General features: G+C 40.4%; 1 protein-coding gene, 1 long non-coding RNA gene and 1 pseudogene across 2 annotated transcripts; 1 reads left to right on the top strand and 2 right to left on the bottom strand.

Annotated features, from left to right (window-relative positions):
* Positions 1-50,817: 50,817 nt before the first annotated feature.
* On the bottom strand, positions 50,818-81,364 carry LOC147997963 (uncharacterized). The gene is made up of 3 exons (XR_015647414.1): positions 81,217-81,364; positions 69,958-70,135; positions 50,818-52,149 (listed from the first exon to the last, which is right to left on the bottom strand). It is a non-coding gene; the product is annotated as an uncharacterized LOC147997963 (long non-coding RNA).
* Positions 65,369-115,388, top strand: LOC147997962 (uncharacterized). Its single transcript, XM_087601390.1, has 6 exons — positions 65,369-65,445; positions 67,311-67,408; positions 74,828-74,996; positions 93,559-93,708; positions 110,636-110,773; positions 114,034-115,388. Exons 3-6 carry the CDS (start codon positions 74,848-74,850, stop codon positions 114,071-114,073), a joined length of 477 nt encoding a protein of 158 aa, XP_087457516.1. The 5' UTR covers positions 65,369-65,445; positions 67,311-67,408; positions 74,828-74,847; the 3' UTR covers positions 114,074-115,388.
* Positions 115,389-141,936: 26,548 nt separating this feature from the next.
* LOC147997961 (large ribosomal subunit protein eL19 pseudogene) lies at positions 141,937-142,513 on the bottom strand (annotated as a pseudogene).
* Between the last annotated feature and the right edge of the window lie 1,666 nt (positions 142,514-144,179).

Genomic DNA, 144,179 nt, shown 5'->3' with positions numbered 1-144,179 from the left:
TGTAAGTCACTCAACAGTAACTTGTGCTACATGTTTGAGAAGCACATTTGTTCAAAGATAGCATGAACCTTTGTTTTGTATGCCTCTTTTACATATCTAATCACTTCAAAATGTACGATTTACTTATACCTCTGGGGGACAGACAAAATTAATAATATCTACCATTAATCTCTCTTTAGGGATTCAGAGTTGTATGATAAATATTTATGGAGTATTTAGATTCGAATATTGCCCGAAAACTCATCAAGTATTTATTGTTATGTAAATGCAAATCTAGATGGTATTTTGGACATTTGAGATTCATGCCCAGACTTCATCAGTTAAATGCACTCCATTCATTCTTGACAAGTTCAGGATATGCTTCCTGAATGCCATGTTTGCTATGAATACCTAGTTATACAGTCATGTGATACACAAGTGAGGTCTAATATAGTTTTCTTAATACTCAATGCTTCTGACAATAATCTGTGAATTGGGGAATCAATCTCTTTGTGATAAATATAGGTTGCAGTCTGCCTCTGGATAATTCTTGAATAGCATCTTGTATATATCCATGTGCTTTTTAGGTGGTTTTTTTTTTTTTTGGTTCTTTTTTTTTTTTTCCGGAGCTGGGGACCGAACCCAGGGCCTTGCGCTTCCTAGGCAAGCGCTCTACCACTGAGCTAAATCCCCAACCCCTTTAGGTGGTTTTTAATATGTAGTAACAGTCCACATACAATAACATCAGATTATTGTAAGTTTCCACGTGAAGTGATTTCTTGTCCCTGCTGGCTTAGAATTGTGTAGGGATACATAGATCAATCTGTGTAGCCCTAAGGAATTCTTCTTGATATATTATCATCTAGGTATGGTGTAACATCTACAACCTATGATACAGCCATTGATACACAGTCCTTGACCTGTGTAAAAGAAAAATATTTACATAAGAGTGATCCTGTAATGTTTTGGCTACTACATGTTAACCATAACTACAATATGTGTATGAATGCTTATTCAGGCCCAACCTATCCATAGGGAGACAAAGCTGGCTAAAAATGTCAACTACTACTAAGATGTCTTCTACGTATACAGTCTCAGGTACAGTCACTTCAATTTATGTGTGGAACTGCAGAATACTCAGCCATTATCCAAATTAAAACAAAACAAAACAAAACAAAACAAAAAAAAACCAAATTGCTAAGACAAGGATTGAGGGAAAGTTTTCATCTATGTAGATCATTAATTTCAGCCTCACATACAAATGTGCGATGTGAATAAGTTCCAACACTGTACTGCAGAAGCAATAATATACTTTTGGGTATGGTCTCTCTGGACTAGTGTATGACATCAATACAGTCTTCTGTGACAGATTTTCTAGCACATCTGAACATCTGAGGACTCCAACAGAGTAACTGTGGCTCAAACAAATACACTTCATGTTATTTGTGACCCTCGCTGGGACCACTTAGTACTAGGTGACAGAGTTCTGACTCATTTTTAACTCTCTTTTTTTGTTTCTCATGCTAATTTTTGATGCTTTCTTTCCCCACTTGAATAGTTTGTCAAAGGTCTCTATACCAGATATCAGCTGAATTATCAGATGTTGGTTGAAATTTTCCTCCCTGCTGATTTCACAGGTACAAGGAAGTGTATCTTATGAGAAGGCCTTGATTTCTAGAATATAGTATTTTGTTGCCCGTTGCTTTCTCTAGCACCCTCAGTACTCTCAAGGGTCCTATCAGTGAAGAAATGCATTGAGAATGAGAAACAATGTTTGTAGAACCCAGGATAGACAAAATGAACCAAAGTCCTTGAATGGGATAAGAAGTTAGTGGACAGGGGATATATTAAACTTAGTCAATGAAATTCTCCCCCTATATACCCAATGGACAAACATTTACCCACATGTATTGGCTTGTTTGCCATGCCTGCTTACCCTGCTTACCCAGTTCCCAGGCTGTGAAGAGGAGATTTTGTTCTCAGCAAGGGATCAGGTGGTGGATCAACATCTTACACTTGGTCACTGTTTCCCAGCTCCTCCAAGGTAAGCAACTTCCTCCAAAAGCAGCTCCACTTTCCAGAGTCTATCAGACTTCAAATATCAAGCTATGAGCCCAGTCAACAAGAAAATCTCCATAGCCAAGAAACAGTAAAATTTTTCTTCATTTAGTGCTGGGGTCCAGGGGCAGCTATTATTGTGTCTTTCTTTTTTGTAGGTTCTTCTTAAGACAGGAAGAGCATTGGAGGAGGGTAAGTCTTGATCTGTTTATAGTTGCAAAATAATAATGATGATGATGATGATGATGATGATGATGATGATGATGATGATGATGACAATGATGATGATGATGGTGATGATGATGATGGTGATGATCAAATGTAGTTTTGGCTGGTAAGGTTATTCAGCATTTAAGAGCAGTGACTGTTTTTTAAGAGTTCCTGAGTTCAATTCCCATTAAACACAACATGGCATGCAATCATCTATGATGGCATCTGATGCCCTCTTCTGGTGATTCAGACCACTACAGTATACACACAAAAATCAAATAATATAAATCCCTAAAATAAAAATAAATAAATAAATAAATAAATAAAAGTTCACTTATCTAAATCTAAGTTACTGTGCTACTGTAGTTGTGCAGCGTTCTGTGTTCCTCTGAAGACGGAAAATACATTTTCAGGCTATTCAAATCCAGGATTGGAGCTCACACATTACTTGCCGAAACCCAAGATTGTTATTCAAACTATAGCTTCTGTTGTTCTGAGAAATGAAATAGCTTCCCATCACACTCCTATCCTGACTTCAATTTCAGCCACTGAGAGGCACAAATGAAAATTAGTTTGTGCATGAGGATGTTGGTGTTGCAGTTTCTTTTAAGTGAGAAAACTGGGGTTAACACAAAGAGGTCAAGATAGTCAACAAAGAAGTGGGCATAATGGCTATCATTTATTCAAATCCTGTTGGTGCAATGAGTCAGCATTCCTGGGAGTGTACCCAACTCACAAGTCTCCTTCTGGAGTTCAATAGTCAGGTTTCTCCAACTTCTTAATCTGCTCTACTTGCTCATTGATGATAGAAGGTTGGGAAGTTGCCTTCCCAGCAGACCCTGTAGAAAAACACAAGGGAACCACAAGAGCAGTGGCCCAGGCCCAGGACAAAACATGCTGAGTCCCCAAAAAGAAGCATGAGGAAAGGGCAAATCTACAGATACTTGAAGCACTGAAAGAGGAGGACAGCTTTCTTCAAGATCTATTAGCTATTCTCCTGCTCCCAGCCATGATTGCTAGATATATACAGGTAAGTCCTGGAGTCCATAGTGCTTTGGACCAACAAGCCCTAATCATGTATGTTCAAAACAAATGAGTGTGGGATCTTAATACACGTCGAGGGGAGTATCCCACTCTCTGATCTTGTCATAACATTTCAATGACATGTACTAGAGTCCTATGAAGATTAAGTCCAATACTCTTACCTGAGATTCAAAGTTTTTATCCCTGTGGCTCCTATTGGCTTTCTTTCTCATTGAGAGTGAAATTAAGGAACTCATAACAGACCCGCTGCATGCTTGTCAATTCCTGGCTGTCTGCCAAACATTCACCAGATATTCTTGACTCTTGGTCCCTTCTTTAAGATTCCAGAGGTTTCAGATCACAATTCCTAATCCTTGAAGGCCTGACCCAAGCCCAACTTCTCCAGGAAGCTCCCTAGCACCAGTCCAAAGCTTACTCTCACTGGTTTTCACCTGATCATTTTTTTCCTTTTTATAACAAGGAATAAGTCCTAATTTTGTCTTCTTCTCTCTCTTGTCTCTCAATGCTCTCTGTTTTCTTTGTAAATAGTTTGATCATCCTGAAAAACATGTCTCCGTGTAAACAAATAAGCACTAACTAAATCCACAATGACAGCTTCTGCTTCCCTAAAACTAGTGACATCTCAGAGAATACCATGGTAATTCTACCATACAAATGTATCCAGAGGAGGGTCCACATTAAAAGTAAGGAACTACCCATTAACTAGATCTTCTCCAAATCAAAATGCCAAGCTAACCTTTTCAGGGCTTTGTCTAAGAGACAAGGGAAGACTTTTAATCAGTCTCCCTTCTAAAGACAGAGATATAATTGATTTATTGAATTCTTTCTCACCTTCATGTATGGATATTGAATACTCAATTTTCAAACAAAACCCCGAAATGGTTCTTCTCCACCTTAGGCAGCACACTCAAAATGACAAGGAAGAAAGGAAGTTGAGAACTTAGTTCAGAATGGTTGTTAATAAAGCAGTGATTGCACACAGTTAATCCCTCTAAGGAGACATCTTCTGTAGATAAATGACCAATTTCCTCATTTATTGGTTCTTGTAGGTAATGGTGGAGTGTTGGGATATGCCTTCATAGTAGACCAGGTACATAGATAAACAAAGTAAGCAAAGACATGGAGAAGTTCCAGAGTTAGAGTACAGTTTGGGAGGGGTAGTGAAAAGTAAGGAAAAATTACATAAATTCGGATAAAAACTTTGCACAGAGCCTCAAAAATAAAATGTTTTAGCAATGCTGTTTGTGATGTGACCCACTCTTCAAAGGTCTGGCTACAGATGCATTAGGTAATGCCAGTGCAATTTGGGTGAGCAAAATCAAACACTCATAGAACGCATGATGGTTCAACTTTGGAATGAACAATTAAGAAGTAAAGCTGAACTATGGAGAGGTATCATGTGGAAGAAACAGATAGACAGAGACAAAGACAGGCAGGGAGGCAGACAGACAGACAGACACACAAACACACACACAAACACACACACACACAAACACACACACACACACACACATACACAAAACATCAGTCATGGGGGAAAAGATGTTGTAGATCACTGATAAGGAGCTTCAACCAGGGAAAAAAGTCAAATTCTTCTGTTGGGTGCCACATGTGACAACTTCTATATGCCTGAAAGGGTGTCACTACTACATTTATGTAAATCATCCATTAGGAACATCCAGACAGGAAAAGGTAAAGTAGGGGAAGGGACTAGGTATTCTTAAACTATACATGTTTATTAAAGCCCCATGTTATCTTTTTCCTCATGCTAGCAGTCCCTGCAAAGAGAAGCCAGTCCATGGGCAGCCTGGCATGCATTTCTTGGATCTCTGTTAATTTTCCTTCCATACATGCTCCTTGGGACCTAGGCTTTTTGGGAAGTTGTTGAACATTCTGCATATTCTCAGTTGTTTAAGTTATAGTCTAGGAGAGTTGGACGTCAACCGTATTTCTAATTGTGCTTCTCCAGAGGACACAAAGTTCAGATCAGACTGGGGTTTATGAGAGAAGCAAGTGCATAAACTGGCATGAAATATGTTAACATTAGTAAAGACTGTTGTAGGAAAGAGGAAAAATAGGACAGAGATGTAGACAAACAGAGAGAGAGAGAGATGAGATAGAGAAACAGAGAAAGACACATACAGAGTGAGAGAATGAAAGTATATACCTTGTGAATATGAAGCCATAAAAGAATTTGTGAATCTAGAAGACAAATTATGAAGGACTGTCTGTAAGTTCTAGTAACTAAAAAAGAAGCCTGGGGTCAGTTGTTCTATTGAGACTCCATACTGATTGGACTATACTAATGTGAGACACTAGACTTCCACGAGCAAATCCTTAGCCTGGATAATGCAGTTATGATGGTCCAGAAAAACAAACACTGATTTGTCCCCTCTGTCTGTCTCTTATTACTCTGATCTCCCATGTCACAAGAGGCTGAATCGTCTTCCACATACTCTGAGATGTAGCTAACAAGGCACAGCACCTACCTACAACAGTGCTTCATCTGAGCATACCTGTGGATTGTGGATGGTACTCAGGAAGTGAACTGAGAGGTTACACTTTGCCTAGCTGGGTGTCAAAGTTCAGACATGAGACTCCCACTCTGTGATTGTCAACACTTCCAGGTTTCTAATGGGAGGGCAATGTCACAATGGCCTGCTACTGTCTTCTTACTTCTTTCACATTCTTCATGTGACCAAGTTGACACCCTCCTTCAGTTTATTCTCAGATCCACAGGATGCAACTTGGCATCAGAGACCTCATGTCTGGCCAAAAACAAAAAAAAGAAAAATGTCAAAGTTCACAATGATAATGCAGACATGCCACAGTATTTCCTCCAAGTTTTACTTTCAAATTTATTCTCTTATTTCTGATTATACTATTCTTTCTAGAAGGTCATGTTTTGGAAGAGCATTCTGTTTCTGCCCAATCCACAGTTTATAGTTTTCTTACGAAGACTTTTTCAGTGACAAGGATTCTGTAAACTTTTATGAAACTAACCATTTAAGCACACAAACACACACACACACACACACAAATAGACACATGTACACACATACAGATACACACAAACACACAGAGTGCAGGGATAATAAAGATATGCATGTTGAAGTAATTTAGGACCGTCAATTTAGAATATAAGATGTCGAGGGTTGCACTAAAATCTAAGACCATAGGATGAAGGATGGGGAACTATTGTGAGTGGTGCTTTCCTCCCAATTTGAAAACATGAACAATGAAGTATGAGACAGTAGATCTGCATGGTCAAAGCCAAAGACCAGAAACATACGCAGTTAATTGAATGTGAATAGCTCATCCCTCTGATCTCTAATGGAAGAGTTCATTTGTTTCACACACCTTTCCTGCACCATATCTGTCTTTGCACTCCAATGCTAGCACACTGAATGTAATTCAGCAACATACCTGACAGGTGATCTTTTGACCTAGCTTCATTAGAGATAAAGCAAGAATGTCAGAATACCCAGAGCTCTGGTGAGCTGAGGGTACTGATTTCCTCTTACTCCCTTAGCAATGCTTCAGAAATCCAAGGAGGCCATCTCCTCAGGCCTATTCACAGCTGCACATGGTGTATTTTGGCTTCACAACACCATAGCCTATAGTTACAGAAGTCAGGATGAAAACTACAAACTCCATCAGCATACAGTTGCTGGGAAGATGGCCAGAATCACTGATAGGTCTCTCTAGAACATGACTGTAGATAGACATGCCTTGCAGGGATAGAACATGGTTGTTTATTTTCCCCAAATACTGTACAGTACATGAAGGGATGTCAGAAAGGAGCCAGTCCCTAGTCAAGTTCACTAACTGACAGTTCTTCACTGTCATAGAAAACTGCCTGCCAAAGGACACTGTCATTAGGACAAAACAGCAACCAACAGATTTGAAAAAGGTCTATACAAATCCTACAGCTGATAGAGAGCTATAATCCAATAGATACAAAGAACTCAAGAAATTAAACTTCAAAGAGACAAATAACCTTATTAAAATTGTGTTCCAGAAATGAACAAAGAATACTCAACTGAGGAAAAGCAAATATCTGTGAAGCATCTAAAGAAATGTTAATCATACTTAGTCATCAAGGAAATGTAAATGAAAACAACTCTGAGATTCCAACTCACAAATATAAGAATAGCTGAAATAAAAAACTCAGGAGACAGCAGATATTGATTAGGATGTCAAGAAAGAGGAAAGCTTCTTCTTTGTTGGTGGGATTACAGACTGTTTCAATCACTCAGGAAATCAGTCTGGAGATTCCTCAGAAAATTGGGAATTGCGCTACCTGAGGACCCAGATTTACCTACCTTGGGTAAACACCCAAATATGCTCCAACATGCAATAAAGACACATGCTCAACTATGTTCATAGGGTAGGACCGCCTTATGGGAGACCCCACTCAAGTCGCATGAAGGTACTCCCCCAAGAAACGGGAGAGACCGGGTCTTGATGTAAATCACACGAGGCAGTTTACTATCAGAGCTGTGTGACGGCTCGTATCTCACACAGGAGATAGAGGTTTCGACCCCAAGACTCGAAATTTAAGGTTCTTTATAGGGGAAGGAAAGGGGATTCAGCGTGGTTATACTTGATTGGTTGATTTATATATCGGCAAGGGAAATGGGTACAAGTGTCACCAGCAAGCAGTACGTGCGGGCTGGAGTATTCACAATCTAGGAGAGTGTCTTATCTTTATTTGCAGAGCAGGGAGTTTGGTATCTATTAATTATAGCGGAACAGTGAATTGCCCATCTGGATGGCCCATGACTCAGTGGAGATGGTGGCTGCTAGTTCCTGGAACAATCTCTTGACCTTGTGTTTAGGCTTGGCCGGGCATGTCTCAGGCCCGTTCTGTCCTGACCCCTTATCTGCTGTTCATATGTAGTTTTAATGAAGTTTTTATTTTAACTCCTTCAATAACAGACTTATTAATGACACCAGAAGGTTGAAGGAAACCTAATGGCATTCATCAGAGGAATGAATAAAGAAAATGTGGTACATCTGCTCAATGTTGTACTAATCAGCTATCAAAAACAATGATTTCAAGAGATTCATAGACAAATGGATTGAACTAGAAAATATAATACTGTCTGAGGTAACTCAATCGCAGAAAAACATAAATGGTATGCAATCACCGAATGTGGATATTGTCAAAAGATCAAAATACCCACATGCAGACCACAGAAAACTGGAAGAATAGAAGGACACCCAAGATGTGCATGCTTTTCTCCTTTTTAAAAGGGGGAACTAAAATATCTATGAATTTAGAGTAGAAACTGAAGGAATCCCATTCAGAGCATTCCATACAGATGGAAATATATATATATATATATATATATATATATATATATATATATATACACATATATATACATACACACACACACACACACACACACACACACACACACACACACATATATATATATATATATATATATATATATATATATATATATATATATATTATAACCAAAACTAGAAAAGATTGATGAAGCTAAGAAGTACATGCTGCCAATATCCGGATACAGATACTTCCTGAGAGACCCAGGTAGAGCATGTCAAATACAGAAGTGACTGCAGTGGCAAACCAGTGAACTGAAAATGGATCTCTTGTTGTTAGATTTTGAGAAAGGATTGCAAGATCTGAAGGGGCTTGCATCCCTATAAGAATAGAAATGGGAATGAACCTGAACTTTCTGTTATTAAGTCAATATTAAAGGACTAGAAAGACCTATGGCTCCAACTGCATATGTAGAAGAGGATGGCCTCGATGAGCACACATGGAAGGAGAAGTTCAGTGTCCAACCTAGGTTTGACTCCATGTTCAAGGGAATATCAAGGTGCAGTTAGAGAGGTTATAGAAGAAGGGGAAGGCCACCAGTTAGGGCTCTTATGAACAGAAAACTGGGAAAGGAAAGAACATTTGAAATGTAAATATAGAAATATCCATTTGTAAAAGAAATAAAATTTGCTTAAAAATAAAAAAAATTTAAAGAAATTAAAGAAAAGAAAACTGTCAGCTAATCTCACCTATTGACTCAGAAATATAAAGGGTCACTCTAAGGGAATGGTAGCCAGAGTAATACTAGTGAAGAGAGTATAATCATGAAGTTTCAACTTGGTAGCACTTCTCTCTCCCAGATATCAGTGTCAGACACAAACTGCACCATAGGAATCCAAAGCATGGAGTTTGCGCTGAACTTAGGACACAATACTTGTCTTTCCCTTCTTCCTTAGTACATTTTTCTTCTGGGCAAAAAGAGTATAAGACATGACCTCTCAGATAAAAAACTTTGCCCTTCCAAACACCTGGCTTTTGGAATGAAGAAACTGATTATATAAACTCTCTAACTTCCTGGAACCATAACAAGCAGGGAAGTCCAGATGCTTCTGAGAGGCCCGCAGCTCCTGATTCCAGTTTGTGGAAGGCTTAGATAAAGGCTATCTCTTCAGCATACCCCCTCAACTCCTATCCAGGACTCACTGAGCTTTTCCATGAATGACATATTTCTTCCTTTTTTTATGCCAAGACAGAAGGCCAGCTTCCTTCTCCCCATCTGTGATGTCTTTATCCTCTTGTTATCACTCCCAAATGGCTGTTTACTCTGAATTAGGGACAGTTAATAAACCCTAGAGGTACTGAAGGAATATCTAAGAGTTAGTTGCTGTGACGACAACACTTGTAACATAACAGAAGCTAGGCATCTCCAGGCTAAATTAGATTTTTCAGGGAGGACCTAATGATGATGTCACTGAGAACTTCCATGGCCTACCTGCTAAACTGCTTTCCTTACATTGACCAGATTTGAGGGTACCCTTCCAAGTTGTCTCCTGTAACACAGTGGAAACATTTATGTAGTACATGTCTCTAAAGCTAGAGACTTCCCTTTGCTTCGTTAGTGGTTACATGCTCTGAATGGAGAAAATTAGTCAGGGGCTTGGCATGTGTAGAAAAGTATGTAGTGAGAAAATTCTTCTGGAGAATAATTCTATTCCCAGATCTAATCCTGTGACATACAATTAAATGTGCTAGGTTTTCTCTGTTTCCCAAATACCATTATATTCCAAACAGACCTTTAATTGAATCATTATTGTATTTCATTTTCTTATTTTACATTTATTGATAGGGTACTTTAAATATATTCCTGAAGGTGTACTCAAAAATTCTGATTTCCAATTCCATTTTTTGCAATAATTGTGTCAACAAAGTGGGCCCAGCTATAGAGTGAATGCAACAGTAAGAATATTGTCTACCTTCTTCAAATGATAAATAGACATCAGTAAAGCAAAGACAACATAGACTATAGAATGTGGTTCTGTAGTCCTATTATATATCAGTTCTATAATAGTTACCTTCCTGTGTACCCAGGGGCAGACTTGAGAGTTTTGGATGTTTTACCATGATTCTTTCTTCAGGCAAAACATAAGATTCAGGAGGATGGGCAGGGAGAGGAATGGCTTGAGGACAAGTGAAACCTCAATTTTAATAGGTTCATAAGAATAGGAGGGAATTTATTTGGCATTGTCTATATCGATTCAACTTTCTTGACCTAGTTTCACAGAATCCATTTTAGAATTGCACCTAACCCCATACCTGTAGGACTGGAATAAATCATCACATATCTCCTGACTCATGCAGCTTCACTACCACTTGGCCTAAAGAATGGGATATTGTTAGTTGATTTACAGGTTCAATGCCATTCTCTGATAGGACAAAGAAAAGATTTTATGGAAAACTGGAGGACTAGGATTTGAAGAATGAAATGGTTGAACAGTTCTTCCAACTGCTAATCTCTGCGCATTGGAAGCAATGTGGGGTGTATTCAAAATATACTATTATATGGATAAATACCTTCCTCAAGGAATGCAGCAGGCCCAATTAAAAAAAAAAATAACAGTCTTTCGATACTTCCCTGGACTCTACTGGGTGTTTCCATATTTTTTTTTATTTTTTTTTTTATTTTTTAATGTCTTGCTCATCTTGTCCACCTGCCCAGAATTCTGAGTTATATATGCACCACAAAGATTGCACACTATTTATAAAACTTTGACTATTGACCCGCGGATCCCGGCCCGCAGCAGCTCTCTGCTCCCAGACCCGGTGAGAGAGAGACCCAACCGCCTGGTCAGGTGGGCACTCCTGAGGCGGCAGAGCGGAAGAGACCACCAACACTGCTCACCCCTGCCCACATCCCTGGCCCAAGAGGAAACTGTATAAGGCCTCTGGGCTCCCGTGGGGGAGGGCCCAGGAGCGGCAGGACACCTGCCTGAGACACCGCTGGAACCTGAAAGAAAGAGACCGGATAAACAGTTCTCTGCATCCAAATCCCGTGGGAGGGAGAGCTAAACCTTCAGAGAGGCAGACAAGCCTGGGAAACCAGAAGAGACTGCTCCCTGCACACACATCTCGGACACCAGAGGAAAAAGCCAAAGACCATCTGGAACCCTGGTGCACTGAAGCCCCGGGATGGGGCGGCACAGGTCTTCCTGGTTGCTGCCGCTGCAGAGAGCCCCTGGGCAGCACCCCACGAGCGAACTTGAGCCTCGGGACCACAGGTAAGACCAAATTTTCTGCTGCAAGAAAGCTGCCTGGTGAACTCAAGACACAGGCCCACAGGAACAGCTGAAGACCTGTAGAGAGGAAAAAATACACGCCGGAAAGTAGAACACTCTGTCCCCATAACTGACTGAAAGAGAGGAAAACAGGTCTACAACACTCCTGACACACAGGCTTATAGGACAGTCTAGCCACTGTCAGAAATAGCAGAACAAAGTAACACTAGAGATAATCTGATGGCGAGAGGCAAGCGCAGGAACCCAAGCAACAGAAACCAAGACTACATGCCATCATCGGAGCCCAATTCTCCCACCAAAACAAACATGGAATATCCAAACACACCTGAAAAGCAAGATCTAGTTTCAAAATCATATTTGATCATGATGCTGGAGGACTTCAAGAAAGACATGAACACACTTAGGGAAACACAGGAAAACATTAATAAACAAGTAGAAGCCTACAGAGAGGAATCGCAAAAATCCCTGAAAGAATTCCAGGAAAACACAATCAAACAGTTGAAGGAATTAAAAATGGAAATAGAAGCAATCAAGAAAGAACACATGGAAACAACCCTGTATATAGAAAACCAAAAGAAGAGACAAGGAGCTGTAGATACAAGCTTCACCAACAGAATACAAGAGATGGAAGAGAGAATCTCAGGAGCAGAAGATTCCATAGAAATCATTGACTCAACTGTCAAAGATAATGTAAAGCGGAAAAAGCTATTGGTCCAAAACATACAGGAAATCCAGGACTCAATGAGAACATCAAACCTAAGGATAATAGGTATAGAAGAGAGTGAAGACTCCCAGATCAAAGGACCAGTAAATATCTTCAACAAAATCATAGAAGAAAACTTCCCTAACCTAAAAAAAAGAGATATCCATAGACATACAAGAAGCCTACAGAACTCCAAATAGATTGGACCAGAAAAGAAACACCTCCCGTCACATAATTGTCAAAACACCAAACGCACAAAATAAAGAAAGAATATTAAAAGCAGTAAGGGAAAAAGGTCAAGTAACATATAAAGGCAGACCTATCAGAATCACACCAGACTTCTCGCCAGAAACTATGAAGGCCAGAAGATCCTGGACTGATGTCATACAGACCCTAAGAGAACACAAATGCCAGCCTAGGTTACTGTATCCAGCAAAACTCTCAATTAACATTGATGGAGAAACCAAGATATTCCATGACAAAACCAAATTTACACAATATCTTTCTACAAATCCAGCACTACAAAGGATAATAAATGGTAAAGCCCAAAATAAGGAGGCAAGCTATACCCTAGAAGAAGCAAGAAACTATTCGTCTTGGCAACAAAATAAAGACAATGAAAGCACACAAACATAACCTCACATCCAAATATGAATATAAATGGAAACAATAATCACTATTCCTTAATATCTCTCAATATCAATGGCCTCAACTCCCCAATAAAAAGAAATAGATTAACAAACTGGATACGCAACGAGGACCCTGCATTCTGCTGCCTACAGGAAACACACCTCAGAGACAAAGACAGACACTAACTCAGAGTGAAAGGCTGGAAAACAACTTTCCATGCAAATGGTCAGAAGAAGCAAGCTGGAGTAGCCATTCTAATATCAAATAAAATCAATTTCCAACTAAAAGTCATCAAAAAAGATAAGGAAGGACACTTCATATTCATCAAAGGAAAAATCCACCAAGATGAACTCTCAATCCTAAATATCTATGCCCCAAATACAAGGGCACCTACATACGTAAAAGAAACCTTACTAAAGCTCAAAACACACATTGCACCTCACACAATAATAGTGGGAGATTTCAACACCCCACTCTCATCAATGGACAGATCATGGAAACAGAAATTAAACAGTGATGTCGACAGACTAAGAGAAGTCATGAGCCAAATGGACTTAACGGATATTTATAGAACATTCTATCCTAAAGCAAAAGGATATACCTTCTTCTCAGCTCCTCATGGTACTTTCTCCAAAATTGACCATATAATTGGTCAAAAAACGGGCCTCAACAGGTACAGAAAGATAGAAATAATCCCATGCGTGCTATCGGACCACCACGGCCTAAAACTGGTCTTCAATAACAATAAGGGAAGAATGCCCACATATACGTGGAAATTGAACAATGCTCTACTCAATGATAACCTGGTCAAGGAAGAAATAAAGAAAGAAATTAAAAACTTTTTAGAATTTAGTGAAAATGAAGATACAACATACTCAAACTTATGGGACACAATGAAAGCTGTGCTAAGAGGAAAACTCATAGCGCTGAGTGCCTGCAGAAAGAAACAGGAAAGAGCATATGTCAGCAGCTTGACAGCACACCTAAAAGCTCTAGAACAAAAAGAAGCAAATACACCCAGGAGGAGTAGAAGGCAGGAAATAATCAAACTCAGAGCTGAAATCAACCAAGTAGAAACAAAAAGGACCATAGAAAGAATCAACAGAACCAAAAGTAGGTTCTTTGAGAAAATCAACAAGATAGATAAACCCTTAGACAGACTAACGAGAGGACACAGAGAATGCGTCCAAATTAACAAAATCAGAAATGAAAAGGAGACATAACTACAGATTCAGAGGAAATTCAAAAAATCATCAGATCTTACTATAAAAACCTATATTCAACAAAATTTGAAAATCTTCAGGAAATGGACAATTTCCTAGACAGATACCAGGTATCGAAGTTAAATCAGGAACAGATAAACCAGTTAAACAACCCATAACTCCTAAGGAAATAGAAGCAGTCATTAAAGGTCTCCCAAACTAAAAGAGCCCAGGTCCAGACGGGTTTAGTGCAGAATTCTATCAAACCTTCATAGAAGACCTCATACCAATATTATCCAAACTATTCCACAAAATTGAAACAGATGGAGCCCTACCGAATTCCTTCTACGAAGCCACAATTACTCTTATACCTAAACCACACAAAGACACAACAAAGAAACAGAACTTCAGACCAATTTCCCTTATGAATATCGACGCAAAAATACTCAATAAAATTCTGGCAAACCGAATTCAAGAGCACATCAAAACAATCATCCACCATGATCAAGTAGACTTCATCCCAGGCATGCAGGGATGGTTTAATATACGGAAAACCATCAACGTGATCCATTATATAAACAAACTGAAAGAACAGAACCACATGATCATTTCATTAGATGCTGAGAAAGCATTTGACAAAATTCAACACCCCTTCATGATAAAAGTCCTGGAAAGTATAGGAATTCAAGGCACATACCTAAACATAGTAAAAGCCATATACAGCAAACCAGTTGCTAACATTAAACTAAATGGAGAGAAACTTGAAGCAATCCCACTAAAATCAGGGACTAGACAAGGCTGCCCACTCTCTCCCTACTTATTCAATATAGTTCTTGAAGTTCTAGCCAGAGCAATCAGACAACAAAAGGAGATCAAAGATCGGAAACGAAGAGGTCAAAATATCACTATTTGCAGATGACATGATAGTATATTTAAGTGATCCCAAAAGTTCCACCAGAGAACTACTAAAGCTGATAAACAACTTCAGCAAAGTGGCTGGGTATAAAATTAACTCAAATAAATCAGTTGCCTTCCTCTATACAAAAGAGAAACAAGCCGAGAAAGAAATTAGGGAAACGACACCCTTCATAATAGACCCAAATAATATAAAGTTCCTCGGTGTGACTTTAACCAAGCAAGTAAAAGATCTGTACAATAAGAACTTCAAGACACTGAGGAAAGAAATTGAAGAAGACCTCAGAAGATGGAAAGATCTCCCATGCTCATGGATTGGCAGGATTAATATAGTAAAAATGGCCATTTTACCAAAAGCAATCTACAGATTCAATGAAATCCCCATCAAAATACCAATCCAATTCTTCAAAGAGTTAGACAGAACAATTTGCAAATTCATCTGGAATAACAAAAAACCCAGGATAGCTAAAGCTATCCTCAACAATAAAAGGACTTCAGGGGGAATCACTATCCCTGAACTCAAGCAGTATTACAGAGCAATAGTGATAAAAACTGCATGGTATTGGTACAGAGACAGACAGATAGACCAATGGAATAGAATTGAAGACCCAGAAATGAACCCACACACCTATGGTCACTTGATTTTTGACAAAGGAGCCAAAACCATCCAATGGAAAAAAGATAGCATTTTCAGCAAATGGTGCTGGTTCAACTGGAGGGCAACATGTAGAAGAATGCAGATCGATCCATGCTTATCACCCTGTACAAAGCTTAAGTCCAAGTGGATCAAGGACCTCCACATCAAACCAGACACACTCAAACTAATAGAAGAAAAACTAGGGAAACATCTGGAACACATGGGCAGTGGAAAAAAATTTCCTGAACAAAACACCAATGGCTTATGCTCTAAGATCAAGAATCGACAAATGGGATCTCATAAAACTGCAAAGCTTCTGTAAGGCAAAGGACACTGTGGTTAGGACAAAACGGCAACCAACAGATTGGGAAAAGATCTTTACCAATCCTACAACAGATAGAGGCCTTATATCCAAAATATACAAAGAACTCAAGAAGTTAGACCGCAGGGAAACAAATAACCCTATTAAAAATGGGCTTCAGAGCTAAACAAAGAATTCACAGCTGAGGAATGCCGAATGGCTGAGAAACACCTAAAGAAATGTTCAACATCTTTAGTCATAAGGGAAATGCAAATCAAAACAACCCTCAGATTTCACCTCACACCAGTGCGATTGGCTAAGATCAAAAACTCAGGTGACAGCAGATGCTGGAGTGGATGTGGAGAAAGAGGAACACTCCTCCATTGTTGGTGGGATTGCAGACTGGTAAAACCATTATGGAAATCAGTGTGGAGGTTCCTCAGAAAATTGGACATTGAACTGCCTGAGGATCCAGCTATACCTCTCTTGGGCATATACCCAAAAGATGCCTCAACATATAAAAGAGACACGTGCTCCACTATGTTCATTGCAGCCTTATTTATAATAGCCAGAAAATGGAAAGAACCCAGATGCCCTTCAACAGAGGAATGGATACAGAAAATGTGGTACATCTACACAATGGAATATTACTCAACTATCAAAAACAACGAGTTTATGAAATTCGTAGGCAAATGGTTGGAACTGGAAAATATCATCCTGAGTGAGCTAACCCAATCACAGAAAGACATACATGGTATGCACTCATTGATAAGTGGCTATTAGCCCAAATGCTTGAATTACCCTAGATCCCTAGAACAAACGAAACTCAAGACGGATGATCAAAATGTGAATGCTTCACTCCTTCTTTAAATGAGGAAAAAGAATACCCTTGGCAGGGAAGGGAGAGGCAAAGATTAAAACAGAGACTGAAGGAACACCCATTCAGAGCCTGCCCCACATGTGGCCCATACATATACAGCCACCCAATTAGACAAGATGGATGAAGCAAAGAAGTGCACACTGACAGGAGCCGGATGTAGATCGCTCCTGAGAGACACAGCCAGAATACAGCAAATACAGGGGCGAATGCCAGCAGCAAACCACTGAACTGAGAATAGGTCCCCTATTGAAGGAATCAGAGAAAGAACTGGAAGAGCTTGAAGGGGCTCGAGACCCCAAAAGTACAACAATGCCAAGCAACCAGAGCTTCCAGGGACTAAGCCACTACCTAAAGACTATACATGGACTGACCCTGGACTCTGACCCCATAGGTAGCAATGAATATCCTAGTAAGAGCACTAGTGGAAGGGGAAGCCTTGGGTCCTGCTAAGACTGAACCCCCAGTGAAGTAGTCTATGGGGTGAGGGCAGCAATGGGGGGAGGGTTGGGAGGGGAACACCCATAAGGAAGGGGAGGGGGGAGGGGGATGTTTGCCCGGAAACCGGGAAAGGGAATAACACTCGAAATGTATATAAGAAATACTCAAGTTAATTAAAAAAAAAAAAAACTTTGACTATTAATTCAGAGGTTTTGGCTATAAAAGATGGGCTATTCCATGACAGCATTAATAGTGAGAGGGAAAATTAGGGGAGAAGTTTCTAGCAGAGCTTTTAATTTCTCTTTTGCCAGTTTTTGTCTGTTGGATAAGTTTCTACTCCCCCAGAAAAGGTATCAATAAAAACAAGCACTTACTTTTATCCTATCCTAGCAGTCTATATGTCAGTAAAATCATGTGCCCATAATTCATCATAGTGTTGGCCAGTCATATGTAATTTTCTGTCAAATGAACTCTGTCTTGTATTTATATAAGTATAAACCTGGCATCTGGCTTAGACATCTCCTTCCATGCTGTCCAGTGTAGGTAGGTATAACATACATTGGTGCTGGCAATTCATAGAGTTCTGTGGACCCAAGTCAAGTAGCCTGGCAAAGCTGAGTTATCAGAAAACTGCAAATTGTTTCTGAAAGAATGATCTTTCCTTCCGTTGTTCAGTATCAACCAGTGGCTTCCAGGTATCCATCTGATGCTTTTGCATACTCACATCATATTGATACCATGATATCTCAGGTAGCAGTGGGTTAGGTATGTCACCAGAAGGTCAGTAGGATCACTGGACTAAGGGACACCTGTTAGGCATCTAGGTCAGTGATCTTGTTACCTTTAGTCTCAAGGCAGACATCTCTTTGATATACATAGCAGTTAAGCCAAGTAAATCATAAGGGAATCCAAATATCCTCTTGGAGAGCAACGACTTCCTCTATGCTCTTAATGTCCATTCCTAAGCAACGAGGACAATTTTTTTCTCCGTATTATACCATAGACATGTGGAGTATCCAAAGCATAATGTCTGTCCATGTACAAGATGACAGGCTTCCCTTTTCCCCATTTGACCTCCTGAGTCAGACTGAAGAACCGATTGTGTTCCCTGGCCCTACGTACTTGGGTCTAAGTCTTGCGTGAAAATAATTTCAATTACAGTAACTGTTGAAACTCCTTGGTATCTCACTCTATGTTTAATGAAAATACTCCCAACTGTGTTGACTATTGCATTAGTGTCTTTCATAGGATGGTGTTTGGTAGTAATACATTAGGTCTTTCCACATAAATTGGGCCATTGTTGTTACCTCAGGACAGTCAGTGAAGAGCATCTGAGGGCCTTCAGCACACCACAGGGTAACATGATTTATGTCAAGTGGGTTTTTGCGACTACAGTCCAGGATGGTGCAGGAATAGTATCTGTTAGTGTGCAACAGGGACATATAGAAGCCAGGGTCTCATGAATACTCTTGGGAGGGAATAGGGAAGCAAATTTTAGGACAGGGGCAGAAGGAACACCCATTCAGCGCCTGCCCCATGTGTGGCCCATACATATACAGCCACCCAATTAGATTAGATGGATAAAGCAGAAAAGACGTGCAGGTCAACAGGAACTGGGTGTAGAGCTCTACTGAGAGACATGGCCAGAATACAGCAAATACATAGGCGAACGACAGCAGCAAACCACTGAACTGAGAATAGGACCTCCATTGAGGGAATCTTAGAAATGACTGAAAGAGCTGGGAGGGGCTCAACACCATAAATGAAAAACAATGCCAACCAACCATAACTTACAGGGACTAAGCCACTACCCAAAGACTATACATGGACTGACCCTCGGCTCCAACCTCATAGGTAGCAATGAATAGCCTAGTAAGAGCATCAGTGGAAGTAGAGGCCCTTGGTCCTGCCAAGACTGAATCCACAGTGAAGGTGACTGTTGGACGGAGGGTGGTAATGTGGGTAGGATGGAGAGGGGGACACAAATATAGAAAGGGAGGGAGAAGGGTTAAGTGGATGTTAGCCCGGAAACCGGGAAGGGGAATAACAATCGAAATGTAAATAAGAAATACTCAAGTTAATAAAGATGGAAAAAAATATAAACCAGGTTGTGGTGTTCCTTGTAGAAAGGCTTCAACTCTCTGGGATGATAGGAGTATAAAATGCTGACCCAGAATTAACTTCTCTGCTTCTTTCAGAGAATAGGGGCAGCTAACAAAGCCTTTAGACAAGTGATTCTTCCTGAGGCTACATGGTCCAGTTATTTATACAGGTGCACTACAAGGTGTTTCACAGCCCTAAATTGTTTTTGTAAATCCCTCACGCAGTATATTTTCATCTGTTTCATGGACAAACACATAAAAACATTCTGAGGAACCTAGAAATGTTGCTCTGTACCCAAAACAAACTATCAAGTCTTAAACTCCATACCGTCTGTCTCCAGACAGATTCCTCCTAGTACCCTTATGTGTTATGGGGTATTGAGGCTTTGTTATTTCTCCAAAACCCTGGTATCCAGGCAGAGCAATACCCACTCACACCAAGAATCTCTCAATCTTGTCTCGTAATCTTTGGAGATTGTACCAGTGGGATAACAGCAACCATTCTTTTATACAGGTTTCTTTTGCCTCCCCCAGATTTTTGCCAAGATTGGTGTCCACTTATATGAAAAGGGGAACTTTCCTCACCATTGATAGGTGATCATAACTCTTGGACCAGTGCCTCAGTTTCCCTTGTTCAATTATTTTGAGTTTCAGGAGAGAGGAGGACGTTATCTATATCTTGTAAGAGTGTCGACCTGGGAAACTTCTGAGGCCAGCCACAGACCGACTGGAGAATTTTGAAATCCTTGGATGAATAGGGTCTAAATTATTTGCCCACTTTTACATCACTCTGTAACTGTCATTCAAAACTGAATTTTATCTCCTCTCCCAAAGGGAACCTGAAGAATACATCTTTCAAGTACAGGGCAGACTACATATTTTCCCTGGAGGGTTCAAATTTCTGAGTGTATATGAGATAGGAAGTATAGGGTAAGTAGCCTCTAACATTCTAACGTAAGTCCCTCAGATCTCGGATGGTTTATTAAATTAATGGTCCCAGTTTCTTCTCAGGTAATGACAACATCCTAAAGTGAGGCTGGCAGGATATCAGGATTCCCACCTTTTTCAGCTGGCTATTATAGTCTGTAACTCTACCTTTGCTTCCAGACTGCGGATTATTTAATCTGCATAAGCACAAAGAACGGGTCAGTTGAACAATTATGGGATTTTGTTTTAGGACCAGGCCTTGCAGGATAGTGTCTGTCAATACACCTAGGATTCTTCCTACAAATCTGAAAGATAGTGCAACAATATTTTATATAGGGAGCAGGACTTTCAGAAAGGAGATATTTTTTTGGTAAACAGAAACAATGTTTTCTTTGTTAGTGTCTGGAAGTGTTACTGTGTCTCATTCATAGACAAGAAGATGGTTCCTTTCAGTTTATGCAAGAGGTCTCATGCCAGAAGGGAACAGGAAGAAGTGGAGACAATCTGACATGATCAATAACAGGTGAGTTATTATCCCTTTGCCAATGTTAATGGAATGTTTGCTGCTTCAGAGATATTAAGAGAATTTTCCTTTTGCTACTTTGAATGTTATTTTCTGATCAGGTAATTGTCATATTAGATTATTGAGGACTGAATATGTCAATCCAGTGACCAGTAAGAACTCAATTGCTTTTCCACAATTTTAAGTTTTAGCATAGGCTCCTGTAGTATAGTAGCCTTGGGCCTATTACACTTCTAACTGTAGTACTCAATTTACCTTTTACTTCCAGTTGCAGGACTTATTTTTTCAATGCACACTTTATTTGCAGGAGGCATGTTTCTGTTTCTCCAGTGGCTGCTTGGTAGTCTCTTGGCACTTTTCTTGTTTGTTTCACAACATTTATCATTCAGATTTATTGTTAGGATTGCCACTGATGGCCATGGTAAGTCTCTTGTCCTCCTGGCATTCAATCATATCTCTATTTTACCACTCATTTTAAGCTACTGAGTGTACTCCACTCTCACAGATTGGCTGACTTACTGGAACGCTCATGGATGTACTCGACTCTGAGTGGCTGACTGCAGGGATGTTTATGAATAACCTGATCAGTGCTCAAGTCCATCTCCCACTAGAGTATTATTGAACTGTTCATCATTTTTCATATCATTGTTTATTAAAGGCTATTCTGTGTAATATAAGAAGGAACTTTCTTTTGTCTTCCCTTTGCTTTACAGATTGCTGGATTCCATGGGGATATTATGGTGCCTGAGCCTTCTGCCATGCTTCTTTTCTCCATTTAGGATCATCCTTATATATGTGTATTCACTTGCCCTTTATGGGTTTATGGTTTTCTTTTTATCAACTCCAACAAAACTTTCTACTATACATCAATATTTTGACTGTTTAATTTTCTGGTAAGTCTAGAAGGCATGCACAACATTTTGAGAATAGTACATTCGCATTGACTTCCTCAAATGCCTCACTGAACTGTTGGATTGCACAGCCTTAGAGGCAGGATTCATATTGGGACAAGGAAATAGTGCCCAAATTCAGGAGTTAGTGCTTTTCTTGGACACCAGATAACCTTGAACGTTTATAACATGGTAGCCAGATAGTTAATTGATTGTACGTATTATAATTAATTAACCAGTGTGGTAATATATAGCACTTTTTTTTCTTTCTAAAGAAAAGAGAGTCAGGCAGAGTGTTATTGTGTAATCCATTACTTAGAATTTGAAGGTAGAAGGATCAGAAATCCAAGTTTACTTTGTACTGCATTTACCTCAGTATTCTCTTTGATTACCTATAACCATAAATCCCTATGAAGTGTTTATTTTTCTCTAAATCATATATGTGAGAGCCTACATTATATATATATATATATATATATATATATATATATATATATATATATATGTACCACGTGTATAGTTGGTATTCATGAAAGGCAAATGAGTGCACCTGATCCCTGAAGCTAAAGTTGTAGACAGTGGTGAACCAAGCATGGGTGATGGGAACTAATCCCCTTCCTACAGAAGAGCAGCAGTACATATCTAGTCACTGCTCTAGCATTTCTATAAACTTATTTCTAAATGAGCTTTTTGGAAATTTCAGAAAGCTTACTGTGATGATGTTGCCATTGCAGGATGGTATAGATGCGTACTTTGTGTGCAGAGCCTCAGTATTTCCTTTTTTTAAGTAGGAAGCCATCATTTCATGCATGGTTACTTTCTCTGATGAGTAGAATGATCCCTGTTGAATGGATGTGTATCTGTGTCTGAACTGTGTGATGATAAATTTAGACTGATTTTTTGAATAGGCTTGAGTGAGGTGTAAAAAGGATTAACACACTAGTAAAAGTGTTCCTTGAAACAGTGATTTATTGCTTTTGTAATTTCATTGCTAAAACACAAGTGTTATTGGGTATAGGTCATTTAAAATCAGTTGACCTATTTATTCAAACTTCATTGATAAAATTATTCCCTAAAATGTATGTCAGATAATTAACAGAATGTTTTCCCCATATTTTTATTTATTGAAAATGTTTTGTAAACACTTGTCCTAAAATAAAAATCTTATTTCCCTTGTTTTTTATCTTTACTTTTATTGAAAAACACTTGGTCTTAAAAATATAGATTGCTCACCATTTATATTCATAGTTATATGGGAATATTTGTAATTGACTTATGCTACCTTCCCTCCCCTCCCCCCAAAAAAAAGAACTTTAAGTACTTTCTGCAATGTTAGTTTGTCAAATATAGTGCATTCTATGGATACTAAGTAAGTCTTTTGTCCTCTATCTTATCATTGTATTTGCCCCAACTAGGTAAACAATTATATAGCACAAAGCCCCAGACATTCCAATAGTAACATTACCTCATTCTTCTAGTAAGGTAACAGTTTTAAAATAGAATCCTTAGTTATATCATTAGCGATCAATTTGTTTTGTTTTGTTTTTTGTTGTTGCTGTTATTTTTCAAGGCAGGGTATTTCAGTGTGGCCCTGGTTGTCCTGGAGCTGGATCTACAGAACAAGCTAATCTTGAATTCACCCACTCTTCCTCTAAAGGCATGTGTAATGACTGCCTGGGCACAGATCAGGTTTTACCAATTTTTTTTGAGTAAAATTGTGTGTGCACAGTCATGAACCCAAGGGACCTGGAGAGGGTTCAGTGGTTAACAGCACAGGCAGAGAATCATGGAATCAAAATATATCGGCTCCAGAGACCAGTATCTCAAAACTTGTTATTATTGTTTCCATAGCTATCTTCGAACAGTATCTGTTATAGATGATATACAAGATTGATTCATATTATATAGTCATGTATCCCTCTGAAGGGAAATGCTTATAGAATAAAGAGAAAGAACCAACCACATCTGAGGGGAGGCCAGCCATAGATTCCCAGGTTGAATGTCTCTACGAAATGAATACAGCTACACATCCAGAGAGCTAGGAATTTTAATTCATTTTCAGAATTACTACAGTGTCAGAGGAATGAATTATTATCTATGCTTTTTCTTCTGTATTATAAAGTCAAGGTAGTCTAAGAGGATAAAGTTAAAAGCTATCTCTATCCATTCTCCTCTATGCAGGCACAACCGTTTCCCCTGCACAACTTGAGTATATTCCTGATGGTTGCACCACTGTCTGGTTCTGCTCTGCAATGCCAGGATTTTTTTTTGTAATTATAACAGGTTTACATAGAACAAGTCAAGGTGAGTTTGTGTTAATGGGAATAACAAAGGACTAGCTTAGGAATTGCTATGAGTAAGTTTAGCATGCTGTTACACACTATGATCCTGGCACTTAGTGAATAAAGGCAGGAGAATTTCAAGTTTGAGGCCACCATGAGCTACATAGAGATGTCTGTCTCAACCTACTCCACTTAATAGAATTGTTATAAGAATTGAGCTATACCATTCTATAAACTCTAAGAGTATATATTGCATGAGTTAGTTGCTTAACAGATTTATCATTATTTTCAGAATAATGGCCAGAGGTGGTTTTGGTGGAAATTATGAGGCAAACACAGTCATTACCATTACATTAGTGAAGTCAATTTTATATAGTCTGGGGGTGCAGTCATGTGGTAGAGTGCATGCCTCATATGCATAGGATCCTGGGCTGGAAACCCGATGGTCTAAGAGTGTCATTTAGGTTAGAGAATGCAACAGGCCTCAGATGATGTAATTACACTCCCTGCCTATTTTTCTCTCCCTGATTTTCTGAGACATGGTTTTTCTGTGCAGCCCAGGCTGTCCTAGAACTCACATTGTAGAACAGCCTGGCCACCAATTCAGAGATATGCCTGCCTCTTCCTCCCTGTTTTGGGATTAAAGGCATGAGCCACCACTGTCTGGCCCTTCCTCTCTTTTATAGGCAAAGAAGAGCTTTGTAGTCCGCCAAGTGTTCCCCTGTCCAACAAATGCTGTGTAGCCTAATACCAGGTTGCCTCTTGTGCTTCCATCACTTACTTTTTCTTGAAAGGGTCTTACTCCGTAGCACAGAATAGCCTCAAACTTGTTGCATTGCTGCCTCAGCCTTCTAAGTGAAGGCCTACAGGAACAAACCACTATTGCTAGCATATTCTCCTCCCCTTGTTTTCTGCTTTACCCAACAACAACCACACACTCATCCACTGTTTACCTTCCAATTTTACTTTCAACTCCTTCCTACTTTACAACTTTACCAACCTCGTTGTCTGGACTTTGTGTATGTGTTTTATTTATTGGTTTCCTTTTTACCAGCAGGCACTCTGAATGGTCAGCCTTGAACTAGAGAACTGTTTCTATATATTCTTATTTTTTTTCCTATCTTTTTCTCAGTTTCAAATTTTTACTGCTCCCTTCCATAAGGTAGGCTTTTCCTATTTCTGGCTGACTGATCAGCTGAACAGCCTGTCAGTTATTCACATGGACCTGGAATGTATGATCTGCATTTACAATTTGAACGTAAATGGGATGAGAGTAAGGCCCTGTTGCCAAGCGATGGGCAAGTTAGGGTATGATTTTGTATTCACACTAGTGAATTTCCAGAATAAACAAGAACTATTCAGAATAATAACAATGCCAGCTAAGGTCATGATGAAAACTCATCCAATAGCATTACACATGTAATAAATGTGCTTGGCACCCTGTTAGCAATCTCCTTATCTGAAATAAATTATTTGGCTTTTAAGTTGTGTTAGGATTTTAGTCAACCACCTGCCAACACATTTAAAACTGACACAGAAAGAATTCTGCAGTTATCGCTCAATGATCATATGTTTTGGTAGCTGTATCACAACTGCTAGAGGGTCAGCAACTTGTACTCATAGAAATGCTCAGAATGCCATTGTAGGTGCACTGGTCCAAGTACTGATTGCTTAGAAACTTGTCAGATGCCTTGAGAAAGAAAATCCTGGTCAATTCAGAAGTCTTGACCTTCTTCTGGCTCTTTACCCATGCTTAGGTGACGCCAAGTTCATTTAGTTAGGAAGTTTGCATTAATAACAAAGATCTACTGTAGACAGATCTAGCATGTACTCACAAAAGATAATGATAAGTTGGTTACGGATGGCCACCACGACCCTGCAATCCCAGCACTGAAGAGGCTGAAGCCATAGGATGGTCGGTCATTCTGGGGTGCATAGATGAAATCCTGTCCCCAAAACAAAAAGTACTACAGAGCAGCAATAAAAAACAATAATGAGCTATAAGCTTTTTCTGATTATGAGGTGGACATAGAACACATGCTCTGGGTGTATGTTTATAGTAATTTGCGACTTAAAAAGCTGTCTCAGTATCCGCGATATTTCTACATTTTCCTATGTTTAAAGTCATAGAACAAAGCATGTGTTTTTCTTCCTTTTATTCATAGACTCTTTTCCTATAGTTTTATTACACTTGAAAAAAGGACAAAATTGTTTGAGTTGGTTCTAGGATATTCAGAAATCTCAAAAACCATTGCCCAGTAGTCACCTCAGCCTATCCCAGTTTCTCAGCCACTAAAGAGGTTGAGCAAGTAGTGTCTGCATAAGAGAAAGTGAATGTGAACCCACGGGTTAGGGTTTTATGGATAAGCTGAAGGATGATTGTACTGTGTGACTAAATGGTATGAACAGTTAACTTATGTGAATTGTGATATTGTTTTCCTTCTTCTTTGAAATCTTCACAGAACCAGAATTTTGCCACAGATATACGTATGGAGTGCAAGCCAGTGTTCAGTGCATTCCTGCTTGGCCTCGCTTCATCCAGTGCCCATGCTGGTACTGTGAGAGAAGAAGAGGCTTTTCTCATCCAGTAAATGCTGCCTGGCAAATACTCTACGACTTTCTTCATCGTGACATTTCCAGCCCTTTACAGCACTCAAAACGATAGGCTGAGGTCTCCCATCTGAGCCCTTACCACTCCAATCTGTTGCCCTGGACTCTGACATCCCTGCTGCTGGTTGTGCTGAGGCTTCAGAACCCAGCCATCTAAGTTTAGCCTTGAATACAGTTTTAATCTCATTTCATTTGACAGTTATTATCAGTAAGACTTTCAGTCATTTGGTAAGAATTGCAATTCTGTTTCAATCCTGTCTGTTGCTGAGTGGTTTTAACCTATGGGTGCCTTGGGTTTTAATTTAGTGGTTTAGAGTGTTTTGTTTTTGTTTTTGTTTTTGTTTTTGAGGGTTTTTTTGTTGTTTTTTCTTACATTAATTGAGATTAATAGCATTAATGACTTGCCCCTTCAGAAGAATAGGTAAAATCAAGAGCCTTTGTGCTATTTGGCAGATGTTCTAGGTCTGCTTGTGGGTATAAAAAAGGACTGACAATCCTGGATGCACATTTGGAAGAATGTGTACCGTCTTCTATTGTTGAGGAAGATGGCTGATATTGAGGAGACAAGGAAATTCCCATAGACTCCTGTGAAATTTGCAGAGGTTGTATGCATTCTTTTGCACAAATGGAATACAAGGAATCCCTTTCCTCAGATGTCTAGGACGGTACAGACACTGGTGTTTTCATATGTTCCCCCACTCCTCGTTCACATATGGTTGGATCCATAAGGTTCTCTACAGATGGAATATATCCTAGAACATCTTTTGTACATGTGTCACATCGACAAGCCATTTCTAAAGATGTGGCTGTGGGTAATTCTCCTTTTGTAGATGTTTCTTGTTCCACAGTCTCTTTATGAGATAGAGTACTACTCAGAGAATCCTGCTCAGTTTTAGGAAATTCTATCATCTCTGATGTATATGTGGAAAATTTTGGAACCTCTCGTTTAAGGACAGAATGACCTAGAGTCACCAGGGGAAGGTAGGGGATGTTTAATCTTCTCTGCACATTGCATAAATATGGAGTCTGTCTGGCTCATTGACTGTGTGTTGTGATAAACCTGGCTCCTTTGGGCCTAATGACAAGTCAGGAGGGTCCTTTTTGGTGGTAGAGGATATTTGAAAAATTCTCTGTTGTATAGGGACATTTGAAGTACTGGGAGAGATGGTGAGGGTGCTAGATCATAGTTTTTATGTGCAAAAGGCGCAAGAGTTACTTGGGTGGACTCAGAATTTTATACCATATCTTGTGTGGGTGTAGGACTCTCAAGAGCCCCTTCTGAAACTGGCAATGGTCCTTGAACTAATGGTGTACATGCAGAAAGTTTTGTCTCTGCTTGGGCTGGTATGTGTATTATGAGGTTCACTTGGGGATTTGCGACTGTATTTTGTCCCCCTTGGACCATAAGTTATTATTTAAGTCCATTTTTAATAGTGGAGGACTTTGAAGGTCCTCTTAGTTTAATAGGGAAATTCTGAAATCCCATTTTTCAGCAGAATCAGGTTTCAAACTCATTTTACATGAAGCTGATTGCTTAAGGAACTGTGGTGGAGATGGGTGATATCTTTGATTCTCTTTGTGAGTGAACATAGTTTTGCCCTGCTTTGGCAGCTGGCTTAGGTATTACAGTCTCATGAGAAGATGGGGCAGGACTTAATCCATTTGTGGAATATGAGAAAAAACTGAGATTACCTTTAAGATAAGAAGTTCTGGGGCTGGAGAGATGGCTCAGTGGTTGAGAGCGCTGACTGCTCTTCTGGAGGTCCTGAGTTCGGGTCCTGGCAACCAATGGTGGCTCACAGCCATCTGTGGTGAGATCTGATGCCCTCTTCTGGTGTGTCTGAGGACAGCTACAGTGTACTCATATACATAAAATAAATAAATCTTAAAAAAATAAAAAAAGAAGTTTTGTAGACCTCTCTGTATGATGGGGTCTGTTGTACCTCCCCTTGATCAGAGGGGTCTTCTCCAACACACCATGGAGGAGAATTGGAAAGACTGGAGACCTGTAGGATAGGGAATGAGCATTTGAAACTCCTTTGGAAACACTGTGGACAAAGAGCTGATCACCCAGAAGAGTGGGCCATAATGAGATCTCAGGGAAGGAGAGACTGCAACTTTTGCCTATCTATGCCCACATACCTAGCCCAAGAGGAAACTGCATAGTGCCTCTGGAAACATGAGTATAGGAGCAGTCAAGCTGCAGGAGCCCAGCCGTCCAAAATGCACCTTGATCTGACCTGATCCAAACAGTATTCTACACCCAAATCTCATGTGGTGTGAGGAAGTCTTATACTGAGCCAGTAACCCCTGAGAACTATGCTCACATTCCTGACTTAAGAAAAAAAAAACCTAGCTCCATCTGGGCCTACTGTGCATAGGGACCTTGGAGCAGTAGGAGCATGCCATTTCTGGTTACAGCCCTCATGGAAAGCTGAAAGTCAGCACAAATAGAGAGTTCAGGACTGAGAAAAGTGGTGAATCCAACTTTCCAGTTCAAAATGAGCTGACTGGTGGACTCAGGACATGCAAAAGCAGAACTTCTCTGGGACCAGGCATTTCCAGTTTCTAGCTGGCTTCTGAACCTCACTGATGCTGGCCCAGTGCTCCGTGCTCCTAGGCACTGTGGGAAAGAGAGCTGATCACCCAGGAGTGTGAGTAATACCGAGCGTACAAGGCACAGAGACTGCCCCTTCTGCCCAACATTGCCCACATCTCCGCCACAAGACAAAACAGCATAGTGCCTCTGGATACAGGAATGTAGGAGGAGTAAAGCTACAGGAGCACCCTGTTCCAGACTGTGCCTGGATCTGAACTGAACTGATCAAACAGCTCCCTGTCCACAAATCCTGTGAGTGGGGGAACTAGACCTTCATAGAAGCAGACACTGCTGGCAACCAGAGGAGACTACTCTCTGCCCAGATTCCTGAATCAAGAGGAAAACATCTTGTGCGAACTTTGCCCCCTCCCCCCACAGAGGAACCTAGGAGAAATATGGGAATTTCCTTCTGGTTTCTGCCCACAGGGACAGGTGAAAGCCAGTGGACAGGAGCAACTACATGCCTGAGAGCAGAATACTCTGTTCCCATAACTGGGTAAAAGAAAACAGGAAAACAGGCCTACAGCAGTCCTGACACACGAGCCTACAGGATGGTCAAGCCACTGTCAGAAAGAGCAAGACAAGCTAACCCCAGAGACAACCTGATCGCTAGAGGCAAGCACAGGAGCACAAGCAACAGAAATCATGACTACTTGTGCTCACCAGAACCCAATTCGCCAAAAAAAAAAAAAAAAAAAAAAAAAATTGGATATCTAAACACACCAGAGAAGCAAGATCTAGATTTAAATTCCAATTTTATCATGACGATGGACAATGTTAAGAAGGTCATAAATAACTCCCTTAAGAAAATACAGGACAACAGAAAGTACAGAAGTAAACAAGTAGAATCCCAGAAAGAGGGAGCACAAAACTGCCTTAAAGAACTACTGGAATAACAGGAAAACATGTGAAGGAAATGAACAAAACCATCCAGGAGTTAAAAAGGGAAATAGAAACAATAAAGAAAGCACAAATGAAGACAACCCTGGAAATGGAAAACCTAGGAAAGAGACCAGGAGTCATAGATGTGAGAATCACCAACAGGATAAAAGAGATAGAAGACATAAGCTAAGGAGCAGAAGATTCCATAGAAATCATTGACACAACTCTCAAAGATAATGTAAAACGGATAAGCACCTAGCCCAAAACATACAGGATATCAAGGACACAATGAGAAGATCAAACCTAAGGATAACAAGTATAGAAGATAGTGAAGACTGCCAACATCAAGGGACAGTAATGTCTTCAAAAAAATTATAGAATAAAACCTCCCTAATATAAAGAAAAAGATACCCATAAACATACATAAAGCTTACAGAAATCCAAATAGATTGGATCAGAAAAGGAAATCCTCCCATCACATAATAGTCAAATCACCAAATGCCAAAAACAAATAAAAATATGAAAAACAATAAGGGAAAAGGTCACGTAACATATAAAGGCAAACCTATCAGAATTACTCAATAATTCTCACCAAAGACTATGAAAGCTAGAAGATCCTGGACAGATGTCATGCAGACACAAAGAGAACAAAAACGCCAGGCCAGGCTACTGTATCCAGTAAAATTCTCAATTAATATACAAACCAAGATATCCCTTGACAATACCAAATACACACAATATCTTTCTACATATTCAGTCCTACAAAGGACACTAACTGGCAAACCCCAAAACAAGGAGGCAAGTGAAATCATAGATAAAGCAAGAAATTAATCTTTTCAGAACAAAGAAAAAAGAGGCACACAAACATAAACTAAACTCCAATTTTGAAAATAACAGAAAGTGACCATCACTATTCCTTAATATCTCTCAACATTAATGTACTCAATTCCCCACTAAAAAGACACAGATTGATGCAGTGGATATGTAATGAGGACGCAGAGTTTTGCACTACAGGAAACACACTTCAGAGACAAAGACAAACACTACCTCAGAGTAAAAGGCTGGAAAACAACTTTCCAAGCAAATGGTCTGAAGAAGCAAGCTTGAGTAGCCATTCTAATATCATTTAAAATCTACTTTCAATGAAATTCATCAAAAAGCAGAAGGAAATACACTTCTAATTTATCAAAGAAAAATTCACCAAGATGAACTCGAAATCATAAATATCTATGCTCCAAAAACAAGGGCACTTACATACATAAAAGAAACCTTACTAAAGCTCAAAGAACATATGGTACTGCAAACAATAATAGTAGATTTCACCACCCTATTCTCATCACTAGACAGATCATGGAAACAGAAATTAAACAGAGAAATAGACAGACTAACAGAAGGTATAAACCAAATGGACTTAACAGATATTCCGAGAACATTCTATTCTAAAACAAAAGGATATACCTTCGTCTCACCACCTCTTGGCACTTTCTCCAACATTGATAATATAATCAGTCAAAAAGCAGGCCTCAAAGGATACAGAAAGTTTGAAATAATCCAATGCATCCTATCAGACCACCACGGGCTAAGGCTGTTCTTCAATAACAATAAGGAAAGAACACCCACATATACATGGAAGTTGAACAATGCTCTACTCAATGATAACTTGGTCAAGGAAGAAATAAAGGAAGAAATTAAAGACTTCTTAGAATTCAATGAAAATGAAGGTACAATATACCAAAACTCTTGTCACAAAATGAAAGCTATGCTAGGAGGAAAACTCATAGCTCTGAGTGCCTGCAGAAAGAAATAGGAGAGAGTATAAATCAGCAGCTAGACAGCACACCGAAAAACTCTAGAACAAAAAGATGCAAATACATGCAGGAGTAGTAGAAGGCAGGAAATAATCATACTCAGGGCTGAAATAAACCGAGAAGAAAAACAGGGACTATATTAGAATCAACACAACTAATACCTGGTTCTCTGAGAAAATCAACAGGATACATTAGCCCATAGCCAGACTAACCAGAAGATACAGAGAGTGTGTCAAAATTTATAAAATCAAATATTAGAAAGGGAGACATAACAGCAGAATCAGAGGAAATTTAAAAAAAGTCATTCTACTACAAAAGCCTATGTTCAACAAAACTTGAAAATCTGGAGAAAAAGGACAATTTTATAGACAATTACAAGGTACCAAAGCTAAATCGGGAAAAGATAAGCCATTTAAACAACTCATAACTCCCAAAGTAATAAAAGCAATCATCAAAACTCTCCCAACCAAAAAGAAACCAGGATTAGATGGGTTTAGTGCAGAAATCCATCCAAAATTCATTAAAAATTTCATACCAATACTACAAAACCTATTCCATAAAATTGAAACAGATGGAGTAATACCAAATTGCTTTCAGGAAGCCACAAATACTCTTATAACTGATATACAGAAAGACCAAACAAAGAAAGAGAACTTCATACCAATTTCTCTTTTCAATATCAACTCAAAAATACTCAATGAAGTTCTTGCAAACCTAATCCTACACACATTAAAAAATCATCCACTATAATTAAGTAGGATTCATCCCAGGCTTGCAGGAATGCTTTAATAAACAGAAAACCAACAACGTAATTCACTATGTAAACAAACTCAAAGATAAAAACCACATGATCCTTTCATTAGATGCTGAGAAAAGTTTGACAAAGTACAACATCCCTTGATAATTAAAGTCCTGGACAGTACAGGAATTTAAGACCCATACCTAAACATATACAGGAAATCCATAGCTAACATTAAACTAAGTGGAGAGAAACTTAAAGGAATCACAGTGAAATCATGGACTAGACAAGGCTGTCCAATCTCTCACAACTTATTCAACATAATTCTAGACATCTTAGCCAGAGCAAGCAGACACTGAAGGAGATCAAAGGGATCTAGATTGGAAAGGAAGAAGTCAAAATAGCACTGTTTGTAGTTGATATGATAGTATACTTAGTGACCTCAAAAGTTCCACAAGAGAATTACTAATTTCAGCAAAGTGGCTGGGTATAAAAATAACTCTGCATAAAGCTAAACAAGCTAAACAAGCGGAGAAAGGATCTAGGGATATGACACCCTTCACAATAGCCCCAAATAATATAAAATATCTCGGGGTGACTTTATCCAAGCAGGTAAAAATATGAGCATATAAGCATAACCTCAAGTCTCTGAAGAAACTGAAGGAGATTTTAGAAGATGGAAAGGTCTCCCATGCTCATGGACTGGCAGGATAAATACAGTAAAAATGGCCATTATACCAAAAGTAACCTACAGATTCATTCCAATTCCCATCAAAATTCCAATCCATTTCTTCATATAGTTAGACAGAACAATTCATAAATTCATGTGGAATAACAAAAAACACAGAATAGCTAAAACTGTCCTCAACGATATAAGGACTTCTTTGGGAATCACTATCCCTGAACTCAAGCAATATTACAGAGCAACGGTGATAAAAACTGTATGATATTGAGAGAGAGCCAGTCTAATAGACCAGTGGAATAGAATGGAATACCCAGAAATGAACGCACACACCCATGGTCACTTAATTTTTGAGAAAGGAGCCAAATCATCCAATGGAAAAAAAGATAGCATTCTCAGCAAGTGGTGCTGGTTCAACAGGTCAGCATGTAGAAGAAGGCAAGTTGCGCCATTCTTACTGCCCTGTAGAAACCTTAAGTCCAACTGGATCAAGTACCTCTACATCAAACCAGATAAACTCAAACTAACAGTAGAAAAAGTGGGGAAGAATGTTGAACACATGGGCCGTGGAGAAAATTTCCTTAACAAAACAAGAATGGCTCATGCTCTAAGATCAAGAATAGACAAATGAGATCTCATAAAACTACAAAGCTTCTGTAAGGCAGAGGACAATGTTGTTAGGACAAAATGGCAACCAACAGATTGGAAAAAAGATTTTTACCTATCCCACAACAGATAGAAGGCTAATATCCAAAATAAACAAAGAAATCATGAAGTTAGATTACAGGGAGACAAATAACCCTACTGAAAAATGGGGTTCAGAGCAAAACAAAGAAAACACACTGAAGAATATCGATGGCAGAGAAACACCTAAAGAAAAGTTCAACATCTTTAGTCAAAAAGGAAATGAAAATCAAAACAACCCTGAGATTCCACCTCATATCAGTGATAATGGGTAAGATGAAAACTCAGGTGATAAAAGATCCTGGCATGGATGTAGAGAAAGAGGCACACTCCTCCATTGTTGAGGGATTGCAGTCTGGTACAACCATTCTATAAATCAGTCTGGAGGTTCCTCAGAAAATTGGACATTGATCTACCTGAGAACCCAGCTATACCAGTCTTGGGCATATACCCAAAAGATACACCAACATATAACAAAGACACATGCTCCACTATGTTCATAGCAACCTTCTTTATAATAGCCAGAAGCAGGAAAGAACCCAGATGCCTTCAAGAGAGGAATGGATACAGAAAATGTGGTACATCTACACAACGGAATATTACTCAGCTATCAAAAACAATGACTTTACTAAATTCATAGGCAAATAGATGGAACTAGAAAATATCATCCTGAGTGAGGTAACCCAATCACATAAAAACACACATGGTGTGTACTCATTGGTAAGTGGCTATTAGCCCAAATCCTCAAATTACCCTAGATGCACAGAACGCATGAATCTCAAGAAAGATGACAAAAATGTGAATCCTTCACTCCTACTTTAAAAGGGGAACAAGAATACCCTTGTCAGGGAATAGGGAGGCAAAGTTTACAGAGGCTGAAGGAACACCCATTCTGAACCTGCCCCTCATGGGGCCCATACATATACAGCCACAAAACTAGATAAGATGGATGAAGCAAAGAAGTGCAGGCTGACAGGAACCAGATGTAGATCTCTCCTGAGAGACACAGCCATAATACAGCAAATATGTAGGCAAATGTCAGCATCAAACCACTGAACTGAGAGTGTGACCCCTGCTGAAGGAGTAAGAGCAAAGCCTGAAAGACCAGAATGGGCTTTAGACCCCATATGAACAAAAATGCCAACCAACCAGAACTTGCAGAGACTAAGCTACTATCCAAAGGCTATACATGAACTGACCCTGGGCTCCAAATACATATGTATCAATGAATGACTATTAGGTGCACCAGTGGAAGAGGAAGTCTCTGGTCCTGCCAAGACTGAACTCCCCAGTGAATGGGATTGGTGGGAGAAGGGCAGTAATGTGGGGGTGGATCAGGAGAGGAACATCCCTATAGAAGGTGAGTGGGAGGTGCTAGGGAGATGTTAGCCTGGAAACCAGGAAAGGGAATCAGATTTGAAATGTAAATAAGAAGTCCCCAATTTAATAAAGATGGAAGAAATAAAGATTCCTCCTGGAAGAGGAGAATGTATGATTTCTTTTCTGGATCTGTGGGAAGACTTTGGACACCTGGGAAAATGTAGAATGACCTATAGATCCTTGGAAACATTTGGATAGTTCCAGAAACTCCTGGAAAAGTGGAAGATCCAAGATCTCTATGGCAAGAGAGGAAGGTTGTTGTGAACCTGGAATGTGTGGGGAAATTACCTGTTCAAGTTTGTCAGTAGAAGTGTCAGCAGAAGGTGTCCCAGGCACAGTGTGATCTTCTTTGAATATTTCACTGTTCTCTCCAGTACAGTGTTTTGTAGATGTTGCAGGCACTCTGGCTAACAACTCCTCATAGTTCACATGTTCTTCAAACCCAGTAGACATAACCCGGCTTTTTAATTTTTTTCACCTTCCCAAGAATGGGCACTAAAGATGAGGCCACTCTTTTTCTAGTAACAGGATGAAAAGTAGATGTTCTGGTATCCCTGGTCAGTGGCTTACTCAGAGATCTGCTATCCTTGGTCAGTGGATTACTCATGCCCTCAGGAACCCTCAGAGGAAGTGGAACTTTCCATTTCTTCTTTTTCAGTTCCCTTCTGGGGTCGAGGTCCTTCTTATTGACTGAAGCCTTTATATGATCTTTGAGTTTCTGTAGTTTTTCTGTAACATGAGCATCAGGTTTTTTGAATCTATGGTCTTCATAGGGATTTGGGCATCTCAACTTGTTTCAAGTCCATCTAAGTAGTCCTGGAGGTGGAAAGTCGCTCGTGTCTTTGCCGTTCAATTGCTTCCCCCATGTTGGTAGGAAGTTATAATCCGGTTGGAGGACACTGAAGGCGGTCTCATGTGGCAGAGGCTGGGAAACCTTAAAGTGCTTCCCCCAGTGGAGTCCAGTGTTATAATCCACTGAATGGACTTCCAGGCTGTGGAGGCTGGGAATCCTTCAACTGATTCCCCTGTTGCACTCCGGTGTAATAATCATCTTGAGGGACACTGAAGGGGTTCCCAGGCCAAGGAGGCTGGGAAATCGGCATTGCATGGTCAGAGGTAAAGTCCGGGATGACGCTTGCTGGCCTCTCTCCACACATCTGGCCATTTAATCGTTAAGGAAATTGAACAAGAAATGGCGAATGGGGTACTTCTACGTGAAGGGGCAGTTATTGTACTTGACCGTGGTGAGTCTTGATAAGCATCAGTTTAGCTGTATCCTTTGAGTATTGCTCTCTCTCTCGAGACTGTGGACAAGTCCGGAAGCCAAAGCAGGGAAATCTCAAGTGACTGTTGATCTCAGGAAACAACATAAGCTCGAGAGGGGCTGTCCTCGCGTTTTCTCGGGGCAGTAGCGAGGTCTGCACGCGGCAGTCGCGAGGTCTGCACGGGCCATTCAGGAGCTGCCTCACTTGTCAGTACCTGTAGTAGGGGTGCGATCATCCAAGCTTTCTGAATGAGGAGAAACCCTGTCGATTCTCTTCCTTTGAGTGCAGAGTGCTACCTGTTTCCTGCACACTGTCAGGGGCCATGACAAGGGATTACTGAAGGAGCAACATGAATGGAAAGGGCAAAGGGTGCTTAGGAGACTGTGCTGTCAAGCGCCTATTACACCAGCGTTGTTGCACTGATTTGTCTTGGAACCTCAAAACCGAATGGGAAAGGCTGATCCGGACCCTTGATCCTCAGTGACTGCAGGAACTAGAAAATCACTGGTGGACTATGTTAGGGAATAAACATGTGATAGGATTTGAATAGAGCATAGAATGTGTGGGATTGATATTAGAATTCCATGTGAATTCCAGGTGTTTCTGTGATGCTTCTGCCTTGATGTCTCACTATTTTTTTGTCCTAAAGTTCTTAATATTCTTTCCGTGATGATATTTTTGAAATATTGAGTATGCTACACAATGGAAAATATTTTCTCTAGTCACATACATTGAAATTCTCAGTGTCTCTTGACATTGTATGCAATTGCCAGAAATTCTGAGATGCTTTCAATACTGGTAAGTTGATTGAACACAAACTGTTTGTGTTACAAGCTTTGCTTGTAAAAAATTCTTTTGTTGACCCGAAATTATATTGTACAAATGCCTCCTGCCTTTTACAGACATTTCTACAACCACCCTTGTAGGAGAAAGGAGTTAAATGTTATGCCTTCTTTGAATGAAGAGGAAGATATAAGAAGGCTACACTCCTCAGAGAAACAAGATATCAGGTACCGTAGGAAGAAATACTCATCTAGGTAACAATAAATGTTCCAAGCTAAAGTGTGCAGTAAAATAAAGTATGGAAAATACCACTCCTTTATTATTAGTATTATTTAACATTGTATTTTTTTAGATTTCAAACATTACCCCTTTCCGGTACCCCTCAATAAACCTCTCCAACACATAGTATTCCTCTTTGTTTCTAAGAGGGTGTGTCCCCAATCCCTCCCCATTCATTCTTTCCTTACCCCTCTAGAATCGCTCTTCTCTGGGACGTCAACCATCTAAAGGACCAAGTGCTTCACCTTCTACTGATGTGGGATGAGGCAGTCCTCTGATATATATGTAGGGTACCAGACAATGTATATTCTATGGTTGGTGGTTTAGTCCGTGGGACCCTGATGGGTCTGGTTAATTGATATCGTTGTTCTACCTCTGATTACAATCTCCTTCAGCTCCCTCAGCCCTTCCCCTACATCTTCCATTGGGATATCTAGGCTCAGTTCAATGGTTGTCTGTGAATACCTGAATCTGTCTATGTCAGGTTCTGCCAGAGCCACTCAGAGGACAGCCATATCAGACTCCTGTTTGCCAGCAGTTCTCAGCAGCAGCAACAGTGTCCATCTTGGTGTCTGCAGATCTCTGGATGGTCTTTCTTTCAGCCTCTGCACCATTTTTGGCCCTAAATTTCCATTAGACAGGGATAATTATGAATATATTTGAGATGGGTGAGTGGTCCCATCCTTACACTGGGGCACATGTCTATCTACTGTATGTGGTGTCTTCAGGTTCAATTTCACTGTTGTTGTTGATATTAGCCAATGTCATCAGTGTTGGGTCTCCTGTCACATCCCTAGTATCTGGGACGTCTTAGAGGTAACCCCCATCCTCCACTACACTCATTCTCCTGGTCCTCTCTGCTTCTCTCCTGTCTCTTCCCACATCTGATCCTACTTTCCTGTTTTGATATTTCACTCCCCTCTCCCACACAGGGTGCTTCCTACCTCTGCCTCCCATGATAATTTCCTTCCCCCTTCTACTTGGGATAGAAGCAATCCCACTTTGTCCTTTCTTGTTAAGCTTCAGAGTGTATATGAGTTTATTCTGGATATTCTGAGCTCTTGGGCTAATTTCCACTTAGCAGTGAGTGCATACTATTTGTGTTTATTTGTGTTTGTGTTACTTCTCTCAGGATGATATTTGCTAGTTTCATCCATTTGCCTATGAATTTCATGAAGTCATTATTTTTAATAGCTGAGTACCACACCATTGTGTAAATGTACCACATTATATGAATCTGTTTCTTTTTTGAGGGACATCTGAGTTCTTTCCAGCTTCTGTCTTTTATAAATAAGACTGCTGTGAACATAGTGGAGCATGTATCCTTGTTGTAGGTTTGAGCAAGTTTTGGGTATATGCCATCGAATGGTACAGCTGGGTCCTCAAGTAGTAAATATGATGTTCAAATTTCTGAGGAACCTCCAGCCTGGCCTCCAGAGTGGTTTTAAGAGCTTGCAATCCAAACAGTGACAGTGCATTCCTTTCTCTCTACACCCTTGCCAGAGTCTATTGTCACCTGACTTTTTTATCTTAGCCATTCTTAATGGTATGATTTAGAATCTCAGGATTGTTTTGATTTGCATTTCCCCAATGACTAAGGATGTTGAACATTTCTTTAGGTGCTTCTCAGCCATTCACTATTCATCAGTTGAAATTTTTTGTTTAGAAGTGTAGCCCATTATTAGATAGGGTTATCAGATGCTCTGGAGTATAGCTTCTTTAGTTTTTTGCATATATTGGATATTATTGCACTATCGGATATAAGATTGGTAAAGATATTTTACCAATCTGTTAGTTGCTGTATGGAATTAATGACTGTCCTTTGCCTTACAGAAACTTTGAAATTTTATGAAGTCCCATTAGTCAATTCTTGATCTTAGAGCAAAAGCCATTGGTGTTCTATTCAGGAAATTTTCCCAAGTACCAATGTGTTCAAGGCTTTTCCCTGCTTTTTCATCAATTAGTTTCAGTGTATCTGGTTTTTATGGAGGTCTTTAGTCCACTTTTACTTCAGCTTTGTACAAGGAGATAAGATTGGTATTTTTCTACTGTCTGTCTTTCAATTCAAACAGCACAGTTTTTATAAAATGCTATCTTTTTTTCCACATGATGGTTTTAGATCCTTTGTCAATTATCAAGTTTCCATAGCTGTGTGGATTCATTTCTGGATTCTCAGTTCTGTTCCATTGATGTACCTGCCTGTCACCATACCAATACAATACAGTTTTTCATCATTCATTGCTCTGTAATAAAACTTGTGCTCAGGAAGGGTGATTTCCCCAAAATGTTTGTGTTTTTGAGAATAGTTTTCTCTATCCTTGGATTTATTTTATTCCAAATAAATTTTCAAACTGCCATTTTTATGTCTCTGAAGAAATGAGATGGAATTTTGATGGGGATTGCATTGAATCTGTAGATTCCTTTTGGCAAGGTGGCCATTTTTACAATATTAATACTGCCAATACAAGAACATGGGAGATCTTTCTAATTTCTGAGATCTAGTTCAATTAATTTCTTCAGAGACTCTAGTTCTTGTTCTATATATCTTTCAATATTAGAGTCAAACTGAGGTATTTTATATGATTTTTCCCTATTGTCAAGGGTGTCATTTCTGTAATTTCTTTCTTAGCCTGATTCTCTTTTGAGCAGTTAAGGCTACTGATTTGTTTAAATCAATTATATACTCTGCCACTTTGCTAAAGTTGTTTGTCTGGCTTAGAAATTCACTGGTGGAATTTGTGGGGTCATTTAAATATACTACCACATCATCTGCATATAGTGACATTTTGAATACTTCCTTTGCAATATGTATCCCTTTACCTACATTTGTTTTCTAATTACTCTGGCTATGATTTTGAATACTATATTGAAAAGGGAGGGAGAGGGTGGGTATCCTTGTCTAGTTCCTGATTTTAGTGGGATTGTGTTTAGTTTTACTCCATTTAGTTTGATGTTAGCTAAATAGTTTGCTGTATATTGCTTTTACTGTGCTTCAGTATGGTCCTTGTATTTCTGATATTTCCAAGACTTTTAACATGAAGGGGTAAGTTCTAAAAAATGTTTTCTGGGCATCTAATGAGATGATTGCTTGGGTTTTTTTTTTCTTTGAATTTGTTATTATAGTGGGATTAGGTTGATTAGTGACCATTTTCTGTACATTGAACTATCCCTGTATCTCCAGGATTAAGCCTACTTGATTATGATGGATCATTGTTTTGATGTGTTCTTGGATTTGGCTAGCAAGAAATTTATTGAGATTTTTGCAGGGATATTCATGAATAAATTGGTCTGAAATTCTCTTTCTTTGTTGGGTCTTTGTTTGGTTTAGATATAAGCATAATTGTGGTGTCAGAGAAAGAATTGTGTAGTATTCCTTCTGTTTCTATTTTGTGGAATAGTTCAAAGAATATTGGTATTAGGTATTCTATCAAGGTCTGAGAGAATTCTGTAGTAAACCTCTCTGGTTCTGGGATTTTTTTTTTTTTTTGGTTGAGAGACATTTAATGACAGCTTCTATTTCTTTGGGGGTTATGGGAGTATTTAGATGGTTTAACTGATCCTGATTCAATTTTGGTACCTTGTATGAGACTAGAAAATTATCCATTTTTCCTCACTTTCCAGTTTTGTTAAGTACAGGACTTTGCATTGGGTTCTGATAATTTTTTGAGTTTCTTCATTTTCCAGGGTTATATCTCTATTTTACTTATGATTTTGTTAATTTTTAATTTGAATTCAAAGGTCTTATCTATCTTCTGGATTTTTCACAGAACCACTTCTTGATTTTGTTGATTCTTCATATAATTCCTTTTGTTTCTACTTGGTTTATTTCAGCCCTGAGTTCGATTATTTCCTGCTGTCTAGTCCTCTTGATGCATTTGTTTTTTATTGGTTCTGAGATTTCAGGTGGTCTGTCAAGATGATAGTGTATCATAGCTCCTGTTTCTTTGTGGAGGCACTCCGAAGTATGAATTCTTAGCACTGCTTTCATTGTTTTCCCTAAGTTATGCCTTCATTTTCATTAAATTCTAAAATGTCTTTAATTTTTTCTTTATTTCTTCCTTGACCAAGTTCTCCTTGAGAAAATCATTTCTCCGCTACCATGTATATGTGGGTCTTTGGTTGTTCTTGTTGTTCTTGAAGACCATTCTTAGTCTGTAGTGATCTCTTTTGATGCATGGAATTAATTCAATCTTCTGCTGAGGCCTGTTTTGTGTTGGATCATATCACCAATTTTGGTGAAGACACCATGAGGGGCTGAGAGAAGGTATAATCTTTGTTTTATGGTGAAATATTCTTTTGATAATATTTGTTAAATACATTTGATTCATACTTCTGTTAGTTTCTTTGTGTCTTTTTTAGTTTTTGTTTCCAAGGTCTGTCCACTAATGAGAGTGTGGTGTTCAAGTCTCCAACTATTATTGTATGAGGTACTATGTGTGGTTTGAGTTGTAGTAAAGTTTCTTTTATGAATGTCTATGCCCTTGAATTTAGGGCATTGTTATTCAGAATTGAGAGTTTTTCCTGGTATATTTTTTTAAATGTGTATGAAGTGTCCTTCATTATCCTTTTTCATAACTTTTGCTTGAAAGTCTCTTTCATTTGATATTAGAATGCATACCCCAGCTTGTTTCTTGGGAACATTTAATGGGAAATTGATTTCCAGCCTTTCAATCTGACTAAGTAACTGTCTTTGTCATTGAATTGTGTTTATTTTATGCAGAAAAATCCTAGATCCTGTTTATATATACAGTCAGTTAGTGTCTGTCTTTTTAAGGGGAATTGAGTCCATTGATGTTTAGTGATATCAGGGACCAATGATTGCTTTTTCCTCTTATTTTTGTTGTTAGAAATCGAATTCTGTTCCTGTGGCTATCTTCTTTCTCTTCTTTTGTGTTTTTTTTTAAAGAAGATTATTTTCTTCTTGTCTGCTGTGTAGTTTCCCTAATTGTGTTAAAATTTTACATCTATTATCTTTTGTTGGAATCCATTAGTGGAAAGATATTGTGTAAATTTCCTTTACTTGTGGTACATCTTGGTATCTCCATCTATGGTAGTTGAGAGTTTTGATAGAAACCTGGGCTGGCATTTATGTTCTTTTAGGATCTGTGTGATATATTCCCAGGATTTTCTGACTTTCATAGTCTCATTTGAGAAGTCTGGTTTAATTCTGATAGGTTTGCCTTTTTATATTACTCAACCTTTTTCCATTTCTGCTTTTAATATTTTTTTTCTTTTGTGCATTTTATATTTTGACTTATGTGATGGGTGAAATTTCTTTTCTGGTCTAATCTTTTTGGAATTCTGTATATTTTTGTTATGTTTAAGGATGTCTCTTTCTTTAGGTTAGGGAAGTTTGCTTCTATAATTTTTTGAGGATATTTACTGGACATTAAAGTTGGGAGTCTTCACTCTCTTCTATAACTATTATCCTTAGGTTTTATCTTCTCATTCTGTCTTGAATTTCCCGGATGTATTGGGTAGGAACTTTTTCTATTTTGTATTTTTTGACACTTGTGTCAATGTATTCTATGGTTTCTTCTGCCCCTGAGATTCTTTATTAACTCTTGAATTCTGTTGGTTGGTGCTTGCATTTATGACTCCTACTCTCTTTCACTTTCCCAGGTTTTCTATATCCATAGTGTCTCTCTTTGGGTTTACTTTGTTGTTTCTGTTTCCATTTTTACTTCCTGATGGTTTTGTTGAATTCCTTTATCTGTTTGGTTGTGTTCTGTAATTCTTTAAGGGATTTTTGTGTTTCCTCTTAAAGGGCTGCTACCACTTTACCTGTGTTGTCCTGTATTCTTTTTTTTTTCTTTTCTCTATCTTTATTAAATTGGTTATTTCTTATTTACATTTCAATTGTTATTACCTTTCTGGCGTTCCAAGCAAACATCCCCCTAACCTCTCCTGTCCCCATCTGAATCCCCTTACTGCCCTCCCCATAACAATCCCGTTCACTGGGGTTCAGCCTTGACAGGACCAAGGGCTTCCCTAACCACTGGTGCTCTTACTAGGCTATTCATTGCTATCTATGCAGTTGGAGTCAAGGGTCAGTCCATGTATATAGTCTTTGGGTAGTGGCTTGGTCGCTGGAAGACCTGCTCGGTTAACGTTGTTTGTATTAGGTCTCTAGGCCTTCAACCTCTTCCAGTCCTTTCTCTGATTCCTACAACGGGTTTCCCATCCTCTGTTTAGTGATTTGCTGCTGGCTTTCGACTGTGTATTTGCTATATTCTGGCTGTGTCTCTTAGGAGAGATCTACAACCGTTTCCTATCAGCCTGAACTTCTTTGCTTCATCCATCTTATTTAGTTTGGTGGCTGTATATGAATGGGCCTCATGTAGGGCAGGCTCTGAATGGGTGTTCCTTCTGCTTCTGTTCTAAACTTTGCTTCCCTATACCCTCCCAAGGGTATTCTGGTTCCCCTTTTAAAGAAGGAGTGAAGCATTTGCATTTTGGTCGTGCTTCTTGAGTTTCACGAGTTCTTTGAATCTAGGGTATTTCGAGCATTTGTACTAATATTCACTTATCAATGAGTGTATACCATGTGTGTTTTTCTGTGATTGGGTTTCCTCACAAAGGATGATATTTTCCAGTTCCATCCTTTTGCCTATGAATTTCATAAACTCATTGTTTTTGACAGCTGATTAATAGACCATTGTGTAGATGTACCACATATTCTGTATCTATTCCTCTGTTGAAGAGCATCTGGTTTCTATCCAGCTTCTGGCTATTATAATTAAGGCTTTTATGAACATAGTGGACCACATGTTTTTGTTGAATGTTGCAGCATCTTTTGGGTATATACCCAAGCGACATATAGCTGAGTTCTCAGGTATTGCAGTGCCCAATATTCTGAGGAACCTCCAGACTAATTTCCAGAATGTACCAGTATGCAATCCCACCAACAATGGAGGAGTGTTCCTCATTTTCCACATCCTCACCAGCATTTGAAGTCACCTGCGTTTGTAATCTTAGCCATTCTGACTGGTGAGGTGGAATTTCAGGGTTGTATTGATATGCAATTCCCTTAAACTAAAGATGTTGAACATTTTTTTTAGGTCCTACTCAGCCATATGGCATGCCTCAGTTATGAATTCTTTGTTTAGCTCTGTACTCCATTTTTAATAGGGTTCTTTGCCTCCCCGCAGTCTAACTTCATGAGTTCTTTGAATGTTATGGATATAAGCACTCTATCACTTGCAGTATTCGTAAAGATTTTTCCCAATCAGTTGGTTGTCGGTCTCTCCTAACAAATGTGTCCTTTGCCTTACACAAGCTTTGTAATTTTATTAGACCCCGATTTGTTGATTCTTGATCTAAGAGCATAAGCCATTGGTGTTTTGTTCAGGAACTTTTCTCCAGTGAGAATGTGTTCAAGATTCTTCTCCACGTTTTATTCATTAGTTTGAGGGTATCTGATTTGATGTGGAGGTCCTTGATCCACTTGCTCTTAAGCTTTGTAAAGGGTGATAAGAATCCATTGATGTGCATTCTTCTCCATGTTGACCTCCAGTTGAACAAGCAATATATGCTGTAAATGCTTTTCTTTTTTCCCCTTTGGATGCTTTTGGCTCCTTTGTAAAATATCAAGTGATCATAGGTGTGTGGGTTAATCTCTGGGTCTTAAGTTCTATATCCCTGATCTCCCTGCCTGTCTCTGTACCTAAACCTTGCAGTTTTTATCATTATTGCTCTGTAATACTTCTTAATTTCAGGCATAGTAATTCCCGAGAAGTCCTTTTATTTTTGAGGATAGTTTTAGTTATCCTAGGTTTTTTCTTATTACAGATGAATTTGCAAATTATTTTGTATAACTCTATGAAGACTTGGGTTGTAATTTTGATGGGGATTGCATTAAATCTGTAGATCACTTTTGGTAAAATGGCCATTTTTACTATGTTAATCCTGTCAACCCATGAGAATATGACATCTTTCCATCTCCTAAAATTTTCTTAATTTTCTTTCTTCAGAGTCTTGAAGTTCTTATCATACAGATCTTTCACTTGCTTAGTTAAAGTCAGACTGAGGTATTTTATATTATATGGGACTATTATGAAGGGTGTCTTTTGGCTAATATCTTTCTCGGCTTGTTTCTCTTTCCTGTAGATGAAGGGTACTGATTTATTTGAATTAATTTTATCACAGCCATTTTGCTAAAGGTGCTTACCAGGTTTAATAGTTCTCCAGTGGAAATTTTGGGATCACTGAAATATACTATCATATCATCTGTACATAGTGATATTTTGACATCCTTTTCCATTTTGTATCCCCTAGATCTCCCTTTTTTGTCTGGCTGCTGTGGCTAGAATTTTGAGAGCTATATTGAACAAGAATGGAGGGAGTGGGCAGCCTTGTCTAGTCCCTGATTTTACTGGTGTTGCTTCAAATTTCTCTCCGTTTCATTTAGTATTTGCTACTGGTTTGCTGTAAATGGCTATTACTATGTTTACGGATATGCCTTGAATTTCCACTCTTTCCAGGACTTTTATCATAAAGGAGTGTTGAATTTTCTCAAACACTTTGTAAGCTTTTAATGAAATGATTATGTGGTTTTGTTCTTTCAGTTTCTTTATATAATGGATCACGTTGATGGTTTTCTGTATATTAAAACATCCCTGCATGCCTCAGATGAAGCCTACTTAATTATGATGGAAGATTATTTTGATGTGCTCTCTGATTTGGTTTGCTTGAATTTTATTGAGTATTTTTGTGTCGATATTCATGAGGGAAATTGCTCTGAACTTCTCTTTAATTGTGGGATTCTGTGTGCTTTATGTATAAGAGTAATTGTGACTTCATAGAAGGAATTCGATGGTGCTGCATCAGTTTCAATTTTGTGGAATAGTTTGGATAGTATTGGTATGAGGTCTTCTATGAAGGTCGGATAGAATTCCACACTAAACTCGTCTGGATCTGGGCTTTTTTTTTGTTGGGAGAACTTTAATGACTGCCTCTATTTCATTATGAGTTATGGTGTTGTTTAAATGGTTTACCTATTCCTGATTTAACTTCGGTAACTGGTATCTGTCTAGGAAATTGTCCACTTTCTGCAGATTTTCAAGTTTTGATGAATATAGGCTTTTGTTGTAGGATCTGATGAATTTTTGAATTTCCTCTGATTCTGTAGTTATGTCTCCCTTTCATTTCTGATTTTGTTAATTTGGACACACTCTCTGTGTCCTCTCGTTAGTCTGCTAAGGGTTTATCTATCTTGTTGGTTTTCTCAAAGAACCTACATTTGGTTCTGTTGACTCTTTCTATGGTCCTATTTGTTTCTAATTGGTTGATTTCAGCTCTGAGTTTAATATTTTCCTGCCTTCTACTCCTCCTGGGTGTATTTGCTTCATTTTCTTCTGGAGCTTTTAGGTGTGCGGTCAAGCTGATGACATATGCTCTCTACTGTTTCTTTCTACAGGCACTCAGAGCTATGAGTTTTGCTCTTACCAAAGATTGCATTGTGTCCCATGAGTCTGGGTATGTTCTACCTTAATTTTCATTAAAATCTAAGTCTTTAATTTCTTTCTTTATTTCTTCCTTAACCTGGTTATTATTGAGTAGAGCGTTGTACAACATCCATATATATGTGTGCTTTCTTCCCTTATAGTATTGAAGACCAGCTTTAGCCCGTGGTGGTCTGATAGGACGCACAGGATTATTTCTATCTTTCAGTATTTGTTGAGGCCTTTTTTATAACCAATTATATGGTCAATTTTGGAGAAACTACCAGGAGGTGCTGAGAAAAATGTATATCCTTTTCCTTTAGGATAGAATCTTTTATAAAAATCTGTTAAGTCAATTGGGTTCATGACCTCTCTTAGTGTGTCTATGTCTCTGCTCAATTTCTGTTTCCATGATCTGTCCATTGATGAGAGTGGGGTTTTGAAATCTCCTACTATTATAGTGTGTGGTGCAATGTGTGTTTTGCGTTTTAGTAAGGTTTCTTATATGTATGTAGTTGCCCTCGTATTTGGAGCTTAGATATTTAGAATTGAGATTTCATCTTGGTGGACTTTTAATTTGATGAATATGAAGTGTCCTGCCTTATCTTTTTAGATGACTTTTGGTTCAAAACTGATTATATTCGATATTAGAATGGCTACCCCAGCTTGGTTCTTCTGACCATTTGCTTGGGAATTTGTTTTCCAGTCTTTCACTCTGAGGTAGTGTCTGTCTTTGCATTCTTAATTGTGTTTCCTGTAGGCAGCAGAATGCAGGGTCCTCATTACATATCCAGTTTCTTAATCTATGTCTTCTAATTGGGGATTTGTGAACATCGATCTTGAGAGATATAAAGGAATAATTATTATTGCTTACTGTTATATTCATATTTGGATGTGAGGTTGTTTTTTTGTGCTTTCCTTCTCTTTGCTTTGTTGCCAAGACTATTAGTTTCTTGCCTTTCCTAGGGCTTAGCTTGCCTCCTTATGTTGGGCTTTACCATTTATTATATTTTGTAGGGCTGGATTTGTAGAAAGATATTGTGTAAATTTGGTTTTGTCATGGAATATCTTTGTTTCCCCATCTACGTTAATTGAGAGTTTTGCAGGATACTGTAACCTGGGCTGGCATTTGTGTTCTCTTAGAGTCTGTATGACATCTGTCTAGGATCTTTTGGTTTTCATAGTCTCTGGTGAGAAGTCTGGTGTTATTCTGAAACATCTGCCTTTACATGTTCATCTCTGTCTTCCACAGGCACTTTAAAGCTAATGTATGTATACGGTGAGATAGACATGCATACAATTAGAACTAAAAATAAAATAGTTTTTAAAAAGAATACACTGCGCTAGGTAGTAGTTATATATGCGTTTAATCACCGTACTTATGAAGCAGATGCAGGTGGATCACTGACAGTTTGAGGCCAGCCTGGTTAACAGAGTAAGTTCCACAACAAACAATGATGGACAGAGAAACTCTGTTTTAAAAAATTAAAACCAGTGCTGGAGTGATGGCTCAGTGGTTAAAAACACTGACTGCTCTTTCACAGGTCCTGAGTTCAAATCACAGCAACCACATAGCGGCTCACAACCATCTATACAGAAATCTGATGTCCTGTAACTCAAGAATAATAAATAAATCTTAAAAAAAATTAAAACTAAAAACAAAGAAGAAAAACGTACACATAGTAATATTTTATTACTTAGATAGTACAGGAAATAGTCTGTTTTCAACATAATTCAAAAGGTATTCACACTTGTTAGTTTCTTCCTTAAAAAGTGGGACTATTAATATACATGATTAACTTGATCATGACCAACTCGCACCTATCGTTGAGAATTTCCCCAAAAGTCTAGCTGAAAAAGGAAAATTCACCATGATTGTTGGCATGGAGTAGGCACATAGGCTGAACTGAAAAAGAGAGGAAGATCAAGCAAGTGGAGTGGCCATATTCATTTCTTTCTCCTCTTTGACTGTGAATTCTACATGCTGCACTCATTTAAGCTCCTGCTACCATGTTTTCACCAGGATGAGCCAAAGGAAGTTCTCTTCTTTTTATTTTCTTCTTGTCAGGAATTTTGTTCCAACCAAAGAAACCACATGAAAAACATATACATATTATGTATACACACATATGTATGTTTGTATATATGTATATAAGTATATATATAACTATATATATATATAGTTATATATATATATATATATATATATATATATATGTGTGTGTGTGTGTGTATGTATCTATATGTATACAGGAGTATATACATCCTTCCATTCATTCATTTCTACATTCACTTTTTTGATTGACAACTGATTACATTCAGTTGCTCAATTCTTCATTCTTCAAGTTTACATTGGTTGGTAGATTTTCTGCTTTCGGAAATAAAACAGAACTATGAAGTGGAAACTTTACAGTCCTTTGAAAATTCTGTTGGGTGGTGTTTTTCTGTTCTCCAGAGATCATCATTTCAATTCGCAGAAATGACATGGTGGCTCACAACCATCTGCATTTTGTCTGATGACTTTTTCTATTTTGTCTGAAGAGAGTGACAGTGTACTTTTAGACATTAAAAATAAATAAATAAATAAATAAATAAATAAATAAATAAATAAATAAATAAGGCAAAGTCCAAATAAAGTTAGCCGGCATTATTTACTGCTCAGTTTTTAAGTATAGAAATAGTTAATAATTTTGCTGCAATGTTACTGAACAACCCATGTAAAAATGGTTGGGTTCAAAGAGATGGCTGAGAAGCCATTGGCACTGCTTCTCTCTCAGAGGACTGTGGTGGGCTCCATTGCCAGCACCCACATGGTGATTCACAACTGTCTTTAACTTTAATACTGGGAGTACCCAATGCTGTGTTCTAGTTTCTTTGTTTACCAGGCAAGAATATGGTGTAGAGACACACAAGCAAGCAAAAACACCTTTATACAAAAATAAATAAATAAATAAAGATCATCAAAATGTTATATTTTTATGTTTTCAGCATTTTATCACTTCACCACAGTTTTAAATGCTGTATTTAATGGCTTGAAAATAAAAATGTGGATCAGAGACTGGCCACTAAGAGAATACAGAGCACTCAGGAATGGTTAAATAAACGGAATACAAACCCAGAGTCCTAAGAGAATTTTGAGAGAGTCTGTACTGTTATTTTCTATCTTCCTTTCACATTTCCTATATCTTTAATAGGGTACGGAGTTGTGAACTATGAATTACATTTTCTAGGTGAGTATCAATTCAAGAGTGTCCCCACCAGTGGGGACCAAGTTATTCAGAGCCCCGAAGGGGTGCTACCCTTGGGCCTAAATGGGAGGGCAAGAGAAGAAGGAGACCAAGCAAAAGTTCTGTTGTCATAGTCTCATTTATTGTGAGAAATGTACAGCATTTAAAACTCTGAGGCAGGAATAGAAGCGGGAACTGAAGCTTAGGGTTGGGGTGTTTGGTAAGTGTCCAAGGATATAAGGTAAATCACTACACTGCAAGATATCCTCCTATTACAAAGAGGCAACAGTCTTCCAGGGACATGTTCTTTGAAAAGGTCGAACCCTTCACAGGAATCAGATCAGACGTGCCTTACATAGTGCCCAGCTTGGCCATGGCAAGCTACTCTTGCAGTTAGGACTGCACCCCAATGGCTAGGAATGAACTTATACTGTAAGAGACCATTCTGGGCTATAAGTGTGTGTTTAGGGGGGAGAAACTGGGCAGAGGAGCATTTGACTGGTCGTACATTTAAACATGGTATAGCCACCTCTGTCTTAGGATTGATCTCTCGGACCCCAGCCTTATCCATCATAGGATCACCTTGTCTCCCCCAAGGCACTATGTCTTAGATTGGTCAAGGGTCAGAGGAAGTTGCCCACTGCTGAGGATGGCTACATTGGATCATCTTCTCATTCCTCTTATTTGAGCCTAGGGTCGAAAGAGCAGGGGCCAGATGGCATTAATTTAAGAGATTGTGGAAGTTGAGCCTCTTCCGATAAATAGTTGGCACATCATCTGGTTCTCCTCAGCTGCTATGGTCATACCACCCATAGTCAAGCTGCTCCTGTAATAACATTTAGGATTCCCAATTGTTAGCAACTACTCCAGAAATTTCACCCACTGTGCTTGTCTAACAATAGACTGGGGGAGTGTAAATCCAGACACTGCAGACTCAAAGGCTGGAGCAGTAATGGCTGCTACACTAGCAGCAAAAATGCCAAGGTCTTTCCCAGGACAGTTCAGGATTGGTCATTCTTCTCTGGATCAACCAGCAGGCAATGGAATCATGTCTGAGGTCTACAGAACCAGGGCAGAGTTTCCCAGTCCACAGCAGCTTCATGCAGATTGGATTCCTGTGAGGCTACAGACTGCAAAATGACAACACCAGTTAAGGCAGCAAGAGTCACCAGGAGAATGAGGGGGGCAGGCGGTAGCAGCTGGAGTCCAGTCTTCTCAAGAAAGCAGCAGTGGATAGAGGGTCAGGGCGCAGGCTGCGATGGGACGGGACACAATGACTGGAGCAATGCCAAAATCTCTGTGATGAAAAAAGATGAGGGGGAATCCTCCATTTTACTCCAAGGGCACAGGAAAGACTCCAGGGACCCAAACCACAAGAGCTGAATCTTCATGCTCCCAGTATCAGCAAGTCTCACCAGCCACCTCTGGCAGCTGGCATACTCCTGTAGCATCCTGTAGAAAAAACACAAAGATTCCCTCTTACCCATAAAAATACCTGGACAGGATCATGCCAATATGTGGATCTTTCTATTTCACCTCGGCAGAAGTATGCCTAGTTTTACGGTGGCATTAACTCAGAGTGTTCCTTGGTTTACAAATTTTAAAATTGGAAATAAAAGGAGTATAATTAAATAATTGTATAGCATGCAGGGATGTAACTCCCCCTTTTTATTTATTAAAATATTGTTAAGATATTATTTATTAAGATAATTCCTTGAGGAATAAATTGAGGACACTGAGCACTTGTATTTATAAATTGACTTTTATACCAAATTATTGTCTCCAGCATTACGGTTTTGGTGATAAAGAATGAGAATTTTTGACTAATTGTTCCTTTGTAAGGGCTATAATCTGCCTGGTATCATTGATCTCCCTTGCTAAGGGGTCCAGGCAATCCAGTTTGAGTTCTTAAATGGCCTACAAAGGAACAGTACTTAGTGCTCTTAACCACCAAGCCATCTCTCCAGCATCTCACCAGATTTATTTACCTAAACATAAGCATTAACTAGAAATGCCAAATCCTGTAAACAAGGTCCAGATTTAGACTTATTTAGAAATCCCTGAGTTTGGCAGGGTGAGGCTAGGCATAGAGAGTAAGCAAATGGAGTCTTCCTCTTCTTGTGAGGGTGTGTTATCAACTCCATTACCATTTTTAAAGAGCTGGGTATGAGTCTATGGTTTAATTTAGGTTTCTGTGCCATAGCTCTAAAAGGACAGTGAGTTGTCATACATTCATACTGAAATCATCGCTCACTGATTTCATGTAAAAAACTTGTCTCCAATAAAGTATTAACTAATTGTAAAATTAAAGGGTTAGAAGTATCTAAAAAAAGAAAACTTTTTAATCAACTGTAAACCATAAGCTACACATTCGCTATCTGTATGTGAATTGAAAACTTATTGTCTTTAACATTTTAAAAACTGGCTACAGCACATAATTTAATAATCTGTGCTGAAGCAGGGGAAACTTAAGAGAATAACAAGTGATCCAATCATACATGTAGCCTTTTCCTTAGATGAATCACCTATAAATACCATAAGATCATTTACTATGAGTTGCATGCACAAATTTACAGGAAATAAAAAAGCATGGAAAGAGCAAAATTATCAACTTTGCCTGAAAAATTTGTATATGTGATAGGCCACATATCAGTATTTTCTAATAACCAATTTAATTTCTGTTTGGAATAAGATGTTTTACCAGGTTTCTTTTTAAAACACTTCCAAGACGCTAGCCGAGATGTTGGGGATTTAGCTCAGTGGTAGAGCGCGTGCCTAGCAAGCTCAAGGCCCTGGGTTCGGTCCTCAGCTCAGAAAAAAAGAAAAGTTAAAAAAAAAGACTCTAGCCTACAATTCTGTATTAACAAAACTGAAGCTTTATCTCCAATGAGGATAACAAATAAAGGCCTAAGTCCTCTGGTAAGGGGAGGTACTTAGCCAATTAACATATCCGTAGAAGCTTTAAATTAGTTTCAAATATTCTTTTCTGGAGTAGTGTTACAGCTACTCCCCAAATATTAAAGCTCATTTTGAGAAGAAAGGTTTGTAGTAAAAATTTCCATTTACATTTAAAGATTTAAAGTTTTAACTTCTTACATTGAAGAAGTGACAAAATTACATAATATATGGTTATTATAAATATTTTTTTGTAAAATTTTTAATGATATCACTTTTTGGGCCCTCTAAAATTATTGGCAAGCTCATGAAATGAAAACTCACAATCGCCAGGATGTAAACAAATTGTATAAATCAATCTTCTAAATCTATCTTGAAATGGCAGTTGGAGTAAACAAACAAGGTGTAATGCTTTCACAAGTTCTAAAACCTCTTCAATCCTTCATAAATCTTGTAACAATCTCAACCTGTTTTTTGTTTTTTTTTTGTTTTAATAAATAAGTTTTAGCAAGTCAATGTAACACTGGCAATGTTTAATCACAATCTTTAAGTTCTCCTCGTAAAACCAGAGACCAGCGACTGCTTTGGAATGTCACTTGAGTTCTGAGTATGTGACTAGGCAGCTGTCCTTGAGGCAGTTGAATTAGCATCAAAATATAGGTAACTTCAGGGCAAACCACAACTTTGGAAAGAAAAACTCAACCTCCAACAACCTAGTCTCTATAGTCTCCAAAATACTGAGTCTATTCTTCATGCTACAAAGTTTGACTGCCAATAACTACATATGAACACATGATGGTGCAGTCTCCAATAACTCATCAAAGAGACATTGCCCTAAATTCTTTTAGAAGCCTGGTTTCTAGGATAAGAATTCCATGAAAATATTGTCTCAATTTAGACGTGTTTCCCTAGGTTGGCTCATGCAATATGTTGTCTAGAATGACTTTATCCAAAATTCAGTTTTAGGCCAACTTTCTGTTACCAATGTTAAACCTTTTTAACCATATCCAATAACTTAAAAGCCAATAATCTATGACCAAGGCATGTAGAGCATATTTATACATTTAGAACCGTCAGAAACAAAATTGAAGTGGCTACACATGTCTTTAATATTTAGACCAAGCACCATTTTTACTTTTCAGGTTGTGATTTTAAGAGGAGAACCTTGTCACCTGTTAAGTCAAATAATAAGTCAGTGATTGTTCTAGGAGAAACAGCCATCAGCTCCCATACCATAGAAGCTGAGGAGCTAGCTATTGGTGCCTTTAAGTTCAGCTCCTGCAGACGCTCAGCCCCGGGCAGCTTCTGCAGCTGACCTAGGACCGTAGCAAAAGCTACAGGGCTCTAAAGGCAAACTGAAAACAGTTTTTTATTAATATGTTCCTTTTTTTTTTTTTTTTTGGTGAAACGAGTTAAAACCAAGTCAAAGTGTGAATGCCTGCCAGATAAAGTTTTTACCATTTTTTTCTTTTGAACATGAAACATAAAACACTTAAACAACGAGATACAAATGTAAGACTCAGAGAGAATCTTCCCTCAGGAGGGAGATCCTCGAGCCCAATGACCAGTCCGAGTCCACAGGCTGCAATCTGCAAGAGGATTTTTATTGATCAGGATACACAGGTATCTGTGGGCGTCCCAGTCAATTCGGACGACTGGCGCGCCTAGCAGAACCAGGGACGGGTTTTTATAGGATATTGGGGAGCAGAAGCAGGCTTACAGAAGCAGATGCATGGTTACAGGGATGTGATTGGTGGAGTAAATGAGGCATACGTGTATGTTACCTACTTTGGCTACAATCATAACAGTGAGTTAGCAAAAAGTACATGGTGGTCAGGGCTTCCGGGGGGTCAGGGACTTTTTCTTTTCCTGCCAGGTGGCCTATGGAGCAGTGCCCATAATTTAGTCTGGTTTCTACATTATGTTTTCTTTTCTGGTCTGTTTCGTCTAAATGATGGGTCAGCTTGTCCCACATATCTAAAAACTTACTTTTTACATTTATAGTTGAGGGCCTTGGGCTTGCACAATTCCCTTTCTGGGAGGGGGTCTTTCACAAAAACCACAGTCATAAACTGACAGACATGGCCAGCTTGGTGCACCAAGGACAGACAATAGATATAGAGGGAGAAAAACTAGATGATGTCCCACCGAAGGGACCCAGATATCCTACCTATGGAACCCAGAACCAGAAATAAGCATTTCTCCAATAAGAGCCAGCAGAGATGAAGGACATTTCCTGCCTTCCTTTTGTTCCTAGGAGAGCTCTGAAAGTTTTTCTCTTTCTCCAAAGCATCCTTGGAGAGTCCGGGAGGACTCTTTTTCCCAAACCCATTCTCTCTCATGTCTAGGGTGTAAACTATCTCTGATCAGAGTCCAAAGACTAAAACATAACTCTAAAAGAACGCATACATAAAAAAACATTACCATTATCTTGTCCCTTTTTTATTACAAGTTTTACTTACGTTAGCCCACATCATCAAGGCCTTTTCTAGATCATCTTACCCCAATAACTGAAAAATGCCACAGACACTGGGTCACCAGCTTTCAACAGTTTATTAATGTCTTGACCCACCTTATTCCAAGTAAGGGGGTGTATATTGGGGACCCTTAAAACTAGCCAAGGACACTTTTCATCAACAAAGCAAGACAATTTGATTAAATCCTGTTTCTTAACTCTTTCCTCTCTCCCTGAGTGAGCGCTTGATCTCTCCTATGAATCAAGCCTCCTTAGCCAATACTTTCCCCATGGCGATGTGATGACACTTATTTGACCAGTCTTATTTCCTTCTCCAGCAATGCACAAGCGATGAAGCCTGAAGAGTCCTCAATCTCTCCGCGGATCTTCTGTGTCCGTTGTCTGATAATTGGCTGTACTTTGGGGTCCCTGTTTAGGTCCCAATTATTCAGGGTCCCAAAGGGGCGCTACACTTCGGCCTAAAAGGGGGGCAGGAGAAGAATGAGGCCAAGCAAAAGTTCCGTTGTCAAGGTCTCATTTATTGAGAGAAATGTACAGCATTTAAAGCACTTTTAAAGGCAGGAATAGAAGTGGGAACTAAAGCTTAGGGAGGGGGAGTTTGGGAAGTGTCCAAGGATATAAGGTGAATCACTACACTGCAAGATATCCTCCTATTACAACGAGGCAACAATCTTCTGGGTACATGTTCTTTGAAAAGGTCAAACCCATTTCAGGAATCTGCTCAGGGACATCCGGTGTTTTGCTCAGGCTGAAACATTCTGTCATTGCTCCCAGGGTCTTCCTGGGAGAGGCTCTGAGAGGAGTATGTGTGGCCAAGAGTCACGTAGCCACTTTGAGCTAAACAGTTCACAAAACGGCCAGGCCCAAATCCAAAATGGCTCACTACACAAGAGTATGCATGTGCCTAATTTCTAGCCAGCAAAATATGAACAGATTACACAGTCAAAATGTGTGCTATTTTCATCTTTATGCTTACCCTACCTAGTACTGAGGATCAAATTCCTATATTCTTAAATATAGTTTCTTTATTCAATATCAGGAATGTATGTGTAAAGTACCAATATCTGGTTTTGAGAATTGTTTTATATTGACTCCCCAAATGCCACACTTCCAGACATGAGAGTCCCTGAGAGCTACAACTGATAATAAAGATTTGCCATAGCCAATAGCTGAGCAGAAAGACAGAAAGACAGGGCAAGGGATTAGGAGAGAGGGGATGAAGAGTGATCCAGTGTTAGAAGGATCAGAGTTAAGAGCTACAGGAGACAAAGCAGCCTACCATGTAGGTGAAAGAGAATAGAACCATACTGGGAAGTGGGGTGTTTCCCAGAAGGTAACAGGGCACCAAAGATAAAACATAGATTTAAAAGATGTTAAACCAGGGATGCTGGGTTGACGGGAGATGGTAGTGAGAGATAGAGTTTTAAATTAGCCCAAAACTCAGCAACAGGACCTGTCTCTGGAAGACAGATTGTTAAAAATACAAGGGAACTACTTTGCTTTTTCATCCGGTGTGAGTAACTGTTCTTTGTTCTGCCCCTGTGATGTTTATTTAAGCCCCTGCTTGTGCTTTCCAGCCATTGCGTCCTACAGAGAGCACTCCAGGAAAACGGCGGCCCAAGCCTAACCAGAGGTGTTTCAAATACAGATGCTTCATTAATTCTGACAAACTTTTAAAAATAATGAGGACCTGAAGACCCGACCCTTCTCCTGATTTAGTAGCGCTGTTCTAGGAACTAGGGGGCCATAAAACCTTTTGGCGTCCCCTTATCTCCTGGAGCCATAAAACAATCCTGTAACTTGTTGTACATTCCCCTTTGACATACCTCCATCCCCTGGGGCTCACAGCCTCTGCCTTTAAATACTCTTTCTCCCAACCTCTCGGGGTCGACAGCCCTGTCTTCTGTGAGGGATACATGTCGGCCCGGAGATCTCCATAATTGATCGCCATAATAAACCTCGCCTTTGCTTTTTACATCCAAAATGGTCTCTCTGTGTCTGGGGTCCACGATTTCCCAAGACTTGAGTAAGGGTCTCTCTGTGTGGGATCTTTCATTTGGGGGCTCATCCGGGATCTTTGCAACCACCCCAGACTCTGAAGACCCCTTGGAGGTGAGTTGGATGTTTGTCTGAGTGTATCTGTGTGAGCAGAACCGCATTTGTCAGTGTGTGTCTGTCTCTGTTTTGGTTCTGCCATGTATGTATATGTGTGTGTCTTAGTACCGGTCAGGGTTAATAGGGAAGATGTGTATTCCTCCCCTGTGCTAGGAGAATGGATGCGTATCCCCACTCAGTGCAGATGCCTTTGTGGTTCCTGAAGATCCTTGGGCTAGGAAGGGGGAACGCCCCGGCCCGCAAGCTGCAGCCCCTGAAAGATGTTCCATGGGCGGAGAGCAGTCGGGAGAGCCCAACTATGGGCAGTCAGGAGGACTTGACTGTGATTTTCTGGAACAAAAGAGATGGAATGCTCCTTTCACCTAGGCGGGATTAATCCCACTCCATCAGAGGTCACGTTTGGCTGCCTATTTAAGTATAGGAGTGGACATATGTGCTTGTATGTTAGGACAAGAGTACACTCTGGAATACTGATGGTGTAATCCAAAGGTCCATCTCATCCCAGAAGCAGCTAAGGTTAAGCTGCACTTTGGTCCAGGTACTTGAGGTACCAGGTATCTGGGAATATTGGTTATAGGATGCTTTGTCTTAGTGTTGTTTGTCTGGTTTGTTTCTGTGGTATTGTTGAGTGTCTTTTTGGCTTTTGTTTCATTTTTGAATTTGGACTGACGACTGTTTTTGAAATATGGACTGATGATTATGTCTGAAATCATGAAGCTGCTTTGTTCGTCAAAGAGTTTTACATGGTCCTCTTGGTGCTTAAGTTAAAAATACTTTACTTGAGAAAAATTGTTTTCTGACGGGGAGTTTTATCTTTCTCTCTTGAGCCTCCTCTCAAAGGAGAGATGCCCCTCCCTTTACTCCCCTTCTCCAGTCTATCCAGTATTAACAGTTGTATATAAAGAACTCCAGGTTAGTGAGTGACCCTGTCTAAAACAGACGTTAACAAGACCCTTGAAGAAAAAAAGTCCTTAAATAAAAGTTTCCCCAGATAAGGCCTCCTGTATGGAACAAGTGTTGTGAGTAGGAAATTTACTTTTATGGACTCCGCTCTAAGGCGGTGTGTTGGTTGAGAGCCAATTTTAAGTTGTGAAGCACAGTGTTTTATCTCTGCTTGTGCTCGAAGCCCAAACAATAGGGGGAAGCGAAACTAGTTGTGGAGCTGCTGCAGTGAGCATGGGGTCTTCTCAATCTCACCCAATTTTTCTGGCTCTTCAAAAGCTGCTTGAAAAAAAAGCAGACTTATGATGAAAAGAAACACTATAGAGAGATTTCTTAGTGAATTGCTACATCTTGGTTCACTATCTCTGGGAATTTCACAGTGGACAGGTGTGAAAAGCTGGGAAAGATTTAAATTTTGCTTGTGAACAAGGAACATTAAAGGGACAGGCTACATTAGAAATGCTACAGGAGGAACAATCTGAACAGGCTGAAAGTGAGGGGAGGATTCTAAAGAAAAGAAAAACAGGAAAGGAATTTCTGCCTTTTGTGGCCTGACCTTCAACATTTCCTCACAGAAAGAGAGTGTTCATTAAGAGCAGTTCTTTAACGAAGCCTGCCTTATCATCTGGCCCTATTCCAAGGGAGGAGTTAATCTCCAACATTATATAACCTTCCATGTTAGTCATCATTGACATGTGGAATGCCTTTGTTCCTATCCCCATAGCAGCCAGTTCCTGCCCCTGTGATTGAAATGCCCCAGTTTGGGGGACAGAAAAGCCTCTAAAATAGTTTCAAAAAAAACCTACAACAAACTGTGAAGAACTTTGTTTTGCCAGTCAAAATTTAAATTTCAGGCTTTGGCTGTGACCAAGGACAGGATTACTGTTTTCTTTTCCATGGGCCTTTAGCCCAGTGAGACAGCTTTTTAAAGGACTACTACTGCAGCACTAGTATTCAGAGACACGGAGATAGCTATAGTTTTATTAAAGGTTGATACTATAGTATTAACAATCTCTTTATTAGATGTAAGTGGAAGGAAGCCCAGTTCAACTTTTACTCCTGCCTCAAAAATGACAAAAAAAAAGTCCTGATAGCCCCAGGTGAACTGGTTACAATTCTTTTGTCAGCCACTTGACATCTAGCACCCAGGTTCTAACCATCTTTCCATCCTTTTGTTATTAGTTCTTACTGGAAGCCTACTGCATTTAGAGGATGGGTCTCTTGAGCAATAAATCCACGGAGCTGACACTGAAAAGAGGTACCCCATAAGTGAAAATCTCAGTCCAGAGAGACAGCCAGTAACAGATAGCCTGACCCTCTGCTCACTTTTCTGTTTCACAGACACAAGGCCTTTTTGTCCCAAAAAAGCCTCCAGGCTTAGCTGTGTGACTAAATGCTATTTGCCCACTTCAGTGGACCTCTATTTCCAAGATTCTCTTGTTTTCTCACCATCCCATTTGAGATGCTTGTTAGTAACCGTTATATGTCTTCTTTACCACCGAGGAAAGACAGAATCCTACTAGAGACCAGAGAAAAATGTTCCAGACATGGATGAAAGGCCCTCACTTCTGCCTGTTGGCTTCAATATGCCTGAAGTTAGGGAGCGCTGGGTCTGCCACCAGTCTCCAAGGGTGGGTCTCTGAGAGGCTGAAAAATGACCCACCAATCTGGCTAAGATAAGGAAAAGATATAAAGAGAAAGTTACAAAAATTTGAAGGGTTAGCTAAGTTGCTGAGACAGTTAGTATAAACTACAGAGAAAGTAAGGTTAAACAGAGAGACTGAAAGAAAAAGAAAGAGGATAAAAAGAACAAGAAGCTAAGAAAGAAAAAAAGAAGAGGAAGCTAGAGAGGTAAAGGGAGATAAAAGACAAGAGAGGAACATATACTGGCCACCGTAGTTAGGGAACCTAGGAAGACAGTACCTGGCAACAGAAGAGAATTCCTGTCTAAAGGTCAGTGTGCCTAATACTAAGAAAAAGGACACTGGGTCAGGGACTGCCTAAAAAAGAACAAGAGGGGCCACTAGAGAGCCTCTTGGTCCTAGAGTGCTGGCTATGCACAGAGATAAAAGGGAATCCCGCCCAGCTGTTTTATTTATACAGGGACCCAGTGCTCAGTGCTCCTATTCCCCCTAGTGGGCCAATATCCAAAGACCTTGGGTACGGGGTCTACTGACAACAAACAATCCTTATGGACTACCTGAAGAGCAGTGGACCTTGGCGTGGGCTTGGTAACCCACTAGTCCATGGTCATCCCTCACTGCCCCTATACCTTGCACATTAAAAATTTGCTCTCCAAAATGGCTTGCGTTTGCTAAAATGGCTGGGTGAGTGCATTTATATACATATCTATAGACTGTATATGTGGACCTTAAGACCTATCTCAGTATACCAGGACCTGATACTGGGAGATGTGTGGGTTAGTGCTCTTCTGCCTAGAGCACACCATTCCTGCCAGCCAGGCACTAACAATTATCACCTAATCCAGGACATAAACTGTGATAGAGTGGCTGATGTTTTGCCTTTGAGTAAAATGTCCCAGAGGATGGGACCACTGGTCAGTTGCCATGGACTAGATTCTCCACTGGTTGGGGACAGTCTGGTCACCTTGCTGCCCAATCCTGACCTGGAGCCACCATAACACGAGTGTCAAGTACTGACAGAAGCCCATGGGTAGAAAAAAGAATTTTGCGACTGGCTGATTGACCCCTGCTGAAAGCCAAGGCTACCTTGTCCACAGACGAGAACAGTCCCCTTCAAGAAGGTCAGAGATAAGTGGGTGCTACTGTGGTGGACAATACAATGTCATCTGGGATGGACAAATCTCTACCCTCCAACACAAGATCCTTTACCAACTCTTGGATGTCCTGATGAATCCAGCAACTGTGAGTACTATTCATTGCCCAGGATATCAGGAGGGAAGAGATTCAGTGACATGGGAAAATAACAAAACAGATAAAGTGACTCAGGAAATGGCTATACAGGAGCCTATCCTGGTTACAGGCCTGCAGGAGACAGCCACTATGAACTGGAATTAGACTAAGGGATGGCCTCACTTAAAATGTACAACAGAAAAAAAGGCCCAAGTTGCTTAAACATAAAAGGAGAATGACACACTTGGGGAGAAAGCTATACTCCACAGAGTGGAAACAAAAGACTCACTTTGCCAAATAAAGAAATAGACTCATTTAGGAGATGAAAAGTTTGTCCAAATAGTTAAGGTATATATAATAGACTTTAAGATTCTAGCCAGAGAGGCAATAAAAAAGTATAAGATATGTCACTAAGTGAATCCTTAGTAAACAAACAGGGCAAAGAGACCTAGAGAGTTTAACAAGAAGTCGAAGTAAACTTCACTGAGAAAATATGGTTACAAGTATCTCCTAGTGTTTTTAGTTACCTTTACAAGAATAGATAAAAGCTTTCCTCACCAAGCAAGAGACGGCCTTGTTAGTCATCAAGAAGACAATGGAAAATATTCCTCTAGTCTGCAATGCCCAAGGTAATCTGGTCAGACAACAGGCCTACTTTCATTGCCAAGGTAAGCCAGGGTGTGGCCAAGTATTTAGAGGTCGATTAAAAATTATGTTGTATTTACAGACCTCAAAGTTCAGGACAGATAGAGTAAATAAATAAATACTGAAAAAGACTCTGGCCAAATTAAATTGACCATGGAGACTGGCACAGACTGGGTGTCACTCCTTCCCTCTTGCTCTCTTCAGAGCAAGAAATACCCATTCCAGATTCAGCCTTACCCCCTTTGAGATCTTATATGGGGCCTCAGCTCCTCTGACTGTATTAGATGATGTTACTGAACCAACATGTCATAGTAGTAATGATTTGTATGCCAGGCTAAAATATCTACAGGTGAAAGGAAAATTATACAGATTTAAGGTTTAAAAATATGAAGTTAAAAGAGTAAGTTTCAAAATTCACAAACTCTGGGCTAAACACTGTGAAAATCAAATCCAGGCAACCCCGTCCTGCCGCTAGGACTAACAGACCATAAAAATAAAGAAAAGGAATTCAGGAAACAGCAGGAGTTTTCAGGACTGACCCAAACCATCTGGCTGAAGGGCACCTCCCCCAGCTTACTCAGAGTCACACCTTAACCAGATGTCCTTCAAACCCTGATACGCCCCTAGCTTCTAAAATCCTGTACACTCCAGTCAATACGTACTCTCCTGCTGTGCTGTAATCTCACTGCCATTTTTAAATGAGCCAATCACTTATAGCCACGCCAGGAATTAGCCAATTGTGTGTAACCACGCCAAACCCCTACCCTTCCCTATATAAACCTCTGACTTTTGAGCTTCGGGGTCGACACCTCTGTCTCCTGCGCAGGATACGTGTTGACCCAGATATCCCGGTAATAGATCTCCGTAATAAACCTCGCCTTTGCTTATTACATCCAAAATGGTCTCTCTGTGTCTGGGGTCCACGATTTCCCGCGACTTTAGAAAGGGTCTCTCTTTGGGATCTTTCATTTGGGGGCTTGTCTGGGATCTTGGCAACCACCCCATACTCAGAAGACCCCTTGGAGGTGAGTTGGATGTTTGTCTGAGTGTTTCTGTATGAGCGGCACCGCATTTGTCAGTTTGTATGTCTCTGCTTTGGTTTTGCCGTGTGTGTATATATGTGTGTCTTAGTACCAGTCAGTGTTAAGAGAGTGCATGTGGAATCCCACTATGTAGAAGAGGAGAGTATATGTGGAATCCCACTCTGTGCAGATGCCTTTGAGATCCGTAAGGATCCTCTGGCTGTGGAAGGGGGGACAACCAGAGCCCACAAGCTGCAGCCCCTGAAAGATGTTCCACAGTCAGAGAATAGCCGGGAGAGCCCAGCTGTGGGTAGTCAGGAGGAACTGGCTGTGGTTTTCTCGAAGAAAGGAGATGGAGTGCTCCTTTTGCCTAGGCGGGAGCTGACAAAAAATCCCACTCCACCGGAGGTCGCGATCGGCTGCCTATTTAAGTTTAGGCGCAGACAAGTTTGCTTTGACTTGTTAATGTCTGTTGTCTGTATTCTGTTTCTGTGTTTGGTGTTCTTTTTCTTTGCCATGGGGCAGACTGTGATAACCCCTTTGTCTTTGATGGTGGACCTTTGAACGGATGTTAGGGCAAGAGGACAATCTGGAATTCTGTTGGGAGGTAGAATCAGATCGTCTTTCTCATCCCAGAAGCAGCTAAGGTTAAGCTGCAGTTTGGGCCAGGTACTGAAGGTACCAGGCATCTGTGAAAATTGCTCATAGGATGCCTCGTCTTGGTCTTGTTTGTCTGGTTTGTTTCTGTGGTATTGTCTTTTTAGATTTTGTTTCGTTTTTGAATTTGGACTGATGACTGTGTTTAAAATCTTGGACTGAAGACTATGTTTGAAATCATGAACCTGCTTTGTTTGTCAAAGAGTTTTACTTGGTCCTCTTGGTGCTTAAGATAAAAGTTAAAAATACTTTGCTTGAGAAAAATTGTTTTCTGCCGGGGAGTTTTTATCTTTCCCTCTTGAGCCTCCTCCTCAAGGAGAGATGCCTCAGTTTTGGGGACAGAGAAGCCCTTAAATAGTTTTTAAAAGAATCTACAACCAACTGTGAAGAACTTTGTTTTGCCAGTCAATATTTAGAATTCAGGCTTTGGCTGTGGCCAAGGTCAGGATTAATGTTTTCTTTATCATGGGCCTTTAGCCCAGTGAGACAGTTTGGTGAAGGACTACTACTGCAGTCCTGGTATTCAAAGACACTGAGAGAGGTATAGTTTTTAATATTAAAAGTTGATAGTATTAACAATCTCTTTATTAGATGCAAGAGACAAGAAGCCCCAGGTGAACTATTACAATTCTTTTATCAGCTGCTTAGTATCTAGCACCCAAGTTCTAACCATCTCTCCATCCTTTTGTTAGTAGTTGTTACTAGAAACCTAGTGTCATTTGGAGGCTGGTTCTCTTGAGAGGCAAAGCCACCAAGCTGACACTGAAGATAGGTACTCCTTAAGGGAAAATCTAAGTACAGAGACAGCCGGTAACAGCTAGGCTGCCCCTCTTCTCGCCTTTCTGTTTCATAGACAAACCTTGTGTTTATATTTACAATGCCCTTTTTGTCCAAAACAAGCCTCCTGGTTTAGCTGTACTACTAAATGCTATTTGTCCTCTTCAGTGGACCTCTATTCTCTAGATTCTCTTCTTGTTTTCTCACCATCCCACTTGAGATGCTTGCTGATACAGGTCTTCTTTACCACTGAGGAAAGGCAGAATACTACTAGAGGCCAGAAAGAATGTTCAAGACATGGATGGAAGGCCCTCACTCCTGACTGTGGACTTCAATACGTCTGAAGGTAGGGAGCGCTGGGTCTGCCCCCAGGCTCCAAGGGTGGGTCTCCTAGGGGTTGGAAAATGCCCCAACAATCTGGCTAAGGTAAGGAAATGATATGAAGTGAAAGTTACAGAAATTTGAAGGCTTAAGTTAAGTCACTGAGAGAGTTATTGTAAGTTGCAGAGAAAATAAGTTGTGTGGTTCAGGATCTGTACACAAAAGTGGATAGCACCTAATAGCTGTAGAAGAAGATGCAGACAGAGAGACTGAAAAAAGAAAGAAAGAGGTAAAAAGAGCAGGAAGCTAGGGAAGAAAAGAGATAAAAAAGGAAGCTAGAGAGCTAAACAGAGATAAAAGACAAGAGAGGAACATATATTTGCCACAGTAGTTAGGGAGCCTAGGAAGATAGTACCTGGCAACAGAAGAGAATTCCTGGCTAAAGATCAGTGTGCCTAATGCAAAGAAAAAGGACACTGGGTCAGGGACTGCCCAAGAAAGAACAAGAGGAGCCAATGGAAAGCCTCTTGTTCCTGGAGTGATGGCTATGCACAGAGATAGAAGGGAAGCACACCCAGCTGTTTTGTGGATACAGGGACCCAATGCACTGTGCTCCTATGCCCCCCCCCAGTGGGCCAATATCCAAAGACCTTGAGTACAGTACAGTACCTTGTGTATCTATATCTATATCTATATCTATATCTATATCTATATCTATATCTATATCTTCAGATTCTTCTTGAACTGGAGTTGCAGACAGTTGTGAGCTGCCATGTGAGTCCTAGGAATTAAACCCGGATACTCTGGAGGAACAGCCACCTGTCCAGCCCCAATAAAATACATTTTAAAGGAAGTATTGAAAAAAAATTAGGAAGTTGGCTACTTTGCTAATAAATAAGACATGTCATCTATATATCTCTTAGAATGTAGTGGAAAAAAATGTGCACACATGCACATACACATGTTTGGAATTTACAACAAAGCCTTGAGCATACTAACCATATCCTTATACTCAGCTACACCTTGGCCTCTTGAGTGATACTCTCTATAGTATGCAGTATAAGGTTTTCATTGAAACATTGATAGAAAATTTGTTTCATACAGTAAAATAGTTCTTCTGTTCTATTTAGTGGAAAAGAAAAGAAAAATCTAGTCATCACCTAATAGTTCATTGACACGCATTTGCATTTGAGTCAGGCAGGCTTCTTATTGCTTGGTACATATTTTTTAATGGTTTTGAAGGAGATCCTAGAGCATATCTTCTTTAAAGGCAAAACTTTTACCTGTTTACACAGGGAAATCAACACTTACCAAATAAAGTGAAATATTATAACCTACTCAGCTTATTTCATCTCTGGTACAGAAAGATTAAAGCAAAGAAAACTGATACTAAGTGTAGAAACTGTTGGGTAGTCCTTCTTGTCCCTGACACTTACACACACACTATTCTGTTTCCTATATCAAGAACTTCACAGCTGGGTGTGGGGGCAAGCCCAGTAATACCAGCACTTGAGAGCCTGAGTCAGGAGGATTTTGAGTTTGAGGACAGCCAAAGCTACACACAAAGAACCTGTCTCAAACACCTCCCCACCCAAGTCTCCTCCTCAAACGAACACTAATGAAAAGATTCTAATTGTTTTTTTCTAATCTCCCACCTAATTTTGCATTGCCTACATTAAGCTTTCATTACCTCCCTCTTTGAATTTTACCAAGTCCTTTGCCAGAAAGAATTTTAAAGAAGCATTTGAGTGAAAAGCCCTCATATGTAAGAATTGGAACATGGCCTGGGGAATATAGACAGAGTGTGAGTGGCTTACTATGCTCCCTTATGAACTGTGCTACCCTGAAAGAGGCACTCATCTAATTTTTTTTCCTTTTTCTTTTTCTCAGAGCTGGGGACCAAACCCAGGGCCTTGTACTAGCAAGCATTCTACCACTGAGCTAAATCACCAACCCCTGGCACTCATCTAAATTACAGGTTTATAAAGGTGAAATACCCTTCCTTTTCTACATGTGTAAGACTCCTGTGTCTGAGCTTGGTTGGTTGAACTCCATGGTGTGACAGAAGCATGTAGAAAGCACGAGTGAAATACTAGAGTATGTCTCTCTCTCCCTTTTAATATTTTTATGAATGTGAATGTTGAGTTTGCATGTATGTGTGCACCATGTGTGAGCCTGATGTACTTAGAGGTCAGAAGACAATATGGAACCTTCTGGTACTAGAGTTTTAGGTAGTTGTGAACAACCATATGAATGCTGGGAAATAAACCTGGGTCCTCTGGAAGAGCATCTAGCCATCTCAAACCTTGACCCAGTCCCAGAAAGGAGCTTTGTCTTGTTTTTAGCACACTTCAGGAGAACTTCAGTAGATCAGAGGTCGCTTCAGTTCTCCTCTGTCATTCTGCAGAGGAATTTGCAAGCACAGTGCCACTCTGCTAGATGATTAATTTGGAATTTAGTCGTTTCATTTGGAATTTCTTGTTTCCTGATGAATTATCAGTGAATATTTTTAATACACCCTTGGTTGAATTTCCTATTAGTTTTTTAATTTGTTTAGTTCTTTACATATTAGGTAAAATTCATCTGGTATTTATTACAATCTGGTAGTTTTTTTTAAAAAATATATTTCCCCGCACATGCAGTGGTGGCCCATGTCTTTAATCCCAGAACTAGGGAAACAGAGGTAGGTGTATCCCTGTGTTTCAGATCAGTCTGGTCTACAGAGAGTTCCAGGTTGGCCAGGGCTACACAAAGAAGCTTCTGCTGCAGCGTTTCCTCCTAACGTGGCCTTTAACAGGCAACGTTTAGTTTATCAATATTTCCTTGTATGAATGACTCTTTACCAAGGCCTTGGTCTGAAGCTTTCTTTTCTTTTCTTTTCTTTTCTTTTTTTTTTTAATCTCGGTCTTAACGTTTTTATTGGTGTCCTATTTTATTGTTTTACAGTTAAGTCCATGATCTATTTTGATTGAATTTCTATGTAAGTTTTGAAGTAGTCAAAGTTTCTATTTGATCTCTGACTGACAGGTTTGAGTAACACTAGGGTTATTGGAAAGAGCTGTCTCTGCTCTATTGAATGTCTACTTTCAAGATCAATTAGGCCTTTTGGGGACTGTGGGGTCCATTCCCAGATTTTTCCTTTGTGTTTCATGTTTGCCATACTGGAACTGCATATTAAATATCAATTTGGTAAACTGATTCCCCAACCTTACTATTCGTTTCCAGGTTGTTTTGCCTCTTTTAATTTCTTTACATTCTTTTACTAATTTTAGAATTATACTGAACCCACATATCACTTATATACTGTCTGGCTCTGCCTCCTAAGTGCTGGGATTAAAGACATGTGACACCACCTCTCAGGTGTTTTTTTTTCAACTTTATTATTTTTTAATTTAATTCACTTTACATCCTGCCCATTGCCCCCTCCTGGTCACCCCTCCAACATTCCTTCTCCACATTCCCCAATCCCTTCTCCTCTGACCAGGTAGGGTTCTTCCTGAATATCCACCTACCCTTACACATAAAGTCTCTAAAAGTCTAGGCATATCCACTGCCACTTAAACCAGACATGGCAGCCGAGTTAGAAAACATCCCACATGCAGGCACAGCTTTTGGGAACACCCACCACAAGTTGTTCAGGACCCATATGAAGTCCAGGCTGCATTTGTGCAGAGAGGCCTAGGTCTAACCTGTGTATGTACTTTCATTGGTGGTTCAGTCTCTGAGATCCTCAAAGATCCAGGTTAGTGCTTCTGTTGGTCTTTTTATGATGTTCCAGTACCCTCCTGGTCCCCAAATCCTTCCTTCTAATTCTTACATAAGAGTCCTCAACTTCTGCCTACTGTTTGGCTGTGGGTACCTACATCTGTCTGAGTCAGCTGCTCGGTGGAGCCTCTCTGGGGACAGCCATGCTAGACTCCTGTCTGCAAGCATAACAGAGCATCATTAATGGTGTTAGGGATTAGTGTTTGTCCTAGGGTGCATCTCTAGTTGGGCCAGTTATTGGTTGGCCATTCTCTAAGTCTTTGATCCATCCCCTGTCCCTGCATATCTTGAAGACAGGATAGATTTTGGGTCAAGTTTCATGGATGGGATGGTGTATGTGTTGTTCCACCAAGGTTTCTGCCTTGGCTACAGGAGGTGGCCTCTTTCGGTACCATATCCCCAGTGCTGTGAGTCACAGCTAAGGATGCTCCCATTGATCTTGGGAACCACCCTTATCCCATATCTGTCTCATCTTGGAGTTGCCCACTCCTACCCGTTAGTTGCAGATTTCCACTAATTCTCATGGCCATTTGGCCATCCCTCCTTTTCCTCCCACACCTAGTCCTGAATTGCCCCCATTCCCCTTCTCATTCCCTCTTCCACCCAGTTCCATCCCTCCATCTGACTCTAATGACCTTTTTATTCATCTTCTATGTGAGTTTCAAGCATTCTCAATTGAGTCTTCCTTCTTGTTTAACTTCTTTGGGTCTGTGGAATGTAGCATGAGTATCCTGTGTTTTATGACTAAAATCACTTATTAGTAAATACATACCAGGCATGTCCTTTTGGGATTGGGTTACAGCACTCAGGATGATATTCTCCATTTGCCTGCAAAATTCATGATGTCATTTTTTTTTTAATACTGGAATAATATTCCATTCTGTAGATGTACCACGTCTTCTGTATCCATTCTTCAGCAAAGGGTCATTTAGGTTGTTTTCAGTGTCTGACTAAAATGAATAAAATTGAGCAAGTGTTTGAGGGATGTTGGAACATCTTTTGGTATATGCTCAGGAGTGGTATAGCTATGTCTTGGGTTAGAACTATTTCCCGGTTTTCTGAGAAACCTCCAAATGGCACTCCCACCAGCAATGAATGAATGTTCCCATTGCCCACATACCCTCCAGCGGGGATTTATTGATGTGAAGGTCACGTCCAGGTCTCACACAGGCTGAGCGTTCCTTTACCACAGAGCTGCTCCCTTAGCCTCTATGTATGGTCTAAAATTATTTCCCTGCATTATCGCAGAAATATTTTTAATGGTACTACAAACTCCTAGGACTTCCTTTTCACTTTAAATGTGAGAGGGGATCAGGGAAGCATGCTCTGATGTACAAAAGTCTCTAAATAGAATTGCTATTTCCCTTTTCCTCTTTTATTCTTAGGACTTGTTAGCCCCATTCTATTTCCAATTATATAAGTGTACAAGTCTCCTGTAACCCTAAGGTTGGGAAGTGACAGAGTCTGGATTCCAACTCAGATCAAAACCAGTTATTTTTTAACTCCTGTCTCTAGGATTGTAGTATTTTTAACTGTGAATGAAAATGAGAATGGCTGCTTTTCACACTCCAAGTTGAAGATGGTCATCACCTAAGGAGTACCATGTGCAACCATATGTGCACTAAAACTCACTGATGACCAGTGACTGAGCACCCAAACTTCTGACAGATGAGAAAGTTGTGTCCTGTAACTCATGTGCATTGAGAATATGGTCAGTCAAAGTGGATTTCATGCACTTAGCCGACGACACACCATAGCTTTTGCACTGGGGAGAACCAGCTGCTGGAAGTCATGAACTCATGACTGTTGGAGTTGTGCCCACTGCTGCTGCCTGTCATTGTGAGAATGTCATGCAGCATATAGGGGGTATAATTTTTTCAGTCAAAATACGGGGTATAATTTTTTCTGAGGTCATACATCTTTTACATTATTATATGTCGCAGATTTTCTGTCTATTCATTTCTCAGAGAACAGTAGAATATCAAAAGTCAGTAGTTTGATCTGGGGGACTGTAGGAATAAATGCAACATTTTTTAGGTGCAAATCTCAGGCATAATTCACTTTACTCCATAATTTGGACTTTGAAAACAATGTCTGCTCCACTTTGCTTTTTATCTAAATTTGGGTTGAAAAGTGTTAATTATCAGAGTAGGTGACTTTTGAGAGAATAGACACCCTCCCCATGCTTCCCCTTTAAGCACCCTTCAAAAAGAGATGGATTGCTGTTTGGTGCTCTGGTTTCCTGCCTTTCACTCCTTTCCCTTCTTATTTCACTTTCATTCCTATCATGGCTGTGGCTCCACAACCCTTATGAAATTTATTTTTATTTTAAATTCAATAGATGTCAGTTCTAAAAATTTGTTCCCTATATTCTGCTTCAAATGTGGCAGATGTATAAGAGAGAGACTCCTCTGGTAAAATAGGAATTACTTGATTTTCTGTGATTATTACCACAACTAAAGTGGACAAGCAGGGTAAGCCAAGAAAGAATAAGGTGTAATTGCTTGACTAAAGTGGTGGTAGCATCCTTCCAGTATGTCCTCTGAATACCAAAGAAGGAGGAGGAATTAAAGGAGGAATTTAAAGGAATTAAAGGAGGAACATTCTTTATTAGGGAAATAGGGAAGATAATAAAATGAGACCAATCATAGCATGGGTGCATCATTGAAATCTGAGGTAAACTATTACCTACTCTGGAATAGTCTGTGAAGATATTTAAAAGTCAGTACATCTACATGTATTTCTCCTATAAGTTTCATAGATTAAATGGGATTAGAAAGAGGAAGCTGCTCACACCCTCTTAACAATTGTAGTATAAAGACAAGTCAAAAATCTAGAAATGCAGGAAGATTAGTATACTGTGCTTTGTTTCAGTATTAATTTACTTTCCTCTGACAATAGTTTATATTTATTTCTTCAGTAACTAATAAAGAGCATCTGCTTTCAATTATAAGACTTGATACTACGTATGCTCACTTGACAAACACCAGTATTTGACTTACTGAATATATGCCTGTTATTCATCGCAAGTCCTCACTTACTAGCAAGCTAGTTTATTTATTATTGTTATTATTATTATTATTATTATTATTATTATTATTATAAAAATGAAATAAAATTTGTAGATTACATGGCTTATCATAAACATTTCATTTTAAAAGTTGCTAATCTACCATCAAATATCTTATCTTTTAATCTCTATGTTCATCTTATTTTTTAAATATTGAAGACTGGATTTTATTCCATTCCTGAATTTCTTTATTTTTGCAAAACTTGGTAGATAAATTGTGAGCATGTTTTAATGACCTGTGAAGCTGATAATCCCTCCTACTTAGCTGACCTGTGAACAAATCCAAATATACCTAGATAACAAATTATGTGTTACACATTTAGAATTCTAATTCAGTGTTCTAATATAAATATTTAGACCAATATGCTTCTGAAGAAAATTCTTATGACTTTCTCAGTACTTTATTGCTGTGAAGAGACAATATCATCACAACAATTTTTATACAGGAAAACATTTAATTGGGGCTGGCTGACAGTTTCAAAAGTTTAATCCATTTTCATGGTGTGAAGCATGACCGTGTACAGGAAGACTGATCCTGAGAAGGAGCTCAGAGTACTACATCTTGACCCACAGAGAACATAAGGAAACTGTATATTTCTCTGGGCCTAGCATGAACATATTAGACCTAAAAGCCTGTCTCTTCCAACAAGGCCAAATCTCTTAATAGTGCCACTCTCTTTGGACCCAGGTTTCAGTCTATTGGGCCAAACCTATTCAAATAAACGCAGTGATTATAAATTAAACCTGGAGATTGTATCCTATCCAAACAACCTCCTTTCTATTCTGATCTCTCTTTTCTTCTTCCTCTTCCTCCATTTTATTCTTCCTCCTCTTCCTCCATATTCTTCTTTTTTGATAGATCCAATTAGGATCACTTGCCTTTACTTCGTACTAACTGTCTAAAAGAAGCTAAGTAAGGGATATGCTTGTGTATATTTATTTAATAAACCAGCTCTGGGGTGGGAGTATAGATTGGGAACACTGGGTTGTAGTGTCTCTTGATTTCCATGACATAAATTTCTCTATCAGACCTAGTTTTTCCCACTGACTCTTGCATGTGTAATTGAAAGAAGATGTACAGTAGACCAGTAATGCACAGTGTTTCTGTCATGCAGATACAATGAATGCAATCTGGGAAGGGTAGAGAATAACAGAGTGTAACACCAGGAAGAAGTGATAAATTCTGAGTGTCTATTATTTTAACATATACCTGGCTGTAATTTTATATGCCTTACCATTTAATAATGATTCTGTCGGCAAACAGTTATGTATCTTATGATATAAGACATACTGAATCCAGTTGTTCTAGACCTGTAATGTATCAATTCTTTCTAACTGTGTAATTCTGGTGTCAGTAAATGTCTGAGCATTTATTTTACTAAAACAATGATCCCAAGGCTCAAGAAAGCATTCAGAATTCAAGACATATGTCTTTTCTAATGTTATTTCAAGTGGTTACGAACTATCTTGTGCGTTGTCTTATGTCTTATAAACCCTAATTATAAGCAACAATTTTTTAAACATAAGACACTTTCATAGCTAAACACTTCTCAAAATGTCTTCAACCTTAAATGGCCTCACTTTATCCTCCTAGCAATCGCAATACTGTTTATTTCCATACTCAACTCATTAATAACTTTAAAATGATCAGTAATTACTTGTTTAATAGGACAAATTGAGGATAATTCGTGAGACAGTATGAGAAACTGACCAAAATTTATAACTTTTTGAGGTTACATCATATACACCATTATTTTTCCTGGTAATTCAGAACTAGCTTATTGGTTATCTACCCATATCTTGAAACAGGAGAACATCATGGGGACTCATGAAGTTACCAGAGGAGGATTTCAGAGAGCAAAGGGCACTCAACACCAAAAAGTTTAAATGTATAACTATGTTTACAAATTATTTTTATTCTGATATAATGTTCTTTATTGTGTTCTCAGAATAAAGCCAAAAGTTTCCAGCATGAAGACAGATTAGCCTTTGTATGGGTGATGCCTCATTTGGGGGAAGCTGTGGGAGGGGGAAGTCATGGATCTCTGTAGCTTGAGGGAAGCTCGGCTCAATAAACATAAATGGCAAGTAAGTGCCTCATCACAGCCTCTGTGGTGTTTTCAACACTTTCTCTGGTGCCCTCTGTGCTCCTGAATGGTAAGCATTGGAGATCCAGTGTCTGAAGGAGGCTCTAAAGTAAAAAACACTCCAGGTGCTCTTGGAGAGAAAGTGGTGCAGTCTCTTCCTGTTGTTTCTGCATTGTTTTTCCCCCATCTTTTACCCTAAGCTGTCATCTAGTGGTAGAAGTTTAAATTTCTTTTTTAGATATCCAAAGAGTACACTGAAATGTTACAGACCCCTAGTAAACATTTGTATAAGTTTGTATACTGATTGTTGTGGCACATCAGAGAATTCATATTTGTTATTAACCATTGATTGACAATGATTCTTTTAAGGATGTTTATTTTAACAGTTGATTTCTTTATGGCATTATGAAGAATCTACCTTTACTAAGGAACTGTAATTCAATCTAGTAATGTTTTCCTTTTGTTATTCTCTCCTCTTTCTACAGAACGAAGTCACTCTGATACCATGGTGTTCTTTTACCTGAGGTCTTCTTTTGTATCATCAGTTCCTGCTATACCCTCATCTGGGATCTCAAGATGGACTGGGGTATCTTTGATAAGAATGCAAGTGAAAACTCTTTCCTCTGTGAAGAAATTTATACCCTCAAAAAGCATGTATGGAATGTTAACACTTACCTTAGATATATCTGTAGTTAGGTCATACAGCAGTACTGATACAGATCTAGTTAACTAATATGATTTCAAAACAGTTATCCCAGATACCAATCTAGTCCACAAAACACCTTATGTTGTTTGTCTGCTGTATAGTAGATGCAGTGGGACATTTGTTAGAAGTGAGTGCCAACCCAATCAGAGTGAAAGAAATATATATACGTTATACATTGTGTATAATATATTTTATATACAATATTTTATTTTATGATTTTACTGGCATTTTAGAGTTATAGGGCAATGAGATGCTGAATTTTAAATTAAAAGAACAAGAATCCTTACACAGATGATTTAGTAAAGGTAAATGTGGTGATTAGATATTGAAAACATTAAGCCATGAACTGGGAATCTAGCTGTCTGTATCCAATCCAAGCTGTACACCACCTAGGCCATTCAGACAACGAAGACCGCAGAAGATTATCAAAGTAAGGGTGTTAGACTACATTAGCTCTTGATATTTTTATTGGCTTAAAGTTCTGCTGTGGATAGCATAGAGATTGAGTTAATAATTTTTAAGGATTTATATATTTATTTCATGTATATGACTACACTGTAGCTGTCGTCAGACACACCAGAAGAGAGCATTAGATCCCATTATAGATGATTGTAAGTCCCCATGCGGTTGTTGGGATTTGAACTCAGGACCTCTTGAAGAGTAGTCAGTGCTTTTAACTGCTGAGCAATCTCTCTAAGCCTGAGTTAATGTTTTGAACTATACCAAAATGTCACCATTATGTCAGATTTGTGTTTTGAAAAGTATGTGACTGGGGTGCTGGGTAGAGAAAGCTACCTGCGAGGACTGGAGCAGCCTGTGTGAGCAGAATGCTGTGTGCATAGGGGCCTCTGTTGAGCCCTTGCAGGGAAGCAGTGATTCTCACATGAGAATTTAGCAAACATCACTGAGCACTGAACATGCTTTTTATAATTCTCAAGTAAAGGGAAACAAGGAGCAGGGTTAGGTGACAGCATGCAGGCACAAGCAGGCACAGGATGCAGATTTCAGTCCCTAGTACCGTTTTAAAGAAAAAATGAAAGCAGGGTTAGGTAAAGCTGCTTCATGTTCACCACATGTGTGCTTTTTATTACTGTTGTGGTGATTGGTAAACACTGGGACACATTTGTTTACTGTGCTGACTGTGCGAGTTCAGTGTCTCTATATCAATGTTAGTTTGTTTTCTCTCATAGACTTCTCATTTATAGACTTCCATACGGTTAGATTGCCAAATAGATTCTGTCAGTCAGTTTCTTTATTATTACATATTTTATTGATCAAGAAAATAATGTTATATTTTCTTGAAATATAATTTCATGTTTATAAGAAAAAAGTAAAGAAGCCATTGTGCAGTCCAGTTTACATTCATTCTGCCTGTTACAATCCTCATACAAATTCTGCATGCCTCCACTCAAATGAGAACCTAGGTTGGGTGTGTGTGTAATGAAACTGGGAAGGGGACCATTAAAGGGTTAAAAAGATCTCTTAAGGAAGAGGGGTGGGAGTGATCACCACTTGTGACATGAAAATAGAATAGGAGCCACTGTGTGGCAAGAAGAAGGGTTAGGGCAAGGGGGCCGGAACAGATCTGAAGAATTCAGAATGAAGACTGTGAAGATGTCTTACGGAAACCTTTTGTTGATATTTGCTGGCATACTTTTTTTTATTTATAAACTAATTGTCAGTTCATTGATAATGTTGAAAACTGACTAATCAATCATTTAAAATTATGGAGGCAAATGGGATGGATAATTACAAATATTGTCTCTAGGGAGTGGAGAAAGAGAGCAGTACAAGGGGACTGACTGTAGGTTCTTGTTAACCTTCTAGTGGTGATGAATACACTTTGTTAAAGTTAAAATAGGGTTTGAGGAATGGCTCAGTACCTAAGGAAACCTGCTGATCTTGGAGAGGAACTTGCTCAGTTCCCAGTACCCCATGACAGCTGATAGCCATCTGCAATTCCAATGCCAGGTACTCATTGTCTTCTTCTAGCTTCTGAAGGTACCAGGATCACACCAGGTACACACACACACACACACACACACACACACACACACACATATATATATATGCCAGCAAACACTAACAGACATAAGAGAAGAATACTTTTAAACAGTAAATTAAAAAAATACTACAGATTAGTACCTGCGAGTTCTAGTTACCAAAATGGCACAGCCTTGAAATACACTTTAAAGTGCTAATTTTTCTTAGTAATAAGGAAATTGTGAGTTCTGGGATCTGTCGGCAGTTTTCTTTGTATTTAAGAATCTTGGATAAAGTGCATTAGCAGAATACTATGATCAGTGATGCTTCTCAAATCCAAGCCTCGATTTATTTTTCAACATCAAAAATAAAAGGCAACACTTATGTGTGGGATGAAGAAATTACAATCTGCACACTGTGTCATACACTGATATCTGGGAGAGAAAAGTGCTTCTAGTTGAGACTTCATCATCTCAATCTTTCAATTAGTATTACTCTGACTACCATGCATTGACAGTGACTCTTTATATTTCTGAGTCAATACATGTGACTAGCGGGCAGTTCTCTTCTCTATAACTTCTTTCATTTTCTCTTATTTTTAACAAGTTTTTTGCTTCTTTAATTGCATATTTCTGTATTTTCATTACAAATGTTATGACCTTTTCCAGTTTCCTGTCCATAAGATCTCTAGGCGGCCCCCATCCAATTACTCTATAAACACCCTTATTGCCCCTTGACATTCCCATGAACTGAGAGTTACTCCTAGGGCTGAAACCAAAGGGCTTCTCCTTCCTTTGTTGCTCAAAAATGCCATGCTTTCCTACATAAACAGTTGGAGCACTAGGTCTTTCCATATACATTCTTTGAATATTGGTTTAACCTGAAACTTCTGGTTTGTTGGCATTTTTGTTCTTATGGTGTTGAACTCCCCTTAAGCTCTTCTAGTCCTTTCTCAAAATCTAACAACAAGAAGTCCGTTCTCAGTTCACTGGTTTGACACTAGCTTTCACTTCTGTATGGGATGTGCTCTAGCTGTGTCTCTCAGGAAACATCTATATCCTGTTCCTGGAAGCATGAACTTCTAAGCTTCAACACTCTTATCTAGTTTTGGTGGCTGGTGTATATATTTGATCATATATATATATATATATATATATATATATATATATATATATACACACACACACACACACACACACACACACACACACACACACATATATATATATATATATATGTGGCTCCTACAAATGAGATTAGGTATAATTTTAACATTGTTTCTTTGGAACAAGCTCAATTATTTGGAATCCACAAATGACAATGCCAAATAGACTCCCTCCTGTTATTATGAAACTAGTAATTTTGAGGTGTCCCTGGACCTGAAGCCATTGCTGTCCCTGCCCATCCAAATGAATCTTATGATTTCTCTGAAGAAAGAACCATGATAAAATATCCTAAACCCTCAAGTCTTGCACTGGGAAAACAGCAAGGTAGTTATTAGAGAACTGACATCTAATGGGACTACAGAACCACATTCTATTGTCCATGTTGTCCTTTGCTTTACAGATGGCTTGTAATTTTTTGATAAAATAAGGATTTGGGAGTTTATCATTTGAAGTAGGTACAAAGTATCTACACTGTTATATTCATTCAATATCTGTGCCACCTTTGTTGACAAAGTCAGTGCAAAAAAAGTTGAAAAGGAAAACAGAATTTTTGAGTACACATTCGGGAATATTATAAAGTCCCCTATCAAGGAATGTACAATAAGAAAATATAATAAAATATTAATTCAATTAAAGGTCTATAGGGAAAATACTGGCCCTTGGGAAACAGAGAAACACTAGGAAATTGAATTGTACGTCCCAGGAAAGGACCTGGGAATAAAATTATTATCCAGAAGAATCTCCTCCACTCCATGTTCCTAGATATTTTGTACCTATACCAAGCCCCAATCTTTCTCCATTAAGAGCATGTAACCAATAATGATGGATAGAGAATGCTCTAGCTTTAGAGAGATGTAGTATTTAAAGGTTTCTCCTGTGTCACAGGAGACTCATTTGTAAAGTGCACCCTTGAATCTGGTCAATGTAAATATAGCATTTCAGCAGGTAGGCCATTGCAATTCTCAGTGATATCATTATGCCCTCCCTGAAAAAATCTCTTGTATCCTGCATAGACCTAGCTTCTTTTATGATGTCACGAGTGTTGTCCTGACTGCAATTGAATCGCAGATATTCCTTCAGTACCTCTAGGGTTTACTAATTGGCTCCTAATTCAGAGTAAAGAGCCATTTCAGGGGGAGAACAAAGAAGAAGAAGATATCAGAGATGGGGAGAAGGAAGATGCCCTTCTCTCTTTGTATAAAAAAAGGAAGAAATGCATGGTCTATGGGAAAGCTTGGTGAGTCATGCGTTGGGGTTGCATGAATTCGCTGAAGAGACAGCCTTGATCTGAGCCTTCCACATATGGGTATCAGGAGTTGGAAGCCTCTCAGAAGCATCTGGACTTCCCTGCTTGTTATAGTTCCTGGATGTCAGAGAGATTATATCAGTATTTTCTTCCAAAGGAAGGGGATAGTTCTTTACCTGAGAGCTCATGACTCTTATTATTTTTGTCACAGAAGAAAAAGTTTCTAAAGAAAAAGGGAAAGATAGGTATTGTGTCCTCAGTTCAGAGTAAACTCTTCCATGATTTGGATTCATTTAGTTCAGTTTGTGTCTGACCCTGTTATCTGGGATAGAGAAATGATCCTAGTAGACACTTCATCGCAGTCTTTTCACTAGTATTACTCTGACTACCATTCCCTGTCAGTGACTTTTTAGATTTCTGAGTCAATAGTTGTGATTAGTTGGTCATGCTCTTGTCTTTAATTACATTATTTTTTTTTATTTTTACCATATTTTATTCCTTACTATTAATTCGATATTTCCATATTTATATTCAAATGTTAATTTCCTTTCCCAATTTCCTGCCCATAAAATCCCTAACCATGTTCCTGCTCTTGTTCTATTATGCCTCTTATGCCCCTTTACATTTCATTGAACTGTGAGTCTAACCCAGGGAGAACAAATGGGTTGTCCTTCCATTGATGCTTAAGAAGGACATACTCTGCCACATACGCAGTTCCAGCCATAGTTCTGTCTGTGTACCTTCTTTGAATATCAGTTTAGTACCAGAGAGTACTGACTCATTTACATTGCTGTTCATATGCGGTTAAAGTCCCTTCACCTCTTGTAATACTTTCTCAAAATCTAACAACAAGAGGTCCATTTTAAGTTCACTGGTTTGTCTCTAGCACTTCTGTATTTGACGTGCGTGTCACTAAGGAAAGATCTATATCTGGTCCCTTGCAGAATGCACTTCTTAGATTCATCAATCTTATCCAGTTTTGGTAGCATGCATATATATACTTTGATGGCTCCTGCAGTGATGAAGTAAGGTGGAATTTTAACATGGATTCTGCACAACTAGGTCAAGAATGTAGAATCTACAAATGAAAATGCCAAATAGACTCCCTCCTGTTTTAATGAACCTACAGAAGGTCAGGGCTACCTGGACTTCAGTCATTCCTCTCCATGTCCATCCTCCTGAATCTTTTGTTTGGCCTGAAGAAAGAATCATGGTAAAGCATTGAAAGCCCTCAAACCTGTCCCTCAGACACTGGAAGGTTGATACTGTAGTACTGATATCAAAAACATCTAGAGAAACACACTCGATACTCCTTGTGGTCCTTTGCTTTTCTGATGTCTGAAAATTTTTGAAAAAAATATGGATTTGAGAGTTTATTATCTGAAGTAGGTACACAATATTTACACTGTTATACTCACTCTGTACCTGGACCCCTTTTTTGCCATGATCATTTCAAAAAATTGAATTGGAAAACCATTTTTGTGTACACATTCAGGAATATATATAATGTCCCCTCTCAAGGAATGTAGAAAAAAATTTAATGCAATATTTCATAAATTGAAGGTTTGTAGGAAAAATACTTTCCTTTGAGAAACAGAGAAAACCTATGAAATCGAAGTGTATGTCACAGGAATTTGCCTGGGAATAAAATTATTATCCAGAAGAATCTCCTCCATTCCATGTTCCTAGACATTTTCTACCCATGCTAATCCCCTGACTAACTTTCTCCATTCAGAGCATGTAACCAAATATGAAGCAAAGAGAAGTATCTACCTTTAGAGAGATGGTGTACGTAAAGGTTTCCACTGTGTCACAGGAGACACTCCTGGAAAAGGCACTTTCGAATCTGTTCAATGTAAGGAAAGCTGTTTAGCAGGTAGGCCATGGCAGCTCTCAGTGACATTATCATTAGGCCCTGCCTGAAAAATATCTTGTATCCTGGAGGGCCCTAGCTTCCTCTGTGATGTCACAAGTGTTGTCCTGACTGCAACTGCCTCTCAGATATTCCTTCAGTACCTCTAAGGTTTACTAATTGGCCTCTAATTCAGAGTGAACAGCCATTTAGGAGTGAGAAGAAAGAGGGTAAAGAGAACAGTGACAGGGAGAAAGAAGTTGGCCTTCTGTATTTGTTTAAAAAAAAGGAAGAGATACATGGTCCCTTGGAAACCTCAGTGAGCCCTGTTTCGGGGTTGAATGGGTTTGCTGTAGCGATATCCTTTATCTGAGCCTTAAACATATGAGAATCACGAACTGTGAGTCTCCCAGAAACATCTGGACATCCCTGCTTATTATGGTTCCTTAAAGTCAGAGTTTATATCATTAATTTCTTTATTGCAAAAGACAGGTGTTGGAAGGGCCCAGTTGTTTCCTGAGAGCTCATGTCTTTTATAATTTTCCCAGAAGAGAAAGGTCCTAAAGAAGAAGGGAAAGACAAGTATTGTGTCCTCAGCTCAGAGTACAATCTTCCTTGCTTTGGATTCCTATAGTGCAGTTTGGGTCTGACACTGATATCTGGGAGAGAGAAATGCTTCTATTTGAGACTTCATCATCTCATTTTTTCTGCTAGTATTACTCAGACTACCATTCCCTGACAGTTACCCTTTAGATTTCTGAGTCAATTGGTGTGATTAGCTGGCAGTTAACCTTTCTTTATTTTCTCTCATTTTTTTTTTTATTTTTAGCAATTTTTATTGGTTTTTCTAATAGGATATTTTTCATTTACATTTCAAATGTTATATCCTTTCCCAGGTTCCTGTCCTTGAGATCCTAGAGTCCCACTAACCAACTTCTATAATCCCCCTTACTGCACCTTGACTTTCCCTTGAACTGTGAGGCAAACCTAGGGAAGAGCAACTTCTCCTTCCATTGGGGCCCAACAAGGCAATCCTCTGCTACCTATGCAGTTGGAACCATAGGTCTATCCATACACAGTCCTTAAATATTGGTTTAGTACCAGAAAGCTCATCTTAGTTGAATTGTTCTTATGGGGTTGAAAGTCCTTTCAGATCTTGTATTCATTTCTCAACATCTACAAAGATGATGTCCATTTTCACTTCTTTGGTTTGCCACTAGCATTCACTTCTGTAATTGACATGCTCTAGCTGTGTCTCTCCTGAAGTATGTATATCTAGTTCCTGTCACCATGCTTTTCTTAGTTTCAACAATCCCATCTAGGTTTGGTGCCAGGTATATATATATATATATATATATATATATATATATATATATATATATATATATATATATATATATATATATATATATATATATATAGTGGCTCCTACTACTATGAATTTTGATGGAATACTTACTTGTATTCTGTGTAACTAGGTCAAGAATATAGGATCCACAAATGACAATGCCAATTAGATTACCTCCTGTTTTAATAACCTATTGAATTTGAGGTTTCACTGGACCACAAGCCATTCATCTTGCTGCCCATTACCCGGAAACTCATGTTTGTCCTGAAGAAAGAATCATGGTAAAACATGCAAAACCCTCAAGTCTTTCTCTGGGAACACAGTATGGTCGATATTAGAGAACTGATCTAATAGAGCTACAAAACCGCATTCATTAGTCCATGTTGTCCTTTGCTTAACTGATTTCTGGTAATTTATGGATAAAATAAGGATTTGGGAGTTCATCATTTGAAGGAGGTACACAATATTTACACTATTATATTCACTCTATAGCTGGGCCCCGTTTGTAGCAAAATTCATTGCAAAAAATGGAAATGGAAAAAATTAAAATTTTGAGTACACATGCAGGAACATATATAATGTCCCCTATCAATGAATGTACAATCAGAAAATGTAGCACAATATTCACTCAATTAAAGGTCTGTAGGGAAAATACTGGCAGGTGGGAAAACAAGAACACCTAGGGAATTGAACTGTATGTCACAGGATTGGAACTGGGAATAAAATTAATCTCCAGAAGAATCTCCTCCTCCTCGTGTTCTTAGGTCTTTTCTACCCATGCCAAGACTGTAACTAACTCTCTTCATTCAGAGTAGGTATCCACTAATGAAGCAAAGAGAAGTCTGTAGCTTTGGAGCGATGTAGCATATAAAGGATTCTACTGTGTCACAGGAGACACTCCCAGACACGGCACCCTTGAATCTGGTCATTGTAAGGAGATCTGTTCAGCAAGTAGGCCATGACAGTCCTCAGTGACACCATCATTAGGCCCTGCCTAAAAAATCTCTTGTATCCTGGAGAGCCGTGGCTTCTTCTGTGACGTCACAAGTGTCGTCTTGACAGCAACTGCCTCTCAGATATTCCTTCCATATATCTACGGTTTACTAACTGGCCTCTAATTCAGAGCAAAGAGCCATTTGGGAGGGATAAAAATAGGATGAAGAGATCAGAGATTTGGAGAAGGAAGCTGGCCCTCTTTCTTGGTATAACATAAAAGAAGAAATATGTGGTTCTTGGGAAAAAACCCTGGGAAGATGGATTTAGTTCTTTTGTTCTCTAGGTGCACCGAGCTCTTGGAGAAGTTGCTGAACATCCTAAAGACTTTTGCACAGATGGTAAAGTTTCTAGATAGTCCTTTTTAGATTTCAATTGTCCTGGGGATTGTTTGATGATGGTCAATGTTTCCCAGGATGAGTGCTAGAGCCAGATTGATATTTAGATGTTTTAGAAGAAATGTGATTTTTCTGATATACTTGGGCTAATGGCATAAGGTCCAAATGATTTTTTTTCGAGGTGGACATTCCTTCAGCCCATTGGAAATTTAAAATAGGTTTGTATTGTTGAAGTATAATTTGCACAATAACAAATCACTTTCAGCATCTTTGGATGACATGGGATTTCGAGCATTCCCTTGAAAGGATTGGTAACTTTCAACATTTCCTTCGTCATTTTTGGAAAATTCCAAGGCCCAATGGACAGATGGAGAAGGTGTGGGTCTCACCTGAGGAGTAGTTGTAGCTTTTGGTGTCTCTTTTGCAGAAGAAGATGGCACAAGATCCCTTTTGGCAGAAGGGGGAAGGTTAAAACTGTCTTCCTTAGAGGAGAAATTTCTCAAGACTCCATCACAAGTATCATATCTTAACCCTTTGTTTCTAGAAACTGGATGCCTGTGGTCCATTTTGGTAGAGGGAGAATGTCGACTATTTCTCCCAGAAGTGGACAAGTGAAATAAATCTACTTGGGTAGATGGGGATAGTTGTAAAGCATGCTGTTCAGATGCAGTAGATCCTAAGACATCCTTCTCAGATGAGGAAGGACTTAATATACCATGTATATGTGTAGAAATCCTGACTGACATCAGAATGGGGGTCAGGTATTAGAGCTACCTCTGAAGATGTGACCTCTCCTAGACCATCATGGACATATGTGTGAGGTCTGAGAGCCTCATTAGCAGATAAGGATGTTTCTAGATATTGTTGTGTAATTGAGGAAGTTCCAAGAGAAATTTCTTCTGCTGGAGAAGAGGAAACAGACTTTCATATAGAAGTGTGAGGTTCCCTAGCCTGCTTGTTTGGCAAAACAGGTTCCAAGGCCCATTCAGGAGACTAGGTAAAATCCAGAGCCTTTGAGGTATTTGGCAGATGTTCTGTGTCTGCTTGTGTGTATAAAGTAGGACTGGAAACACTTTGTGCACATTTGGAAGAATGTGTAGCATCTTCTGTAGTTGGGGAAGATTTCTGATCTTCAGGAGATAAGGAAGTTCCTATAGCGTCCTATGAATTTTCCCGAGGTCATATACATTCTTTGCACAAATGGAATCCAAGGAATCCCTTTCCTCAGATGCCGAGGATTCTACAAACACTGGTGTTTGCATATCATGTTCCGCCACTCCTCGTTCACATATGGTTGGATCCATAACCTTCTCTACAGATGTAATATGTCCTAGAACATCTTTTGTATATGTGTCACATCCACAAGACCTTTCTAAAGATGTGGATGTGGGTAGAACTCCTTTTGTAGATGTTTCTTGTCCCACAGTCTCTTTACGAGATAGAGTACTACTCAGAGAATCATGCTCAGTTTTGGGAAACTCTAGCATCTCTTATGTATATGTGGAAAATTTTGGGGCCTCTCCTTTCAGTACAGAATGACCTAGAGTCCCCTGATGAGGTAGGGGATGTTTTACCTTCTCTGCTCATTGTATAAATATGGAGTCTGCATGGCTTATTGACTGTGTGTTGTGATAAATTTGGCTCTTTTGGGCCTGATGAAAAGTCAGGAGGTTCCTTTACGGTGGTAGAGGATATTTGAATAATTCTCTGTTGTATAGGGACATTGGAAGTACTGCGGGAGATGGTGATGATGCTAGGTCACATTTTTTTTATGTGCAGAAGGCACACGGGTTCCTTGTGTGGACTCAGAATTTTCTACATCTTGCTTGGGTATGGAACACTCAAGTGCCCCTTCTGAAACTGTCAATGGTCGTTGATCTAATGTTGTACATGCAGAAAGATTTTGTCTCTGCTTGGGCTGGTATGTGTGTTATGAGGTTCACTTGAAGATTTGTGACTCCATTTTGTCCCCTTTGGACCATAATTGATGATTTAAGTTCATTTTTTAATAGTGGAGGACTTTGAAATTCCTCTTGGTTTAATAGGGAAGATCCAAAATCCCCTTTGTCAGCAGAATCAGGTTTAAAACTCACTGTACCTGAAGCAGATTCCATTAGTCACTTTGGTGGTGATGGGCAACATCTTTGACTGTCTTTAAGATTTGACATAGCTCTCTGCCCTGCTTTGGCAGCTGTGGATGGTATTAAAGTCTCGTGTGGAGAGGGGGCATGTCTTAATCCATTTATGGAATATGAGTAATCACTGAGATTACCTTTAAGAGAAGAAGTTTTGCAGCCCTCTTTGTCTGATGGGGCCTGTTGTACATACCCTTGACCAGAGGGGTCTTAACCAACACACTTTGGAGGAGTATTGGAAATAATGGAGGCCTGCAGGATAGGGAATAAACATTGGAAACTCCTTTGGAAACTCTGTGGTACAGAGAGCTGATCACCCAGAAGAGTGGGCAAAACTGAGACCTCAGGGAAGGAGGTACTGGCACTTCTGCCCACCTTTGCCCACATCCCTAGCCCAAGAAGAACTGCATAGTGCCTCTGGACACATGAATATAGGAGAAGTCAAACTGCAGGAGCCCTGCAGTCCAAACTGCACCTGGATCTGAATTAGTCCAAAATGCATCCTACACCCAAATCTCCTGTGATGGGCAGCCTTATCTATTTCCTGATTTTAGTGGGATTGCTTCAAGTTTCTTTCCATTTAGTTTAATTTAACTATAGTTTTGCTCTATGTTTCTTATTCTATCTTTTGATATGAGCCTTCAATTCGTGATTTTTACAGGACTCTTATCCAGAAGGGTTGTTGAATTTTGTCAAGTGCTTTATCACCATCTAATGAAATGATCATGTGCTCCTTAACTTTGAGTTTGTTTCGTAGATTCTGTTTGCAAGAATTTTATTGAGTTTTATTTCATCAATTTTCATAAGGGAAATTGATCTGAAGTTCTCTTTCTGTGCTGAGTCTTTATGTGAGTTAGGTATAAGAGTAATTGTGGATTCATTAATGAATGTGGTAGTGCTCCGTCTGTTTCAATTTTGTCAAAGTGTTTGGACCATATTCGTATGAGGTCTTCTATGAAGGTCTGATAGAATTCTGCACTGAACCCATCTCGACTGGGCTGTGTTTGGTTGGGAGACTTTTAATATCTGCTTCTATTTCTTTTGGAGTTATGGGGTTTTTTAGATCTCTCCCTTTCATTTCTGATTTTGTTAATTTGGATACAGTGCCTTTGACCTGTGGTTAGTTTGGCTAAGGGTTTATCTATCTTAGTCTTTTTCTCAAACAACAGCTCATGGTTTTGTTGATTCTTTGTACCATCATTTTCATTTCTACTTCATTTATTTCAGCTCTGTGCTTGATAATTTCCTGCTTTCTATCCCCCTTGGGTTTACTTAGTTCTTTCTGTTCCAGAGTTTTCACATGTGCTATCAAGCTCCTGATATATGCTCTCTCCTGTTTCTTTTAGAAAGCACTCAGAGATATAAGTTTTCCTCCTAGCTCCCCTTTCCTTGTGTCACATACGTTTGGGAATGATGTATCTTCATTTTCATTAAGTTCTAAGAAATCTTTAATTTCTTTATTTCTTCCTTGACCAAGTTGTCATTGAGTAAAGCATTTTTCAACTTCCATGTATGTGTGGGCTTTCTGTTTATTGTTATTATTGAAGACGAGTCTTAGTGTGTTGTGATCTGATAGAATGTATGGGAATATTTCTATCTTCCTGTATCTGTTAAGGTCTGTTGAAGGATCGATTATGTGGTCAATTTTGAAGAAGGTTCCCTGAGGTTATGAAAATAATGTATATCCTTATTTTTTATGATGGAATATTCTATAAATATCTTTTAAATCCTTTTGGTTCATAACTTCTATTACTTTCTCTACATCTCTCTTTACTTTCTGTTTCCAAGATCTCTCCAGTGATGAGGGTGGGGTGTTGAAATCTTCTACTATTATCATGTCACGGGAAATGTGTGCTTTTAGCTTTAGTAAGGTTTCTTTTGTGAAACCTCAGGTTTTCTCGTGAATTATTTTTATTGCACAAATTCAAATGTAAATATAACATTTTTGTTCTTGAGTTGATATTATGGAAATTTAACTGGGAGAGGCAAGGCCTACAAATACAGAAACTACTAATGAAAAGGAAGTTGCTTTAAAAATATTTCAAATTAAAAATGTCATCATTTTCTGTATTGGCTGTGGGAAGGTTGTTTATATGTTTTTTGTTTGTTTGTTTGTTTGTTTTAATTTAATATGGAGAAATATTTACAGCACATCAAAATAAGTATGAAATGCATCACAATAGTATCCTCTGCATTCCAGCAATTTTTCTACAAGATCAGAGTCCACTGAGAGGTCAAGTATGTACAACAGACCTCCTGCTTCATAATTGTCCGAATTTTAAGTCTGTCTCATGTTCTCTACACTTAGATTTTTATAACTTTTGCATGAATGGGTGCAGATCTAATCTAATAGATCTAATAAGCTAGTATACCTGACTATGTCTCCTGCCCCCATGAGAAACTGTATTTTTTTGCTTTTCTGTTATTGTTGTTTGGGGAGCTGTGTTTTTCATTATCACCAATAAAAAATTATTCTAGTGATAAATTATTTAATAGAAATGAAAATTATGGGGCTGGGGATTTAGCTCAGTGGTAGAGCGCTTACCTAGGAAGCGCAAGGCCCTGGGTTCGGTCCCCAGCTCCAAAAAAAAAAAAAAAAAAAGAAATGAAAATTATGTATGATGATGAGAAATTCCCCAAAAGAGAGTGTACACAAAGGTAAATCTGAAATGTGTATGGGTAGACATGCACACATGCTCATGACCCAGGTAGATGACAAGCATTCAACACCAGATCAACTTAAGTGATTTTGGAATTTAGAAGCAAACTCATGGGGAATACATTTTTTTCTTAGCCATGTCTTTAAGTGACAAAATGGTGAAACTGGATGTAAACAAATACTGTTTCCCTGCATTGTTGTTACACTAACATTTTAATTTATGTATAATCTCCACGTGCTCTTTCTCTATTGTGTTTCTCTGTGTCTGTGTTTCTGCATGAATATATAGGCATATATGTGTATGTGGCATACATGTGAGTGTGTGTGCATGTGTGTGTCTATGTGTGTGTGTGTGTGTATGTGTGTGTGTGTGTCTTATATGGTATTTGTAAACATAGGTAACATGTGTATTTAAATTTGAAAATACTGAAACTCACATTTGTTTTGTGGATCAACCATGCGACTGATCTACTTACATATCTCTGAAATCCCATTATATCAAGTGAAAAGAGAAAGAACATAGTAGGCTGGTGGTACCTCCTATTCTACCCTTGTCACGAAAAAGTATTTTTTTGGCAAGAAAACCCAAACTTCAGCAAAGACATATACACCCCACAAAACAGGAAAGGTTATGTCATTTGAAGGGAAAGATATCAGACTGGGAGAAAAATGAGTTTGCCACATCTCCAATACTTGAGAGACATGGGATTGAACTTGAGAAGATATAATGGGAAGGGACAGGAAGAATCCCTAAGGAGCCAAAATAAGCTAAACACTTGAGCTTATCATTAAATGAGAGCTCAAGAATTGGTAAGGATACACACATAATAATAAGAAATTTGCAGACCATACTCAGTCTCCATATAAGGCTACACTGTGAACAAGAAGAAAAGTAGTCAACGCCAAAATGCTAACAGCTACTTTACAAGTTACAGTGTGAAAAACAGAATGTAACTGTAGAAAGAAGAGAAGGATGATATCTGAAAACAGAAAAGGCTGTGCTGGAATTGAACAGCTATCAATGTAAGTAACTAAGCAAGCACACAGCAGCTGCCTGATGCAAAAGTGAGCAAAGAGGAATGAACTCTAAAGATATTATATGTACAGAAATACAGGCAATTTGGTGGAATTCTAAGATGTTGAGAAGAAAGGATAGGAAGAAATTTCTATCAAGCCAGACACCATGTATTGCTCTTAGAATACTCACCTTTAAGAGACTAAGGGAGAGGAATTAGGAATTTCAGGTTATCCTGGACTACATATCATGACAATACATCTTTTCTATTTTTTTCTTTATTTAAATCAATAGTCTGATTGATAATATATCATGAAGAATATTAAGAAAACAGAAATTTAATGCCTATGCAGTGATTCTCCTGGTAAGGAAACATGTTCTATAAAGAGTCAGGAACTATTAAGTTACAAATACCCGCTGTCATATTGAAGGTTGTGTCATGAAGTGGTATGGTGTTATTTGGTTGATCCTTCTTCACTTTCATGGCTCACTTTACACATCTTACAAAGCTTCTCTGACCAGATCATTACTATGCAAACATCGAGATGTGCCTTGCTTTAATTCTATGTATTAAAACCAGTAATTATTTATTTATCAAATGATTATTTCATTTTACTTTATCTTCAAAAATAATGAGTCTTGAGGAAATGATACCTTTATTGTGTGGGTTTGAATATTCTTAAAAGCAATCAGAGAATAATCGGGGCCCAACACACACACACAGGGTGGTTGGACTGACTATACCTGTGTCATTATGAAAGCATAGATATGAGTGGGTTGATCAGTTTTTCTGTATAACATTGATAACTAGTTAGTGATAAGAATCTGTAAAAATTGAGATACACTCAATGATTTCTTTTCCTTCATTTGAATGATAGCTTATACAACATGTGAAACTGAAATTAAACCAAAGGTAAATCTTCTGCCTAAACTTCATTAGTACCAGGACTACATGTTTTCACCTTGTGTTGTAACTATTTGGACACTTGGCTCAATGCTTAGCACACTTTGAAAAATCCCCTGGTGTTAACAGAGAAAGTATTAGATATGAAATTATGTGAGAAAAAATCTTTTCTGAGCTTTGATTTTTGTGACTGCAGACACAGACTTTGACCCTGATGTAACTGAGGCTCTAAAATACTAAAAAGTTATATCACTCATCTGCAAGAATCCTTCTAATTGCATACAGCTCTGTGTTTCTGGAGATGGGTGTCAATTTTTTCATTTGCTCTTTGTGGCAGAAGAAGGGCTTGTCTGTCAAATGCTTTGCAATTGCCAAGTTCTCTGAGGTCCCTGGAGAATGCTTCCTCTTTTTCACCGTAAACCTGTGCTCATTGCCTTTGCTATCTGCACCAGTCCATCTCTACACACCCCCATGTATTTCTATCTGGTGAACTTATGTATCCTGGACATTGGTTACATGGGCTTTGTCATACCCAATGTGTGGAGAGCCTTGTAAGTGAGATAAGGGCACTTTAAGGAGGGATGTACAACACAGATGTTTTCCTTCACACTTTTTGGTATAACTGAGTGATGCCTATTGGCAGCCATGCCTTTGCCCAGTGTATGGCCGAGCTTCACTATGCAACCCAAATGAGTCATGGTGTGTGTGTCCATTTGGTAATTATTTCATGAGGAATGGGTTGCCTTGTAGGTTTGGGACAAAACTACTTGAGGCCAAAACCTAACCACCATCAGGAGTTCATAATCTTTCGGTCTATACAGCAGTGACATCTATGCTGAACACCATCATCTAAAGCCTAAGTAAACAAGGCGTCAATGCAGCACTGAGAAAAACTCTGGGTCCAAAGAAAGTTGTGATAATAAATAGGTAATTGAGGATCCCAAAGTACTCTTTCAAAAAGGTGCAAAATATGTGAAAGAAAGAGAACAAAATCATTGTGCTCTTTCTGGCTGTCTTGAAACAAACTTTAAAAAACATAACTTTGTTTTACAGTGTTCTCTACATTCACCACCATTCTTAATTGCAAAGAGTGGTAAAGTATGTGTGCTATTAAGTAACTTTAGTAGATTAATCCAGTACTTAAAGATTTTGATCTGGGCAGAGTTTAAACCACATACTAATGTTTCAGGGGCCTTGACAGTTCTCTGTATCCATTCTTAGCTATTTGGAGATCTTCCAAGAAACTACTTCCAAGTGATCTCAGCTCATTATGCTACAATTCCATATTCCTCAGTACATGTAAATTCATTTCACTGGACTGGAATTCCTAAGTAGTTCTCAGAGCAGTGAATTGTTAACCTCTGCTTTGTTTACCATTAGATCACTCCACATGTCAGATTTGGGTACCCAGGGCCTACAATTTCAGAACAGGAGTAATCTTTCCTCCCTTTTATGATTTCTAACAGGGTGGTGGAAAAGAATTTCACCCAGGTGATTCTCACAATCAAAATTCTTGTTTTAGATAAACACACATACACAAACACACACACACACACACAAACACACATATGCATGCTTGCACACATTATACAGGAAAATAAGTGGGTTTACAAGTGACAGAAGACTAATAAAAAGGTCAGCTAGTGTCAGATAATTAGATTCTTGTTATTATTCCTCAATAAAATAAAATAAAATAAAATTAGTATCTTGGGTCTTTATGTGTATAGTGAAATAAAAATAGAATTCCATTTAGGTATGCAGATAATATTTAAGACTTTAAAATATAAATTACAGTGACACTAGAACTAGAGTATTGTTTTAGGCATGAGGAACCCAAACATTAAGACAATGATTATATTCTCTTCAGACTCATTGTTTTGAGTCTACTTACAAGTAGTGAGAACCATTAAGGCCAAAGTGCTGGAAAAAAAGTGATAGAGAAGCTGAAAACAAAGCCTAAAGTTTTGAAGAGACATACAGTCTTTCCATAGTCTTTAAGTAATTCTTCTACAACTTCTATTACTTTAAAAGGAAATCCAATAGAAAATTGCATTAAAATATTTTTAACTACAAATGGAAAATAATTTAAAATAATTTCATTGCACCTTAATTGGGTGTTATTAAGATGCCAGGCGTCCACCTAATGCTGATCTGAGACAAACAAAGCAGCAAACACTTTTTGGTATCTGCACCAAGTAAATACAATCTCAACCTAAAAGAGAAAAAACGCTAGGCAAATCCGAATTCAGAGACATTCTAGCAAAGTAATTATTTCTCTTCAAAGGTCTCGTCACAGAACATAAAAATAGTAATGAATTATCACACAATAGAATAACGTACAATACAAAATAATTGAATGACAATAGATTTCTGGATTGGATATGGGCATAGAACATAGAAAGTTTACAGTAGTACAAACATTGCTTTTATGATTTGGTCAACCTGCTGTGGTACTTGTAATATGTTAATTTTTTCAATTATCTGATTTTTGAGAATTAGTTATTAGATGGATTATGGAATATAAAATTCAGGAGTGGAGTATGATATAAAAGAGTACTCTTTCCTATCAATTAAATCTGACTTTTCTGTATATTTTGACTTCTGCTTTATTTTTTGTGTTTATTCATTTTATTAATTTATTTATGTCTCAAATGCTGCCGTCCTTACTGTTTTCCCCCTCAGAGTCCCTTACCTCAACCTGGATCCCTTTCTGATTTCTTCTTTTAAAAAGACAAAACAACAGTAACTAAGGCATTTTTAGTCCCTGAATAGCTATTCATTTGGACATGCATTAGAAAATCTACAACATTGATAGTGCAGACATCAGGAAATAGTTCCAAAAATGATCTTCAAAAATTATATATTCTCCAGTTACCAGCTATCAGCTATCAGCTTGACAAAACTGGAAGAATCCCAGAACATGAATATCCTTGTTCATATATACATAGAGAAAAATGATCAGACAAGAAGAAAAACAGACAGCAACTTTCCTGGATTCAACAGAAGAGGACCTCAGTTCCTGTAATGTATTCTGCATGAGATTACAGAGCTTATGGGTTAATACCTGGGAATAAACACCTACAAAATCCAGCAAAACATTAACCACAAACTGCAATCTTTATAACAGCAAAACAAATATGTTGGTTTAATTTTTCTGCTTTATATGTGTATACTAATGTTTATTAATTTGTATATTAATTAAATGTAAATTATAACACTGCAAATTTTTATTACAATTTTTAAATAAATAAATTTTAAGTGACTCTGGTGATAGCTAACTTTTTCTGGCTTTGATTGTATTATGGATCAATACAATGTTTATTTGACTGTGATTATCACTTTGAATATTCACGTAAATCAAATTATGTCAACCAGGAACACCTTTGTACATTTCGTTGTACATATGTAAGTGTTTTACCTGCTTGTTTACGTGTGAGACACATGCATGCCTAGTGCCCAGGAGGTTGAAGAGCATGTGAGATTCCATGGTGCTGAATTTACAGCCACCTGTAACCTTTCACATGGGAACAGGGGATTGGCCCCGGGTTCTCTGGAAGAACAGATAGTTCTACTAATCACTGAATCATTTCTTCATCTTCAGCAAATGCCATTTTTTTAAAAATATAGATTCTAAGTTCACCTGTCTTCTGCATAGACCACTGTTTTCTCAAATGTGATAATTAAATATTTAAAACACAGAACTGCTTCTTACCTTCATATATATATATATATATATATATATATATATATATATATATATATATATATATTCACATAGACAAAACATACACACACACACAGACACAACTGCTTCTTCCCTTCAAGGACACATAGTTATTTTCATAGTTATTTGTTTATTTATTCACTTTACATGCTGCACACTCCCCCCTCCCGTTCACCCTTCTCACAATCTTTCTCCTAGCCCTTTCTCCTCTGAGGAGTTTCGGACCCCACAGGGTTATCCCCTTATGATGCATATCCAGTCTCTGTGATGCTAGTCACATCCTCTGCTACTGAGACCAGACAAAGAAGCCTAGATGGATAGGTGTGGGGAGGTTGAGGTCATATGCAGAAAGAGGCATAGAGCTGGGGTAAGAGAGATGCCCAAGAATCATTGGGTGTTTCCTTAGCTGAGACTCACAGCCTCAGTGATATCTTCCTGAACAACCCTCCTACTGTAGCCAGAGAACAACCAAAATGGAGTGATAGAGAGACTAAATTTTGACCCAAAATTTATTCTGACCACAGGAAATTCAGGGTCCGTGCATAGAGCAGAGAGTCAACCAATGGTCAACCAATGGTTAGTACAGACTGAAATGTCCCCCATGGATCAGCACCAATCCCTGACTGTATTAATGACACTCTGTTATGCTTGCAGACAGGAGCCTAGCCTGGCTTCCTTCTGAGATACCCCATTAAGCCACTCACGCAGACAGATGCAGAAACCCTTTAGTCAAACCATGGGTGGAGCTTGGAACTCTGATGAAAGAACAGAATGAAAAGGAAATGACCTCTAAGGACATAGGCACTCCACAGGCTTAGTCTTCATGCGGGTCCCGAATAACTAGGATTAGACTTTCCCAAAACATGTTGTCTGTTGATGGGATATCTGTTTCTTTAAAATTCATTTATTTATTTAGTCACTTTACATCCAAAAATCGGTGCTCCATCTTCATGGGATGCCAACACTCATTGTCAGGGGCACCTGTAAAAAGACAAAGCTACACATTGGCTACCTATGTCCTGGTGGCTCAGGTTAAGTCCACGTTCACTCTCTGGTTGGTGGTTCAGCCTTTGGTAGACCCGAAAAGTCGCTGTGAGATGACACTATTGGTCTTCCTGTGGAGTCCCTCATATCATCTGGGCCTCGATTCTTCACCTTTTTTTTTTTAAAAGACTCTCCAAGTCCCAGTTAATATTTGGTGGTGAATCTTTACACTTGTTTCTCTCAGCTGTTGGGTGAAGTCAATCAGAGGGGAATTATGCTAGGAATCTGTATGTAAGCCCGGTAGAGTATCTTACTAGTGTCAGAGATTGGTGCTTGCCATGGCGTAGGTCTCAATCTGCGCTAATCATTGGTTGGAGGTTCCTTCCATGTCTGCTCTATCTATCTTTGTCTCTGAAGTTCTTGTAGGCTGTGTTCATTTATATTGAAGGTTTTGTGGGTGGGTTTTTTCCTTGACACATCACTAGGAGTCATGCCTGGCTATAGAAGTGGCCAATTAAGGATCTGTATCACCACTGATAGAGTCACCCCAATAGACACCCTGGAGCCTCCCTTTTCCCAGGTCTCTGGCACTTCCTAGAAATGCGCACTCCACACTTATGATTTCCATTCTTTTTTCCTGCTTTCCCTATACCTAATTCCTCCAAAGCCCACTCCTTTCCCTACCTCCCCTCCCATTCAGTTTCCACACTCCCTCCATCTTCCTCAATATCTATTCTGCTAAATGCATTTTAAAGTCAATATTTAGGAAAAAACACAAAGTATAGGAAGTATTTCATAAGTAATTGTGATTAATATTTAGCCAAGATATGAACATATTAAATTTTATAGGCATCAAAATTACTACATATATTGTTAGAAGAGACACTGTCTCCATTATATTCAACATGAAGGAAAACAATTTATATATCCCTTTGTCTTCCTTCTGTTGTCTAATTGGTCAGGCTAGCACATTGAGTACTATATTGAATAATTAGGGAGAGAATGAATCGCCTTGTCTAGTCACTGATTTTAGAGGGAGAGCTTCAAGTTTCTCTTCATTTAGTTTGATTTTTGGCTACTGGTTTGCAGTACATTACCTTACTCTTGTTGAGTATGGGCCTTTAATTCCTATCATTGTAAGACTTTGGCTATGAAGGGGTGTTTTATTTTGTCAAATGTTTTCACACCATCTAATGAGATGAGAATGTAATTTTTTTCTTTCAGTTTGATTATTTAGTTGATTATTTTGAAGGAATTCCATATTAAACTATCCTTGCATTCCTGTTACGAAGTCTCCTTGATAGTGATGGATGATCATTTTGATGTGTTCATGGATTTGGTTTCCAATGATTTGATTGACTATTTTTTGTCAATATACATAAGGGAAATTTTTCTGAAGTTCACTTTCTTTATTGGGTCATTGTGTGCTTTAGGTATAAGCATAACTGTGACTTCATTGATAAAATTGGGTAGTGTTCCTCTGTTAGTATTTTGTAGAATATTTTGAACAATACTGGTATTTGGTTCTAGGAAGTGCTGATAGAATTTTCAACTGAAATCATCTAGTCCTGGTACAGTTGATATTTTGTCTGACCCTGTCTTAACTTTGGTAACTGCTCCCTGTATAGAAAATTGATCATTTGATCCAGAGTTTCTACTTTTCTACAATATACATTTCAGTAATACGGTATGATGATGTTTTGAATTTCTGCAGATTCTGTTGTTTTGTTTCCCTCTCATTTCTGATTTTGTTATTTGGATACTTTCTCTGTGACCTTTTGTTATTCTAGCTCAGGTTTATCTATCATTTTGATTTACCGTTGGATCCAGCTCCTGGTTTTATTGATTCTTTGTAGAGTTCTTTTTGTTTCTCTTTAGTTGATTTCAGACCTGAGTTTGATTATTTCCTGCCTTCTACTCCTCTTTGGTATGTCTGCTTCTTTTTGTTTTTGAGCTTTTATATTTGTTGTCAAGCTGCTAATGTATGCTCTCTCCAGTTTCTCGTAGGATACTCTCAGAGCTTTGAGTTTTCCTCTTAGCTATACTATCATTGTGTCCCATAAGTTTGAGTTTGTTGTGCCTTACTTTTCCTTAAATTCTAAAACATTTTTAATTTTTTTTTTTAGTTATTCCACTACCAAGTTATCACTGAGCAAAATATTGTTAAATGTCCATGTGTATTTGGGCTTTCTGATATTTTTGTTGTTGTTGAAGTCCAGCCTTAGGGCATGGTAGTATGAGAAAATGCATGGGATTATTTTACTCTTTTGTATCTGTTGATGCTCTTTTATGACCAAGTGTAATCAGTTTTGGAGAATGTGCCATGAGTTCCTGAGAATAAAATATATTCTTTTGTTCAAGGATGAAATATTCTATAGATATTTCTTAAATCCATTTGGTACAAAATCTGTTAATTTCTCTGGTCTCCGGTTTCCCATTCTATTATCTGGCCATTTCTGAGCGTGGGTTGTTGAAGTCTCCCACTACTAATGCATTACCCTGGGCTTTCGTATGGTTTCCTTCATAAATTCAGTTGCCCTTGTATGTAGCTTATAGATATTCAGGATAGAGGATTGACCCTGGTGGAATTTTTTTCTTTGATGAAAGTGAAGTGTCCTACCTTATCTTTTTTTTTGATAACTTTTGGTTGAATTAATACTGGAATGTACGCTCCAGGATGTTTCTATAGACCATTTTCTTGGAAAATTGTTTTCCAGATTTTTATTCTGAGATACTATCTGTTTTTGTCACTGAGCTGTGTTTCCTTTATGCAAAAAAAAATTCTAGTTCTTCTTTATGTATGCAGTCTGCTAGTCTGTGTCTTTTTTATTGGAATTTGAGCATTGATGCTAAAGATATTAAGGAATAGTTATTGTGGTTTTCTGTTATTATTTTTTGGTAGAGGTGGAATTGAAAAGCTCTCAGGGAGAACTTTCCCTCGGGATGGAGACCCTCCAACTCTAAAGACCAGACCGAGACACCACAGGATGCAATCAGCAAGAGGATTTGGTTTATTGTCGGGATACACAGGCACAGGCACCTGCGGGTGCTTCAGTCACTCGGGGGACTGGCGCGCCCCACGGAACCAAGGATGGGCTTTTTATAGGATTTTGGGGAGCAGAAGCAAGCATACAGAAGCAGATGCATGGTTACAGGGATATAATTGGTGGATTCTAATATGGCAAGGGTTTAGCCCGGGGGCAAGTTTCCTAGCTACCTTCCTGAAACATAACGGCTGACTTGGCCCCACAAGGGTTCAGCCCAGGGGCAAATTTTTTAGCTACCTTCTTGGAACATAACGACTGACTCAGCTCCCCACCAGGGTGTGGGACCTCTCCCGGGGCTTTTTTTCATTGTCAGGTGCTCAACCGAAGACGTCCTGTTGCCAGGCCTTCAACCAAACACATCCTGCTTGGCAGCGCTGTGTACTCAGTGTTTTAACCTTTCTCTGAACCAGTCATCTTAAGTACAGCCTTGCAAAATGGCGTTACTGCTGCTAAGCTGGGGTCTTTCATTCCCCCATTTTTTTTTTTTTTGCTAAATTTGAGTGAAATCTTTCACTCGACTTGGTCAAGAAATTTCTGTCTGGTGGGGTTTATTCCCCCACTGACTCTAGGCCACAAAAGGACTAGGAGGAGCCACGTAGGAGTTTAAGGGGCTTGGAGTGCGCTGAACTCTCCATGTCTGGGGGGTAGTGTTGTGATTAGTCAATTCCTCAGACCGGACTGCCTTGATGTGTGGTACGTGGATCTAAGCCGCGACTCCGTCTACCTTTAGGGCGGTAGGGGTAGTCAGGAGGACGGTGTAGGGTCCTTTCCACCGTGGCTCGAGATTCTTGGTCTGGTGTCTGCGCACCCACACGGTGTCTCCAATCTGGAACGGGTGTGGCACCACCGGATGCTCAAGCTTGTCCTGGTAAGCAGCGGCCAAAGGTCTCCAGACGTCTCTCTGCACAATCTGTAGGGCCTGTAAATGGGCCCTCAGAGAAGGGCTGTCAGCAAAATCAGCAATGTTCAATCGAAGAAATGGACAAATGGGGGTGGTGCTCCATATATTATTTCAAAAGGAGTTAGACCATGGGGGCCCGGGGTATTCCAGGCCCGATATAGAACTAGGGGAAGGAGGGCCACCAATCCTTTGAGCCAGTTGCAAGCACAAGTTTGGATAAAGTCTCCTTAATTGTTCTATTCATGTGTTCTACCTGACCTGAACTCTGGGGTCTATAGGCAAAATGTAATTTCCAATCAATCCCCAGCAATTTGGCCACCAACTGACTTACTTGGGAGACGAAAACGGGCCCGTTGTCCGACCCCAACGCTTGAGGCATGTCATACCTGGGAAAGATTTCCTGGAGGAGCTTCTTGGTGACCATTTTTGTAGTCTCGTGTTTTGTGGGGAAGGCTCGACCCATCCTGAGAAGGTGTCTACAAACACTAGGAGATACTTGTATCCATATATACCTGGTTTAATTTCAGTAAAATCAATTTCCCAATGGATGTCGGGACGGTGTCCCCTAGGACGAACTCCTTGTCCAATCGTGGTCCTTTCCGGGTTAACCTGAGCGCACGCTTTGTAACTCTCAGTCACCTTTTGTATCGCTTTGTCCCGATTCAAAAAAACACAGATTTATCTCTTCCTGATCTAGTAAGGTTTTTATCATCTAAAACCCCAAATGGGTTAATTTGTGTAAAAAGGAGATCAATTCAAAAGTCATTTTTATTGGCATAACTGTCTTTCCTTTGCAGACCCACTGTTTTAGTTGAGGGTGGTAGATGGCCCCCATTTTTTTTAGGAGCTCTATGTCCTCATGGGCGTAAACCCAACTGGTTTGTCCCACTGGTGGGGGCGTGGGTTGGTCTGGGCTATTTAAGGACAAGATTTGTTTGCTCACGGCCGCTTCTCGCGCCGTGGCATCGGCCAGCCGGTTTCTTCGTGCCTCTGGGTTGTGCCCTTTCTGGTGTCCTGGACAATGTATAATACTCAGTCTTTTGGGCAAGAATAGGGCTTCTAAGAGGGCCCGAATTTTAGCCATATCTTTACCCTCAGATGTGAGCAGCCCCCGCCTCCGGTAGATCTCCCCGTGGATGTGTGCCATGGCAAAGGCATAACGGCTGTCTGTATATATATATATATATATATATATATATATATATATATATATATATATATATATATATATGTGTGTGTGTGTGTGTATATATATATATATATATATATATATATATATATATATATTTAGCCTCTTACCTTTTGTCATTTTGAGCGCCTGAGTCAAGGCGATGAGTTCAGCCCGTTGTGCGGAGGTACCAGCAGGCAGGGCTTTCGCCCAAATCACTTTGTCCTCCGTAGTGACTGCAGCTCTAGCCTTTCACTCTCCCTCTGCCAAGAAGCTGCTGTCATCCGTGTACCATGTGTGGTCAGCATTCTGAAGAGTCTGGTCCGATAGGTCCGGCCTGGTTCTATGTACTTCTGCGAGGATTTGTAGGCAGTCATGCTGTTCTGCCTCCTCTGGTAGAGGAAGCAAGGTGGCAGGATGAGGGCGACTACGGGCCCAAACTGAACCCGTTCTGCATCCAGTAACAAGGCTTGGTGTGAGATTTAGAGAGCCAGCGGTCTGGGGGCTGCTTTACCAAGGCCTCCACTGCGTGGGGTGCTAGGATGGTGAGTGGCTGTCCCAAATTCAATTTTCCAGCATCCTTGATCAGGACAGCAATAGCAGCCACCATCCTTAGGCAGGGTGGCCAGTGGGAGGCCACAGGGTCCAATTTCTTAGACAGGTAGTCCACAGGGCGTTTCCAGGGTCCCAACCTTTGTGTTAGGACACCTTTAGCATACCCCTGTTTCTCATCGATGAACAGTTACTGAGCAAATTGTAAGAGTTTGGAACACTCGGATGAATATCTTCTATCCTCTTGTTGACCTTTCTCAAGGCTTGTACTGGCCTATAATCTCCAGTGCCGGGTTTCTTAACAGGCAGAAGAGGCGTATTCCAAGGCGACCGGAAGGGGATTAGGATGCCTTGATCTAGAAGCCTCGTAATGTGAGGCCTTATACCTTGATAAGCTTCATGTGACAGGGGGTATTGTTTTATGGAGACTGGAGTTGTAGTGGCCTTTAACTGTATAATTAAGGGGGGCTGTTGGAGCGCCAACCCCAACCCACCAGTCTCTGCCCAAGCCAGTGGAAAATTCGTGACCCAAGTGTCTATTTCTAGGGATTGTGGCTTGTCCTGTCCCAGTTCCTATAGTCTATATTTATAGAACTTGAAGGGGAGTTCCATGGGGGCCAGTTATTTGGGCCCCTCCTTCCTCAAAATGAATTTGTGCGTTTAGTTTGGTGAGCAGGTCACAGCCCAGCAGAGGATAAGGGCAGTCTGGAACATGTAAGAAGGAATGGGTCACATTACCGGTAGCCAGCTGAACCCAGCAGTCCTTAGTCCATCGGTATTGTTTCTCACCAGTAGCTCTTTGTACCCAGGCTGTCCGGTCGCTGAGTTGTCCTGAAGCTTGGGTGAGGACTGAATGCTGGGCTCCTGTGTCTACCAGGAAAGTAACCGGCTGCCCCCCAACTTTAAGCGTTACCCTGGGCTCAGGGGGGGGCTCCTGGCCCTGACCTCCCTAATCTTTAACTAGAGCCAAGAGGGAGGTTCGTGTTCGAGGCTTTCGGGGTCTGCCAGGCTTCTTGGGGCACTCTCTGGCCCAGTGCCCTTTCTCTTTGTAATAGGCACATTGATCTTTATCCAGCTTCAGCCCCTTTCGAGCTCCCCCCTATCTCCCTTCTTTTTTGGCCCTGAACTACGGCAGCCAAGATTCGACTCAATTCTTTTTTTTTTTTATCTCTCTCTTATTAAAAATCTTTTTAGCTTCTTTAAGTAAATCCTGTAATGTATAGCCCTGTAAATTTTTTAACCTCTGTAACTTAGTCCTGATATCTGGAACAGCCTGCCAGATGAAGGACATAGAGACACTCGTCATTTGTCCTGGGTCATCTGGGTCATAGGGAGAGTATATATGGTAGGCCTCCTTAAGTCTCTCTAGAAAGGCGGAGGGAGTTTCCCCTGCTTCCTGTAATACCTGTTTTACCTGAGCCAAATTAGTAGGAGAACTGCTAGAAGCAACTGGCGATAAAGGCGTAGGTGTCCCTTACCTTCAGCTGTATTAAAATCCCAGTTTGGTCTCTTAAGTGGGAATGTAGCATCAATTTTCTCAGGCAGCTGGGTGGGACGCCCATCATCTCCCAGAACATGCTTTCTGGCCTCTAGGAACACTCTTTGTTTTTTTTTTTTTTTTTTTCTGAGGTTAAGAGGGCCTGTAAGAGCTGTTCTATTAGGTCGGTGAGTGCCACCGGATCTTTGGAGAAAGAAGGGTTGTTTTGTTTCCAATTGTAAATGTCAGCTGCTGAAAATGGCCAGTATTGGGTCTGGCCACCGGTTCCCTGTCTAAGTGGGAAAGCCTGGGCGGTTGAATCTGGCATCACCTCACGCTTATTGCGCAATCTCCCTGCGACAGGGGAGAAACCCTTATCAGACTGTGGCCCGGCAACTGATCTGGCCGGCGGCTCTGCCTCCTCCGTTTCAGCCGGGCCTGTCAGAGAGAAGATTTATGAGAGGGGAGTTTGGGTCTGCCGGGAGGACAGGTTTCTTAGAGAGAGAAAGACGTGGCCGGCGGACCGGGCGGGGCCGAGGGGACAGGCTGGGGGTTGAGGGGAGGCCAATTCGGGTCCACGAAGGGTTCCGCCCAGGGGGGGAGTTTCAAGGCGAGACTCTCTCAAGTGATAATATAAGGAACCTGGTCAGGATGTCCGTGGACGACCCGATCTTTAACCTGTAAAATAATGATCTTATTAAATGTGTCATTCACTGGCCATCCCGCTCTGAAAGTGGGCCACTCGGATGTGCAGAGAGTCTGTCATTTTCCTTTTTTAACCTCGACGGACTGGTTGTGTGCCCGGTCGTGGACGTCTTTCCAATGATCAAGAGTGAGACTTAGGGGTGTTGTTAGGGACTGTCCCATGTTAGTTATAAGGAAGATTATAACACAGAGAAAACAAACAACACCAACAGTCAAACAAACAACAGACAGGCGTGCTGCACGGCTTTGGTACCAAACTGAAAGCAAAAAGTCAGATGGAGGTGGCAAAGGTCCGGGGCCCTCTGAAAACCAAAAATACAGACAGAGGTGCCGTTAGTCCGGATCCTTCTCCTCTAACCAGAGTCCCAGATTGGGCCCCGAAAAGTCGGGCCCTTAACACCCTTGGAACGTCTTCCAGGGCTGTGGGGCGAGAAGTCTGAGCTCGTCAGCTCCTTCTTCGTCCCGCCCAAATTCCAAACAACCTGGCTGAGCGCTCACAGAACAGACCTGGCTGAGTGCTCACAGAACAGACCTGGCTGAGAGCTCACAGAACCTGGCTGAGTGCTCACAGAACAGACCTGGCTGAGCGCTCACAGAACAGACAGAATAAGGCAGAACGAGACAAAATCAGACAGACAGACAGACGCCGGCCGCCTTACCACCCAGTGGGTGGTCGGTGGTCCCTGGGTGGAGGATCTCCTTTCCCGGCCAACGCACCAAATGAAAAGCTCTCAGGGAGAACTTTCCCTCGGGATGGAGACCCTCCAACTCTAAAGACCAGACCGAGACACCACAGGATGCAATCAGCAAGAGGATTTGGTTTGTTGTCGGGATACACATGTAGAACTAGAGTTTCATAAAGGTTACTCATTGTCAGAGTCCGATGTGCAGGGCCGGACGTGCCTGAGGGAGAGCCAGAGATAGGACTTGCCGAACCAGCTATCAGATCCAAGGACACTGACCATCCTTCCTTCCCCAAGGACACCCTCCCCTTCCTTCACCCCCCTGAGTGAGATGAGCCACCCTACCTGCCTGCCGAGCTGCTAGATAACACATACTCCTTGCTGATGTCATTTCGCGCCGAAAGTAACCGTGCACCTTTTGAATTGACCAATCATGTGTAACCGCGTGAATGCCCCTTACCTCCCCTATAAAAACCCCCGAGTTTGGAAGCTCGGGGTCGATTCCTCTGTCTCCTGTGTGAGATACGTGTCGACCCGGGATCTCGCTAAGACCCAGGATCTCGTTAATAAAGCTACCACTTGCTGTTACATCAAGAATGGCTCCTCGTGATTCCTGGGGGCACCCCACCCTGCGATCGGAGCGAGAGACAGGGCTCCCCGTTTTGGGGTACGCTCTTTCATTTGGGGGCTCGTCCGGGATCGGAGCGTGACCCCCGGAACCCCGAATGCCACTTGGAGGTACGTTAGTGTGAGTGCTGGAAAGCGGCCGCTGTGTGTGAGTGTGTATGAATTAAGTCCTGTAGTCTGTTTTTCGGTACCGGTTTAGTGTCTTGGGGCACTATCTGGGCAGAAGAAGGATTCCTGCCCTGTGCACGGGTGGAAGAAGGTTCCCCACCCCATAGAAAGCTAGCTTGAGAATGCACTGTCTGGGCAGAAGGAGGATTCCTGCCCTGTGCACAGGTGGAAGAAGGTTCCCCACCCCGAAATGGCGCCTGTGAGTAGATGAAGGATTCCTACTCCGAATAGTCTTTTTCTTTCTTTTTTTTCCTTTTTAGAAAGCTCACCGGGGGACGCCCCAATCGAGCAGGCTCTGGGACGCGTGAGAGACGTTCCTCGAGCCAGCCTTTGTCGGGTCCTGGCTCTGGGACGCGTGAGAGACGTTCCACGAGACGAATTTTGTTGGGAGGACCCGGCAACGGACAGTCAAAAAGATCTGACTGTGACTTGACTTTGGAGGTCGCGTTCGGCTGTCTATTAAAGTATAGGCACGGACAAGTGTGCTTAGATGTGTTAGTGTCTGTTGTCTGTATTCTGTTTCTGTGTTTGGTATCCCAGAAGCAGCTAAGGTTAAGCTGAAGTTTGGGCCAGGTACTGAAGGTACCAGGCATCTGTGGAAATTGGTTATAGGATGCTTTGTCTTGGTCTTGTTTGTCTGGATTGTTTTCTGTGGTATTGTCCAGTGTCTTTTTGACTTTTGTTTCGTGTTTGAATTTGGACTGACAACCGTGTTTAAAATCTTGGACCGACGACTGTGTTTGAAATCATGAAACTGTTTGCTTTGTTCGTTGAAGAGTTTTACTTGGTCCCCTTAATGCTTAGTGAGTAAGAAACTTAATCTTATGGAGCCCGCTCTAGTGGCGGTGTGTTGGTTGATAGCCAAAGTTAGTTTTTAAAACAGTGTTTTATCTGTGCTTGTGCTCGCAGCCAGCTGAGATAAGCTAGAGAAGTGAGTAAATTTTGCTTGGGAGCAAGGAATCTTTAAGGTGGAGTTTCAGCCGGTATGGCACTTAGTGCGTAGCTGCCTAAAAGATCAGAAATGCTGTCAACAGGCTATAAAAAAAAAAGGGGGGACAGGCTGCGTTAGAAATGCTACAGGAAGAATAATCTAAAAAGGCTGAGAGCTAGGTGGGGCTATAAGGAATTTCTGACTTTTGCTCACAGTAGGAGAGAGCTCATTTAGAGAAGTTCTTTAAGGAAGCCTGCCTTATCTGCTGCCTTTATTCCAAGGGAGGAGTCAGTCTCCAGCACTAAATTACTTGGAGGTGGCCAAGGTCAGGATTAATGTTTTCTTTTCCATGGGCCTTTAAACCCAGTGAGACAGTTTGGTAAAGGACTACTACTGAGGTCCTGATAGCCCCTGGTGAACTGGTTACGATTCTTTTGTCAGCCCCCTGGCATCTAGCACCCAGGTTCTAACCATCTCTCCATCCTTTTGTTATTAGTTGTTACTAGAAGCCTAGTGTCATTTGGAGGCTGGTTCTCTTGAGAGGCAAAGCCATGGAGCTTACACTGACAGTGGCCTTTTTGTTCCAAGAAAGGCCTCCTGGTTTAGCTGTGTGACTAAATGCTGTTTGCCCTCTTCGGTAGACCTCTATTCTCAAGATTCTCTTGTTTTCTCACCATCCCATTTGAGATGCTTGTTAGTAACTGTTACAGGTCTTCTTTACCACCGAGGAGAAGACGGAATCCTACTGGAGACCAGAAAAAAAAAAGGTTCCAACACGGATAGAAGGTCCTCACTTCTGCCTGCTCTCTTCAGATGCCTGTAGGTAGGGAGTGCCAGGTCTGCCGCCAGGCTCCAAGGGTGGGTCTCTGAGGGGCTGGAAAGTGCCCCGACAATCTGGCTAAGATAAGGAAAAGAAATGAAGAGAAAGTTACAGAAATTTGAAGGGTTAAGTCACTGAGAGAGTTATTGTAAGTTGCAGAGAAAATAAGTTGATGCATGGTTCAGGGTCTGTGCAGAAAAGAGGACAGCACCTAATAGATGCAGACAGAGAGATTGAAAAAAAAAGAAAGAAAGAGGTAAAAAGAGCAGGAAGCTAGGGAAGAAAGGAAACAAAAAGAAGAGGAAGCTAGAGAGCTAAAGGGAGATAAAAGATGAGAGAGGAACATATACTGGCCACAGTAGTTAGGGAACCTAGGAAGATAGTACCTGGCAACAGAAGAGAATTCCTGGCTAAAGATCAGTGTGACTAATGCAAAGAACTTCACTGAGATAAAACCAGAAAAATATAATCACAAGTATCTCCTAGTGCTTGTAGATACTTTTTCAGGAATAGATAGAAGCTTTCCTCACCAAATGAGAGACGGCCTCTGCAATCATTAAGAAGATACTGGAAGAAATCTTCCCCGGATTTGGAATGCCCAAGGTAATCTGGCCAGACAAAGGCCCTACTTTCGTTGCCAATGTAAGCCAGGGTGTGGCCAAGTATTTAGAGGTCAATTGGAAATTACATTGTATCTACAGACCTCAAAGTTCAGGACAGGTAGAGTAAATAAATAAAATTTTAAGAGAGACCCTGACCAAATTAAATTAACCATGGAGACTGGCGCAGACTGGGTGACACTCCTTCCCTCTTGCTCTCTTCAGAGCAAGAAATACCCCTTCCAGATTCAGCCTTACCCCCTTTGAGATCTTTTTTTTTTTTTTTGTTCTTTTTTTCAGAGCTGGGGACCGAACCCAGGGCCTTGCGCTTCCTAGATAAGCGCTCTACCACTGAGCTAAATCCCCAGCCCCAATATGGGGCCTCAGCTCCCCTGACTGTATTAGATGAAGTTACTGATCCAACATGTCATAGTGCCATAGTAATAATGATTTGTGTGCCAGGCTAAAAGACCTACAGGTGATACAGAAAGAAATCAGCTCACAGCTGACAGCAGCCTATGCCCCGGAGACCCCTGAGACATCCCATCAGTTCCAGGTCGGAGATTGCAGCTACACTGAGCCCAGACACTCGAGCCTCGCTGGAAAGGACCGTACCTGGTACTGCTGACCACCCTGAGAGCTGTCAATTCTCAGCCCTCACCAGCAGCGTACTAGCTCTTGGGGCTGAGAGCTGGGACCTAGAGGGAAATTCAGTCATGTTTGTCCTGGGTTCTATCAAGATAGGTGTGGGATAGTCTTGATTTCCATTACAAATGATGTAACATTGCATATGTTAGTACTCTTAACACTTCTTGGGACTGTGCCTCAGGGATCACAGTCTGTATAAGCTTAGAAGTTCTAAAAGCTAGTCATGACCTTGGTGTATAGGCTTGGATAGTGTCCAGGTTAGAATCCTCATGTTAAGACAACAATACCAAGCTGTTATGCTAGATGAAGCTGAGTTCTCCATGAAGTTCTAGGATTAGAACTATTAACAAAAAAAAGAAGTGGGGAATGTAGAACTAGAGTTTCATAAAGGTTACTCATTGTCAGAGTCCGATGTGCAGGGCCGGACGTGCCTGAGGGAGAGCCAGAGATAGGACTTGCCGAACCAGCTATCAGCTCCAAGGACACTGACCATCCTTCCTTCCCCAAGGACACCCTCCCCTTCCTTCACCCCCCTGAGTGAGATGAGCCACCCTACCTGCCTGCCGAGCTGCTAGATAACACATACTCCTTGCTGATGTCATTTCGCGCCGAAAGTAACCGTGCACCTTTTGAATTGACCAATCATGTGTAACCGCGTGAATGCCCCTTACCTCCCCTATAAAAACCCCCGAGTTTGGAAGCTCGGGGTCGATTCCTCTGTCTCCTGTGTGAGATACGTGTCGACCCGGGATCTCGCTAAGACCCGGGATCTCGTTAATAAAGCTACCTCTTGCTGTTACATCAAGAATGGCTCCTCGTGATTCCTGGGGGCACCCCACCCTGCGATCGGAGCGAGAGACGCGGCTCCCCGTTTTGGGGTACGCTCTTTCACACAGGCACAAGGACCTGCGGGCGCTTAAGAAACTCGGGGGACTGGCACGCCCCACGGAACCAAGGATGGGCTTTTTATAGGATTTTGGGGAGCAGAAGCAAGCATACAGAAGCAGATGCATGGTTACAGGGATATAATTGGTGGATTCTAATATGGCAAGGGTTCAGCCCGGGGGCAAGTTTCTTAGCTACCTTCTTGGAACATAACGGCTGACTCGGCCCCCCACCAGGGTGTGGGACCTCTCCCGGGGCTTTTTTTCATTGTCAGGTGCTCAACCGAAGTCGTCCTGTTGCCAGGCCTTCAACCAAACACATCCTGCTTGGCAGCGCTGTGTACTCAGTGTTTTAACCTTTCTCTGAACCAGTCATCTTAAGTACAGCCTTGCAAAATGGCGTTACTGCTGCTAAGCTGGTGTCTTTCAGAATTATGTTTGTGTGACACTTTTCTTTTGGGTTTGTTGAAAGAGGATTACTGTTTTGTTTTTTATAGGATATAATTTTCCTCCTTGTGTTGGAGTTTCCCATCTATTATCTTTTGTAGGGCAGGATTTGTGAAAATATACTGTGTAAATTTAGTTTATCATAATATATCTTGGTTTCTCCAGCTGCGTTGATTGAAAGTTTTGCAGGGAATAGTGGCCTGGGCTGGCATTTATTTTCTCTTAGTGTTTTATAAAATCCACTCAGGATCTGACTATCATAGTCTCTGGTGAGAAAGTCTGGTGTAATACTAATAGGTATGCCTATATATGTTTCCTGATTTTTTGCTTACTGACTTTATTTTTCTTTCTTTCTTTTGTGCATTTGGTGTTTTGACTATTATGTGAAGGGAGAAATTTCTTTTTGGTCCAATCTATTTGTAGAAATATATGATTCTTTTATTATTACAGGCATTTCTCACTTTAGGTTATGTACTGCCATATTGGATTTGGGCCTGGCTTCTTTGTAACTTCATGGCCACAGTTAAGAAGTCATGGGAATGTTGGACAGAGGCCTCTCCCATATATTTATGGCACAGGAAGAAAAGACCAAGTAGTAAACACCCAGTGTCTCCACTGCATGACCTCTGCTGAGCCCGGCTGATGCATGTGGAACCGACACACCAGGACCACACCTGGGTGGTGGTCAATTTACTTCTGCCTTTTACTTCCTCAGCCTTTATCCTTGAGATTTAGGCTGGTCTTCTGGGACTTCTCCCTAATTAATTCAGGTCTCCTAGTCGGTCTTTTGATACTGAAGTCACTAGCCAGGTTGTCAGGAGCCAGGGTTTCCCACTGTGCTTCCCAGATACTTTCTACCTGGAGACTTGGGTACTTGGGTATATAAGTGGTGAATGAAGCTACAGGAGTCTCTCACTCTTTTTCTTCACTCTAACTCTTCCTTCTGCTCTTTCTCTCTCTCTCTCTCTTTCTCTCACTCTCTTCCTCTCTTCCTCTCCTGGCTTGACACTGAAAGACCCCAGCTTAGCAGCAGTAACGCCATTTTGCAAGGCTGTACTTAAGATGACTGGTTCAGGGAATAGTTAGAACACTGAGTACACAGCGGCTGCCAAGCAGGATGTGTTTGGTTGAAGGCCTGGCAACAGGACGACTGCGGTTGAGCACCTGACAAGGAGAAAAGCCCCGGGAGAGGTCCCACACCCTGGTGGGGGGACGAGTCAGTCGTTATGTTCCAGGAAGGTAGCTAGAAAACTTGCCCCTGGGCTGAACCCTTGCCACATTAGAATCCACCAATTATATCCCTGTAACCATGCATCTGCTTCTGTATGCTTGCTTCTGCTCCCCAGATTCCTATAAAAAGCCCATCCTTGGTTCCGTGGGGTGTGCCAGTCCCCCGAGTGACTGAAGTGCCCACAGGTGCCTGTGTATCCCGACAATAAACCAAATCCTCTTGCTGATTACATCCTGTGGCCTCGGTCTGGTCATTGAGTTGGAGGGTCTCCATCCCGAGGGAAAGTTCTCCCTGAGAGCTTTTCAGACACGATAACCTGTGTGTGTGGATGTGTGTTTCTTTCATCCTGTAGGCTTTCGCCCGATTCTCGGTACCTTGTCGGTGCTGGCGCCTACAAATGGAGGTCCCACCGAGATCGGAGAAGAAAGGAGGTACCACCTATGGGACGTCCCTGGAGCCTGGCCGGCATAGGAGAAGGGACGGATTTGAGGTAAGATGGGCCAGAAAAGGCCTGGATGATTTGGGCTAGCCTGAGTAAAACTTGTCATAAAAAAGGGACAAGATAATGGTAAAGTGTTTTTGCATATGTGTTCTGTTAGAGTTATATTTTAGTCTTTGGACCCTGACTAGAGATAGTTTACACCCTAGACATGAGAGAGAACGGGTTTGGGAAAAATAGTCCTCCCGGACTCTCCTCAGATGCTTTGGAGAAAGAGAAAAATCTTGTCAGAGCTCTCCTATGAAAAGAGGGAAAGCAGGAGACGTCCTGCCTCTCTGCTGGCTCCTATTGGAGAAATGCTTATTTCTGGTTCTGGGTTCCATAGGTAGGATATATGGGTCCCTTCGGTGGGACACCATTGAGTTTTTTCCCTCTATGTCTATTGTCTGTACTTGGTGCACCAAGCTGTCCATGTCTGTCAGTTTATGTCTGTGGTTTTTGTTTCCTGTTGTTTAAATGTTTTATGTTTCATGTTCAAAAGAAAAAAAATGGTAAAAACTTTATCTGTCAATCGTTCACATCTTGATTTGCTCTTAACTCCTTTCGAGATGGAACAAATGAGTGAAAAGCAGTTTCAGTCGGTCTTTAGAGCCCTGCACCTGTAGCTATGGGCATAGGTCAGATGAAGAAGCTGCCCGGGATGTGCGTCTACATGAGCTGATCATAAATGCTCTAGCAGCTCCTTGGCTTCTTTGGTACAGGAGCTGATGGCTGTTTCTCTTAGAAAAATCTCTGACTTATTATTAGACTTAGCAGGTGACAAGGTGCTTCTCTTAAAATCATAGCTAGAAAAGTAAAAATGGTGCTTGGTCTAAATATTAAAGATAGGTGTAGCCACTTCAATTTTGTTTCTGATTGCTTTTAAATGTATAAATATGCTCTACATGCTTGGTTATGGACTATTGGCTTTCAAGTTATTGGATATGGTTAAAAAGGTATAATATTGGTAACAGAAAGTTGACATAAAGCTGGTAATTTTGATGGAGTCATTCTAGACAACCTATGGCATGAGCCAACCTAGTGAAATAGGTCTAAATTGAGATAATATTATTATGGAACTCTTATTCTAGAAACAAGGCTTCTAAAAGAATTTAGGGCAATGTCTCTTTGTTGAGGTATTGGAGACTGCACCATCGTGCGTTTATATGTAGGAATTGTCAGTCAAACTTAGTAGCATGAAGGATAGACTCGGTGTTTTGGAGACTGGATTTTGGAGACTAGTTTGTTAGAGGTTAAGTTTTGCTTTCCATAGTTGTGGTTTGCCCTGAAGTTATCTGTATTTTAATGCTAATTCCGTTGCCCCAAGGACAGCTGCCTAGTCTCTACTCAGAACTCAGGTGACCTTGTGGTTGTGCTCTGGTGTTACAAGGATTGTGATTAAGGATTGCCAGTGTTGCATTGACTAACTCAAACTTATTTATAAATAAGAAAAAATCAAACAGGTAGAGATTGTTACAAGATTTACAAAGGATTGATGAGGTTTTAGAACTTGTGAGAGCATTACAGCTTGTTTGCTTACTCCAACTGACATTTCAAGATAGATTTAGAGGATTGTTTTTATGCAGTTTGTTTACATCCTGGCGATTGTGACTTTTTATTTTTTGAGCTTGCTTATAATTTTAGAGAGCCCATGAAGTAATATCATTAAAATTTTTTACAAAACAGTGGCGAATAGCCTTATATTATGTAATTTTGTTGCTTCTTCAATATAAGAAGTTAGAAGTTTGAATCTTTAAGTGTATATGGAAATTTTTACTACAAAACTTTGCTCTCAAAATGATCTTTAATATTTGGGGAGTAGCTGTCCAGAAAAGAATATTTGAAACTAATTTTAAGCTTCTAAGGATATGTTAATTGCCAAAGTACCTCACCTTACCGGACGACTTAACTTTGTTATTCTCATTGGAGTTAAAGCTTTTGTCATTAGTACAAAATTGTAGGCTAGAGTCATGGAAGTATTTTAAAAAGAAACCTGGTAAAACATATCTTATTCGAAACAAGAGTTAATTGGTTATTACAAAATACTGATATTTGGCCTATTACATATACAAATTTCGGACAAAATTGATAATTTTACTCCTTGCATGCTTTTGTTTTTACTGTAAATTTGTGCATGCAACCCTTAGAAAATGTGCTTAGTGTATTTATAGGAGGTTCATCTAATGAAAAGGCTACATGTATGATTGGGTCACTTGTATATTCTCTTTAATAGTCTGCTTCAACACAGACTATTAAATTACGTGCTGTAGCCACTCTTTTTAAATGTTAAAATTCAAGCTTTCAATTCATACGCTGATAGCCAATGTGTGGCTTGTAGTTTTACAATTGATTAAAAAGTCTTCGGTTTTTTTTTTTTTTTTTTTTTTTTTTTTTTTTTTTTTTTTAGATACTACTAGCCCTCAAATTTTACAATTACTTAATGCTTTATTAGAGGCAGGTTTTCTACATAAAATCAGTGAGTGATGATTTAAGTGTGAATTGTCTGACAACTCACTGTCCTTTTAGTGCTCTGGCTCAGAGAACTAAACAAAACCATAGACCCACCTCCTTGAAAATGGTAATGGAGTTGATAACACACCCTCATGAAAGGAGAAAGATTTCATTTGCTTACTTTCAACGCCCAGCCTCACCCTGCCAAGTCAGGGATTTCTAAATAAGGCTAAATCTGGACCTTGTTTACACAATTTGACATTTCTAATTAATGCTTATGTTTAGGTAAATAAAGCTGGAGAGGGGCTGGAGAGATGGCTTAGTGGTTAAGAGCACTAAGTACTGTTCTTTTATAGGCCATTTAAAAACTCAAACTGGATTGCCTGGACCCCTTAGCAAGGGAAGACTATAATACCAGGCAGAAATAGGCCTTACATAAGAACAATTAGCCAAAAAATCTCATTCTTTATATATCCAAAACAATAATGCTGGAGACAATAATTTGGTATACAAGTCAATTTATAAATACAAGTGCTCAGTGTCCTCAATTTAATCCTCGAGGACTTATCTTAATAAGTAATATTTTAACAAAATCTTAATAAATAAAAAGGGGGAGTTATATCCCTGTATGTTATGTATGCTATACAATTATTTAATAATACACCTTTCATTTCAATTTTAAAATTTGGATGCCAAAGTTTATGGCACCCTACAACTAGGCATACTTCTGCCAATGTGAAATAGAGAGATCCACATATTTACATGATCCTGTCCAGATATTTTTTTATGGGGAAGAGGGAATGTTTGTGTTTTTTCTACAGGATGCTGCAGGAGTGTGCCAGCTGCCTGAGTGTCTGGTGAGACATGCTGATCCTGGGAGCATGAAGATACAGCTCTCCTGGTTCGGGTCCCTGGAGTCATTCCTGTGTCCTTGGAGGAATATGGAGGATTCCCCCTCATCTTTTGTCATCACAGAAATTCTGGTGTTGCTGCAGTCATTGTGTCCTGTCCCATCGCGGCCTGCGCTCCAACCCTCTGTGCACTGCTGCTTGCTGGAAGCTGCTGTGGACTGGGGAACTCTGCCCTGGTTCTGCAGATCTCAGACATGGTTCCATTGCCTGCTGGTTGCTCCAGAGAAGAATGACCGATCCTGAACTGTCCTGGGAAAGACCTTGGCATTTTCCCTGCTATTGTGGCAGCCATTACTGCTGCAGCCATTGTGTCTGCAGTGTCTGGAGTTACCCTCCCCCAATCTATTGTTAGGCAAGCACAGTGGGTGAACTTTCTGGAGTAGTTGCTAAAAATTGGGAATTCTAAATTTTATTATAGGAGCGGCTTGACTACGGCCCTTGGTGGTAGCAGCTGAGTAGAACCAGATGAGGTGCCCACTACTTATCGGGAGAGGCTCAACTTCCACAATCTCTTAAATTAAGGCCTTCTGGCCTCTGCTCCATCACCTCTGGGTTCAAGTAAGAGGAATGAGAAGATGACCTGATGTAGTTGTTCTCAGCGACGGGCAACTTCCTCTGACCCTTGACCAATCTAAACATGGAGCCTTGAGGGCAACAAGGTCTTCCTATGACAGATAGGCTGGGGTCTGAGAGGTCGATCCTAAGACAGAGTTAGCTACACCCCATTTAAACGTACAGGTGAAAGACCCCAGCTTAGCAGCAGTAACGCCATTTATCAAGGCTGTACTTAAGATGACTGGTTCAGGGAAAGGTTAGAACACTGAGTACACAGCGGCTGCCAAGCAGGATGTGTTTGGTTGAAGGCCTGGCAACAGGACGACTTCGGTTGAGCACCTGACAATGAAAAAAAGCCCCGGGAGAGGTCCCACACCCTGGTGGGGGGCCGAGTCAGTCGTTATGTTCCAAGAAGGTAGCTAAAAAACATGCCCCCGGGCTGAACCCTTGGGGGGCCGAGTCAGCCGTTATGTTTCTGGAAGGTAGCTAGGAAACTTGCCCCCAGGCTAAACCCTTGCCATATTAGAATCCACCAATTATATCCCTGTAACCATGCATCTGTTTCTGTATGCTTGCTTCTGCTCCCCAAAATCCTATAAAAAGCCCATCCTTGGTTCCGTGGGGCGCGCCAGTCCCCCGAGTGACTGAAGCGCCCGCAGGTGCCTGTGCCTGTGTATCCCGACAATAAACCAAATCCTCCTGCTGATTGCATCCTGTGGTGTCTCGGTCTGGTCTTTGGAGTTGGAGGGTCTCCATCCCGAGGGAAAGTTCTCCCTGAGAGCTTTTCATTTGGTGCGTTGGCCGGGAAAGGAGATCCTCCACCCAGGGACCACCGACCACCCACTGGGAGGTAAGCCGGCCGGCGTCTGTCTGTCTGTCTAATTTTGTCTCGTTCTGCCTTATTCTGTGAGCGCTCAGCCAGGTCTGTTCTGTGGGCGCTCAGCCAGGTCTGTTCTGTGAGCGCTCAGCCAGGTTGTTTGGAATTTGGGCGGGACGAAGAAGGAGCTGACGAGCTCAGACTTCTCGCCCCGCAGCCCTGGAAGACGTTCCAAGGGTGTTAAGGGCCCGACTTTTCGGGGCCCAATCTGGGACTCTGGTTAGAGGAGAAGGATCCGGACTAACGGCACCTCTGTCTGTATTTTTGGCTTTCAGAGGGCCCCGGACCTTTGCCACCTCCATCTGACTTTTTGCTTTCAGTATGGTACCAACAGTGCAGCACGCCTGTCTGTTGTTTGTTTGACTGTTGGTGTTGTTTGTTTTCTCTGTGTTCTAATCTTCCTTAGAACTAACATAGGACAGTCCCCAACAATGCCCCTAAGTCTCACTCTTGATCATTGGGAAGACGTCCACGACCAGGCACACAAGTCCGTCGAGGTTAAAAAAGGAAAATGGCAGACTCTCTGCACATCCGAGTGGCCCACTTTCGGAGCAGGATGGCCAGTGAATGGCACATTTAATAAGATCATTATTTTACAGGTTAAAGATCGGGTCATCCACGGACATCCTGACCAGGTTCCTTATATTATCACTTGAGAGAGACTTGCCTTAAAACCCCCCTCCTGGGCGGAACCCTTCGTGGACCCGAATTGGCCTCCCCTCAACCCCCAGCCTGTCCCCTCGGCCCTGCCCTGTCTGCCGGCCACGTCTTTCTCTCTCTAAGAAACCTGTCCTCCCGGCAGACCCAAACTCCCCTCTCATATATCTTCTCTCTGACAGGCCCGGCTGAAATGGAGGAGGCAGAGCCGGCGGCCAGATCAGTTGCCGGGCCACAGTCTGATAAGTGTTTCTCCCCTGTCGCAGGGAGATTGCGCAATAAGCGTGAGGTGATGCCAGATTCAACCTCCCAGGCTTTCCCACTTAGACAGGGAACCGGTGGCCAGACCCAATACTGGCCGTTTTCAGCAGCTGACATTTACAATTGGAAACAAAACAACCCTTCTTTCTCCAAATATCCAGTGACACTCACCGACCTAATAGAACAGCTCTTACAGGCCCTCTTAACCTCAGAAAAAAAAAAAAAAAAAAAAAACAAAGAGTGTTCCTAGAGGCCAGAAAGCATGTTCTGGGAGATGATGGGCGTCCCACCCAGCTGCCTGAGAAAATTGATGCTACATTCCCACTTAAGAGACCAAACTGGGATTTTAATACAGCTGAAGGTAAGGGACACCTACGCCTTTATCGCCAGTTGCTTCTAGCGGGTCTCCTACTAATTTGGCTCAGGTAAAACAGGTATTACAGGAAGCAGGGGAATCTCCCTCCGCCTTTCTAGAGAGACTTAAGGAGGCCTACAGTATATACACTCCCTATGACCCAGATGACCCAGGACAAATGACGAGTGTCTCTATGTCCTTCATCTGGCAGGCTGCTCCAGATATCAGGACTAAGTTACAGAGGTTAGAAAATTTACAGGGCTATACATTGCAGGATTTACTTAAAGAAGCTGAAAAGATTTTTAATAAGAGAGAGAATTGAATCGAATCTTGGCCACCGTAGTTCAGGGCTAAGAAAAGAAGGGAGATAGGGGGGAGCTCGAAAGGGGCTGAAGCTGGATAAAGATCAATGTGCCTATTACAAAGAGAAAGGGCACTGGGCCAGAGAGTGGCCCAAGAAGCCTGGAGGACCCCGAAAGCCTCGACCACGAACCTCCCTCTTGGCTCTAAAAGATAAAGATTAGGGAGGTCAGGGCCAGGAGCCCCACCCCTGAGCCCAGGGTAACGCTTAAAGATGGAGGGTAGCCGGTTACTTTCCTGGTAGACACAGGAGCCCAGCATTCAGTCCTCACCCAAGCTTCAGGACAACTCAGCGACTGGACAGCCTGGGTACAAAGAGCTACTGGTGAGAAACAATACCGATGGACTATGGACCGCCGGGTTCAGCTGTCTACCGGTAAGGTGACCCATTCCTTCTTACATGTTCCGGACTGCCCGTACCCTCTGCTGGGCCGTGACCTGCTCACCAAATTAAAAGCACAAATTCATTTTGAGGAAGGAGGGGCCCAAATAACTGGCCCCCACCGAACTCGCCTTCAAGTTCTAACCCTATGGACCGGGACAGGACACTGGCTTGGGCAGAGACTGGTGGGATGGGGTTGGCACTCCAACAGCCCCCTTTAATTATACAGCTAAAGGCCACTACAACTCCAGTCTCCATAAAACAATACCCCCTGTCACATGAAGCTTATCAAGGTATAAGGCCTCACATTACGAGGCTTCTAGATCAAGGCATCCTATTCCCCTGCCAGTCACCTTGGAATACGCCTCTTCTGCCTGTTAAGAAACCCGGCACTGGAGATTATTGGCCAGTACAAGACTTGAGAAAGGTCAACAAGAGGATAGAAGATATTCATCCGACTGTTCCAAACCCTTACAATTTGCTCAGTAACTGTTCATCGATGAGAAACAGGGGTGTGCTAAAGGGGTCCTAACACAAAGGTTGGGACCCTAGAAACGCCCTGTGGCCTATCTGTCTAAGAAATTGGACCCAGTGGCCTCCGGCTGGCCACCGTGCCTAAGGATGGTGGCTGCTATTGCTGTCCTGATCAAGGACGCTGGAAAATTGAATTTGGGACAGCCACTCATCATCCTAACACCCCACACACTGGAGGCCTTGGTAAAACAGCCCCCAGACCGCTGGCTCTCGAATTCCCACATGACCCAATACCAAGCCTTGTTACTGGATGCAGAACAGGTTCAGTTTGGGCCCGTAGTCGCCCTCAATTCTGCCACCTTGCTTCCTCTACCAGAGGAGGCAGAACAGCATGACTGCCTACAAATCCTCACAGAAGTACACAGAACCAGGTCGGACCTATCGGACCAGCCTCTTTAGAATGCTGACCACACATGGTACACAGATGACAACAGCTTCTTGGCAGAGGGAGAGCGAAAGGCTGGAGCTGCGGTCACTACGGAGGACAAAGTGATTTGTGCGAAAGCCCTGCCTGCTGGTACCTCCACACAACGGGCTGAACTCATCGCCTTGACTCAGGCGCTCAAGATGGCAAAAGGTAAGAGGCTAAATGTATATACAGACAGCCGTTATGCCTTTGCCACGGCACACATCCACGGGGAGATCTACCTGAGGCAGGGGCTGCTCACATCTAAAGATAAAGAAAAATAAGGCTAAAATTCTGGCCCTCTTAGAAGCCCTATTCTTGCCCAAAAGACTGAGTATTATGTATTGTCCAGGACACCAGAAAGGGCACAACCCAGAGGCACGAAGAAACCGGCTGGCCGATGCCACGGCGCGAGAAGCGGCCATGAGCAAACAAATCTTGCCCTTAAATAGCCCAGTCCAACCCACGCCCCCACCAGTGGGACAAACCAGTTGGGTTTATGCCCATGAGGACATAGAGCTCCTAAAAAAATGGTGCCATCTACCACCCTCAACTAAAACAGTGGGTCTACAAAGGACTTTTGAATTGATCTCCTTTTTACATAAATTAACCCATTTGGGGTTTAAGAAGATGAAAACCTTACTAGATCGGGAAGAGATAAATCTGTGTTTTTTGAATCGGGACAAAGCGATACAAAAGGTGACAGAGTTGCAAAGCGTGCGCTCAGGTTAACCCGGGAAGGACCATGATTGGACAAGGAGTTCATCCTAGGGGACACCGTCCCGACATCCATTGGGAAATTGATTTTACTGAAATTAAACCAGGTATATATGGATACAAGTATCTCCTAGTGTTTGTAGACACCTTCTCAGGATGGGTCGAAGCCTTCCCCACGAAGCACGAGACTACAAAAATTGTCACCAAGAAGCTCCTCAAGGAAATCTTTTCCAGGTATGACATGCCTCAAGCGTTGGGGTCGGACAACGGGCCCGCTTTCGTCTCCCAAGTAAGTCAGTTGGTGGCCAAATTGCTGGGGATTGATTAAAAATTACATTGTGCCTATAGACCCCAGAGTTCAGGTCAGATAAAACACATGAATAGAACAATTAAGGAGACTTTATCCAAACTTATGCTTGCAACTGGCTCAAAGGATTGGGTGGCCTTCCTTCCCCTAGTTCTAATGTATGGAGCACCACCCCCATTTGTCCATTTCTTTGATTCAAACATTGCTGATTTTGCTGACAGCCCTTCTCTGAGGGCCCATTTACAGGCCCTACAGATTGTACAGAGAGACATCTGGAGACCTTTGGCCACTGCTTACCAGGACGAGCTTGAGCATCCGGTGGTGCCACACCCGTTCCAGATTGGAGACACCATGTTGGTGCGCAGACACCAGACCAAGAATCTCGAGCCACGGTAGAAAGGACCCTACACCGTCCTCCTGACTACCCCGACCGCCCTAAAGGTAGACGGAGTCTCGGCTTAGATCCACACACCACACATCAAGGCAGTCCGGTCTGAGGAATTGACTAATCACAACACTACACCCCAGACATGGAGAGTTCAGCACACTCCAAACCCCTTAAAGTTAAAACACCTACGTGGCTCCTCCTAGCCCTTTTGTGGCCTAGAGTCAGTGGGGGAATAAGCCCCCACCAGACAGAAATTTCTTGACCAAGTCGAGTGAAAGATTTCACTCAAAGTTAGCAAAAAAATGGGGGAATGAAAGACCCCAGCTTAGCAGCAGTAACGCCATTTTACAAGGCTGTACTTAAGATGACTGGTTCAGGGAAAGGTTAGAACACTGAGTACACAGCGGCTGCCAAGCAGGATGTGTTTGGTTGAAGGCCTGGCAACAGGACGACTTCGGTTGAGCACCTGACAATGAAAAAAAGCCCCGGGAGAGGTCCCACACCCTGGTGGGGGGCCGAGTCAGTCGTTATGTTCCAAGAAGGTAGCTAAAAAACTTTCCCCTGGGCTGAACCCTTGGGGGGCCGAGTCAGCCGTTATGTTTCTGGAAGGTAGCTAGGAAACTTGCCCCTGGGCTAAACCCTTGCCATATTAGAATCCACCAATTATATCCCTGTAACCATGCATCTGTTTCTGTATGCTTGCTTCTGCTCCCCAAAATCCTATAAAAAGCCCATCCTTGGTTCCGTGGGGCGCGCCACTACCCCGAGGGACTGAAGCGCCCTCAGGTGCCTGTGCCTGTGTATCCCGACAATAAACCAAATCCTCCTGCTGATTGCATCCTGTGGTGTCTCGGTCTGGTCTTTGGAGATGGAGGGTCTCCATCCCGAGGGAAAGTTCTCCCTGAGAGCTTTTCAAAGGCCGGTCAAATTCTCCTCTGCCCAATTTCTCCCCCAATAAAAACACATGTATAGCCGAGAACAGTGTGTTACAGCATAAGTTCATTCCTAACCATTGGGGTGCAGTCCTAACTGCAAGAGTGGCTCGACATGGCCGAGCTGGGCACTCTGTGAGGCATGTCTGATCTCTCTCAAACCACTACTTCCACCTAATGGTCTTTTATAACGAATAACGGGGGAGGTGTAGTGCCATATTGGATTTGGGCCTGTCTTCTTTGTAACTGCATGGCCACAGTTAAGAAGTCATGGGATTGTTGGACAGAGGCCTCTCCCATGTATTTACAGCACAGGAAGAAAAGACCAAGTAGTAAACACCCAGTGTCTCCACTGCATGACCTCTGCTGAGCCCAGCTGATGAATGTGGAACCGACACACCTGGACCACACCTGGGTGGTGGTCAATTTACTTCTGACTTTTACTTCCTCAGCCTTTATCCTTGAGATTTAGGCTGGTCTTCTGGGATTTCTCCTTAATTAATTCAGGTCTCCTAGTAGGTCTTTTGTTACCGAAGTCACTAGCCAGGGTTTCCCACTGTGCTTCCCAGATATTTTCTACCTGGAGACTTGGGTACTTGGGTATATAAGTGGTGAATGAAGCTACAGGAGTCTCTCACTCTTTTTCTTCACTCTCACTCTTCCTTCTGCTCTTCCTCTCTCTCTCTCTCTCTCTCTCTCTCTCTTCCTCTCTTCCTCTCTTCCTCTCCTGGCTTGACACGATAACCTGTGTGTGTGTGTATGTGTGTTTCTTTCATCGTGTAGGCTTTCGCCTGATTCTCGGTACCGTGTCAGTGCTGGCGCCGACAAGGCTAGGGAAGTTTTCTCCTATAATTTTGATGATATTTATTGGCCCTTTTATATGGGAATCTTCGCTCTCTTCTATTATCCTTTGGTTTGATCTTCTCATCGTGTCCTGGGTTTCCTGGTTGTTTTCCATTAGGAGCTGTTTGACCTCTACATTTGTTTTTTGATGGTTGTGCAAATGTTTTCTACAGTATCTTTTGCCCCTGAGATTTTTATCTTTTCTCTCTTGTATTCTCTTTCTGATGCTTCTGTGTATGACTTCTGATTTCTTTCCTAGGTTTTCCACCTCCAGGGTTGTCTCTCTTTGTGCTTTCTTTATTGCTTCTATTTCCACTTATTGATCCTAGATTTTTAAAATTCCTTCATCTGTTTTACTGTGTTTTCCGTGATTCTTGAAGGAATTTTGTGTTTCCCCTTTAAGAGCTTCTACTTTTTCAACCGTGTTGTCCTGTATTTCTTGAAGAGTGGATTGACAATCCTGTAAAACTCTTTGTCACTGTTCCTAAAGACTTCTTTTCTCCCACCAAGATGTGGGTACAGAGATAAGTAGGACCAGATCAGTAATGGGTGCAGGCAGAAACAGGATGTGTCCTGTCCCTGACTGCTCTTTTTTGATGTGTCCTGAGGCCTCCAGTCTGGTTTCTTGGAGCAGAAGGGTTGGTCTCGCCTGTGTTCTCAATTGTGTTACTTTCCCTGGCCATTGGCTTTCATCTCTGGACACAGGTAGATACTGGAAGGATCCCCTCCCTTACTCTTCCTAGGTTCCTGTATCCATAGGGCTCCAAGCAGCTTCCTCTCAGCAGAGGAATGTGAGCAGAGGTAATGGTTTCCCCTAGTTCTCAGAATTGTCCATGATTCTGGGAGTCCAGCTTTCTCCCCCACCAAATTAGGTACAGTAAGCTATTGTACTATGTCATCTCTGAGCGAAGCCAGAAACAGGAAGCTTTATCTTCTTGATAGTATCATCATAATAAATGGAGATATCAGGATAGGCATTTCCTGCATATGAAATATATATTGAGGGGGTTGTCATGGGGAGGTGGATACAAATAGATACAAAATACACTGGAATAAGCATGGTGTCTTAAGATTCATCCCGACTGGAATCTGTGGAAAAGAATGACAGAATCTGTATTATATAAAATGGATTATGGAATTGAGTGGAAAAATTCTAATAAATATAATATAATTTTAAATTGAATCTTCTTCATCATTTATTTATATAACACATCTTCACTAGGCATCTAGAATTTCAACGATTATGATATATTAAGGATGAAAATGAAAACAAAAACTCATCTTCCTTAAACTGGCATTCTAGATTATTTGTTGCATCTTAACCAGGACCATGGATAATTCTGAGAACTTAGGGGAAACCATTACCTCTGCTCCCTTAATGTAAAGGGAGAGAAAGAATTTAGAGTGTTGTCAAGCAGGTGCTCACAGGTACTTACTTATATAATGGGTCCATGGTTTTTATTTTCAATGAGCTGTGTGTTTGGTGGGGGTAATCTGAGTATGAATTTTGTGATTTATTTCTGTGTTTTATAACTTATTTTAGTATATCATTTATCTTTTTAAAGATTTATATTTTATTCAGTGAGTTTATTTAATTTATATTTCAATTCAGCATTTCTGCTGAGATTAGTTCTCTACAAAGTAAATGAACTAAAGAGACCGATTTTGATATTTTACTAATATACCAGATTACCGCAGACGATGTGGCTATTTGATAGTAGGAGAGCAGTAAATATGTTTCCTTTGGTATAAAATATGAAGTTAAAACCAAAACACATGTTAAATAATTCAAATAAGGTATTAGATATAATGGTAAATTTTGTAATTGATGGATTCACTCTCATTATAATTAGGCCTGATATGATGTAGATAATTACAAAGAGCTAATATGTGACTATTTCAATACAAACACCTAATATACAGTGACTATTTTCAGTTTCATTGACATTTTGGTTGGGTCACAAGCCTTTAACAGCTGAGGTATTTTTGTAACCTCTTATGTGGAGTTCTCATGCACACTAAATATATTTACTCTATAGTATGCAGGAGAGTTCAGAAATAACATGGCTAAAGTAGTATTAGGTATTATATTTAATAATACCTAATACTACTATTAGTAGTATCTAGGTATTATAAGCATAGAAAAACTACTGTACTAAAATAATTTTAATTAATTTGCTAATTAATTTTTTATGTAAGTAAGAGTAAATACTAGGATGAGATAGGCTTCTTTGTATCTTACTATGAAAATAAGTGATAGATAAAAAGAATAAATGTAGTCAAATTTTTTAAACACTGTTTGACTTTTACTTCGCTAATATTACTTTCTGCTTCTCCATAAATAGCATAGTCAAATCACCAGACAAAAATATACAGTATAAATGTAAATATGTGAATGTTCGGTGTTTGTGTCCTCAATAAAATCATTATCATCCAAACAGCCAAAACAAAAGGGTCTCCATGATATGCATCATAAATATATATTAAAGAGAAATCAGTATGCCAAAACAGTGAGCATGAAATGATGTAGAGTCATAGCCATCAACATAAGAAAGCTGTATAATATTATCAGCAGGGGTTGTGCTTGTTGGCTAAGCAGAGTTTTTTAAAACACATATACAAATGTAATGAGTAGTTCATAAAATAGAAGAATGGGTAGCATTATAGCATTGTGGCTATAATGTACAAAATTAATTTCCATAAAATCACTTTCCTCTAAATAATCCAGTTACTAATTCTGAAGTCATAGAAATGCTCGCAGATAGTATTAGGAAATTTTAAATTTGGGGATTTCTTAGAGGTTCCCTAGCTAAGGGTGGTTGTTTGCCAAGCTGATCTTGAACTGCTGAGATCAATCCCTGTGACCCACATGGCAAAAGCTAATATGTTACTTCTGAAAATTGTCCTCTCAACTAACTTAGAATACTGTAGCATTTGAGCAAGCAACTAATGAGTAAACAAATGTAAGGGGAGAAGAAAAGTAAATGAGTAAATACTATAACTGTGGGGAAAGGAGAAGGGAGATGTGGGAGCAGTCACAGAGAGCATGGCAGATCTCGTTATTTCAGCTGCATCAATACATGAGACCTCATGCAGAAATATGTTCATAACATACATTTTTCTTATGCTTGTAATCCTCTATAAATTGTTTATTTTAATCATTTCAGAAAAACTAAAAATTGAAAAGGTATGGATATCATGCTATTCTAGAAGTTATGATCTCTGCAAATTTCATAAATACCAAAAACTAGAATCTATACTCTTAGACACTGAAAACTAATAACTCTATAGAACAGCTCAAACATGAGAAACAGTGATCAGCAATACCCAGGCTCCATGCAGGTGTAAGAGCCATGGATATACAGAAGACTAAAAGGAGGAAAAATCAAAATAAGAGAAAAGAATGCAGGCATAACAATGAAGGAATTGTAGAATGAAAACAATATAATACTCAACCAAACAAATGTCAGGCATGATAAATAAAAAGAAATCTGAAACCAGGTGATCAAACTGAACCCAGCAAAGAGCAGAAACACAGTTCCTAGAAGCATCCAGAAAAGAAACAGAAATTACCCACGAAAGAGGGATAGCAATTGACATAAATGCCAGAATAGTCTTCAAAAACATCCTCTAAAAAATGAAAGAATGTAGCTATCTAAAGAAAACTCCATGAATTATGTAAACTATCTTTCAAGAATATGTTTAAGGAACATGTATGGTTTCACACTGGAGAAGGATGTCAACACTATTGTAATTCACACTCAGTCATAGCCACAGCTCAGCAACAGCTCCTTATGTCAACTGAAAGAGGAATGATAAATTGTGTGGAAGAACCAGTGTAGGTCTGACCCAAAGGTACTAAGTCTATATCCCCTAATATTCCATGAAGGTAATCTGTAAATCCCAGGAACACTATAATGCTATAAAAAAAAGCTATTTAAAATGAAAATATACAACATATAAGGCCATATATATTGAATGTTTCTATGCTTTTTCTGGTTTAGAAAGTCAGAGATAAAGGTTAGAGTTTAGGAGATTTACATTTGAACACAAAACGATTTCTAAAAATTAATCGGAATTTGGTTATTTGTAAATCACTCAATAGAGAAGTACCTGATATTTGAATGAAAAAATTCAGTTGTGAAGATCAAAGCCATAACCTTCTGTGTGCCAGACAGGCTCTTAGGATTTTGAGAAAAGTTCTCACGTTTTTCATTTTAGTCTTCTCCTAACTGCTGTAAAGCTCTCACATGTGAAGCTCTGGCCTCCTACTTGTCAGCCCCTTCTCAGATTTTATGGTATAATTAAAGGCATGAGTAATTACTAGTAAATGAAAGCAAAGCAAAGCAAAGAAAACAAAACAAAACCACCTTTGAAAGTATATGTTTTTTGTAGTGTGTGTGGCTTCATGTATGAATGTGTATGCATCTCTATGTATATTTGCATATGTGTCTGCACATGTATATGTCACAATTCACAGGTGGATAACTAGAGTCCAACTTTCCAGCATCGAGTCATAGTTCTAATGATGTCATGAAACTTGCACAGCAGTTACTCTTATCATAAATCCATTTTGAACTCCCTCCAACATTTCTTTTAAAAGCAAATTAATTTTTTTAAGGTAAAAGATTACATTTATTTTATCTTTAGGAATGTAAAGGTCTAATTATTCAAACAGTTTTATTATAAAACTAAACTCTGAAGGTGTCTACAGAGTTGGCTTTTTAAAGTGTTTTCTCTTTAAGTCAGTAGTCTAACAAGGATTAGAAAAGACAAAACTGTTCAGTGTCTGACAAAGTAGAAAGGGTAAAACATAAATAAGGCTTTAATTTGGCAAAATATAATACAAAGCCTTCTGTTAACTGCTAACGAATAATTTCCCGATTACTTCACTCCCACACTGGATCACTTCTCCTTTGTGAGCTGAAAAGCAAATTAATTTAACACTAAAGAAATGATGTGAAGTTTAAATGTATCAGTATATTTTTCCAGGATGTCTCCATAGTTTATATTAAATTAAGATAATAATTTGAGACACTAATTTCACTTTTTTTCATGTCCCTATGTGAAAGATCTAGCAATGGTGTCTATACATCAGACCTACCCATGACAAAGGATGATGATGTATCTTTGTTCAGAGAAGGTACTCAAGCTTAGTTTGCCTTTCACAGTAAGGTAAGTTCTGGTCCTGACTTTATATTTATAACAGACTTAATTTCTAATATACATACAGACACAATAATTTTACCTATACGCTATTTTATACCTCATGAAATGTAGAATATTCAGGGTTATGTATCAGAAGGTAAGTTATTTTATTTCCTTGGAGTTAAGAATAATACATTCTTTTTCTGATTCTGCATAATCAGAAATTAAAACATGGCATAAATGTTGAGAAATAAATAAAAATATATATTTGATATAAAAATAGTGGTGATCATTTCAGGACATATCACAGCTAAGTTGCATGGCTAAAAAATAGTTATGTCCCCTTTTCATTATGTATATTTTTAAGTTTGTTGTTTTTTTTAATTACCAAATGGTAACATCACCTGCCCTTCTGTTTCGTTGCTATAAAGGTTATATTTTAAAATGCTGAAATGTTCAAGATGACTTCAGTAAATATGTGACCTATAATAAATTTTGATTTGAAGAATAGAACAGAATGTTTGATAGTGAGAAACTCAAGAAAAGGGGATGGGGATTCTTTTGTATTTGGAAATGCAACATTGTGAATTGCTACAGAAGTGGACTATTGTGAACCCTCTGTCCAGGTACAATGCAGTATGGGGCACTGAGGCAAAAAATAACAGTGCAATTCATGTCTATATCCGTTAGATTGAACAGAAATTCTTTGTACGAATGATCAAAATAATAAAAGGTTCATTGGGTTCCTTAACGCAATGCATGTTTTAGGGGTAGATTTGGAAGTTTCTGATGTTACAGTTGACATAAAAGACTTTCTGAGACCTAGACTGAAACATACCTTATAAATCTAAAATCCTGTAACGAGTCTAATGACAGAATAAAGAAAGTCCTGAAATGTAGTTACAGTGCTGGCCATTTGTATAAAAATAAAATCCACACTCGGAATTGCATTTGAAGAGCCGAGGCGACATGCTAGATGAGGAATATTTTACATTAGCAGAATGTGATTGCTTGTCAACCCAAGTCACAGTGACACTCTTTGGTCATGGCTCACTGCACATCACACGTAAGAGGAGGTGCTATGTCTAAACATCATAGGGAAACTGCCTTCCTCAAATGAAAAAAAATGAGAGAGGTTCCCATTGCACAGGACATACTCTGGCAAGAGACAGAAGAACAAGTGTGTAACCGATCAAAAAAATTTCCTCCACTTAGCAGTTTCCCTAGTCTATGTCACAAATGAGAAAATGTCCTCCAATTATCATTTTGCCAAGTCTATGTCAGAGATGAGAAAATGTCTTCAATTATCAGTGTACACAGTCTATGTCACAGATCAGAAAAGGTCCTCAAATTATCAGTGTACATAGTCTATGTCACAGATGAGATAATATCCACAGTTATCAATGTACCTCGTCTTTGTCACAGATAAGAAAATGTCCTCAATTAATAGTGTACCTAGTCTAATCAAACCCACATATGAAGAGTCATAGAAACACAGTAACTATGTCTGAATGTATAAAGGAACACATGCAAACGAACCTCATCTTAGCCTAGGCCTGCATCTCAGTGAGTCTCCTTTGTTGGGAAATGAAGCCTTTTCAAAACCCATTCCATAAATATTTTCTTTATAAGAAGAGTGTAAGGATGCAAATTATCATTGTTCAGATTGGGGAAAGATTATAGATGATCTCCAACTTTTTGATTTTAAAATGTGTAGAAGTACATTAAGACTATTGTAGGTGTGATCTATTTCTCCATCTTCAATATATACTTGAGATGAGTTATTTCCAAAACTTTAGTATGTTGATTCATTAAAGTGTCTACTTCAATACCCATTCTCAATTCCATTGTTCTTCGAACATAATTTCAAAAACGAGCTGAGAAATGAAAAGTCAATTCTCTCCAATTTTTTTTTGAGTACCCATCACTTTACATTATCCTCTCCCTGTATCCCTTTGGCTCAGTGCTGAAGTTAGACACTCTTTATTACTGTCAAGCTCTGTCATAATCTCTCTTAATAGACTACTAATTTATTTTAATTTAAATAAGGACATGTCAGAGCCGTTTGTTTTAACACACTTGCAGACATATTCATCAGAAAGAAAACACCCCATTACCTTATCCCACTGAAATTCAATAACCCTCGATTGGAGAATGAATGATATGCATAATTCTGTTAGAATTTTATTCCTTATTTTCTTTATTAACTTGAGTATTTCTCTTTTACATTTCGATTTTCATTCCCTTTCCTTGTTTCCCGACCAACATCCCCCTAGCCCCTACCCCTCCCCTTCTATATGTGTGTTTCCCTCACCACCCTCCCCTCAGTAACGCCCCCTCCCAACAATCATGTTCACTGGGGTTCAGTCTTAACAGGATCAAAGGCTTCCTCTTCAACTGGTGATCTTACTAGGATATTCATTATTACCTATGAGGTCAGAGTCCAGGGTCAGTCCATGTATAGTCTTTAGGTAGTGGCTTAGTCCCTGGAAGCTCTAGTTGCTTGGCATTGTTGTTCATAAGGGGTCTCGAGCCCCTTCAGTCTCTTCCAGATCTTTCTCTGATTCCTTCAACACATGTCCTATTCTCAGTTCAGTGGTTTGCTGCTGGCATTCGCCTCTGTATTTGCTGTATTCTGGTTGTGTCTCTCAGGAGAGATCTACATCCATCTCCTATCAGCCTGCACTTCTTTGATTCATGAATCTTGTCTAATTGGGTGGCTTTATATGTATGGGCCACATGTAGGGCAGACTCTGAATGGGTATTACTTCTGTCTCTGTTTTAATCTTTTCTTCTCTATTCCCTGACAAGGGTATTCTTGTTCCCCCTCTTAAAGAAGGAGTGAAGCATTCACATTTTGATCATCCATCTTGAGTTTCATGTGTTCTATGCATCTAAGGTAATTCAAGCCTTTGGGCTAATGGCCAATTATCAATAAGTGCATACCATGCGTGTTTTTCTGAAGTTGTGTTACTTCACTCAGGAAGATATTTTCCAGTAACAAACACTTGTCTATGAATTTCATAAAGGCTTTGTTTTTGTTAGCTGAGTAATATTCTATTGTGTAGATGTACCACATTTTCTGTATCCATTCTTCTTTTGAAGGGCATCTGGGTTCTTTCCAGCAACTGGCTATGAATATAGTGGAGCATGTGTCTTTTTTTTTATGTTGGGGCATCTTGTGGATATATGCCCAAGAAAGGTACAGATGGATCCTCAGGTAGTTCAATGTCCAATTTTCTGAGGAACCTACAGACTGATTTCCAGAATAGTTTTACCAGTCTGCAATCCCACCAACAATGGAGGAGTGTTCCTCTTTTTCCACCTCCTCACCAGCATTTTTTGGCAACTGAGTTTTTGATCTTAGCCATTCTCACTGGTGTGAGGAGACATCTCAGGGTTGTTTTGATTTGCATTTCCCTTATGACTAAACATGTTGAACATTTCTTAAAGTGTTTCTCAGACATTCGGGATTCCTCAGCTGTGAAATCTTTGTTTAGTTCTGAACCCCATTTTTTAATAGGGTTATTTGTTTCCCTCAGTCTAACTTCTTGAGTTCTTTGTATATTTTGGATATAAGGCCTCTATCTATTGTAGGATTGTAAGGATCTTTTCCCAATCTGTTGGTTGCCATTTTCTCCTAAGCACAATGTCCTTTGCCTTACAGAAGCTTTGCAGTTTTATGAAATCCCATTTGTCGACCGTTGATCTTAGAGCATAAGTCATTGCTGTTTTGTTCAGGACATTTTTTCCAGTGCCCATGTTTACGAGATGCTGCCCTAGTTTTTCTTTATTAGTTTGAGTATATCTGGTTTGATGTGGAGGTCCTTGATCCACTTGGACTTAAGCTTTGAAAAGGGTGATAAGCATGGATGGATTTGCATTCTTCTACATGTTGACCTCCAGTTGAACCAGCACCTTTGCTGAAAATGCTATCTTTTTTCCATAGAATGGTTTTGGCTCCTTTGTCAAATATCAGGTGCTCATTGGTGTGTGGCTTCATTTCAGGGTCTTCAATTCTGTTCCATTGGACTGTCTGTCTGTCTCTGTACCAATACCATGCAGCTTTTAATTACTATTGCTCTGTAATAATGCTTGAGGTCAGGGATAGTGATTCCCCCTGAAGTCCTTTTATTGTTGAGAAAACTTTTAGCTATCCTGGGTTTTTGGATATTCCAGGTGAATTTGCAAATTGTTCTGTCTAACTCTTTGAAGAACTTGATTGGTATTTCGATGGGGATTGCATTGAATCTGTTGATCGGTGAGCATGGGAGATCTTTCCATTTTCTGAAGTTTTCTTCAATTTCTTTCTTTAGATTCTTGAAGTTCTTATTGTACAGGTCTTTTACTTGCTTGGTTAAAGTCACACCGAGGTACTTTATATTGTTTGGGTCTATTATTAAGGGTGCTGTTTCCTAATTTCTTTATCGGTTTGTTTCTCTTTTGTGATGAGGAAGGCTACTGATTTATTTGAGTTAATTTTATACCCAGCCGATTTGCTGACATAGTTCTCTGGTGGAACTTTTGGGATCATTTAAATATACTATTGTATCATCTGCAAATATTGAAATTTTGACTTCTTTACCAATCTGTATCCCCTTGGTATCCTTTTGTTGTCTGATTGCTCTCTCTAGAACTTTAAGAACTATATTGAATAAGTAGGGAGAGAGTGGGCAGCCCTGTTTAGTCCCTGATTTAGTGGGATTGCTTCAAGGTTTTCTCCATTTAGTTTAATGTTTCCAACTGGTTTGATGTATATGACTTTTACTATGTTATGTATGGGCCTTGAATTCCTGTTCTTTCCAGGACTTTTATCATGAAGAGGTGCTGAATTTTTTCAAATGCTTCCTCAGCGTCTAATGAAATGATCATGTGGATTTGTTCTTTCAGTTTTTTATATAATGAATCACATTGATGATTTTCCATATATTTAACCATCTCTACATGCCTGGGATGAAGCCTACTTGATCATGGTGGATGATTTTTTTGATGTGCTCTTGGATTCGGTTTGCAAGAATGTTATTGAGTATTTTTGCGTCGATATTCTTAAGGGAAATTGGTCTGAAGTTCGCTTTCTTTGTTGGGTCTTTGTGTGGTTTATTTATAAGAGTAATTGTGGCTTCATAGAAGGAATTTGGTAGTGCTCAATCTGTTTCAATTTTTTGGAATACTTTGGATAGTATTGGTATGAGGTCTTCTATGGAGGTCTGATAGAATTCTGCACTAAAGCTGTCTGGACCTGGACTCTTTTTGGTTGGGCGACCTTTAATGACTGCTTCTATTTCCTTAGGAGTTATGGGGTTGTTTAACTGGTTTATCTGTTCCTGATTTAACTTTGGTGCCTGGTATTTGTCTAGGAAATTGTCCATATCATGTAGATTTTCAAGTTTTGTTGAATATAGGCTTTTATAGTAAGATCTGATGATTTTTTGAATTTCCTCTGAATCTGTAGTTATGTCTCCCTTTTCATTTCTGATTTTGTTAATTTGGACACACTCTCTGGGTCCTCTTGTTAGTCTGGCTAAGGGTTTATCTATCTTGTTGATTTTCTCAAAGAACCAACTTTTGGTTCTGTTGATTCTTTCTATGGTCCTTTTTGTTTCTACTTGGTTGATTTCAGCTCTGAGTTTGATTATTTCCTGCCTTCTACTCCTCCTGGGTGTATTTGCTTCTTTTTGTTCTAGAGCTTTTAGGTGTGCTGTCAAGCTGCTGACATATGCTCTTTCCTGTTTCTTTCTGCAGGCACTCAGCGCTATGAGTTTTCCTCTTAGCACAGCTTTCATTGTGTCCCATAAGTTTGGGTATGTTGTACCTTCATTTTCATTAAATTCTAAAAAGTTTTTAATTTCTTTCTTTATTTCTTCCTTGACTAGGTTATCATTGAGTAGAGTATTGTTCAATTTCCACCTATATGTGGGCATTCTTCCCTTATTGTTATTGAAGACCAATTTTAGGCCGTGGTGGTCTGATAGCACGCATGGGATTATTTCTATCTTTCTGTACCTGTTGAGGCCCGTTTTTTGACCAACTATATGGTCAATTTTGGAGAAAGTACCATGAGGAGCTGAGAAGAAGGTATATCCTTTTGCTTTAGGATAGAATGTTCTATAAATATCTGTTAAGTCCATTTGGCTCATGACTTCTCTTAGTCTGTCGACATCACTGTGTAATTTCTGTTTCCATGATCTGTCCATTGATGAGAGTGGGGTGTTGAAATCTCCCACTATTATTGTGTGAGGTGCAATGTGTGTTTTGAGCTTTAGTAAGGTTTCTTTTATGTATGTAGGTGCCCTTGTATTTGGGGCATAGATATTTAGGATTGAGAGTTCATCATGGTTGATTTTTCCTTTGATGAATATGAAGTGTCCTTCCTTATCTTTTTTGATGACTTTTAATTGAAAATTGATTTTATTTGATATTAGAATGGCTACTCCAGCTTGCTTCTTCTGACCATTTGCTTGGAAAATTGTTTTCCAGCCTTTCACCCTGAGGTAGTGTCTGTCTTTGTGTCTGAGGTGTGTTTCCTGTAGGCAGCAGAATGCAGGGTCCTCGTTGCGTATCCAGTTTGTTAATCTATGTCTTTTTATTGGGGAGTTGAGGCCATTGATGATGAGAGATATTAAGGAATAGTGATTATTGCTTCTTGTTATATTCATATTTGGATGTGAGGTTATGTTTGTTTGCTTTCATTCTCTTTGTTTTGTTGCCAAGACGATTAGTTTCTTGCTTCTTCTAGGGTATAGCTTGCCTCCTTATGTTGGGCTTTACCATTTATTATCCTTTGTACTAATTGCAGTTTCTACTTCTGTATTTTATCTATCCATTCCTTTCTTACTTTGTTTGTTTCTTTCTTTCTTTCTTCCTTTCTTCCTTTATTCCTTCCTTCCTCCCTCCCTCCCTCCCTCTCTTTCTTTCTTTCTTTCTTTCTTTCTTTCTTTCTTTCTGTGTGTGAGAGATATGTATGTGTACTCATGTGTTTGAATGTGTATTGTGCAGATATGTGTGTATGTGTGATATGATGTCATAGATTTTCATTGCTTTCCTATCAGATTGTCCGCAGCAAGGTTTTTCAGTCAAAATCAGACTCATTAATATGACGAGTTCTGTTTGCCACTTCCCTCCCTGGATTCCCTAACTCAGCCTTTCCATCCTTTAATTATAGCCAACCTCAACACCCACCCCTTTGACACCATTCCTCATTTATGTGGGTTCAAGGGGAGGGAAGTTGTACCTAGGTCTCTGTGCTTCAATGGAAAGTGCTTTAGTTGTGGAGTCATCTCCCTTGCTTCTGTAGTGTATGTCGAATGCGTTTTGAAATTGCAAAGGAATGATACCTAAGCCATCTCAGGCCAGGGGGCCATGGCTCTTGGTGCATTTGGAATGTAGGTGTGGGTCATTAGCCTCATCAGTGTCTCTGATGCTGAAATTGTAACCTTTTCTTTTTCCTTCTTCATTTTTTTATATCAGTGTCTATTCATTATCCACAGTGCTGGGTTGCATCAAGACAACCTCCTTTAACCATGTCATGTGCTTTATCCTATCAAACCTTCTGCTCACTCCCATCCCCCACCCCCCTGCCTAGTCTCCTTCCTTCTCCAGGCCTTTGTCTGCCTTCGTGTCATATGGACATATTTGGGTTTTCTTTTTGTTTTTGTTTTTGTTTTTTTGCTTGTTTGTTTTTCTGGATCTGTTAAGAACCCATAAAGATTCTGTAAAGAATTACAGGACTCACAAACGGGATAAAATTTACAGTATTTGCTTCTCGGTGTCCGGTTGATTTTGCTTAATGTGATGGTCTCCCATTTTCCTACCAAAGACTTAATTCCATCCCTTTTGTTGCTGGATAAAATTCCATTGTGTATGTGTACCAGGACTTATTAAATGTCCCATTGATGGATGTTCAGGCTGATTCCACATCTTGACTACTGAGAATCGTGCCACAGTAAGCATGGTGTGCAGGTGTCCTCTGATGTGTTGCCTCGTGGTTCTATGGGCATGGTGTCCAATTGCTCAGGCTGACTGCCATTCACCAAGAGGCTCTGAGCCTCAGCTTAGTCCTCTCTCTTTGGATGGAGGCTTTGCATGGGATGACTGTGTGTGTGTGTGTGTGTGTGTGTGTGTGTGTTTGAGTGTGTGTTCGGTGAATGACTGTGCACCCTTACATTGGGACTCTTCATGGAGTTTATGAAAGCTATAGCTGTATTGGTGAGCATTGTCGATAGATGTTTACAGAACCCCATCCCTCTATCCCTACTTACCCCTCTGCTTCCTTCTGGTCCTTTTCTCTTCCCCTTCTTCCTCCACTTCGCCTTTCAAGACATTGTCTCACTATATAGCCAAGGCTGGCCTCATGCGTGAAATGATTCCCCTGCCTCAGCCATCCAAATACCAAGAAGTCCTTTCCTTGGAGGAAGAGAAAGCATTTCAGAGGTGCAGTTGTGGGCATGGGTTGCCAGGAGAGGAGTAGACACCAGACTGTCTGACTGTACAAGGAAACTAGGACCAAAGCAGAAAGCAATGGGGACAGTGAGGTTGGCCACCGTGCCCCCTCCATCTCCCTCACACCTAGAATCACAGCTCTGGCAAGTAATGTTTTCTAAGGCATCAAGACATTTCAGTGGTCAGATATAACATGGCACAGGGATCATTGGGAACATGTAAAGCAGTAATTTTTACCTACAATTTCTAGTCTAGGAGAAGAAAGGGCCAGCCAGATTCTCTCTCTCTCTCTCTCTCTCTCTCTCTCTCTCTCTCTCTCTCTCTCTCTCTCTGTGTGTGTGTGTGTGTGTGTGTGTGTGTGGTGTGTGTTCATGTATTGGGTCATAGCAGGAAACAGGGTGGATAGCTGGATTTCAAGATTCTCTAAAATTTGAGTATTTTCCTAAGCTTCCATGTAGAGATATGGCTGTGTGGGTCTTTTTGGTATATGATCTTTTAAATACAGAAGGGCTTTCATTGGGAGTGCCCATTCAAAGCAAAATGGACAAAAACCACATGGATTCCCTCATTTTGGGGGCCCTAAAATTCTTTAAAGATTCATTGTGCTCATAGGAAATTGGAGAAGGAGGTCTGGGGGAGGAAGGGGGTTGAGCATAGATCTTGCTGGATGCAGAGGAAGAGGTACTGTTCCTCTGTTAGCCAGCAGACTGGCCAGGACAGCATCAAGTGAACAGGCAAACCATGTTGTCATAAATTGGGGGAACCATGGTGAATTAGGATGAAAATCATCTCTCCTGTCCCAAGCCAGATTCCCCAGGGCTTCTGAGCCATCTCAGAAACTGACTAACAAAGGCATCAATATCAGAGCTGAGAGAACCACATCTGAAACTAGTCACAATCCTCAGTTACCTCTCTGGAAGAAACAAATCAATTACAGTCAGGACCAGCTTAGGCACAGCCTAGTTTCCAGCTGGCTTTTCCAGCGCCACCACCAGCCTTGTTAGTGAAGGTGATCTGGCACTGATGAGTGGGCTGCATTCTTGGGTTATGGTTATTCTAATACAACCACTGTAGGAGACATCTGTTGCTGGACATACCACCATAGTCATGGCTATACCTGGTTGGTTTCTATTAATATCATTCATGAATCACAGGCTTAAGTGGATGGAGGGGTGAAGGGTATGTGGCTGTGGGACCACTTCCCTACAGGGAACTTGGCAGGACTTGGTCTACCCTGGACTTTCTCCAGTATACTCCTGTTATGTCCTTTCCAATAAAGGTGTTAAATCAGAGAGAGAATGGGTCCAGGTGGTATCCTGGAGACCGTGGTTCTGACATCACGGAAACATCGTGTGATTAGGCTGAATTGGCACACACTCGATGTTCTCATGCTCTTCTTCAAGCCAGTGGACTCTGCAGTGACCCCCATGATTATTGATTAGTGAGTGAATGTAAGACTGAAAGGGAGTGGGGGCTCCAGGATTGCCAAGTAGAGTGCAGCCGAATGTCTTCCTGTTGGCACAGCCCACATTGGAATGACTGTGGCTCCAGACAGAGTGCCCAGGGCTGAGTATTTAAATTCTGATCCTTGAATCCCTAAGGTAAAGAGCCATCTCCCAGCCCCTGTTGTATTGTCTGATGAATCTGCAAGTTACATGTTTAATATGTAAGGAATAGGAACCATGAGGAATGGGAAAAAGACACAGTGTTTGCCTCCTCTGCCCACCCTCTCTGTTCCCAGGGAGGCTGTGGCAATGGCAGGGTGCTCTCATCCTCTCAGTGAACTGGACTTCGTGGATGTTCTCAGGACCTTGGAGAGGGCCAGAGAGGCTGCTTTGCTCTGCAGGATGTTTCTGACTCTCGAAGGTTCTGGATGAATTCCAGGTGAATGGTTACCTTTACCTCACAGAGAGGGAAATCAAGAGGCTCCATTTTTGCATCAGTATCTGCAGTCTGTTGGGACCCGTGGGGAGGACTCTGTCCTTTGTCAGCAGTGGTGGGGACACTGGATACTGCAGTCAGAGCCTGAGCAGTTCCTTTCCCTCTCAGGGATCTCCATTCAGTTAAAGCTGGATCCCCTACTACAGCACAGGGGGAAATCAGTGAGTTTATTACACAAAGAAGTTTACTGTCACTGTTTCTGATTCAAACATGGGCATTTAGAGAGAGCTTTATACACAATCCTTTTGCTTTTCAGGCACCATTGTACAAAATATATAATTACAGCAAGGTTGAAGGAGAAAGTGAAGTTTAAAAATTTGGTAAAATATAGTGATTGAATATACTTGTTTTTATTTAAAACTTTTTTTAGATTTATTTTGTTAATTTATATGTAACTACACCTATGTGCATGTGCTATATGCATACGGTACCCATAGAGATCAGAAGAGGGTGTCTGATCCATTAGAACTGGAATTATGGGTGGCTGTGGGCTGCCAAGTGAGTGCTGGAAATGGATCTCGGGTTCTCTGCAAGATCAGCCATTGCTTTTTAGGACAGACCCATCTCTCTAGCCCATCACTTGTTTCTCTTAGGTGATTTTGTTTTTGTAAATAAAGTTCCAAGATGTTTTTATGAGTTACATCTTTTGGGTCTCGGGTTGAGAGTGGATTAGTATCAGCGTGAAACCAGAGGCCATATACTTCCTGACCCTCAGTAAGGACAGTTTCGATTGTGTGTGTGTGTGTGTGTGTGTGTGTGTGTGTGTGTGTGTGTATGTGTGTGTGTGTGTACACACGCATGCGCGCACATGCGTACTGTTTGCAGATTCCCTTGGAGGCCAGAAGAGGACCTCAGGTTCCCGGAGCTGCTTTACAGGTAGCTGTGAGCTGCTTAAGTGGATCCTAAAAACAGAATTTGGGTTCCGTGTGAGTTTGGGACATGCCCTTAATTGATGGGCTGTCTTTTCAGGCCCATGTGTTTCTCAGCCTCCACTGAGATATCTTTAGGAAAACGTGCACTATCTCTGCATGCAGCCTTGGCTGGGTCGGTTGCGTTGATGTTTCTGATGCTGAGCCATCAGGAGACAAAGGCAAGACCCTTGAAGCTAGCTTCTCTCCATTTTAGCATCACCCTTCCTTCTCCAGTTCCTCTATCCTGTGATTTTCGAACCACAGGTACAATGCTGCTTCCTCCAGGACTCTGGAGGTGTGTTCTCGTCGATTGAGTATGGACGTGAGGCTATGAGTAAAGGTCAGCGTGACCCAGTGTCTTTTGCTGTACTATTTATGAAATGTTTTGCTGGTATTAGGGCCGGGGCTGGCTTAGGTTTGTAAATTAGAGACAGCCTCAAAGTCTCTTGAGTTGAGCCTATTTTAAAATCTTAGAGGCTCTCTGAGGAGCACGTCACCAACCACACCACCTTTACCCCTGAAAGGATGGTTGAACACAGGCTGTGGGGCCAAGATACTTCAGCAAGCTGTGAGACTGTTCAGTCAAACTGCTGTCGGGTCCTCAGCTTCCCAGCTTCTGTCACATGCAGCTCTTCAGCTTGACATAACAAACTGGAGGGGAAGAACGTTGGGAGCTCATTACCACGGGTGTCTTGGAAAGATTGGGGGGAATTCTGCATTAATTAAGCCACATTTGAATAATGAGCACATGCTAGTTATTTTCTTGGAGTGCTGCTCTAAGGGAAGCAGAGAGGCTATTTCTATAAGAAGCCTGTTGGCCCGTGGGCCCGCCCCCCATCACTTGGGGGAAGGAGGGGAAGGCGAGGGTGCTATTTTAAACTCTCTGTTTTTGAAGGAAACACCCATAAATGGGACATTGTGGGGGGGTTTGTCAACTGTTTCTGTGAGAAAAGGCCTGGGGTCAGCCACCATCTTCTCCAGTCCTTTCAACGCTGCTCTCTGCCGTGCAAATTAGATGGTCTAAAATCTGCCTATCTCATCTCCCCAAATCATGTGTTCTTCTTCAACTGTTATGGGACTGAGCAGAATGGTGGTGAACTTGGGATCATGTAGCCACCTTAGTGGTCATGAGGGGTACTCCACAGGAAGAGAGGTGCTCTCACACCAAACACACAGATCTGCCTGATCCTTCCCTGTGTTTAAAAAGGATGGGCATCTCTGCACCAGAAAACAATCATTCTTCTGTATATATGGATATTTAAATCTGAGCGGGGCTCATGATCCAGTCTAGGTAAAACAAGCATACTTTGTGCCTTTTCTCTGTGATTTTTTTTTTTTTTTTTTTTTTGCAATTGGCTGCTCAGAGTGACTTCGTCTCTCATGTGGTACAGGAAGAAACGAGCCAGATTCCTTCAGCTCTGTTAATAAATCACATACGTTCATGCGGTTTGCTGCAGCCAGCAATCTCCCTTCCCGGAACTACTTGCCCATCCGTCTAGACCAGAGTTCCGAGTCATAAACAAAAGTGCAGAAGGCTCAAGCCTGATTCTGTAGAGTGTGCAGCTCAAGAATTCACACATGCTGGCACAAACGAGGCTGCACACTGTAGCTGCACAGACTTAACATTATGATATTGCAGAGGATGGGAGGGGCTGTGCACACATGCCAATTTCATACTTCAGGGAGATATAGGACTTCATGTTCTTGGGCTTTTGCAGCCACCCAGACCCAACGAATGTTCTTCAGGCAAACATCATGAGTCTTTAAGCAAGAATTTAAAACAATGGTACAATTTTCATATATGTGAAGAGACCCTGTGGTGGTTTGAATATGCACTGCCCAGGAAATGGCACTATTAGGAGGTTTACCTTCTTGGAGGAGGTGTGTCCCTGTGGGGGTGAGTTCTTGAAATCCTTCTCCCAGCCATGTGGGAGACAGTCTGCTCCTGGATTCTTTTAGATGAAGATGTAGAACTCTCAGCTCCTTCTCCAGCACCATGTCTGTCTGCACACTGTCATGTGCCTTGATGATAATGGACCGACCCTCTAATCTGTAAGCCAGCCTCGATTACATGTTTTCCTGGGTAATGGTGTCTCTTCTCAACAGTGGAACCCTAACTAAGACCCCAACTGGATAGTTCATGGAATTGCTGAAGTGTCCTTGGCACCATCACAGTTTATCTTCTGCAATGGGCCAACCCAATCTCTATCAAGTCCAGGGTGCTTCTCCAGTCTTGGTTCTCAAAGGGCTCCCGTATAGAAGGCACTTTCCCTCAGAGACTCCTAGTGTCTACAATACCACCAGCCATGGCATCCTCTTCATTGATAGGGTGAAGTCTATTCTCAAGGATATGCACCAAGTCTCCCATATGGTTTTGTAGAGTAGCAAACATCTCCAGGGACACGGCACAGATTCTGGGGCTTAGAGAGATGGCTCAGCTAGGAAGAACACTTGTTACTCTTGCAGAGGACCCAGGTTCTATTCCCAGCATCCATATGATGGCTCACAGTTGAACTGTTAGCCAGTTTCAGGAGATCTTAGGCCTCTCTTGGCCTCTTCAGACATCAGACAGGCACGTGGTGCACACAGTTCCGTGTAGCTAGAACATTCACACATTCGATGATAAAAACACATCTGATTTTTAAAAAGTATGAGCTTTGGATTATGGGCATGGGTGATGCTGAGCGTGGTTTCCAACAGCTCTCTTTTAAGGGGAGGAGGGACACAAGGAATTTGGAACCCGGTGGCTGTAGGTGAGGGAGCACCGTATGGTCATGTCAGTATAATCCCTCCTGTTTTGGAAGTGCTCATCTCACGGCTCTGATGGCACAGAGGTCTCAGCACTGAGCTTGGAAATAGTCAGCACTGGGGGAAGGCGGCAGGTGAATGACTATGTGTTTCTCCAAATACAGTGAAAGATGTTCTTTTCCCCTTGTTTTCTGTCATCATAGAGTTCTAAAAACCCCCGTCGTCCAGATGAACTTAATTTGAAAGTCATTACAGTGGAGATTGGGGGAGTGTGAGCTGACAGTTCATAAACTAAATATTTGATGAGCCAAGAAAAAAGTGCCAAAGTTAACATTATAAGCACGATTAATGAGCAGGGTGGCTGCAAAAATTCATAAAATAAAATAACAACACAACACGCAGGTGGCTGCAAAAATTCATAAAATAAAATAACAACACAACACGCAGGCCCTCGTCTCTGTTGGCCAGATAGGCTTCTGACAGTGTGTCCTGATTTCTCTGTGTTAAATGATTGAGGCTCTAGGCTTGCCCACATGGCCAATGTTGTCTCTCATCTGAAGTTGACAGGAATAATTTTATGTTTTTTACAACATTCCTAATGCCTTAATCACTTTAGCTGATGTGGGCTCAGGGGTTTGCAAGCCAGTCAGGGATGAAGAGGTTTAATGTGTTTGTTCTTCAACAACAACAACAACAACAGCAACAAAAGCAACAACAGCCACAGCAACAACAACACCCCAAAACAAACAAACAAAAAATCTACATATTTGTATTTTTTTAAAACCACAACAACTTCATATTCACCAGAGAAGTAAACTGGAATTTATGTTGTCTGGTGGGTACTTGTTCCTCTCTCTAGAGCGCTATTGTATTAGGGTTTCCAGAGAAAAAGAAATGGCAGAATGAACACACATTGTCTTACTTAGATTTCCATTGCTGTGAACAGACATCATAGCCAAGGTAACTCTTTATCATTTTAAGGCTTGATTTATTTTAATGATTGATCATGTGAGGCCACAGTGAAGTCATTATACACAGACGTGAAGGAAGCTTCATTCCTTAGTCTCTTCTTCCTTGGAGAGAGTAATGATGATCTCTTCCTTCCTGGCCTGGAGGAAATCCTCCCATGCATTTTTGTGCTTCCTTGGTCTTAGACCTGCAAGCCTCAGCCTGATCAGCAAGTAGCTTCTTCCGGACCTCTTCTGACTTTGGTTTGTGGACCTGTGCAATAAGAATCCATTGGTTTTTGAATACATTCCTTTTGACCTTCAGGTACAGGCTGTGATACATATGGCGGTCAATCTTATAAGATTCCCAGTATCTTCTGAGAATCCGGTGCAGGATCCTCATCCTTCTCATCCAGGTCACCCTCTCAGGCACCCAAGTGTTTGCAGTACCCTTTCTCTTCCCTATGAACATATGCCTGCCCTTCAGTGTGTTTTTCTGGCAGAGAGCCTGAGAATGGACAGTTACAGGCTTCCAGATGATCAGGCCATCTTCAGTCAGTTTCCTGATCAGCTGACGGGAGTTGGGATTGGCGATTTTATTGGTCTCGTTGTGGTCCAACTGGACCTTCTTTTTACCATAGTGGAGGACACTAGAGGCAAGCCTCTTCTGTAGCCTGAGCATGCTGATGGCTGCAGACGCAGCAGCCAAGGTAATTCTTATAAAGGACAAGATTCCATTGCAGCTGGCTTACATTTTCAGAGGTTCAGTGCATTATCATCATGGCAGGAATCATGGGAGCATCCAGGCAGACTTGGTGCTGGAGGAGCCAAAAGTTCTTCATCCACAGGCAGCAGAAAGGTATTGCCTGTACCACTGAGAATAGTTTGAGTTATACAAATCTCAAAGCCAAGCCACCACAGTGGCACACTTTCTCCAACAATACCACACCTACTCCAACAAGTCCACACCCACTCCAACAGGGCCCTACCTACTCCAACAAGGTCACACCTACACCAACAAGGCCATACCTCCTAATAGTATCACTCCTCATGTGTCGAGCATTCAAACACATGAGTCTATGGTGGCCCACTCCTATTCAAACGACCAAACACATTAAATGGTAATTTGGCTTACAGGACACTGTCTGGATAATCTAACAGTGGCTGCATCTTGCAAGGGTACTGAGAACCCAATTGGCTGCTCAGTCTATGATGCTTGATGGCTCAGCTATCTTAACCTGGTACTAAAGGCACATCAGGTCCCTGGAGTCCTTGGTCTTCAGTCAACAATGAGATATCAGAGAAGGTGGTTCGAATATTAGCAAAGGAATGCAACAGCCACAGGTGAGGTGACCTTGCCAGTGAGAGTGAACGCAGGCAGACAAATATCAAAGCCTTCATTCACATTCTTAATCTGGGTTGTCATCAGAAGGTCCCACCCAGACTTAGGGTAAATCTTCCTGACTCAAATTACCTCATCAATAAAATCCCTCACAAGAGTTCCCAGATGCGTGCTTTTTAACTGAATTCAGAGCCACTCAAGAGAGCAACCAAGATTAGTGATCATGTCTGCCTACTCTCTCATACAATTTATTTTTTGTGTTTGCTTTATATTTTGGGCCAGAGATTAACCAAGCTGTGCCACTCATATTGCTTAGCCTTGAAGCCTTCATCTGCATTCTGTTCTCACTAGAAATCAAGAAGCACATTGTATGTTCACTACTCTCATGGCTGATCCCTGCCTCACCTAGGAACCAGCCAGCTTCCTGTCACTACGGTCTCAGAGACTGGATGGCTGATAATGAGAGTTCAAGTCCAAGATCAGAGCCTTGGCAAATTTACTGAAGCCTGCTACATGGCTTGTAGATGGTGTGTTCTTCCTATATTTTCCTGGGCTGAGAAGGTCCAGTAAGCTCTCTGGTGGTTCTTTTTAAACATATATTCACCAATAACACAGAGGAGGAGTCTATTTTATGACTGAAGTCCCACCCTCCAAAGTGCTGCTTCCCAATGATGTCATCTTTGGTGTCATCTTCCTAGGGGTGGGGTAGGGGAGACATTTAGATCACAGCAACCTCTAAGGATGGAGATGGCTCTTCTCCAGCTTGCACTACCATCATCGGGCTTCTGTGTGGAGGCAGCACAGTCAATGTAAGTCCCTAGCATGTCCCTGTTATGTCTCTTTGGCCCTAATGTCCCCTGTACCATGACCCTCACCCTGCAACAGGTGCCCTTGTGTGCACCAGAGCTCAGCTTTCCTGATTTCAGGCACCTGTGATCTACCTCTATCTCCTTTTAAACCCATTTGTTAGATAAAGGATATGGGTCAGTAGGTAAACTGCTTGTTC

This window comes from Rattus norvegicus, chromosome Y (genome assembly GCF_021556685.1).
Source record: "Rattus norvegicus strain SHRSP/BbbUtx chromosome Y, alternate assembly SHRSP_T2T, whole genome shotgun sequence".
In the NCBI taxonomy this organism is placed as follows: domain Eukaryota; kingdom Metazoa; phylum Chordata; class Mammalia; order Rodentia; family Muridae; genus Rattus; species Rattus norvegicus.
The sequence above is the reverse complement of the archived record's forward strand: the minus strand, read 5'-3'. Positions and strand labels throughout refer to the sequence as shown.

What these genes read in the sequence shown, in the direction of transcription:
- LOC147997962 (XM_087601390.1), top strand. Translation starts at nt 74,848, where the DNA reads ATGGTGTTCTTTTACCTGAGGTCTTCTTTTGTATCATCAGTTCCTGCT. An exon ending in TTTATACCCTCAAAAAGCAT is followed by an intron (nt 74,997 to 93,558) that starts GTATGGAATGTT and finishes TATATTCTCCAG; the next exon opens with TTACCAGCTATCAGCTATCA. An exon ending in AGAAGAGGACCTCAGTTCCT is followed by an intron (nt 93,709 to 110,635) that starts GTAATGTATTCT and finishes TTCATCCTGTAG; the next exon opens with GCTTTCGCCCGATTCTCGGT.